Source organism: Nesoenas mayeri (assembly GCF_963082525.1).
Source record: "Nesoenas mayeri genome assembly, chromosome: 24".
Classification (NCBI taxonomy): domain Eukaryota; kingdom Metazoa; phylum Chordata; class Aves; order Columbiformes; family Columbidae; genus Nesoenas; species Nesoenas mayeri.
In genome coordinates, this window is record NC_137546.1 from 1,452,694 (window position 1) to 1,589,404 (window position 136,711).

Consider the following 136,711-nt stretch of genomic DNA (forward strand, 5'->3'; position numbering starts at 1 on the left):
TGAAATACTTTACAGTGAAAATCGGGACAAGTGGAACGCGGCGGATGGAGAAAAAGGTTTAAACCCCGTTGAAAACTTGCAAAAAGGTTTTGTTTTGTTTTTCCTACAGACGGCAAAGGTTCTCGGTTAAAAACACAACTCGGAAAACAAGACACCGACCAGGTAAGAAAGAGTCTTGAAAAAGTAAACACCATATACACGTATTATACAACAGTGTAAAAGGAAAACAAGTATTTACATGTTGGATTTACTTTTAACTTTTTTTTTTTTACATTGGCTAGTTCTGTTTGAAAAGCAGAATATTATGTATACTAGTTAGCTGCTCATAGATATGAATGTTATTGCTGTTGGTTTTTTTTCCCTTCGTTAAGTCTTCTTTCAGTAATAGAAACAATGAATAATTAAACTGAATATACAAGTATTAAGTAATATATTTGTAAGTAGAGGGAGAGTCAACAGCCTGTAGAAACACCTCTTCTCCCTTCCAGCTTCTTAAAGGAAACTAAAGAGCCCATGGAACGCAAAGCTGCGAGTTCCCAGGTCCCGGGGGACCGTGGGGGGGACGCAGGGGAATGCGGGTCCAGCAGCGGCACCGGACACGGAAACCACACAGAAATGACGCACAGGACCCCGGCGCCCACGCCTGCCCGCTCAGCGCAGCCGCAGAGCTGTGTCTCTGTGGCCGTCCGCTGGCAATTTCATAATGAATTACATTCACGGGAATTCAGCATTAGAAATAAATGACATATTCTGCAGAAATAATTAGGGTTTTATGGTTAAAATGTCTTTAGGAAAGACAAAACAATTTAAGCTGGACTCCTCTCCTGTGGAGGGACTGTTTGTTCCCAGTCTTGCACCTGATTGAATCGCACTGATTTTAAAGCCTAATTGACAGCAATGTTTTCACCAGCATGTGTTCACTCCCCGGGATCAAATACTATTGAGTTTTGACCTCAAATAATACAGTGAGGCTCATTTGTCATGTTTACTCTCATTTCTAGATTTACCGTAATGCGGCAGAAGAAGAAACGGTGGGTTTGGAGCAACAGTGTGGGTTCAGATTTGAGTCCTCTCTGTCCCTGGCGCCACAGCTGGCGCTTGTTTGACAAGCCTGTTTGCTGGCGACAAGCCCAGTTATTGGGCTATTTTTTCCTTTGAAAAAAATGCAGATTTCATCAATTCTGGAGGATAAAAGCATCATATGCAGAGAAGAAATGTGAATCAGTGTGATTCCCCAGACACGAGAAGACAAAACAGCAGCGTGGGTGCAGGTAAGCGGCCGCTTTTGTGTAAAATAACAGGTGGACGTTTTGCCACTTTTTGTGGAGTCCAAGGGCAGAGACACGAGCGAAGCTCAGGGAAGAGCCCCATCCAGCCCGTTTCCAGCGCTGCGGCTCTGGATCGGGCGGGGGCGGGAAGGCGCCTGCTCTCTGTGTGATTTCTTTGGGCGGTGAAGCACGCGGGACGGGGAACGCACACCCAGCAACTACAGCTACAATGGTTTAGTTTCCCTTGAAGAAATAAGTGAATAACAGCTCTGGAAATCATAAGGCTGAGAACATCTTTATGCATACTGCATAACAAAATAAACCCTTTACATAAGACAGTAATAATGCCCATTAATGAATATACGTATGGCAGAGATTTTAATTCCATGCATATGATTTAATAATCACAGAAAAAAAAACAAAAACAAAAACATACAAAGAAAAAAATAAAAAATAAAACCTGCTTAAGCATAATGAAAATTCCTTTTGCATTGCACTTGAGGAGATGGGCACGAGCCGGGCGCCCGGACCCGCACTGACTGCGCCACTGGTTCTTGCTCCCAACACTTGGACATTGTCCCAGTAATTCTACTCCTTTCGTATTTATTCTTGGTTTTTTTTGTACCTAAAACATATATATGAACTTCTCCGTTAATGCTCACAGTTATTATAATGGCTATTATAATGGTTTCAAGCAAACAGCTCTTGTTTAAAAAAAACAAAACAACTCTCTAATGTACTGTAAGTAAATACGATAATTTTGGGATTGGAAGCCGCTTTCTCTCTACTGGGAAGTAATTTTTAATCTTACATAGTTTGCATTAATGTCCAAAAGCAAATGAAGATGACTGGAAATGCATTTCTTTGTTGAGAATAACTTGTGTGTGATGATGCAGAGGTGGGGCGGTTGATTTTTTTTCTCCTTTTGTTCTTTAAAGTGTCAGCGTTGCCTCTAGAAGCTGCCGAGAGGAAAACTGAGCTGGAAGGCACATCTGCAGCCCCAGGTCTCGTCTTCACTTGCCGCTGATGAGCTCGAGGGCGTCAGAGGGAGAGTTCACGGGGAGAATCTCTTTCTGTGGTCAGTGAAGCACCAGCTTTCCGCGCCAAGCGCTGGGGAGCGTCCGTGCGCCCCGGCAGCCGCGTCCTCCCGCCGCGCTGACGGGGTGACGGGGACAGGCGCCGCGGGCCGGGACCGGGCGATGCTGCTCGCGTCCGTCACGCGGCGCGGAGCCAGAACGCTCCCCTTGTAAACTTCGGAACGTGGAATCCACCGCAGAGTAAGAATCTGACAAAGTGCAGTTTAAAACAAAACGACCCCCGCCGATGGGGCCGGGCGCCGGCGCGCTGCGTTCCTACCCCGGGGCTGCGGCTGGCATCCCAAAATTGAAGTAATTGCTGTTGTTCAAAACCAAAAATGTATTTTTTAAAAAAATATGTAGGCCTATTCACAGCAGCAAAAACGTTTTTCTCTTCCGTAGCATCCAGCACCGCGCCGCTGCGCCCTCCTCGGGCACGGACACCCCGACCGCCGCTTCATCACACAAGCAGGTGAATACTGAATTCGTGGTAAAATGGTGCAACAAAGATGAGTTTTCCAGAAAACTGAAGTAAAGATTTCAGAATGACTTCAAAACACACGTGTCTTCTGCTTTATTTCTCAACACACTCAACCGATCACCCATTTCCTCCTTTATTTCCAGCTTTCCTTTCCTTTCCTGAAGTGCTCTTGGCTGGAGTGAGTCTCTTGAACGCACCAATTCGTGGAGACGGCTCTAGAAAAGGTGGCGATTCGCAAACCCTGAATCTGTAAGGCCGGGTTTATCTTCCCAAAGCATCGATCCTCCCCTCCCCCCGCGCGGTCCCGCATCTTCCCTCCTCCGCTTGGGATGGAAATGACGACAATTCTCCCAAGGACAAAATCAACTTTGAAAAGCACTCAATCCCCATCCAGCCCCTGGTGGGATGGAAACTGCGCTGGCTTCCTCGACGGCTGCAAAACTGCTCACGAAATGGCATCATCACCAGGGGGTTCTGTGTCGAGAATCCCAAAGCCTATAACAAGTCATTAAAAATTGTGCATCGAAGGGTTTTGTTTGTTTGTTTGTTTTGCTTTTAAAGGTTCGTTATAAAAATCTTGTTAATTTTTTAATAACAAGTCTGTGTAATGAATTATTTTAAATAGCTTATAAGAAAAGTGTATTTGTTTTTAAAATCCAGAATGTTCCAGCAGGCAGAGGGGCCGCGGCAGCGCTGCCGGCCGTGCCGCTGACGCCGACTGGAGTTGGACGCCGCCGCTCGCTCCGAGTTTGCCAGTAGAAAATTTGCTGTGGACTTAAAAGTATTTTGTTTACAAACACTTTGTGTTCTATAGGCACAGAAAGATGTTGTGCTATATGGACTGGGAAAAATAAGAGGCGTAATTCAGTGCTTCTGTTACAAAGAGTAACGTTTGCCTTCCAATTAATGAGAATCCGTAGTCATAGATGCGTGTGCCGAGACACAACTACTCACACATGCACTTACACACGTACCCACGCGTCCGCCCTCACCGCGCACGTCCGTCAGTCTGTCCGCCGCGGGAAAGCGGGTCAGTTCTCGGCCTTGCTCGTCGTGCTCTCGCCGCCTTTGCTGCTGGGTTTAGGCCACAGTTGTTCCTGCAGTTCCTTGACCACCTTTTCCAAGTGTTCCCGAGCCTCGCGCTCGTGCAGCAGATCCGCGCGCAGCTGCTCCCTGTCGGCCTCCGCGTGCTGCAGCTTCACCTGCAGGTCCTCGATCTGCGCAGAAACGTGTTCAGAAACATCATAAACCATCTAAAAATACTTCAGTCGCACTGTGATTGTTGTAGACGTTAACACAGGCGTTAGCGTAGACATTTAACACGTGAGAAGAGTAATAGAACCACGTACATCCAGACACAACGTTACCAGAGGTGAGGAAGGAATTCCCTTTTCCCTACAGGACTGTACAGTTACACGAGTGCATGAACTGGTTTGCTTTGACATTCTTAAGTGTTTCTGGTGGCTTAAGTTCCAGAAAGGAGGGTGAAAAACAGACTAGTTAGGAGCACCTTAGTGTGATGGAACTCCAATCACTGCACTTCTTAAACCATTAATTACTATAATTTTTTAGGCAGACAGGAATCCGGATTGGACCTCAGTATCAAGATAAGGAAAGAAGTATAAACCACACTGAGAGTCAATAGGAATTGAGCATCTAAAACTTTAAGCTCACACAAAGACATTTACAACCCCGAATTTGTTGTCTTACTCCTCTCCTGCCTGTCTGTTGCCATTTCTCTCAGAATAAGCCCGTCTAGAGAATTGTGGTTTCCTCAAAAATAAGTGACTAACAAACACAGTGTGACAAACTTCCTGCGCGCACGCCAAATGCGAGAGAAAAGGATGTATAAGGCTTAATTTTCATTTTTTTTACAGAAGTCATATCATGTCTTGTAAAACTCAGACTTTGAAGCTACTTAAGGCATTTTCTATGGAGTGCGGTGCAGGGGCCTTTGCTGGGTCGCTGCACAGACTGGGAGGAAATTTACCAGGAGGCTGGAAATCCAGCGTCAGAAAGTTGCTGCCTATGGCGCAGTGCGGGCTGCGTTGCAGGTGCGCGAACCCCTTTGCTACGCGCGGCCTCTACTTTTATCTGCACTTGTTGTTTCCGGGGTGGAAGCGAAGCGCCGGCACCGCCCGAGCAGCCGCGCTCCGTCTGGCTGTGTTTAGTCTGGACACCTCTTATCAGTGAGACATCCTGTGATGCGAGAGAGGAACCCACATCATTTCCCGCTCTGGTCTCCTGGTTAGACGCGGCTCATAGCGCTGCGGCAGCACCCCTCCCCTTCCCGGTATTGAGAGCCCGGGCTCTGAAGAATTTCTGATTGCTATTGCTTGTTCTTTTCCTTCCCTCCCCTCCCTTAAAGGCGCTCACACCGAATATCTGCAGCTCGTGCTTTAGGCGTTAACACCAGGTTTGTGAAGCGCGTGTGTTCAGCAACACGCGTGGCAGAATATCTGCTACAGTAAACACTGACTAGGAGCGTTCCCTTCAACACGCACTAAAGCTCGTTACAACACACAAGTTAATCACGACACCTCGTCAGCGCCAGATCCACCCGAACGAGAAGCGCGGGGGTCTCACCTGGGCCGAGTACTTGGCGCGGAGCCGACCGGCTTCGCAGCCCTTGTCGCACACCCGGATCTGCCTGGCTTGTTCCAGCTCCCGCTTCAGTCGTATCCGGGACTCGTTGGCTTCCTTCATTTTCTTCTCGTTCTCAGCTCTCAGACGTTCAATCTCTTTCCGTAAGTTGCGTTTGGCCTCTGTTGCTTCTCGCAGTTTCTCTTTTTTAGCCACCCGCAGGAACTCCAGCTCCTGGAACACAAGAGCAGTTCAGCTGTGGGAACGGAGGCGCGGGGACTGAACCGCGCAGGGAAACGGGCCGTGGGGACGCGGCCCCAACGAAGCTCCCACCTTCCGCGGTTACAGCTGAGATGGCTCATGTCTAAAGCTCCTTCGGCACAAGCTTTTCTCCTTTAAATCACCACGAGATCCTACGCTCAAGATCCCCTGAATTCTCGGACAATGTAAAGCAATATGCTACAGCCACACTTTGCTTTGTCAAACAAAATAGCTGTGACCATCTGGGAGTGAATAAAGATGAAGTGCAGTTGGAGAGAGCTCCGCGGAATATGCTCCGCACCGGGTCCAAGTTCCAAACAAACCAACTGCAACGCTTGTGTGTTAACTCAAGACACCGAAGACTCGTTATGATCAGTGCGGTTTGTGAATGCTCTTTGTGCACAGCGAAGCTGCACAAGAAAGTTCACTACCTGCCGGGGGAATCAGTAACCGGTTCCATTTTATCAATGTACCCTCGCAAAAACAACATTTAAGGCAAGTATGAGAAAAAACCAATATTAAGTATCTTTTTCCTAACCCCGGGCAATGCTGGCTGGCGCGGGGTCAGCGCTGGGCAGCCCAAGCCCTGGCACTACAGCTGGAAAACTCCCTGTTAAACCTTCGGCTGAATGGGAGCCACGGTTTGCTCTGCCAATGGCCACTCTCACCGACCCCACTCTGAACCTCGAGATCTCAAATCCAAGAGAGCACCATTAACTGAAATGATAACGATAAGGAATCTGAAGGTAACAAAGGAAGAAGCTCACAAGTTTTTAAAAAGCTGTTGTTAAAAGGCGTGTTCATCCTAAGCACAAAACGCGCTCCCTGAAGCTCTGTCCCCTAAATGGTTAAATCAGAAACTAAAGTTCCATTTTTTTCCCCAGAAGCAGCATTTCCTCTGTCACAGCAACGTGTTTCTGTTCAGTAACGCGGCAGGCGGGTCATGGGAAATGCGCTCTCCTGACACTCTTGGTTCCCAGCCCAGCCGTGGAGAGCTCAGCTGAGCCCGCGGCACCAACGGCACCGGCAAACGGCACCAACGGCGCCAACGGCACCAGCACATGGCGCCAACAGCACCAACGGCACCAACAGCACCGGCACACGGCACCAACAGCACCGGCACATGGCCTGTGCTGAACCGCGAACCCGCAGCTGCCACAGCCCAAACTGCCCAGAGCCCCTGTTCCCTCTGCCCCGAGGTGCCGCTTGATCCAACGCCTCAACATCCCATGCTCCTTCATCCACTGCTTCACCTCATTCCCGCTTCACTTTGAGTACACGCTGTGTTCTTTAGTTTAGATATTTAAAAATTAGCTTTAAATACGTATTACTTGTAAATATTTACAATTGCCCCAGCTCAAATTCCAGGAGGTTCCCGCGCCGCTGTGTCCGGCCGCGGGGCTGAGCTGGCGCCCAGAACGGCGCTGACCACCCGTCTTTGACACGACCGATCTATCAAGGATCTCCAGAAATAAGGCGCTGACCGAAGCACAAACCAGCCGGCGGATCACGGAAAGCTCAGCCCAGAGCCGCGTTCGGCTCCTGCGCAGAGCTGGTCCGTGCCCCAGAGCTCCTCCCCAGCCGGGCAAGGGCAGGATCCTCACAAATCTTATACAAATACAGATAAAGCCTCCGTAAGGACAGAAATGTTTCTAGTGCAGGGAAATGAAAACACAATAAACTCTGCTGGACTAGAAGATTTTTTCAGTAATGAAAAGATGTTGATTTTGGTAACCATGGATTTAAACCCTAAGGCAAAAACAGGTGGCAAGCTTAAAAATGTAGGAATGGTTCCTGTATATACTTTGGTTTCCCAGCTGAATTTCCAAACAGTGCAGCAGCAAAGGCTGTTGCTATTTGGGAAAAACGAGGCAATTCTTTTCTACACGAGCCCACCTCACGGCTTCCACCTGGCAGAGCGCCCGCGCCCGCGGTCCCAAAAGCCGCGTTGCGGGATTACCTGGTGCAGGCTGCGCTTGGCTTGCAAGGCGGCGTTCAGCTTCTCCTCCTGCTTCACCCTCATCTTCACCACTTCGTGGAGGAACTTTTCTTTGGCTTCCTTGGTGTCCAGGCCGCCGTCCAGCGCCTGCCGCAGGTGCTCCAGCTCCGCCTCCAGCCCGCTGCTGTGCGGCTCGGGGGGCGCCGCGGGCTCGAAGGCGCTGCCCAGCGGCGCCGGCGGCTGCATCCCCGGGGAGCTCATGTCCTTGGCCGAGCTGGACGACGTGAAGGACGGGGAGGAGAGCGAGGACAAGGAGGAGGTGACTGCAAAACAGCAACGGCGAGAATTAGCTACTAAACGTCTAAAGCGAACGTAACTCAACACGTGCTGAGGGCCTTTTGTACAGAGGAGATGGTGGTCAATAAAAAAACGGAAGAAATAAATTACCCATTTTATACTGTGATATTTGAAACGTGACGGAAATGCAATCCTGACTGACTGATGGCACCAAGTTCCAGTTCTCTTGAATTGTGACTTATGTCACAAACGGTGTTTTCCTCATGGGTGTGAAGAAACAGATTCCTTCAGGAAAACCCACACGATCCTGCCATTTTCAGGGGGCAAAACGTTTTCTTTTTGCATGAACTGCCCGCACTGAGTAAAGCCTGACGGTACCGAGGGCAGCAGCAGAATCATCTAAGTGACATTAATGAGGTGACACCAGTGTCTTCCCTCGCCTTTTGCTGAGAGCGCCACTCTGGGAATGCTGCTTTCAGCACATACAGGCCCTTGATCTCTGTTAAAACATTCAACTCTGTGGATGCAGTATTATATTTATTACATTTAATCACAAGAGATGCAGTATTATATTGATGGTATTTAATCACAAGAGAAGCTGAACAGCCAACTCCCGTGGATAACAGGAACACCCAGCACAAATAAAGCACAACAAAGGCAGATAAAACTGTCACTTACATTCTTCCCTGGTTTCCACCTCGATTTCTGCCTCTGACTCCTTGTCCTCCTCGGGTGCGGCGGCGGTGGCGGTGGGTGCGGGCGCGGGTTCGGGCCCGGCCGCGTGCTCGGCGGGCGGTTTCCTCCGGCGCGGCGGTGCCGAAGCGCCGGCCTCGCTGCCCCGCGGCGCCGCGCTGGCGCACGGGGGGGTGCTGACCAGCTTCTGGGGCGCCGGGGGGGCCAGCGCCACGTTGGGGGCCACCGCATTCTCAAAGCTTTTGTAGGAGTAGAAGCTGGTTCAGAGCGGGAGGCAAAAGGAAGGAGAGAACAGTCATATTCTTGGCTTCGAAATGCTTCCCAATCCCAAGACACAAACCGCAAGTGACAGGGAAGTCCCACTGATTTACACCAGCTAAGAACCTGCCTATCTATTTACTTAGCGTTTTGCACTCGTTTTGTGCAGTCAATCTCCATTCGGTTCAGAACAGATCAAATCAGAAGTGCCACGTAACCTGAGAGCACCAAAGGGATGAGAACTCCCAGAGTCTAAAAATTACAGCGACGTTTTGTCCTGATCTTCAGGCGTTATTGCTTTACTGAACTGCAGCTTTACTTCTACCCACAAGCGTTTTGTAAACCTGGAAACGGCCCTTCCTGCAGAACGGCCACGGGAGCGCAAAAGGCTTTGATTTTTGACCCAGCCTGCAGCAGAGTACGTAAAACCAGTTAAAAACACCAAATCCCCCTTAAAGAACAGTACTATCATGATGTCAAATACACAGAATTTTGCAAAACACATAGAAAAGACTGTTTTTGCAACTTCCATTCAGCATCCACTACCTGACGTATCTTCACTCATTTATTACCGTTTCTCCTGAACCTGCTCAAGGTTTATTACCCAAACCTTAACAGGCGGGTTCTCCGCGACACCGCGGGCACAACACGACACCCGCGCAGCGCCCGGCCCGCTGCCCTGGCGGAAAAGCCGGTGTAGGAACAAGGGTGCCCTGGTACTCCGTCCTTTCTTTTCTTTAAATACATCTCTACAGCTTCTAAGCAACTTGTTCCTAAGGGCAGCTCAATATGTTCTCCACAACGCTCCCTAAAAGCATCTGGTGACTTGAGCCGAACGTGCCACAGAAACCGTTTCTCTTAGGCAGAAATCTGGCACAAAAATTTTTCAGACTGAAAAGCTCAAGTCTGGCAAAGGGACGAGTAACCGCGCCGGCACTTCCCGCGGTGACACCAGCCGTCCCGCTATGGCACTGACTCATCGGACCGGTTCAGTCACAGTCCCATCCTGACCTCCATCTTCCTCTAAACAGAGAAGCCCAGGGACTTCTGAAGACTGTCCCCACAATGATGGGAAGTTCAGCCTCCATTTCAGACCTCCATGCAATGTTTCACCTAAGAAAACCTATTTCATGAATGCACAGCATATCAATGCTCATTTTTTTGTTTCCCTTCTGCAAATTAAAACTCTGCAGCTGCAAATGCTTTTCATTCCGATCCTTGCGGACTGATTGACCGACAGATCCACCAGTATCAGCGCAAGGGTGCAAACGTAAAGCAGTTGCTGTGGGCGACTCCCCCGAGCCGCTGCCCCGGCCCCTCACCTGTCCCGGATCAGCGCGGGGAGATGGGGCGAGAGCTCCTTGTCGTTTGCCGACACGGCGGGGGACCAGGGCCGGAAAGCCGAGAGGCGCTGCCGGGGGTGCACGCAGCTGATGCTCTGCGAAGAAAAACAGGTACACACAACCCTTTCAAACTCTGAATTACAGTGGAGAGCCAGGGATGCTTTTCAGCACACATTCTGCTATCTGTATACTCCTCCTCCACGGCCAGGACCCCATTAGTAGGCTCCACCGGCAGAGGTGAACCGTACCCAAGTAAAACGGCACGTGTTTCCTTTGCCAGGGAGTTGTGTGTGGTTTGCAGAGGCCACAAAAGGCTCCTGAGTCCTTCAGGACTCTTGTGCCTCAAAGGCAGGAAGGAATTGCCTGTTCCAGTGTCACAGTCAAGAGCTGCCTGTTTGTTTCAGTGCCACAGGCAGGAATTCCCTGTGTCAGTGTCACCACCAGGGTCAGTGAGCACCGGAGGACGGTGAGGAAACTGGAGGGCACTGAGCTCAGGAAAAGGACAGAAATGCCATTAACTTGGAAAACCTGGGCAAGTTCTTCCTCTCTTTTTCTCTCCTGGTTTCAGTAGAGCGATGCTACATGCTAGTTTGATCTTTCAATTATGAAACATTCAGCAATCACCTTATTAGATGAACTGGATAAGGACCGTAACCAACTGGACTGCTTTTCCTTCTCAGTAGAAGCTGGAGACTGGGAAGCGGAGTCATCTATTTTGGGCTTTTTGGAAGCAGGAGGATCTGAAGAGACCTGAAACAAAGACAGGCAGGAAAAATCAAAGACAGAACTACTAATTTTGCCATCAGCTTAGAAACAGGTTATAAAGCAAAGCAAATTCTGTATTTAAAAGAAACACACACTTGGAATTTTTTCTGCGTTTTTAAACCTAAGGGAAAACAAAGGAGTGAAAACAAGACACAAATTATGACATAATGCAGCTTCATTCCTTCATTCGGAATACGCCAGTAAAGCGCCGACAGCGCAGGAGGGATGGGCAGCAATGGAAGTGAGACATTCACACCATCTTGCAGAGAACTATCTGCCTTGTATTATTTTTGTATGCAGAAAGGTAAGGTTTAATGTGGTTGCTGGACTGGAAAGATTATTTTAAAGGAGAACAGACCAGACTTTGTTATTCTGTTTGCAGCGGTTGTTATGCCGATGACTTCACTGCCCCACAGCTGCGGTGGATTCTGGGGGTGCTGCCAAGAGCTGCTTTGCCTTTTCCACAAGTGGCTCAGCTTGGCCCATAAATCATCCTCAAGCATAAGAAAGCCCTTTGGCAAGCGAAACCCCTTTCCTTCAACACTGCGAAGGAATAAAATTCCTATAGTCCCAGCGTGGCTTGCAAAAAAATTGGTAACTACTGGTTTAACTGGTGCGCGGGGGACACCAGCCTGAAGCGCTGCCAGCGCACACAGCGCAGGGAGAACGTTCTGGACCTTGTGCTGCATCATGACTAGAAAGAATAAGACAAACACAGCACCGCAGTTCCCACTCCTTTTGCTTTCTTTTCCTTCTGAGGTCCCCAGCTCTCTACCTCTCCATCCCCATGGCACAACTGTGCTGTATTATCTACTGATCGCTCATATTTGCATTCATTTTTTTTCATCCTTACACCTTACTGTGATTTTTGTGGGCAAACAAGTATTTATACAGGTGTGCCTGTAAAACACGGGCAGGGCAACATTTGGAGAGCCTGAAATGCTTCAAAACCAGGTCTGTTTGCCAATGAAAGAAAAGAGCTTATTTGCCAATGTCTCGTGTTCTGAAAATCAGGCCCCTCCAAGGCATCTTAAATTGGGAACCCAGGAACGGCTTCTCCAAATGATTCTTCTGTGCCTGTGAGCCGAGCGGCTCCCCGTCCTGCCACCGCCGCTCCGGGGCTCAGGAAAGCGTTCGCTGGCACCGCGGCGCCCAGGGCAGCTTCGCGTGTGTAGGATGAAGAGGAATGGCATGGGCGTGTGGATGTGTAACCCCAAGCACTAAATCAGCCCGTGCCGGTGCCAAACGCAGCTCCGACGGGTTTGCAGATTCCCCGGGCACAGCTTCAGGCCCTGGCACGGTCCCTCCCATCTAACTCGACTCAGAACAGGCTTTTCTAAACGCTTTCTGTAGAAAGCGCAGGACAATGCCTTGGAAAAGATTTGTTTTTGCTCTCGGAGATGCTGCCTGTGCAGAATTAGTGACAGCATTCGAAAGGTATTTGGCAAGCGGCTCCTGCTCCCACCCCGACCCAGTGGGGCTGGTGAGCGAGTGGGGAGGGGGCCGGCGGGAGGGAGGGCTTGGAATGGAAAAGGCAACAGGTGGCGAGACTCAGCGCGGCCGCGCGTCCCCCAGCGCCGCGGGCTGCGGGACGTTCTGCTCGGGCCGCCGGGTCGGCACCACGTCCCGCCCGGGACGGGACAGAGGGAGAGCAGTCAGCACAGGGCCTGGTTTGCGCTCCTGGGGAAATGGCGTCTCCGCAGCTCCCGCCCTGTCCCCGTCTCTGCCCCCGGTCACGGCTGGCACCGCGGAGCGGGAGGGCGCTGAGCACGAAACCTTGCAGCAGACCTGGGAAATGATGCTTAACCTTCAGTTGCCAGGAGCCAGTATTGATCTGAAAACACAAGCTGCTGCGCGGCGAAAAAAAAGCAGTAAACGAGGCCTGTGCGTGGAGGAAAACACCTTTTTGCTTTCCCCATAAAGAGGTGTAAATGGGGTAAAAAAGGGGGAGAAAAAAGCAGCTGCTAAACGGGGCACTGATATTTTTCTCCCGCCACAGGGCCCTTCATTTCTCCCAAGGAGGCAGAGCCGGCTGCAGCGGTAACGCTGGGGGGCTCGAGGCTGCTGCCAACACCATCCTGAGCCCCGACGCCCTCCACCAGCCTGCGCCCCGTCCACCGTCCCGCCCGGTTCACACGCACCGCCTGCCTCTCAGCACACGCGTTAAAAAACCCACCACGTATTTCGGCTCCATTTGAACCATGGAAAAACGCGGCAGCTCCAGCAGCTTCCCAGCTGGCCCACGACACCCTGAGGCACAACGTGTTGCTTGGTCAGCAGACAGAAACTCATGACCCAGACGCCTTCTGACCACAACCTGCAGTCGTCCCATTGCCGTTCCTGCCCTCAGACACCCCGCTGGACACGCTTCGGTCCGCTATGCAGAAACACTGCGGCCGTGCCACACTCCTCAAAAATGCCCCATAAAGGTGCAAAGCGGGTCAGGGCTGTTCCAACAGGCAGAGGCGGATTTGGTTGTGACTACAGGAGGACGCTGAGATGCGGAACAAGACAAGATACTGAACACAAAACCTCCTGTTTGAGACTCACGCGTTCCATCCCAGTCCCGGACAGATTCCAGGCAACAATCTACCCCACTGCGACACCTCAACCCAGCCAGCGACCCACCGAACTGCCTCAAATACAGATCATCTTGTTTCGTTTTCTCTCTTTGCCAAGTAATGAAACAGACAAAGTTGCAAAAGAAAATCCGATGTAAATTTTTTTGCCGTCTTCACAAATGACTTATGAACAACTTGAATCAAAACCCTAGAAAACTGAAATAAACATTTCCTTATTTCCCTTGCAGTTTTTCTTCCACTGCAGGCAGCTGAATGACCTGTTGTCCAAGGGGCTTTGCTTGCGCTGGGCACCGAGATTTGTTACGTGCACCTTCTCGTAAGACACTTCGGGATACCAAGTGGGCCCAGAGATGCTTCGTGAAACATTCACTTCAGCTTTTGAACTCTTGTTTTCTGAAGCAATTGGTTTTTGAGGCAAAATAGAACGATTTATAAGTAGCTAAAAAACGATTTTAAAGAGCACATTCCAAAGGGAAATTTGGGCACGTGAACTTCGACGTCAGCCATTTTACAGCACGCAGAAACCAGGCAGCCCGGCTTGGCCTCCAGCCAACCAGCGCCACATTTGACATGTCTGATCAGATTTTCTCCTTCAATTAAGCACTGCGGTAATTAACCGTGAGATCAGGAGAAAGAATTTGTGACCCTGTGCTCCCCCAAAGCGAAGCCTCCCCAGAGCCCAGCGCCCGCTCCGCACTGATCTAAACGTCACTTTGCATTGCAGCACAGAACAGAAAAACCCTTACGTTATGGAGGGCTCATGGACACGGCTCCTGGTGCCTCAAGTTCTACCAAAACACCTTTCCTGAACTAAACCAAGTCCTGCAGAACGGGAAAGTCAATGGAGCCGCAGCTCCGCTGACAGTCCAAGCGCACGGGAAGGTGCGCGTTGCCAAATGCGTGCACTTCCAGCATTAGAAATTAAAGTTCAAATGACCCCCAAAGCCATCAAGCTATCCCAACACAATGAAAACTGTATTTCAGTCGCTTAAAAAATTGCTTGGGAAAACACTGGGAGGCTGAAGAGCTCTATTTTGCATTCCCCGCTCTTCCATAAATCAGAACCATCTCCATTGCAAACTGCGCAGCTAGAAAAGCACGTCGAACCGGAGCAGGCAAAATGTAAAAAAGGGCTGTGAATCTATAGATAGCGTGCGATCTTTTTGCTCAAGCTCTCGCTGCTGCTGCTGGAGCAGAGTTCAGTTACACCATGAGAACGGGTGGAGCTTCCTGCCCCCGCTCAGCGCGGCGGGGTGTGAAAATTAAGCAGCTTTCTCATTAGGGGCACAAACCACAAGCCCAGACGCCGGTCTGATACGAGCACGGAGAAACCCCAGGGGCAGGGAGACTGCTCGGGTCACAACGTGTCAGACATCCGACGATAAAAATACACCAAGGAGCAAAAAGCTGGCGGCAGGTTTTACCGCGAGCATCGCCGGCCCAGCACCGCGGACTCGCTGCTGTGCCCCGGCTTCTCCAGCGTCCTCCTGCTTCCAGTAAAAACGATCTGCTTGGTACTTAATATGTTTTTCAAATCATTTCCACTACCCTCCCTATGGCAACGAACGGACAGAACTTTCAGGTTCTATTCCAAATGGCTTTATTGTTCACTTGTGTGACCACGGACCAGCTACTTAAACTCAGCTGACCTGGAGATTTAAAAGGGGTAATATTAGTTGCCCATTTTTGAAGGGCACTATGAAGTTTATCTTCTACTTTTGCTCGGAAGAAAAGGATGCACAGTTGTATTTTCAGCACAATGAAGTCCTGGCACCGTGTGGTAACTCTTCCTCTAGTAGGACCCAAGTGTTATTAAATGCAGAGCCCTAAATCTCATTCAGGCTCCTGTGGGTACAACGACGGCGCTGTGTTACACGACCTTGTAAAATGGCATTTCAGAAGAAATGTACCTTTCCCAGTGACAAATATTCAAAGCTACTCCCAGAGGTTACCCAGACCACAACTCCTGACCTTGGGATTCCCCACATGGGGCCTTTATGAGCTGCAGGTCTGAGTCTGAGCAGGAGAACCACAGGAGAACAGTGAGCTCTGTGCTGCTCCGGCGGGCTCGAGATTTCCTCCAGATTTCTAGTTAAAATCAAATTAAAAAATACAAAATGAGAGGCGTCTTCAATGTGGGAAACAGGCCCTTTATCTGCACCCTTCAGGTCTCCACAAGCACATTAACTGGTGGGTACAACACTTGCCTCCTAAAGCCTCTTTGTGACGTGGTCCAGAAATGATTAACAAGGTATTAGAGGTCTTTATGAGGGCTGCACTTTCACATGGATTAAAAAACCAAAGATCTTCAGCTACAGATTGAAAGCTACGAAGGGTTGTCTCGATAATACAAAAAGCTAAAAATAATGCTGTTCTACAGAGCTGTAAGAAGATTAACTGCTCGTCTACTGTATATATTAAAAACGAGAAAAACCTACCACATTGCGGTGTCAGTTTTAGGGAGTGCATGCAGCATTTGTTTTATTTTTCTTTTACAATTTAGGTTTCACTGGGCGGGAGTCCAGACGTTCCATCTTCCCATTTCTCAGCGCTCTGGTGAGGCACAGGCGCTCGTTTCACCCTGTCATTTCGGGACGTGTGATTACGGGAAGTATTCGCCTGCTATTCCTGCCCTGGCAGCGCTCGTGCTGCTGCCAGCGTGTCCCCCGGCCGAGCGCGGGGACCCGCACGCCCCGCAGCCCAGAGCGACCACGGAGCCGGGAAACCCTCTCGGAACCAACCTGCTCTGCCCCAGGGACTGAGCCCGTTCCCCAGAGGGACCCGCGGGTCATGCCAGGGCCCGATTCTGCATCACACAGCCACACAAACTCCCAGCTGTTCTCCAAGAACGTTACCTAAAGAGGTGATGTCTTAGTCATGTAGTACTGTAGGAAGTTCGTCTTAAAGAATCGGGAACTCCGTTTTTCTCACACCTCTGCAAACACCTCTAATGTCTGTGGAATCATATCCCAAAAAGTGCAACAGAAGAAGCGAAAAGGGGCTACACTACTTCAGACGCTATCTCAGGTTAAAGCAAATTCCCTACAGAGTGCCCTTTGATGAATTGATTTTGTAAAGGCAAGTTTAAATAGTTTTCTAGAATACTCGACATAGTGTAAGTCACCATCCATTTTCAAGGCTTCTTGGTTAGCATAAAACAAAAGGTCTTCTCTGCTGTCTCAACATTTCTCTCCTGTTGTTGTTTCAGCACAAAGAGCAGGGCAGCTGCCGCCTGCTGACCGTCCTCACCCAAGGAGCCAACAGCAACACACCTCTGGCAACACAACCAGCAACGACCCCCGGCCACCCCGAACCCAGAAACCCCATTTTGAAATGGGGGGAGGAAACGCAAATCTCATCACTCCTATTTCACCAAGGTCGGCAAACCTGGGATTCCTCTGGGCCACCGGAGACTTTCCTGCAACTTGCCTTTTCCTTGCAGTGAGGAAAACTGCTCCGCCAGCTCAACCAGGTGTTGAATCCCCGACCTCGACCCTCACTCTTATTTTGTTGTTCTGCTTGTAAATCTGAAAACTGAAATAAGCCACATAGAGGCAGAAACAGAGTAAAAGCCACGTGCAGATGCGGCTGTCGCTGTCTCAACGTCAGCGCCAAATCCCTCCAATACAGCACCCTCGGATTTCTTATTTTTCTTTTGAAGAAACATCTGCAAAGGGAGCTGGTGCTCCGCTGGGCGAGGGACTCGTGTGCTGGCTCTTGGCTGCTGCAACTGGAAGCCTCTTTTCCATTGGCTACAAGTCTGTTTTGTCCTTCCAGTGGAAACTAAAAGTTACAGCTTGAAAAGAATTCCCTGCCCTGTGGTTTAAAACAAAACAAACCCAAGGAGTTCAGCTCACACTTCCCACTGGTGGGGCTGAGCCAGCGACCCAGACCAGTACAAACCAGGTTGTAACTGGAGCTGACGGAAGTTGTGCCACCAGATTCATCAAGGAAAATCCAAATTTCCTCTCCGAACAGATCTGCTGCGCCCAGTCCCTGCTGAACGGTTTGTGGGGTCACGGTTCTGGGAATTCTAAAGCTGTTTGTGAACAAAATCTCCTCACAGTTTCTTTGAAATGAAACCAGGCTCTCTTGCTGTAACTGCACTTAAGCTCCAGCTCTCTCCAAGGCACCAGTTCCTGCACCGTGGAGACACGTCCACTCTGCCGGCCAAGAACCTCATTTTAATTTCAAATGTTACATAAAAGAACAAGTATTCCCCTTGTGATTTCCACAAATATCAGCTCTCTACCAGGCACGGAGCTCTTCCCCAAATACCAACTAATGCCTGATGAGCTTCAGCACCCAGCTGATGGAGCTGGGAGGGAGCGGGAGCCCTGCCCCCATGGGCTCACCCGGTGCTCCCGTCCCAGCCCTGCACACCCGGCCCGGCAGCGGCCGAGCTCTGGGCGCCCCGATTCGGGTTCTCCCCCAGCTCCGCTTGTGCCCGCAGAGCTCCCCAGGGACGGAACCGCCCCGCACTCCACACCGCGATGCCACCAAAGCCACCAGCATCCCAACCTTTTGTCTTAATTACAAGGACAGGCACTTGTTAACAGAGACCCGTTTGCTCTTCGGAACCTCTTCCTCTTGGCTTCAAATGACTTTCACCTCTTGCTTTGGCATCTTTCCCAAGCGCGAGCTGTGCTCACAGGTTTCATGACTGAGGGCGACACGTTAATTTACCAGCACGGTTACAGTCCCGTCCTGCTAGAGTTTGGTGTCTTTTGTCTGAAGGAGAACAGTAGCAACCACACAGTTAAGGATATTTTAGGTGCCAACAGCTTTCAGTAAGATACTGAGCAAACTTGATCCTCCTTCATGTCTTGTCAGTCAAGGCCATTTCTGCACGAACACGATTTTTGAGGAGTAGCTTCTCACCGTGCGTATATAGAAGACAGGAAAAAACTCAATTCTTTGCTTACAGAATGTTTTGGAAGCTGCAGACAGGCAGATGCTTCCTTAAGCACCCCACAACTAACGTGCTCCACCATTCTAAGAAAGCCACAAGAAGCTCATCTACTTTAAGTAACAGTTATTACTTCTGAAACCTCCCCAGAGCTCCAAGGATAAAGGCAGACAACCTATTACAGTCTTAGACTTCCAAAGCTGCTTTTGCTGCCTTTAGAAATGAGCAGCACATGCTCTTTCCACCCGAGCGGGGTTAAGGAGGGAGGAGGAGGAGGCGGGAGGAAGGCCCTGGGTTTGCTCCTCCCCGCAGCGCCGGTCAGTGCTGTGGCCACCAAGGGTTTGCTCTGGAAGCCGCTTGTGTGTTCCAGCCAGTGACTTGTCTAAATAGAACTAATTTTAGCTAGAACATTCACCAGGCAGGAGTCACACACTGAGAAAAGGGCTTTTGTCCTTCCCAAGGGCTGGTAACACTGAGAAAACAGGAACATTTGCAACAGTTACAAATTAAAATTACTGAGCAAAATACTACCTACCCTACACTGAGGATCAAGAGGAACAGCAATACCAAAGAAGCCGCCTTTAGCAAACTCAATATACATAAAATTGATTAAAAGATCGCCCTTTTTTTTCTGACATAAACTCACCTTTTGACCACAGGTCAGAGATCTAAGAGGAAATGCCCAGAGAATGTATGTGAGTACGTATAGAGAGATACACAACATACTTCAAAATCCCTATTTTGCAGAACGTCAAAGGAGGCAGCAAAAGATAATTTGAAGGGAAAAATGGCCGGGGAATGGGCTGGACAGGAGGGGGAAATCTGGGACACTTTCTGCTCTTGTGTAACATGATGGATTTTAAGCCTTTAGGGGAGAACCGGCTGAGCAATATCCCAGAGCAGCGTGACCGCGCAGCCACATGGGTTGTGTCTGCTACAACTCTATTAATAGGAGAGATTAGAGAGGGTTTCACTATATACAGTCTCTACCGACCAATTCAGTTCCCGATCTCTCTCCCCACTGCATTTCTTCTCGTTGCCACGGAGGCTCCCGGGGTGTCAGACCCTGAGCAGCACCGAAGGGGCGCAGGGGATCCCCCGGGGGATCTGCTGCCCCAATTCGGCGTCCAGAGCTGACACAGCATTCAACCTGCTGTTTGCATCTGGTCAAAATTAATAGGCTTTACACACAAATTATCTTTTAGTCCTTTGGTGAACTGCAGAATTTAGGCCGGTTGGTGTATGTATGATGAGTTATGTTTGTCGTGCCCAAACAATAAATATTAATACCCACCGGACACAACATCCACTGATTTTTTCCTCTTACTTCTCATTTTCTCGTTACAATATGAGTTCTCTTCCACAGCCCCATTCTGTGTGTGGAACGTGCCTGACCCCTATAAAGACGGTCAAATAAATATCTGGTGACCTCACAAGTATGAAAATAAGCTTATGTGAAAGAAAAAGTATATCTTCAGGGCCTTTGGCAGTAAGTTTCAATTATTTTTAATTGCCTGGAAAATTAAAGTAAGAAAATAGTGTGGTATAAATGTTAGGGCACATTATTAAGCCATTTTCATAATATCTTAGCCATAAGCTTAATAGACAAAAAGGGTTTTTTTAAGGCTCGGTCATCTGTTCGATATGAATGGGCTGTCTGTTCCCGTGCTTCCTCCAGGGTAACTGCACTGAAATATTCCCTGATAGAAACCAGATTCAGTGTGACCCGGTGGGCAACGAGAACTCCATAGAACCTCCAAAATTTGGGTTTAATTACAAAGCACCACGGAGTCTGGACTGTGGCCTGAGACCGGGCAAACAAGGAGAGAAAGTCTGGAGCTGGAACACAGCTTCCCTGCCCCGCTTGCCTTTCTCCAACCAGGGCACGGATTTGATCCTTCTCATTGTCAACACAACTGACTGTGAACCCGCAAGGTGAGCGACATCTCCAAGGACCAGCTGGAGCGTCCCCTTCTCTCTCCTTGTGCAACTGCGCCTGACGCGGCACCGCCTGCGCCGCGGCCGCCGGCCCAGAACCCAACCAGCCCTGCTATCGGCATGGCTGCAAAGTCTCCTATTTTCTTTTCTTTTGCTTGAAACTTTGAAGCCTCAAAGCCGGTTGGGAGTTGAACTTTTCTCCCGAAGCCTAGAACGCAGCAATTGAAACACACCAGGCTTGGAGCCCTATTGGATGTTAAAACCATCCCGAGCGGGCTCGCCAAAACAAAGCCAGCAAAGCCTTACATAAGCACACGCCGCGGCCTTCCGCACGCCGGGCACGGCAGAACCGCGCTGCATTTTCGCCAAGGTTGTGGTATAAATTAGCGATAAATGCCTGATCCAAAAGGCCCGGGATGAGCAAAATCAGGCCCGTGAAAGCAAACGCCGTAACGTCGCTACGAGCAGAACGGAGATCAGCCTGTGCGAACGGCTCACTAACACAAACAGTTTCACGGGCCTGCATTTCAATGCTGTTTGCACACGTCTAGTATGTAACAAATTTCTAAAAATCAGGCAAAGAGATGGTGCGTATCCATCTACGGCAGGGACAGGAAATTGCTGTCTAATGACTGAGGCTGAAGTGCGGGTGGATCGTGCACAGAAGGGAATTTAATAACCACAGACTGAGTCCTGCGCAGGAAATTGTGATAACACAGATGAAGGGCTCGGATCTGTGGGGTAGCATGAGAAATGTCAAACATCTGCACTCAGACACACGCTCTCTGGCTTCTGAAAGGAGGGAAGGAGAGAACGACCAGTCATTTTCAAGAGGACAAATTCGAGCACGAGGTCCTGAGCCGCTGCTGTGGGCAGCACCGCTGTGTATTCCCGGGTAACTGGCTGTGGATGTGCAGCACCCAAGGCAGGCTGAGGCATTCTGGGGGTGCCCGCGCTCGGTGAGCCCCACTTCTTGTTACTACAGAGAGACAAGGATGAAGACCAGGAACACGACCATGTGGAAAAATGGTCCAAAAAGGACCATTTTGCTTCTTGCTAAGAGGAATTCCATCTCTTCTGTAGCTCTGGAAGACAGTTTTCTTTATTCTCTCTCTCCACTGAGGGAAACAACAGGTTGGGGATCTGTGTCTTCTTGCCTTCCTCATGTCTTTGTGAGCTGTTGCCTTCCCAGGATAGCTGCCTGCCTGTATTTCTCCATCCAGCTTCGATATCCATCCACACATGGAGATTTTTGTGGCACTGTTTAGCGGGATACTTCTCCTGTTATAATCTGGGTAAAGAGACCCACGTATGGATTTGAAGAGCATCTCCAAAGGAGATTGCATGGAATAAGAAGGCAGACAGACCGAAAGAAGATTAAAAGTTCATTTGATCCCCAACTCCAGGCAAAGCATGAGAACTGCTCCCCCCTCTCCAGCCTACAGGGACCTGACTCCTGACACCACATCGAGAGGCGAGAAAGCACCAGAAGAAAAACCCAGCAAAAGCCGGAGGGTTTTATCTTATGCTTGGGACAGGTTTAATCTGTTTGCACAGGAGATGAAACCACAGTACACTTAGGCGGTTTTGTTTTGGATATCCACCATCAGTGGACTTGAAACATCCCGTTGTAGAGCGGCGTGATGTGATTTACAGCATCACCGCACTGCTTGTGAGAGCTGAAGCCGTTATTTTTTTCTAATGGTATTTGGCTTGGCTTGCTTTTCTGAACTGCTGTTGCTCTCAGGTTCAACAGGAGACATGTTTCTCTAAGCTGATTTCTCTGTGGCTGAGGGTTTAATCAGATCAAAGTAGCGATTAAAACATGGACTGTAACCACAAGCCTTAAAGGGATAGCTCTGCCATTACGCCCTCCCCCTTTCCCCTTTAAAATCAGAAGCGAAGCAATATCTATCTCTGGCAAACGTCAGCGTTTAAAATACCTTCAAAATGTGCTGCCTTCATGGCCACCTTTCCCCCAGCGAGCGTGCAAAGCTACTGCTGAGCACTGAGAAACTAAGCCATGCAAATGAATTAAGGGCTGCACTTAATGTGAACGCATTAACGCCACCAGGCACCTCGAAGGTGGGTCTGTGACATTCGCTCCCCTCAACACGTGAAGCCCCAGCACGGCTCCCAGACCCTGTCAGTGCTCCGGATTCTTTCCTACGGTTTTCCACTCGCTGCTCTGCAGGTCTGTGGTTCTTTCCATCCATTCAAAGACAGCGCGACAGCACGTTTAGAGTGGTGAGAAATGTAAATGGAGCAGCATTTCCACAGCTGTGCACAGAGTGAACCAAACGGCAAGGCCAAAAAAGCTTTTTTGGCGACAGTTAATTTCAGAAATCAGGCCTAATTTTCCAGCAACTTCCATCACGACCCGTCTGAAGAGCCACCGAGCGGTGCCAGAGCTGCACCAGCCCCGCTCCCACCTTCGAACGGCACAACAGACCGCGAGTGGCTCAGCCCGGGCCCGACCTGCGGGGTTCTGGCTCCTGATCCTATTCTCTAACTCCAAGAAATCACTGGCAGTATGAATGGGGATCATTTGCAGAGACGTAGAACAAGAACAGCGTCTCCTGAGCTTCATGGAAGTGCCGCACCAGGAGCACCAAGGGACATTTTCGACTGATGGCGACGTGCACGTGCCGCTGGAAGTCACCGTTTATTTGGAAAGCCTCTCTGGCAGTTCAGTCCTCTCCTCACTTCCATCACAGTCACACCTTGGAGACACCAGCTCCTTGGTACGTGGGATAACATCTTCTTCCAAGCTATTCTTGACACTCCACTCCTACTCCTCTTCTATGCATTTAACCATTTTAAAGCTGATTTGGGTCATGACTAATAGGATTAGACACCAAAATCATGCGCTGTTCGCAGCAGTCATTGCGGAGCTAACAAGACTGATGTGGAATTCAAGCTGGGGTAGCTCTCAGGTGGGTGGGAAAGCATTCGTGTTATGTGCTCTTTCTTCCCCTTTTTAATTATAATTAATATTAAGCTGGGCAAAAATCCCACCAAAAAAAAAGAACCTCAACTTCACTCTTTTTATAGTAGATTTCTTTGCCTATCTGTCTGAAACCAAACCTATTAACGCGGGTGCTGAAGTGGCCTTCAAGCACTGCCAGGAGTGACCATCTCCTGTTTTCATGGCAAAAAATACTAAAATACAAGAAGAAAACACCTCTCCCTCCTCCCCTTGTGACTGCAGGATGATCTGTTTATCTGCTTTAGGCAGGAGTAACAGTTCCAAAGGCCCGAGGGTCAGGATTACTGTATTTTATTCTTGGCTCTGCTACTGATGTGGTGTGAATAGCTTTAGGTAAATCAAATAACGCATATGTTTCATTAAACTACATCAGTGTAAACGGCATCAGAATGTCTAAAGGAGTTTGAGATTTTCAAATAAAAAGCACTACAGAAACGAGACTAATGTTTTCATAGAAAACAAAAAACAAATAATCTAATTTTCCTAATTCTTTAATAGGGTTAAGCACCATTAATTCCAGCTGGGAAACAACTCAAGATGGAGCTCATGAGTTTTGTCTTCTACCTGTTGAGCGTTCAGTTTTTAAACCTCTTCCTGCAGCTTCCAAATAGCTGCAGCAAACTACTGCAGGAAATACTCCCTTGTTTTCTTTTTTCCCTAGAAAAGACTCCACAATTCCCGCCCAGCAGTGAAAGAGGACACGGGCACCCTCTGCACAGTCCCGGCGCTGCTCGCCGAGCACTGAGCTGGCACTTCTCTCTGCCCTCGCCTCCGTTCTCCCTGTCAGATGCCATCAGCAATCAACGTTAGTCTGGTGCAAGCACCACCTCTCCCGGCCTCCAGCCCATGTCCCCAGGGCCGGGGACGCCCACGGCTCATCAATGCGCCTGCTGGAATCACCTGGCAGCGTTTGTCTTCCTCCTCCTCTTCACTGGCTCCTGTTCAAGCCTCATGCCGGCTAAGTGTGATTACTACGGAGATTAACATTTGCAGAGGTGCAGAATAAAAATAGCAGGCGCGCAAGCTGGGCAAGGCCGGCGCTGCCTCGCCAGCCGAGGTTTCACCTGAGCGGCCGAACAAAATCAGCCCCTTAGGACCCCTGCTTTGTACTCGATTTTAAATCAAAATGTTTCACATGGTCAAAAAAGCACTATAGAGAACGGTCAACTGAGTATTCAGATGTCGCAGCCAGATCACATCTGTATCACCTCTAATATCTGAGTATTTCAGCCCAAGTACAATATCAGCTGTCTACTACTGCATTCCAATGTTCATCAGAAGTTGGAACAAACTCCAGTTTTTACACCTCCAAGCACGCAGAGCTTAATCTTTGTTTAAGGAACACACGAGCATGATGCTTTCATTGCACTTTTACCTTTACCACAGGTACGCCAGGTTGAAATGGAGATTTTCACTGTTACCCCAGCACTGACAACAATACACTTGCTGCGTGCTCAAGGAAAATAAACCATCTCAAGGAAAATAAACCATCTCATTTTCAGCTGCGACTTTTCACTCAGAATAACAAATGCGTTTACTACGACCATAGGTTCTCTATCCATCACTTACCTACAGACAGGTGCCCAAGCAGCTCGGCTCTGCCGGCATCGCCGCAGCAGTGCTGACAGCCCTTTGCCTCCATACAGCTCACGGTCCCTTTGGAAAGCGACTGCTGGGCTCAACGGGGTGACTTCCCACCACCAAAAGGGATTTCAGACCAGAGCACAGGCACTAGACTCCCTGCTCTACAAACTAAAAGCCACTTTATGCGTAAAACAAACACTCCGGTAGCACAAGGGCCATGTCCATCCCCCTCTCAGAGCTCAAATCCATTCCCGAGGCTCAGCTGGTCTCGGTCTCTCGAAGCCAGCTCAGCAAGGCTCCGCCTGGGGACCCGGAGAGGGAAGCCCGGTGTGTCCAGGCTTTGCTGATGGACCAGAGCTGATTATTGAAGCTTCTGCCAGACGCTCAGAGGATTCTCGGGACGAGCGCAGCGGGGCAGGTGTCTGAAAATAAAGAGAAACCACCGAGTCCCCTGGGAGGACGGACGGGGAGGAGGAGGAGGGGAATGACTGTGGTTGAGAAAAGGGAAGGGGCTGGTTGAGAGAAATGCTATAAAAGCACCATGACGACAGAACAGGGTGATGGAAAGGTCAGTCCCTTTCAATAATGCTCTTTTTTTTCTCGTCCAAATGAAACACTTGGCCACGTCCATCGCCAGAGTTCAGTTGGAGGTAAATGACCAGACAGGGGGGCCATAAAGCGTCTGGAGCCCTGAGGCTGATCCGCGGGCCCTGTGCGGCCTCCTACCAACGCGCTCGCGCGGCTCCAGAGCCGCAGCACGCCAGAGCCGCAGCCACAGCACCGAGCTGCACCCTCCCTCCCACTGACCACCAACAAACCCCTTCTGATGCCCAGAGCCTCACCGAGGCCTGCAGGAGTGAAAAGGAAGGTATTTTCAATAATGAAATAGTGATTAATCCTGATAGGCATGCAGCCCTTACAATTACTTTTCAGCTGCTAGTGGTAGGTGGTCAAATTATACCTTTCCATCCATCACAGCTCCCAGCGCACTGCACATCTCCTCGGTACATGAAGCACTGCAAGGATTCAGAACAATTAAACCTAACCACTGAGTAATTCCCACTCATTTTTTCCCCCTAGTATGAATTCATTCTTTCTAGTGCTTTAGGAAAACAAATGTAAGCTCTAGAGCTCCAACTCCATCTTAACGTACAAAAATGGTGCATTATACCAAGAGATGCGATACAGAGATCCATTGTTCCACAGTACTGAGTACTGTGGACCAAGTGGTCATTTAAAGTTTTCATCTGTGCACCATTAAAAAGCTTTACGAAGTGACTGACGGTTTTGCATCCTTTTCTTTTTCCTACGCTATCAGGGAGCGCATTTTCATGCCTATTTTTTGTCAATACAGTCTTACAATCCAGTCTACAACCTTGTGGAATGAGCAGCCAGGCTCTGAAAGTATTTAAAGAAGAGCATTAAAACGGGATGTTTGGATGTGCCGAGCAGAAAAAGAAATCCCTGGGAGGGAAGGAGCAGAACAGGCAGTGACTGGGACATCCTTGCTGTCTAAGTGCTTCACAGCATCACGCATTGGATCCTAACAACACCTGTACCATAGGAAGTGTCATTATCACTATTTAATAAGTGGTGGTAACTGAGGTAGAAAAATAGGAACGTACTTGTCCAAGGTCACACACCCGACTAGCACCAGGACAAACAGAATCGCATCTCCTAAGCCCAGCCTTGTCCTTCCCCTTCGCCCAACAACCGGCCCACGTTGGTCCACGATGTCCTTTCAGCAGCATCCGCTCTGTTGTGACTTCGCGAAGAGATCGCCAGAATGGAAAAGAATTTGAGCTGTTAAATTACGTAAGTGTGCAGTCACCACCTAGCAATGGAGAAAAAAGGGCTGGATATTTTCAGTTACAACTAGATTTTCTAACCAGATGGCCAGGAGAACTGACGTCACTCACATTCCAAATTATAGAGCTGCCTGAGAGCTGCGCCAGCATTAAGGATGCAACCAGGCCTGCATTCTAAGCCATTTTTCCAAAGCCCATTCTGCAAAATTATCAGGAGGGGTTTTGCCGTCATTCTTGCTACACCATTGAAAATCTGCTTCTTTGGGGCCACACTGGTCCCAGACTCCCTCGGGATGTTCCCATCCCTTTTTCCTGGAATAAGGTCCCAGTTTAGGCTCAGCAACCAACACAAGCTTCAGAATACGGCTTACCAGGGTGCTCAGGAATCCTGTTCTGCTCCCAGGAGGAATTGTCCACTGGCACTGGCTGCTCGTACCCAAACCAGTGCAGAGAACCCCGGCAGTGCCAGCAATCCGGGCAGCAAGGACACAGAAACCTGCTGCTTCTGAAGCTTTAATTCCAGCTTCAACACTGAATCAACTGAAATATTCCAGGTCTGCTGTACTTTTTGCTGCTCTCTCTCTCTTTTTCCTTTTTAAATTTAAGAGCAAAAAGTCAGGAAGAAGGCAGCAGGAGCTCTGCAGCACAGGGAATGCTGGATCAGAGTCAACTGTAAGAACCTCCCCATCCCCGCTAAGGAAAATGTCTGAACGAGTTCCAAAAAAGCATCAATCACTGGCTGGACATTTTCCCACCTTCAATGAAACAAAACACATAAGGGGCCCTCAAAACATTTTTAAAGCAAGCCATTTCGGAGCTGTGGGAGACCAACAGAAAACCGGAGAGAGCTGCAACCACAAGATGTTGTATTTTATACTACAGCACCTTAAGAAATCAGAAAAGTAACTATGCATTTTAAACTACTGATATTACTGTACTTAGGACAGCTGGGCACATTTCCATGGAATGCCAGTACCGAGAGGCTGTGGAGCTCATACAGATGTGCCGCATCCAGCTGTGGCAGGACCGACACTTCTGCGCTCAGCAGCTCTTCGCTGGGTGCGGGACGATCACAGTTCAGTCTGTGTTATGAACGGGCCTTAAACCAGAGCAGAGTCCCGCACTGGTTGGCATTACCACTATTTTTCTGTTTTAAGACCACCTATCAGGAGCCTGTAATTAATAGATTGGCAAAGCGTTCTGAGATCTGTAGACAGAATTACAATGCATTATCACTACATACACAGTAAAAAAGAGCCACAGGAAAGAGCCCTTTCCACTGGCTGTTACCCTTAAAGACACAGAAGAGGAATGTTGGCCATTTGTTGCAAAATAGAAAATGTTGAAGGTGGTAAAAGAGAAGGAGTGGCAACAAGAAAGTAAGTTCTAGTATTTCTAGTGAGAGGTGTATTTCTTTAAACCAACCCCTGCACAAATAAGCCCAGTATTAGCTGTGTCTGGAAGCTGGCACAGGAAAACCTGCCAAGTTTCCATGCAAAATAAAACCTTTTATTTGTTCAAATTTCTCTCTCTCTCTCTCTCTCCACCCTCCCCAAGCAAAAGAATCGGGGTTTGGCACAGAATGATGAATTATACATTATAGCTTAATTATGATGAAATACGCTAAGGAGGAATCAAACTTTCCGGGGGGGGAAGCGGGATGGAAAGAAGGAAGAGAACGTGGGGTAAAGTAAGAAGGAAAAAGAAAGGAAGTCAAGGAACTTTTGGAAGCTGAGACAGGGCAGGACGTGCTACTGCTCACAGGTTCCGAAAAAAAGCCAAATAAAACAGAATAGGGAACGAAGGATTTCAGTGATGTACAAACCCAGCCCCAAGCTGGACATCAACACACATCTCCAGTAACGCAACTCTATGGGCACTGACAACCCCATGGCTAAAACACCACCCTTGGTTATAAACACGAGATGCCACACACATCTGCATCTACTAGTTGTGTTAAAAAGCAATACCTGAGTCACTTTATAAATACTTTTAATCAGTGAAAACCAGGTATTAATTGCAAACTTAATGTATTGTAGACTGAGATGCTTCTATGAACTCAAGAACTCTCCAAGGAACATACTGGGATTAAATAATAGTCTCATAGTCATTAAAGGCTCTTTGCTTCTCCATGCGTTGGGTTTTCTGGTACTAACTGGTATTTTATTACGCATCAGTTGTCCTAGACAATTGATTATCTATCATGATCAAGGAGGGTGAAGGAGGGTTGTTTGACTACAGCTATTAAAGATCCATAGGATTCGTTAAAAAGGGAATAATTACTCCACTGCTTTTATGGTTTCTCTTGGCTCTCCCTTCCTTGCTGAAAGAAAAGCCCATGGTTCTTGGGGATTGCAGGCACAGGCCGCGTTCTCCCGCGGTTCAGAGCCCACCGAGGTGTGTGGGGCTGGATTCTCCAACAACCTTGTTTTAACCGCCAGTAAAATGCCTGAGCTCCTCCATTATTTGCACCATAACTTACTTGTTCAATGACAAAGAGGATCGTAGCTCCGCAAAGCATGCTCAGATCACTACTTTGCCAAATTTGGGCTTTACTTAAGAAAATCAGACCCAGAAGACACAGTAATGTAGGAATTGACTCCAGAAAAGGAAAATTATTGCCTATGAGCAGGATAATAGCACTTTCTTATCCACAGAACTCCAGCCATCATGCTACCAGGTAATGGTGATCGCCCCTCTCGTTCTGCACGGGGCACGGAGCGACCTGCCACGTGCCACAACCACGGCCAGGACAGGAACGGGGCTTGAAACCAAGCTCGGGAGCATCATCCTCAAGGTCTTCACAACACACGTCCCTCTAAATCATGTGCGGTCTGTGGAGTCAAGTCAAGTCCTTGAAAGAGTGAATATTCCAGACATACAGACAAAATAAACAGCCTTACAACCCAAACATCCAGCACAATCAGACTAAATTGTTGATCATTCCAACAGCCCGAAAAGAATAGATGATGCAGAAACATCTGTGTAAATTAAAAGGATACTCGCCGCCAGGAGCCTTACTTGAGATTGCAGGATGCACTAGAAACACTCCGAGCCCTATTCCTGTCCTGCGTGCGAACTTCCAGACAGCTGGTACGCATTTATATTTTGTTAATACAGTTTACCGGTGCTATTCAAACTTACAGTAATGCAGCGAATGCTTTTAGTCTAAACCATCTTTTTGAGAAGCAAATGTTTTTGGCCCAATTCAACGTGACCAGCTGGAACGATGCTATGCACAGATAACACGGGAAGCGAAGGAGGGCAAAGTAGGTATTATTATTTTTACTACATAGCTGAGAGCTTTGGAATTCAGCTTTAAAACAAACAACAGCAAAAGCACTAAGCAGAGGAGGTCACGATTCTGGTTCGAGCCTCTACTACAGTGTGAATAAGAACGAATCTGGTGTTGGTATTGCTGTGAAATGGAGCCTGTGTCACGGGTGAGACGGGAAAGGGACACACTGGTGTGCAGAGGAAGAAACACATGTCACCGAATGAACGGCAAGACAAGGGTGATGGAGCCAGCCCAGGCCTGCTGAACAGCCATGGAGAATGAAACCTGAAATTCAGATCGTTCACTTGCACAGATGATCCTCCTTACCCACTAATTCCCAGAAGTGGGTGAGAATTCAACATAATTCAGTTCTTTCGATTGTCTATCCAGCATCCCGGACTGACGGAAACCTGGAGCAATTCCAAATTGTTGTTGGGAAGAAAGAGGAAAAAAATAATTAAAATGACTAGCTGAAATGCTTCAAAGTAACAAATGAACTGATGCAATGGGAAGACATTTCTTCTCTCAGGGCTTTACGGAATGAAGCTTCATCTAGATGAGGAGCTGCTTAAACTTACGCTAAAATTCTGGATGGTTTTTTCCTTTCTGAGGTCAGAACTGCCTATTTAACAAGGTCTCTTTCCTAATTACATGTGCACACGCAGTTTACAAACCAGTCAAGAGAGACATTTTGTGCCATTTTCGCTAACAGTTCAGCAAAGACTTAAGCACCTATTTAGCACTCAATCTATGAGTCAACACTTCAGCAGCCCAGTCTCTAAACTGCTGTTTTTCTCCTATGGCAACCACCATACTCACTGACATGAAAACATGAAAGGAAGAAAGAAAAGGGGGAATGGGATTAAAATTTGCCAGCTCGGTTTCTTCTATGATCAGACTCAAAGTGAAATATCACGGTTACCAGCCGCTGCAGAGCTGCCTGCGGGTTCTTCTCCAGGTCACACAGAAACCTGTGGAGAGGAAGGAAGAGCAGGAGGCTGGGGAAGGACGAGATCGGGCTCTGGAACCTCTTCTTTTCTCATCCCAGCGGTGGCTCAGGATGCTGATGTGTGTTAACATTTATCAGAGATTTTGGGCCTACCGAATTCCAAGAAACAAAGTAAAAAGAACCTCTTGCCCTGCTCGAGCTGCCAGCGGAGGCCGCTGCTTGCTGGGGAGATGCTGGGGGGCAGTTATCACAAATAGCCCGACTGACCGTGGTCAACAAGGGTAAACGGAGCACCCCTGGTGCACTGGGGACTATTGAGTCCCGAAGACACGGTCACAGCACCGTCCTGCCCTCGCAGGATTGCAACACAAACGTCTCGCCCTCCAGACCGTGTTGCAATTAAGATATTCGAAAGTGCCCTTCCTGCAGTCTGCGTCTGAACCGGCGAAAGAAAAGGGCAGAAGTGGTGAAGTTCACAAAGCGTCGGAGGCTTTGTTTGAAATGCTCGTTTCCTGGTCTCTTTTCAACGCTGCCCTTTGCTCTGCAGCTGGATGCTCTTCAAATTGACCCCGTTCGAAAATGTCAGGACATCCTACAGGACATCGGGACATCCTACAGGAACAGCCACATTCTGAATAACATATGTATGGACAATTTAAACCAACATCAACAAGAATAAAATCCCACGCGAGCTTGTCCGTCCTTCTCTTATCACAAATCCCCTTGCGCTGCGGCCGGGTGATGCCAACACGCTGTGCGCGCTGTGCCTTCGCCTGTTCCCTCTCCTGCCTTACCCCAGGTGGAAACACCAGCGTCCAACAGGCACGTGCAACACTGTTTGAAAACAGAATTATCTCCATTTAGTAAAAAAGAAAAGATACCCCGGCCTGTCTGAAGCAAGTGCACACTGACCCTGAGATTGCCTCCAACACACGGCATTCTAATGGGTTTCTTTTTCTTTTTTAAACAATCTTCCACCTGTGAAAACAATATACAAAATAAAACGTGCTTTTTGAGTATTTCTGAGAATATTATCTACCTGTAAAAACAATTATACTGAGCCCTACGGTGCAAGTAATTATGCCCAGAGAGTACAGAATGTGTTCCTTTGCTTCTCTCAATTCTAACGTAGAATGTGAAGCCAGAAGAGCTCAAAATGCGACACCGGAAAGTTTACACAACTCAGACCTGACGATTTCTTTTAAAGGCAAAACCACCAAAGTTCTGTGACTCAGCATTTCTGAGAGAGGTGCCTTTAGGTCTCAAAAAGAGGGAAATTCCTTATAATGAGGAACAACTGAATATTCCACCATGAGAAACTGCACTGATGGGTTTTTTTGCTTCAGCTATATATGCCTGCATACGTCCTTTGACTATTTCTGAAGGCAGTAAAACCAAAACTCGGGGGAAAAAAACCACAAAAATCCTGTCTGGTTTCTACACAAAACCATAAATCGGTCCCAGCTCCCCTGCCCAGCGCCCGGCCTGGGGAAACAGCTCTCCAGATCCCAGCAGCATCAGTCCAAGCCGGAGCGGTTCCAACGGCACCCAAAGAGCCCCGTGCAGAACGAGGTGCGGGCGCTGCGGGACACACCAGGGCAGGATCAAACCCCGTGGGACTCCACCGAGCACACAGAACACGGCGAGGGCTGCCACGGGGGCCGTACCACGGCTGCCGGTATTAATAAGGGCAGAGACACAGTTTGTGAAATCATCCAAACACACAACTACAAAGTCATATATTTAACAATTGACATCTCTCAGGGGGATGGAGGACAGAGTACTAATCTGAGGGCAGATAATTTCTTCTTGATTTGTTTTGGTTCCTCCTGCATCCCCTCAGAACACGTAATGCCTCCCGCTTTACAGGAAGCTACAAGAACTCCCTGGAGTAAAGATCTTATGATACGTCTTCTGTACCAGGGAGCTGGAGATGATAAAACCCATTCACCTCCATTAACAGAAGAGTTGCAGGGGCTTTTATCTGATGCCAGAGGCTGCTACCAAAACTCCTGAAACGGATCTACTGAAATGGAACTTACAGTATGGATGGAGAGGGGCAGCAGTTTGAAATCACGCCTACAAAAGCAGAGCACAGCTGAGACTGACTTAAAAAGATGAGAAAGGCAAGAGACTGCTCCATTAACCTCTAATTCTGCAGATCATCCAGAGGCTTTGACAGAAATACAACGTGATGCATCTGCCATGGGTGAACCTGAACCTGTTCCCCACACACGGGACACCTGGCTGGGTTCAGCCCCAACCAAACAGCTTCTGGGGTCAGGAATCGCCTGCCAACAGTGCAGCTCTGCTCCAAACATGGGGCACAGCTCTGCTCCAAACGTGGGGCACAGCCCCGCTCCAACCGTGGGGCACAGCCCTGCTCCAACCGTGGGGCACAGCCCCGCTCCAACCGTGGGGCACAGCCCTGCTCCAAACGTGGGGCACAGCCCCGCTCCAACCGTGGGGCACAGCCCCGCTCCAACCGTGGGGCACAGCCCCGCTCCAACCGTGGGGCACAGCCCCGCTCCAACCGTGGGGCACAGCTCCGCTCCAACCGTGGGGCACAGCCCCGCTCCAAACGTGGGGCACAGCCCTGCTCCAAACGTGGGGCACAGCCCCGCTCCAACCGTGGGGCACAGCTCCGCTCCAACCGTGGGGCACAGCCCCGCTCAAGACACACACGTTTCGCTTTGACTTTGCAGCCTGGGAAGACAAAACCCATGACCTACAATTCAATACCGGGGGAGAGGGGTGAAATCAAGATTCCACCTCCAGAGCACACGAGGATCACATTTCTCCTCCACCCCGTGCTGCTCCCCTTCCTTCTTCTCCTTTTTTAATACTCTTCCAGGTCTGGCAACCCCTCTGTTTTTTTTCCCTCCATAGAAACCGACATAACAGCGAGCCGGAGCCAGGCTGCAGCTCCGCAAACACCGCCTGGCCCAGCACGGGCTCCAGAGAAACACGGAGAGAACCGGCCAGGCTCCCAGAGGCTGCCAGGCACATCTGATCCCGCAGGCCGTGGTGGGACCCATAGCAGGCACCCTGGCTGGCACCCACGGGCCAACTCACAGAACGTTGTGCCCTCTGTGCCACACCAGAGATCCCATTTTACAACATCAAAAGTTTTGCTCAATTCTTGCTTTTTATCTTTTTGTTTGTCTTCTCCAGCAGGAGAACGAACACGTACAAAAGGAGCGGCATCAGGTATCCCCCGGGCTTCAGGCGGCTCCTAGAACAACCTAGAACTCCTAGAACTCACCAACCAGACTGCGGAATCCTGAAACCCTCGAACAAAACCCCAACAGCTCAGTCACATTTCTTTGCAAATATTATTTGCACAAAAAGTGGATCTAAACACGCTGGATGCAGGAGGCGGGGCTGGCACTGCCCTGGCTCTGGAAGATGCTCACACAGCTCCGAAGGTTCTATCTGGACTCCAACCCAAACACAGTAAATATTTATCTCTTATAGTAAATATTATCTTTTCCTTTCTCGCTTTCCCTGCAGAGTATGGAGGTGAACTTAATGACACAGGCCAAAGGTTTTCATGTGTGTTGCACAGCATCTTATTTGGGAACTTTTGCTGCCTCAAGTCATCTTAAGAAGAATACTTTGATCACCTTCCACATAATCATATACTTGTGCTATTCTTCCTCTCGCTTCATCAATCTCCATGTGCCAAATAAATTAACAGCTCCAAAATCAAGACGCTATGGAAGAAAACGGAACCCAAAGCAGCGGTGAGTCTTTGGGGTTCCCTGCTGCTCCATCTCAGCTCCCCAGCGCTCACTGTTTCCCCATCGCCTCTGCAGCCCTGCCGAAGCACAACACACTGCCCAGCCCTGCACAAACCTCTGCAAGCCAGAAAACAACACTGGAATTCACCAACTGACCTCACAAAGAGGTTTTATTTGGGTCACATCCTTCTAGTACAGCTTACAGCAAGTCAACGGCTGCAGCTGACAAAGAGTAAATAGAGGAGGGACACAGGAGACTTCACACCTTAAACACAACACTTGTGAGCAGAAACCAAGGATGCCCTGAAGGACACGTGAACCGGTCCCGTCCTCAGACCAGTCCACAATACTGAGAATCACAACAATGTTATGAAACAGCACCTATCACAGATAATTAAGGACAAATTCAAACATGAGAGAAAAGAAAAAGGGCACAGAATCACACTAAATAAGCAACAGTTTTTCATGACAGTTGACTAGATTGCAGCATACGTCATTCACATGTGACTTTGCAGACATCAAAATGCATACAAATAAATCAGACATTTTTAACCGACTTTCTGCAGTTGGAGAAACAGGCTTAAGAGGACACAATAATTTGCTGCAAAAAGCCAGTACAACCAAGAGCAAAACCCAGCTCTTCTACAATGCTGCTCCGTGCCCTAACCCACCATAACGAACAAAACCAGCTCAGCTACGTGTCAAAGGCCACATGGAGCTGAGCAGTGCGGGACAGCAGAAAATGCCACAGACGGCTTGCGGGCTGAAAGCTCCAGGAATCCAGCTTTTCGGAAAGGAGAAAGAGGGCAGGAACTGCTGGCAGCCAAGCGCGCTGCCTGCAGGCTGTGACAACGCCGGGCCGGGCGGCTGCGGCTCCGGCGGGTCCCCCGGGCAAACAGCGATTCACGGCGGGGAAGAAGAACGTTCATCACTCCCTCCCCACTCCTCCTTTAAGGACAGCCAGCAGGCTGCAGAGCACCACCAGCGGAGCTGCCATTACATACCAGACCCCATCTGCTCTTCCATGCTGTCAGAGAAAGAATATGGTTACGTGGTAAACGCAGCAACTGTGGATTTGGGGGGAAAAAGGCCTGGGGCGAACAGCTGGACCCCGTGAGATGCTGCCCCGGGTGTTCCTGCGGCAGCAAGAACACCCAGAAGATCCCAATGACAAATCCACCTGCCCTGTTGGTGGTGGCCTGAAACTCTGTGCCAGGGCATTAACCACGATCCGCTGTGTAAAGCAGAACCGCAGAGAGTTAAAAGACCGGACTCCCCGTTCCCCCGTGCGCTTCCTCAGGATGTTCTGCTGCCTCCGTGTACCCCTTTTAACCTTAACAAATGCAAAGAGAAGAAGCAGCAAACAGCTCCTGCGTTTGGGTTAAGTCACGTTGGAGATTCCCATCAATGTGCTGCCATGTGACTTGCAGAAAGTCATCTCTGATTTAGCCGAGCTCAGAGGGGCTGGGATCGATCCAGCCCCGCTCCCACTGCGGACCCTCCCCAGCGACCACCCCGTGGCTGCCAGGGAGCCCCTGTCACCCCGTCACCCGCTGCCGGCCGGCTCGGTGACCCTCGCACAGCCACACACTTGGTTGGGGTCCAGAACGCAATCGCACTGGCAATAAACAACTTTTCTCAGAATTTTATTCCCAGCCTCCCTTCCCCATCCTGTGTATTTTGTCTGAGGCTGTGGTTCAAAACACCCAGACAGAATTATTGCAACCCATCTTTTCTACACACTGTGCAGACTGTCTCCTCAGCATGATGCATTTTTAATAGGTTTTCTAAATGCAGACAACCAGGCTACTAATAACAAGCTTTTTTTTCCCCCCTCCTTTCTCTCTTCCTCCTCTTAATTTTTGTTTTTCACAAGGTAAAGCTGCTGCCGAGGTTTGATGTCTCACTGCAGCTTATACATGTGGCAAACAACTGCAAAATGCACAGCATTGGAATCCCTGAGACTGTAACATTCACCATTGGAAACACTCTAGTTCTTGTATGCCACTCAGGTTCATCACAAGTTTTAGTCTCCTAAGCCACAAAATGAATACTATTAGAACACAAAATGAACAAAAGGTCTCGGGACGCTGGGCACCGAACCAGTGGGAGAGAGAAATCCCAAATTCAGCACGCCAGCGGCAACGCTCATCTCCTGCAACACATGCAGGGTCTGGGGAGAACTGCTCTATGCCGGAGCCAGATGAGGAACCCACACTACCCTCTGGCACCACCTTTACCTCCTGTCCCATCCACATCTCTCCCGCTTCTTTCCTTTGGTGCTAACCCCCCTGCCTCCTCAGCACCTCCCAAATCGCGAGCCCGTCCTTGCACCCGTCAGCCCATGGAGAAAGGGCTGACTGCGCACCGCAATCGTTGCTTTAATGTATGTCCAGGTGGGACAGGCAGGTTACTGAATAGTAACACCAAGGAGGATGGAAGGCATGAGCAGGAGGTGCTGGCACTGCACGCGGGTGGGTGGATGGATGGACAGACAAAAGATGGACGGGCAGGCAGATGCTCCTTGCTGTGAAAGCAAAAGGCATCACCCTCTCGAGCCTTCCTGAACCGACTGCACTCACAGCCTTTAAAAGTAAAGCTGCGACTCAGCTTCACTTTTGCTGAAATAAATATGCATATAAATAAAAACCAGGAGCACTGATGTCATTAACTTCTTTTCCCCCTGCTTTTCCAAAAACGGAACTTTAAAAAGGGGCCAAAATTCAGGAGAAAAGGCTCTACTGTCTCCAGAGCTAAAATGTACCAGTTTGACTTGGCAGCTGAACAACTTTCCACTGATTTGATGCTTTCCCCCTCCTCGAATTCTCCCATCCAAATGCAGCTGGAAATGTCGTTAGAGACAAGAAGAGGCATTTCCTGTGCGGTTCCCCTTCCCCCACCGCATTCTTGGCACAAAAGGCCAGGGAAAAGAGAGACAGCGAGCAGGAGGGAGAGCAGAGCAGAGCAGAGCAGAGCAGAGCAGAGCAGAGGCTGCGCGGGACCGCTGGCGGCTCTCCAGCAAACCTACAGCAGGAATTGCACAACTCCAAAGAGACAATTTACCCCCTTTCTCCGAGGCTCGGACACCGAGGTGGTTCAGTATGGAATAAGGTCCAGGACATGAGCAGGGACACCGTCTGATCCCCCAGAACCAGCCACACACCGCTCAGTTATTTACACCTTAATCCGGCTGCATTAAAACCCCTCAGTGCTCCAAAAGCATCTCAAATAAGGGGGGGCGGACACAACACAGAGAAAACGGCTTGTTTTAACGCTATGGTATTTGACCATATTTGATCGACTTTTAAAATATCATTGGTTTGACGGTGGCGAAACCGACCAGAGAGCACACGTTTTGAAAAAAGCAACAACCAGGGCTTTTCATATGACAAGTTTCCAGCGTCCTGTTTTTCAGAACATGTGTATTCAGCACTTTGTGAAAATTAAATTCCTCCGAGGTATCCAAATCCAAGCACGCACAGGGGCCAGCGCTGGTAAAACCAGCCCCCAGAGCCCCCAAGGTTTGGTGGCAGCGGCTGCTGTGCCATCACTCTGCTCTGGCCACCGACCCAGCCCCAGCGCCCCCAAACCGCTGCCCACGTTCCCTGTGACATGACCCCCGCCAAGCCCTGTGCCGGGGCGCTGCGAGCCCACTGCCCCTTTCACTTAGTCACTCTTCTCCAGAATGGAGCAAAGCCTCCACAAAGGCTGAGTCAATTTAAACATTCGCTTTGCTGCTTGAGCTCTGAATCGAATGCATTCTTGGGTGGCTGGGTAGGGATGGGTGACTCAGTCTGTATAAACATTAACTGACTCTAAACCTAATGGAAAAAAGAAATATGGAAAGGAGAAAACCAGAATCGTACGTAACTTCTTGTTTCAGCTGGCAGCAAAACCAGATGAGGCTGATGCGCAACAGCTCGCATGGACTCTGTACCGTTCAGTCTCGTTTTTTCTAGGTAAGAACACCCCTGCCTTAAAGATTCTTTAAGTCTGGGCCTGAAATTCACCTCCGTGTAGGGGAAGGGAACATATAAAGGGTGTGGTCTAATTACTTCCTCCTTTGCTCTGCAATCAATAACAGCCCTGGCCTATCTCTGCCCTGGCTTCCTCCTGGGCACAGGGAGAGTCCTCCATCCACCGACAAGACCTTGGTCCCTGTAGAAACTTCAACTGATCCCATTCTTCTGCTACAAACATGGCAGAAGTTCTTACAGATCTCAGCCAAGAGCACAGTGCTCCAAACACATGCCTGTACGAGTGACTCCTATCCCAAAGAGTTTAAAATCCAAAGAGGAAAAGAAAGGCTCCTTTTCACAGATCTGGATTAACACAATTTGGATCGTGCTTACAGAGGATTTATGTGGCAATGGAATTAAATTTACATATCCTTAGTCCCACTTTGCACTGGAGAGACTGCAAGACTTCACAATAATATCACACGCACCACACTGAAAACTATAACTGGGTACCAGCACGAGACACAAGCACCACGTACGGGCACCTGCAGCGCCCAGGACACGCTGCTCCGAATCACAGACCCGGAGCTGGACCGGCCCTTAAACAGGAAACACAGGCACAGAAACACATACCGTATTGACTTGCTGAATTGGTACCAACACCTCTGCAAACACTGCTCCACTCCTCCGAGGGCACTAACCTTGTCTTATCGGTAAATGGCTGCGCTACTCAGAGACGCGATGATAATACGCACTTGGCAGGCGGCATCAGGAACTGTTTAATGCTGTTTGACTTCAAGATGATTTAGAGGGTCAGCTCCTGCTGGTCTATTCTGCTACTGCATTTCACTATCATCTCTGTGTTCCATTAGAGGGGGGAGAGGTGGTCCTCAGGAAATCAGCTACGCTTCAAAACAGCTGTTAATTTTCCCATTTGTGTGCTTGGAAGCTGGTGACGGACTGTGCAGTGCATTCTAAATTGCATTAAAACCTCTTTAGAGCAGCATAAAGGAGCCTCAAAGTAAACAAAAAAGGCCCTGTAAGAATAGATTTGATACAAACTGCTTCTGTAATGGTGTGAATTCTGCCCCAGCCCAGCCACAGGTGTAACAGCACACGGTTTGTGTTCATATCCAGAAACCCCTGAGGCTGCTCTGCAGTCCTGACTGACCCAGACAGCTCACCCTGGGGTGACTGCTGAGGACACTGCTTGACGTTCACCGTACGTCAGTCCAGGGAACAACCCCAAGCCCTTCCCCTCTCTGCCTCAGTTTACCCAGCGAGAAGCAGGGAGAAGAGTGCCCTACCATCATAAAACACTGATCTGTGCAATATGTAAGGCTTATAACAACTTAATTTTTGAACTCAGTTCAGAATCTGACATCCCACAATCTATAAAGTCGCTTTTGAGTGATGAAGCACACGGGCACTGTTCACAGCTCAGCCCAACGTGAGCGTGGTGCAAGCGCGTCAAACAAGCGCTCACCTCACAGCACAGATCCACACAGGTCTGTTGTGTCACTACCGCGTTTTCCTTCCGAAGTCGCTAGTCTTCACCGCGGCTACCAGTGTGGTTAGATTAGGTTAAGAAACCGTGGTTACATATTTGCGGTCATACTAAGTGAAAAAAGGTGGTTGAACGCAGCTGAGGTGGGGTGAACACAGACAAGGAGGAATGAAATCTGTTAAGTATCAGCTTCTCAAACCTCCTTTACATGAGCAGCCACGCTCACTTTGTTCTGGGAAAAACGAGACAAAACACCCTTCTTTTTATTGGCAAATCTCAGCGGCGATAACCAGATGTGTTGGAATTTACCAAGCAGTGACATCCACATGCAAATAAACACTTCAGTTTTGTAGGGATGTTTATCCCTGGTGTGTGGATATTACTGCCAACTACACTCGGATCCTCCCAGCTGCTATCACCGTTATTTCGCGCTACAAAACCAGAAGGATGGAGACTTCCGAATCGCTAGTCCGGCATCAAACGGCAACGGGTCCTTCTCCGAGTGTGACTTGCCACGCGTTTTACGCCCGGTTTCTGAGGTTGCCGTGCCCAGGCGGAGGCGCCGCCACGGGTGTCCCCATGCGGGGTGACGGGGCCGCGGGTGTCCTCGCGCGGGGTGATGGGCCGCGGGTGTCTCTGCGCGGGGTGACGAGCCGCGGGTGTCCCCGCGCGGGGTGACGGGCCGCGGCCCCACGGCTGGTCGCCGCCCTCGAGGAGCCGGGTGCGACAGGAGCCAGCCTGGCTCCCGGCCCAGCTGCTCTTTCCAAGTCCCTTTTGTTTCCCCACAACACTGCACACTCACTGTCTGTCTGCGCTTCCTCCTGCTCGCCCTGCGGTCGCTGCGGGAGCCAAGGGACCAAGGCCAACTCCATGTGGGAGCAGGTGGCGGCCAGGTGGGATGATGGGAAGGAGAGCTGAAATCTCCTCTGTTCTCCAGGATCCGCTCTCCCTGCAGGTGCTGCTGCACCATATGGCTCAGAGAAAGTCACACTAAGCAAATTCTATCTTGCAACAGAATAATCTTCTTATTTTTTTTATCCCTCAGGTATCAAAACCCTCCGGGTTGCTCATGTAAAAGGTGCCAGGAGCATCACATGCATTGATGAATCTTACAGTTGAACATACACATAACATTTACTCCCTTACTCCCTTTCTGTACAAAAGATACTCGGACACTGTTGTAGCATCGCATCAACACAGCGTGGAGACACATCCGGAGCTCTCCTGATTTTGACTGCATCTTCCTCATACCCGCCCGTGAATGAGCAGAAAAGTGGTCCAAAAAACCTCTCAGACATAATGATGTTACAGTTTATTAGGAGGCCATTAAAGAATTATTGGGGTTGTCAGAAAGGCCTAATAGACACACTTAAGTCATCTGCCTCCTGTCCTCTCTTTCACCCCTGTTCTTGGCCCTTCCTTTGGAGATGAGTATCTTGCACAAACAAAATTACCTTTGATTGCAACAGCTGAACTTTAGAGAGCAGTGAAAAGCAGCTTGCTGCCTACAGGGAGTGGGCTGCCAGAACGCGGGAGAGCAGACAAGAAAAACGAGTTTTAATTACAGCCGCTTCTAGATAATCAATTTTCCCTTTTGTATCATGAAGCTCTAATATAAGTCTGAAGTGCGATACAACTGACACGTTACATGAGCTGATTCAGTGATTGAGAGCAAGGTGGCAACGTGTGAAAAGCACGATCCTGCAAGCGCCGAACACCTTCAAATCCAAGAGGCTGCACAATGCGGCTGCAGCAAGAATCTCTGTGACACCAGAAGACAGAGCAGCAAGAGTATCTGTGTTAGCTCCAAAGCTCTGGGTGAGAACGGAGCGCTAAAACTGCTCCAGCAGCACTTCAGAGGCCCCAGCAAGGGCTCAGGGATGCCCAGAAAAGCTTATAATTTGACTTAATATTGCTGATGGAAGGTGGAGGAGTCAAGGCAGCTCGTTCAATGTCACACAGCTGGTCAGAGGCAAAATTACATCTGGCTCGGGCGTCCCCAGCCCAGTGATTTCTACAGCCTACATACGTGTCCCAGAAGAACCAGTAATTTTAACCAGAATTTAACAGCCTAACTTTTTACATCAAATGTTCTAAGATTAATTGATGTAATCTGAGCAAAGAATTTGGGGCTATTTTTAGCCAGTGGCTGCTGCTTTTTCTGTATATATACCGAGTAGACAGCCATTACCAGTATCATTTTACATTACATTCATGCAGAACTGCATGGATGAACATTTTTATACATTCACATACATGCACACATATATACACTCACTCTCCCTATATTTTGTGTACATATTTTTTACATATATGCCAAAGAATAATTATACGTGCAAAGAACCTAAATATATAGCGTGCCATTCTGCCACTATGTCAAACAGTTTCCTTTAAACCAATCAGTTACATCAATCTTTAGAGGCTTCTAATTTGCCGTGCCATCAGAAGAGAGGAATTCATCTACGGCACTGTAAAAGAGGAGCAAGCACAAAGAAAGGGGCTCTGTGGTTCTCGTGGGGGGGTGAGGGACGAGGGAAGCCGATGATTTTGGGGTTTTAAACCAAAGGGACCCGCACGCCCCCTCCCCGGCTCAAGCCCGACACCCCCCCGGCCCTTTTTCCAAGTGCGCAGCGCCTGTAAAAATTCCTGCGCGCTATTTGCAGGCAAGGTCACTGCGAAAGGGCATGGCGGGGAGCCAGGGCGCTTTCAGCCGAGCTGCAGGGAGGGGAGGCTCAGGAACTCAATTAGAAGTTTCTCCAGTCTCGCCAGGAGGCTGGGAGCCCAGACTGCGGCTGTTCCGTCCTGCGGGCGCACGCCCCGTCCGTCTGCCCGTCCCGCCGGCGCTGACGCATTTCGCAGGCATCCGCGGCCGCGGCGGGGAGGCCCGGCACCGAGAGGCTGCTTTCCCCGGCCGGCCCGGTGAATCCATATGCGGTTTTCCGGCCCCGACGCAGCAGCGCGCGAGATGCATGTCGCATGTCCTTTAATAGGCATTTGTGCTTCACTCGCCGGACACAACTATCGCTCGGTGCGCCTGTACCTCTAGAAGTGTTTCAGTAAACGCGAGATCTGATGGCAAGCCCGCTTAGAGATCGCAAACCTGCCTAGAAATGTGCAAACCTGCCCGTGCATCTGCTGGCTGCAGACAGCAGCCGCTCCTTTGTCACTGCGAGACAAGCAGGGTCATCCCCAGCCAACACATCATTAATTCTCTGAAGCCTTGTTTGTCTCAAGGCAGGGGAGTGACACACACAGGCTCACTAACACGCACAGTATATTTGAAATACTGTCGAATGTCGCCCAAGGGGAACCTTTGCCCTAAAATTGTCACACAATTTCCCTGGCTGGGACTGTGTCCAAGGCAAATCCATTGAGCAGCGCCGCACGACTTCCCCGCTGCCTCCCGGACAGACACCCCTGCCCCTGGACAGACACCACTGCACCCGGACAGACAGACGCCCCTGCCCGTGCCTTGCGCAAGCGTTTGCTGCATTTCTGGGGGTGCAAACGCAAGTGTCCACGTGCTCCACACCCCCAGCGTTACCTTGAGCTGCTTTCCAGTTTCTGACCTGAATTCTCAGCCTACCAACAAGCAGCAAAGGCTGTTAGATAGTAAAGTTCTAGCACCAGAAACTGCCACTATGTGCAGACTTTTAAAAGATGTATCCATATACAGACATTTGCATCCTCCTAAGTATTCACTTTGCTTGCTGAAAAACGACTTTAGAACCTCAGAACAACAGGGTTAATGGCCCAGCAGGACCTGCCCTCTTGTCTGAAAACAGGGCAGTAATTCCACAGTTGCACAACGAACCCTCCCCTAACAGACACAGTCCAGAAAATCCAGAAGCCTGATGTGCTCTGCAACGCAAGGGGCTCTTCCTGTGGGCAGATTCAGATCTCAGCGAGGCTCCCATTGCTTCCCTGAAGCCAACGCATACCAGCGTATCTCAAATTAGAATCCAGCTTCTGAAGTTTTTAAGGTCATGTCACCTTAGATTTTTTGATAAAGGCTGAGTAGTGCTTGACTGAGAATAACTTCAGCCAGTCCTCAGAGGCGTTGGTGCATGCCAACTGGAGGAAGTGATTAAAAATTAATGCAAGCTACGAGATAGAGAAACCTGAAAGGGTGTGCCCGTAAAATACACTTTCAATCTGTCTCGTCAGCAAAAGAGAAAAACAAACAGATTCTTATAATACCAGACTCTTGGGAAGTGGTTGGGGCATGAACTCGGTGTTCTTTCACGGCTTCACCTCCAACGGTTAACAACAAGAAACGCCACATTACCACAAAGATCTTTCCTTCTCCCCTTCTCCCTTTGCAGGTGGGGGGGCTGGGGGGCGGCGGCACCGCTGGGGGTGCGATCTCACCCCCTCCGGAACGCTCGGCAGCGAGCTGTCCTTGGACTAGTCACTGCTGGCTGGTGTGGGGGTTTATTATGGTGGTTGTTGTTGAAGATACATCATTAAACAACCTTGAAAGAATACAGCATGTGTTCCTCAAGGCTCCTCTGTGAGCTGCTGGGGCACAGACAGTGGAATACAGGCAGAGCAGGAAAAGGAAAGACAAACTTAAAGCTTTTCAGGAAGCTGAAGTCAGGGGTAATTTCATTGTTTTGCGCTACCTCCTCACAGCCCTGTTTGAGATGCTTAGCTGGGCTGGTCAGGAAGATCTGATGTACCAGCAAAAGAGCAGAACCTTCCATTGCCCATCAAAGGAACGTTCATCCTCAACCTGGAAATGTACTCGCTTTGCCCAGAGTCAGCAATCCTGCGTGGAAGCTTCATGGCTATTTGGATTTTAGTAATTTAATTAGCAGATATGCTTTCTTCTTCGGTGTCCAGGACGCAGCAGGATTCAATCTTATTCTCCTAAACAGACTGAACAGTTTATCTGGAAAAAAAGTTATTTCTGATTTGGAAAAAAAATGCGGCAGGAGAAGGTATCCAGTTCATTGGATTAGCAGGAATATTCACAATCAGGCTCCATGAGACCTGACAAAAAGCTTGGGCTGCTATTCTTTCCCAGCCTCCTCACTTTCTCTACCCAACACTAATAATCCCAGTGATTTCATTAACAAGTTCAGGCTGCTTCTGTTCTTCCCAGGAAAGGGTCTTAACCCGTGACCTTTGCCATTTTCAAGCCCTCTTGACTCCTCCACGCACCCCCGGGACTCCCGCGTGTTACCGCTCCCTCTGCATTACCGGTCGCATAATGAAAGATGGAAATGAAGCAGAAAAAGGGACGATAGTAAACGCACGGCCTGAACACTGTGACAGAACACCCTGCTATCGGCAGCACGGCTGAGCAGGAGGCTTTGGGAGACGCGGGCGCTGGGCTCAGGACCTTATTGCCCAGCACTGCAGTTATTAAAATAAAGAAACAACAGCATTCAGCCGCATCACCAACCGGCTGCCTTGTATCGGGGACAAAACGTTCAGGTCTCTAACAAACCTGCCATTGATCATTATGAGAGTATCACCAGCGCCAACAGAACCCCAAGCAATGCCGAGTGTCGCTTGGGGCGGGGGGAATCAATAGAGAAACGGTCCCCGCATCGTTTGTTCCACCGAGCATAGAGCACACTCTACTTTTCTTAATTATTCCTGATGTTCATTGTAGGTTGCATCATTTTGGAACAGCGACTGTATCATTTTTAAAACTCTGGTTGCCATGGCAGCACAGAATGTGGCTCTTAAATGTACTCTGCTTGCACATTCCTCTGACAAGAGGCTGCTTTGCCTTTTTTTTAAGGAAAAAAAAGGCATCTCCACTGAGAAACATGATATAATGACAAAAAAAACCCCACTAGAGAACAAGCACAGGAAGAAAATGGTGGCTTAAAAAAATTATATATATATATATGGAGGGAAGGGGGCAGAAAGTGGGCTGAAAAATACAGCCAAGAGGACACTTCTCTTTTAGAGGCAGAATCTAAGCAGTGCATCTTGGGTTGTGTCAGGAAGGCTGTAAATTCAGACCCACCAAGCCACTTCCTTAGTGACAGCATTTACAGCTCTGCATTCAGCCATTGTTTCCCTTCGCAGGGTTCTTACGCTGGACTGATTACTCAAACCCAGAACTTTAAACCTTGAGCAACCTTTCGGCGCGGTGCGGGCAGGTGATAAGGGGCAGGTTTCCATGGCAGCGGGCAGGCACTCCCGCACCTCGGGAACCCCGAACAGCCCTGGGGAAGCAGAACTGCCCCACGGCCGCCCATCATAGGATGAACATTGTAGGATGAACATCGATTCCAGCGCGACACCAGAGCCTGCTCTGAAATGTGGCATTTGTAGAGATCGGGAGCCCTCGACATCGCCACCAAGTCTGGCACTGAAAGGAAGCTGGTGCCACTAATAATGATCTCTTCACTATGAATGTTCTAGGAAAGGGTTGCCATCACTACTCTACACACTTTAAAGGTACCACATAGTACAATCCTAAGAGTATTTTACTGGACTCGTCTCCACTTCCAAGTCTGATCCTTTCATTAGGAACCTTCTCAACAAGAGCCTCAGTTCAAGCGGTGCCGAGCGGTCCCTGTTTGAACACCAGCGCGGTACCTTCTGCACCTCGCAGCGTGGTCCTTCAACACCGGTCGCAGGGTTGGAAACAGCTCCAATATGGACGCAGCCTGTGCGGGACCCTCCAGCCTCGCTCGTTACAAGCACCAGTTGTGCCTCTTTCATGGGAACTGCTGCGTTTCCTGCTATCCATGAGCCCGGCAAGAAAACGGCGCTAGCGAGCCCTGCGTTTGGAAACCCTGCTTCCCGTCTGCCTTGTGCTGCCAGCAAGGGGGAGAATTCACATTAAAATCAATTTCTCCAAATGTTCAGTGCAGTCTAGCTTTGGCACAAGCACTCGAGCCATTCTATCCTTCCCTAACAAGCAGCCTATCAAAAAAGATAACCCTCTAAGTGCTTCATCTAAGTCTATAAGCAGCATTATCTCCATTTTTGCAGATAGGTTAACGGAGACAAGGATCCCGAGTCCATCACTCAGCAACAGACAGAAATAGAAACCAATTGTTCTGACCTTCACACCCAGGTCTGCTTCTTAAGATCACAATATACTCTGGCCACAGGAAAATAAATGATGTCCTAGGTCAGAAAATCAGCCAGAATGATGTGAAAATGAAAGATATTGAGTAAATGAGAATTAGAATGACACAGCAACATCCCGATTTTAATAAGGTCACGAGATGTTGCTCGAGGTAGAACGACCAAATAACTGTTTGCTCTGCCTGTAGTACTGGTTTAAAATTTCAACAACAAATTACGATTTGACATGCCCTCGTTTCTGAGGGGAAGAGCCACGTTCAGCTAAAACCAGGTGCTAAAATGAAGACAGATCTGATTTCCAACAGCTGCTGCCCATCGCTGCCGCCGGCTGCCCTGCAGTCCACCCAACTCACAAGCAGCTTCTGGAAAAGAACGTCAATTCCTGCTTTAAAAGTTTATGTAACTTCACTTTTTTTCTTGCGTATTTTCAAATAGCTGATACTTCTACCTTTCAAATACCACCCAGTTCACTCTATGACCATTATAATCAAGATAGAACTATTGACCCAGGAAGAAGCCTCATTCTGCTTCTGTGTTACAATCACAAACCATTTCTTCCATGTTCTAGAATCTCCTCAAAGAGGTTTTCCTCACATAAAATACCAAAGATTAGCTACCAGTCTTGTTCATGTATGTGAAGAATCACAGATCTGTGTCTGAGAAAAGAAGACCTGTCTTTCCCCCTCTTCCTTGCTTGCATAGAAGCTGGTTGCTCCTATTATTCACTTCCACGACCCGGTCACGGATCAGAGCTCCCAACGGAGCAACAAACAATCAAACAATCCAACCACCAAACCCAACACATCATGATGCTCTTCACGCAGTTTTTAACACAACTGTCCATCCATCTGCAACGCTGCAAATGTTGAGACATCCAGGAATAGAATTGGGCCGGGGGAGCGGTGGTGGTGTCAGGAGCAATGGTCGAATTAAAAAAGCAAACCAAACAACCCAACTCCTCTGCAAGAGGACGAGGTTTCCTGAGGCTCAACCGACTACGTGAGCTCAGAACATCCCGTCTGTTTCTGCTACTGCTTCGTGCCCTTCGAGGCTCAGGAACAGCCCATCAGCGCGGCTGCCGTCCCCAGCTGTGACACACGGCGCCGGAACAGCTCCGCAGGAGGAGCCCTGGCCCGACTCACACAGCTGATGCTGCTTTTATTGCTGGAGATTAACGTATAAACTGGATTGTGCCCCGAGCTCAGAGTTCAGCCTTATCTACGGAATCCTTCCCCTCTTTACGCATTCCAAGGGTTCTTACAACTTCAAGTCACTCAAGTTGGAATATTAACCCCTAAACAAGCCTTCACAGACCTGCTGGAAGGAAAAGCAGGTTAAACACTCCAGTTTGCAGAAGCAAAACCATTTCCACTTCCTTCCGGACAATCCATATGTTCGTTTCTGTGTCTGTGCTATCTAATACAAATCATTCTGCTTTCCAGTTGGATACAGATACAGAGGAGACACTTGGCACTGGATACACCTGCGAAGCAAATAATCTCATAACTGGTTGTGCAGCCACGAGGGACACAGGGACCCGTCCCGGGGCAGGTTCCTCTGCAGAGCAGCTGGAATCACGTCTACCGCACACCCCAACAGGGACGGGCAGACCTGATGGGGTGTGAACGTGGCAACGTCACCCTTCCCGGGACACCACAGCAGTGTGTTCAGAACGGGACTCCTGCTTTTCGCCGTTCATAAATTGTTCCAGTCTGATTATCAAGCAGATGGAAACTGGGAGTATTTTTGGCTGTTTTTATGACGCACACACCACGGCAGAGCCCGAGTCAGGTCTGCTTCCTTCACCTCCTTACTGCATCCAATTAGTTTCCTTTGGGGTTACATACTAAACTTCTTGGGACACCCCTTCTGTTTCAGTACCTCAAACTTCCACCATGACACAAATAAACTCTGACTAAAGACACATGCAATGATTGAACGACATTTTGTGGAACACTGTACGGCATATCTACAAACCTCCAAAAGTGCTCATTGCTTCCCAGAAATCAAACCCTTTTGAGGTGGTTTCGGTTGGGACAACCAAAAACAAGTACTCACTTCCTCACTTTCAACATTTTGTGATAAAAAGGGGAAAGTTCAGCAGCAGCCAAGATGCTGAACTTTGGTTGTGAGCTGCTAAGCAACTGCAGTGACTCACTCACTAAAAGCCTCTGGAGGAGCAGCTCAAGTTCTAGGCCGGGTCTAAGCCAGCCCTGGGCCCACGGGCTGTCCGGCTGCAGACCCAAGGGACACTGGGGAAGGAAAGGCTGCATCTGACAAACTTTAAGGTGGCTTTATTTTCATTAGGAAAAAAAAAAATGCAAAATATGCATATTTTAAATACTTCTTAGATAGCGTCTTTGAAAATATGCAATGGCAGCCTGCAGAGAACAAAGCTTTGCCTGGTAGTGGTAAACCCCGAGAAGCCCATTTACAAGCCCTGTGGCCTGAAGTCAAACGACCCGATGCCACGTTCCCCGGGAAAACGGGTGACACCGAAGAACCAAAGCACCACAGAGCGGGGCTGGAGGGGCCGCTGGGCGCGCCTGCTCCGCTCCTTGCAGCACTAACGCCTCCGGCCTCAACGCCATTGCAAAGCGCGGCCTCACTAGAACCGCTCCTAATCAGCACAGCTGAGGTTTCCCCACAAGTATGAGAAGAGAAAGCAAAAATTCTAACTGGAACTGCACTACAATCCCTCTGCTTTTCCTACAGAGATCCTTATCTTAATTAAATACATCTTGGGTTTTTTCCTGCTTGTTCATAACCTTCATTTTTTCACAACTTAACGAACAAATGTTTATTTTGGGGTCTTGTGTTTTTTCATTTTTAAGGAGACAACACTATTCCAAAACACTGGCCTGTTTCCAAAGGGGCACAGGAAACTTAAAGCCCTCTTTCAGGATTAAGACTGTTTTCCATTATGTACTTGCTTAGGCTACCTCAGCAAAAGACCGCGTCTCCTCCTACTAAGTTTTCAGGGGTTTTCATAGGAGGTGACTGCGACTGCGAATAGACACCAGTGAAGTATGAAAGCTGATATGCAATTGGGAAACATGCATTTCTCAATCAGTCCACCTGGGTAACCAGTGTTCTTAGATACTTCTCTAACGATAGACACAGGTTCTGTCATAGAGAACAGCAGCTCTGCCGTACTTTTGCAGAAAAATGCCCTGTTACTGCCTTTATCAACAAAACCCTAGAGGAATCCATTGGGAAAATATATTCCTATACTGTTTACAAGGAAATTAAGATGTAATTTGATTACAATGCATAGGAATGGTAAGACAGATGTTTTTTAACAAGAAGGAATAATACACAGTTCTGGTGCTCAAGCGCTTTAATAATTTGTTTACATTGTTTGTTTGCTTGTTTTAAATGAATTGCAAGGGGCAGAACTAAGCCACGTCTATCCCAAGGAATCCCCCGCGCAACGATGCAGACACGCTCCACCTTTGGAAGGTCACGGTAAGGACAAACCTGATGTGCACGGCTGTTTCTCCCTATTTTCAAACCTGCTGTTATTCCAGGCAGCCGGGAAGTCTCACAATTGCTTTGGGTTTTGGAGCTTTTGTCTTGTTTCAAAATGAAGGTAAACTCGGCTTCTCTTAAAGAATGAAAATGTTTGAAACATCGGCAGCCAGTGTTATTTCTAGAACTTTCAAGTGAGCTTGTAAGACAGAGACAGAATGACGACTACTAAAAAACCATCCAGGAGTCGTAAAGAGGGAGATAACAGCCCTGACCTGCACGGTACCCTGGCCTGGCCTGATGATGGTCGTGAAATGGGACCCTTGAGAACTAAACGGAAGGTAATAAACACACGCACACAAAAAAAGAGCTATGACCTTTGAAAGCTTTGGATCGAACACAAAAGTCTGGGACACAGGAGTTCCATGGGGAGCTCCAGCTCCCAAGCCTGGTGCCAGCAGAGCCTTTGGACAGACCCGGCTTGGAAGCGACGAGCGACATCGGCAGAAGAGACAACAGCCCCAGATGAACAGCCTGCAAGCTGCTGTTACCTTAACGCATTCTACGTGCTAAAAATGCCAAGTTGGCTGCCAAGAAAATCCAAGGGGCAGGTAGACCCTCAAACGACGAGCTCGCAAAAAAATCAATTCACAAGACCGAAAAATTGAGAGTCAAGTTGATTATCCCCCAAATGATCTAAGTAGGATGCTAAGGGTTTATTGTAGCTGTCTGAAGCACCAGCTGCACTCCTCTGCTGGCCTGTCCTGTCACCTCCCAGCGGAGCGGACGGGCCCGTGGTCCCTCCAGCCGCAGGAGCCGTTTCCTCCGAGCACTTGCCCACTCGCCCATCCGGCCACCATCATCACCGCGGCTTCACCCGCCCATCCGGCCACCATTGTCACCGCGGCTTCACCGCCCACCCGCGCCACGCTGCCAGCGCAGACGGACGTGTGGCAGCATTCCTCCTACACAGCCACCCCTCCAGCCTCACGCTTTACAAGAAATCCTGTCCCCTCCGCTTATTCATAGGCTTTAATAAACGTTGGGAGCAGCCTTTCATGCTCGGCGGTTGATTGATAGCAATTAGTTGGCACTGACAAGGATATTGCTTGATGTGACAGACCAACAAAACACGGCGAGTTGTGCCAAGAAAACGTGTTCCAAAAGGTGGTATGTCTAAAGCTCTAACCGAGCTCCTGCGGCAACAAAAAAGGTAAATATAATGAGCAAGTTCAGTATAAACAAATGGGAAATAGCACCTCGCTGCATAGATGGGTACGGGCTTAATAAGATACAAACTACTGGTATGGGGCAGGGCGATTATTTTTTAAATCATCACTGTAATAAAAGTATCAGGGCAAAATTCAGTTTTATGCTAACAAGGCTGCTCCATATTACCTTGTTTCGGCCAGGCCAAGTCATCCCAAGTCGGTGATTTTTATATGCCAACAGTGTGGTTAAATAGGCAGCAGAGAAGGAGCCAGTTCCATTGTCAGGCGTGTCAGGAGCCGGGCACACACCCAGCCGGAGCTTTACACTTCCTTTTTGAAGGAGAGCAATTGAATGGTGCACGAGGAAAGGAACAGAAACATCAGTTTCACCCTGAAAAAACTGCACTGGTTTCAAACTAAACTGCTGGGTTTGTGTTGGTTATACTTAATCTTAAGATGTTCCTAACTTACGAATCTAAACAAAAAGACCATTCTTATCAGCTCTGTTTGCACACATACCAAGCCCAGCTGCACTGACTTAGCTGTGTGAGTTTGAATTCCCCGTTAGGTTCAGCATTACGCAGATTTTCCATGTGGACGCAGCATGTTGCGGATCCCAGATGTGTTCAATCGCAGGACCTGATTCTAACAAACTGCTCAGTATTTTATGCACATCCAGGGCCCACTCTGAGCTCCAGTGTCAGCTGCGATGCTTAATAATACTATTTTCTCCTCCTGGGTAAAAAACCAACCAAGCAACCACCACAAACCAAACCAAACCCCCACATCTGGACCCTTCCTTCATTTCACAAAGTTCTCGTTATCACAAGCTGCTAGGCTAACCAGCACACAATATACTTTCTTTTCCATGCTTGCATTTTTTAGGCCCCATACAAGCATTAAAGTTTATCAGCTGAAGTATTTCAACCACCGCTTCAAAAATTATTGCAGAGCAGCTTTTCTAAGCACTGGCCTGCAAACACTACTTTGTGAAGGAAATACAGTGTAAAAGATAGTTTTATAAGGTGAAGGGGCCAGAAATTCCCTTCCCTCTGAGTTCTGTGACACATCTGGGAACACGGGGAAGAAACACAGTGGGATGTTCTTCACATCCCTGATGGAAGTGGGGAATCGTTGCCACAAGTTATGGGGGATGCCAGAAAAAAGCTCCAGAAGCAATCAGAGGAATTTGTGGAAGATAGTTCCATTGAGACATAATAAAAAGGGCCAGTACGTTCTGGATCCGTGTGATCTGGGGAAGGTTTAACGGGAAGGTATCACTGGATGTTTCTGTAACTTGTAATGACTGTACCTGGTGCATCCCGCCGGGCACGCTCAGAACAGCCAGCGCGGCGGCCCATGGACGCGCAGGAACGTGCTGGGTGTGCTGTCCTGCTCAGCACCTCTGCCCAGCTGTGCTAGGGGCACAGAGACCTGCAGACAAACTGATGCCCAGGGCAAACCTCTGGGTACCAAACCTGAAGAAAACGGTCACACAAGTCACTACAGTGACAAAAACCATCAAGGATTGTCTCATCTAATTGAAAAAAAACATTGGATTTCTTCTAGGCAGTCTGGACAGGAACTGTGTAACATTTCCTTCATCTGCATGTGAATATGTCTCTATTGTGAAATGAAGGAAACCGCACTGGAAGAAGACAAACTTTGTCACCTCTCCAGCCATCAGTCTCTTTGCTTCTCTACGTAACAGGCTCTCAAAACAAACTAAAACAAGACGATTTATGCCAGAGCAGGATATAAACTCACACGCGTTCTGTAACAGCTCCTGGATCTCCCACTGAACACACCGGGTGCTTCGCGTGAGGACACACAGCACGGCCGGGCAGGAAAGAGCCCCTTGGCCACCAAGGCCTGTTGTGACCGACTGGGTGTCTGCAGGATCCGGGCAGGTTCCTGTGGTTTTCCGGGAGACAGTTGTGACTGACAACACTCAGACTCAGCCCTCCCGCTCCCCTTCCTGCCCGGGGAGGCGTCACTGTGCGGATCCACCACAGTCACATCCGAAACTCAGAGTCTGAGGGGTCAAGAAAAAAACGCTACGTTTTCCTCATCTACCAAGAGCACCAACTCTTCTATAACCCTTGCAGGGTGGTAATGAAAGTAGGACTAGCTCTGCTAGTACTTATTCCTACTACTAGACACCTCTCCAGTATGTCTAGATGAATATGCATTGTGAGAAATTTCACAGATATTTATTAATCCAAATTTCACTGAGCCAAATTTCTGGATTTATAGCAACCCTTTTAGACTCCAGTTCTGGAAAGCATCGCTAGTCAGGTCAGATCAGTATTCTAATGTGAAGCATCTTTAAAGCACATGGTAAATCTTAATCATTTTAAGTCCCTAAGAGAATTATCCTAAGCAACTTCTAAAATTATGTCCTGAGAACTGGGATTTCAAAGTAAGCATTTCTAATCTTCCATGCACCATTAGAAACTCTGCAGCCCTCCAAAGGAACCCCTGCACGCTCCCCTTTGGCTACTGCAAGTTTGGGCTTAATTCACCACTTTTAGACCAGAGGCCCACCCAGCAGCACCAGCTCAGTCTAGCTCCCCATGTTTTAATTGCCGCATCATTCAGATCTGCAGCATTCAGGCGAAACGGGGGTTCTAATTCCAGCTCCGCAGCAATCCACACTAGGCAATGCTGTCAACATGGCAGCAACAACTGGATATTCCAACAAGAAGAGTCTTAGCGCAGCCAGAAACACGGGCAGCGCTCGCCCATGCCCGAGCGCACGCTCACCCGCAGCCCCTGGAACTTTAACAACGGGAACGAAGCTGTGAGTGGATTTTCATGGTATTCCGAGCTCCTCAGCAGGACACTATATTAAGCATAAACTGGCCGTTTTAATAAAAATTGCTTGGCAACAGGGGTTTTGTATAATACAAACAGTTCTACACAAAAACCCAAGGTAGCTTTCTCCATGTGATTCCAGCCGGGCCCACAGTAATGCAGACCAGATGTGCATTCTGCATTCCAGCATATTTGTTAATCTGGAGGTTCTGTGCGGGGCGGGGGGAAATGGTTTACAGAATGATTCACATTAAGCAGGTACGGCTGTTTTAAAACAGTCTTTGCTGTTCAGAAAAATAAACCGGTCAAGTTTTCTTGTTTAGAAAAAGCTCATCTACAACCTTCAAAATACTCCATATTCACAGTTTAACCTCAGTTCACGGTAACCTCCCTCGTATTTTGTTCTCGCTCCTCCTTTCAGGCATTTCTCTCTTAATTCTGTTGTTTCTACTCTGCCTTAGGCCTGATCCTGCCTGCCCACTGACTGCAGTGGGAGCAGCCGGGTGCATCCCCGCAGTTACTCGTGCTCCTCATTTTCATTAGGAGAAGGAGAATGGGGCTGAACTGTTATAATGCACAAAGTGGCTCTGGCAGATGTTACTCCTGTCACATCTGGCAAACTGGAATTTTCCCCCTTAAAGTGAGGGTGGCTACGTCGCTGGATAAGCAGCTGAACGGGAGGACTTATAACCACATACAACAAGTCGTCGGAATATAAAATCTTACCGTTATTCTAGCTTTTACTGTCCTATGGTATAAAATTCAAAGCAGCATCAGATCTACTGAAACATTGACCTATTTTCCCCTTTAATGTCATCTGCTTGTGACGGTGCTGCCCAAAAGTGCTCTACTGACAACACATCATCTCTTTTGCAAATATTTTGCAAGCTACTTTAAACAGCAGTCTGCAAAGCCCTCTTGTCTTCCTCCAAGGTCTGGTACAGCAGCCTAACAACCTTTTAAGATACTAATTGTATTCGGGAGGGGGAAAAAAAGTAACCGAAAAGCCTGAATTTGTGGGCGCTTGTCTAAGCGGACGGAGCGTTTGCCGCGGCTCAGGCTGCGCTGGGTCTCGCTGGGCCATGGAGCTGGGCCATGGAGCTGGGCCATGGAGCCCCAACAGCCCGAGGAGGAAGGGGAGGGAGGGGAAAGCGAGGACTCGCCGCCTTCCAGTCCCCGGCATTCCAGTCCCCTGCCCAATTCCCATCTTGGGAAGAAAAAAGAAGGGGGAGAGGACAGCCTGAACTTTTGACCTGCAGGGCAGACACCCAACCAGAACAGAGCGGAGTCGTAAAGGTGTCTGTGCAGGGCCCTGAGCGCAGGACAATCGTCTGCAGCTTGTTTCCTCACCATCCTCCTCAGAAAAATGTTGATTACTTGTTTTATGATTGCCAGATGGTGGACTCCACTGAGAACCTTCTTGCAGCCCCAGCCACGGGCTGACTCCACATAAAACTGGAAGGGGCTGAGCCTTTTTCTACCCATCCCACCACAGGAGGATGCAAAGACCTTCCAACCTCAAAGAAGCTGATCCCATTTGTACCAATGTGTTTTCCATTCTGCGCAAGGAATTCACGCCCGGATTGAGAACCAGCGGCAGGTTAGCTCTTGTAAAACACCGACATTGTACCAAAAGGATATAACACGTTTCAGAGGCAAACAGAGATGAGCTCCTCCTTGCCCTGAGAAGCGGATTTAAACTCGGATAGCGCCATGTCACCGGGGGCTGGAGACACCCTGTCCCGCAGCATCTTGCAACTATTTCTCCTGATTGCTGGCCCGTGAGTGAACACAATCGCTACAGGTAAAGCAGAACTGAAAACTTATGGACACACAAAAAATTGCAACACCTGATCCAGAATGGCTCCTGTGTGGATACCGTACTCTGGAATAAAAGGCACCTTGTGCCACGGTGACCAGTGAGCACTCGCAGCAGAGCTCCGAACACAGTCCCCGTGTCCCAGAACAGGGAGCTGGTGGACCAGACACCAGACCCTCCATTGGCTTTTCACTGGAGACAACGACAGTGACAGAACTGGTAAAACTGATAAAACCGAGTTCTGACCAACTAGGGGAGGAAAGTCTCTTAATGCTGTTAAACACCAAGACGTCACTTCCAAAGCAGGATCCGCTGGGGAAAGCATTTCTGTGCTTAGCCTGGTTTCTCCTCTTTCCTTCAGCAGTTACTGCTGTCCACTCTGACACGGGATAACGGGGCAGAAGCATGCGCAGAAAGGCCATTCTTACATACCACACTTACTAAAGTATTTTTTCCTTCCGTCCTAACTCCAGCCCACAAGCAGTTCACAGGCAGAACTGAGTCACTTGGCCTTATTCTGTTATTCTGTTCCCTCCTTCTGCCATTACTCCCTCTGCCATTTTAACTGATAAAACCCCAAAGTTCACAACCTCCCTGTCCTAGGATTCCCCTCAGATACGGTATCCTCCCCCACATCAGGGATAAGTAAGATTTACAGGGATGCTGACTGCATCATCCCCTAATCTCCTCCCTCCCCCAGCCCCCCCGACATACCAACAAGCCATAAAGTTTAGTGTCACCCCCTTTCTGTTGTTGTTTACAGCACAATCCTGCTTTAGCTTCTGTCTTGAATAGCTATCACGAAGGTCAGTTGGACCTAATTGCTCTGGGTGCCTCCTAATGACCACAAATAGCACCTTTTTAACGAGCAGAGAAGGGGGAGAAAGAAAGAAAATGAAAGAGAAAAGAATTCAGCCTTTCAAAACCAGAGAAAGCCTGGACTCCATGCTCCTCTCAATTACACACATCTTTAACTTCTCATGAACTTTCCTAGCAAATGCATGGACAGGAGCTCAGAAGGTATCTTCATTTTTACCACCTACATTAATTAGGGGATGGATTCTCCTCTCATTCACTTTGGTTGGGTTTCATTGCTCCCTCTTCCCCCCTCGCTGTTCTCTTTATTCCATGTGGTGCAGAGGGTTTTCTTGTATGGATTCACCCTGGTCCGATGTGATTTTCTGCACCAGACCCGGCCCCAGCAGAGCCCGCAATACTCACTGCTCCTCTGTCCTTGTGATCCTGGTCTCGCTCTTGCCAAATACCAAGGCCAAACGTGTTATCTTGAGGTCGCCCGCTAACATCGGAGTCCTTTGCAGACTAAAACAAAACCCAAACCGCCCAAACCCACAGAGGTACCCAGCACGTTACACTGGACAACCTCAAACTAACTCCTGTAGCTTTGACACTACGGAATTAAAACTAAATAACCTCACGAGTCCCCCAAATCCATCAGTTTGATGGCCAGTGTAGTACAATATTCAGTAATGACCAGAACCAAAGAAGTAATTCCTGGCACACCTTTCTCCTGCCATTTGAGGTTTAGGATTTTGCGCTTTGTTTTTCTTTCCATCCAACATCTGGTCAGCAGAAGGGCCGATGCGCCCTCCCATTGACAGCGGGCACGGAGCCCCCGGCGCAGCACACACGGACCACACGGACCCTCCCGCTGCCGCCAAACAGTCCGATACTTCACATACACTGATAAGAACACAGGAAGTCAGCTACTGAATTTAACACGCATTTTGCCCACACATAACTTAACAACGGCGGGGGGAAAGGTGGGGGTTTTTAATTCAACACTGTACTGGGAAACATTTTGAGAAAGGGGATGTGGAATGTGGATCCTTTCATAGCGAGGCCTGAACACAACCGGACTTACTGTCTTAAAAACAAACCAACCAACCCCCTAAAAACAAAAATGCAGAAATTTACACATACACCCCTAATTTTTTCTTTTTTTAAACAAAGTGACCCGTCCAACCAGAATGAACAATGACCAGTCAAACTACGTACAGCTCAACTGGAGGAGAGGAATATGACTGGGACATGAATTGAAGACTTACATCTTAAAACTGCTCCGTTATCACCTGAAATCACGCATGCGTGGTACTCCAGTCCCAACAGCCTTTTAAGAAACAGCAGTAACTTTAAGTTTGTGGCCCATCAAGAGGAAACAGGACATCCCAAGAGCAGAGACTCGGACACAAAGCTTCCTTTATATCCTCCTCGCTTGGGATCTCCAAAGTGAAATGGCGTAACATCTATTTTTATCCCTGGGAAATGACTGAGAGGAAAAAGGGAAGAAGCAGAGACGAGAGAGAGAGATGGGCTGGATTGCATCTACTTCTGCACTACAAAAAACACTCCTTGAAATATGGTGTTTGCTCCTCCAATCTTACAGATTTCAATCAAGCATATATTTATCTAAACCAATGTAAACAGCGAGCATTTCCTCACTTCTCTCATCTTAATGAATCTCTGAAGTGTTTGTGTATTTCATTTTCTACCAAAGTTGTGGAATCCATACAAAGTTACCACACAGAAACCGATATAACTTTAAATTATTTAGATAGTTAACACAAATGGCAGCAAAGATACATGAAGATGAGTTAAAAGCAACGTTGCCTCCAACAGAGAAATCCATCGAAAGCATGGGAATAATTTTAGAAGCAAAGCTTTTGCACATAAGCCTGGTATTAGTTTCCTCCTCAGCTGCTCCTCTGCCCAGCCCGGCGCTGGCTCCTGCTCCATCCCATCCGCACCCCAGCATGTTCCCCAAAACCATTTCCCAGTCGGCATCTCAGCCACCAGGGCTCACCTGGGACACAATACAGGTGGGAAGACCACGCAACACCATCGACATGCTTGTTTTCCTTATATTTGATAATTTTCCAGGCATTCAAAGAGCACACAACAACTGCCTGACAGGAAAACCTAAGTGGGGTGGATGTAAAACAACTTCAGAAAGAGTCCAGATTTCCTAAAATGATAAGGGGTTTGGGGAACCTCCGCGTTTGGATTTTCTCCTTGGGATATTTTAGTAGGCGCAGGGCAAACATCTGAAAACCAGGACCTGAGGAAGGGTCCCAAACCTGAAAACCCAAAAACTGAAGGAGGGGAGAGGAGGAAGAAAGGGAGAACATCTGTACTTATCTAGAACAGTGTTGATCAAAGCAATCCACAAAGTTCTAGCAGTGTCAAGGGAGGGAATGGAGTCGCAGGGCGGCTGCCAGGCCCCTCGTGTGGAGTGGCAGGAGCTCCAGGAACCGCAGGGGCTCCATGGTGCTGGGATCCCCCTGGACCCCAGGAACCGCAGGGGCTCCATGGTGCTGGGATCCCCCTGGACTCCAGGAACCGCAGGGGCTCCATGGTGCTGGGATCTCCCTGGACTCCAGGAACCGCAGGGGCTCCATGGTGCTGGGTTCCCCTCTGGACTCCAGGAACCACAGGGGCTCCATGGTGCTGGGATCCCCCTGGACCCCAGGGCTCCAATTGCAGGTGCATCATATAACTTCTTGTGTGGCCGCAGACACGCCGCCAGGTCGTTCTCTATCTCAGTTTACCCCTCGAAGGAGCAGATAAAACACTTTGTCACAGGGTCACACAATGGCTGTTTAACATATGTAAATTATTCTAATGGTCTCGGGCAAGCAAAGCAGGAAAGGCCCAGCGCTGCTGGCGGTATTGCTGGAATTACAGTCCCAACAGCCCGCGATGCCACTGGGGCAGCACATCTGAATGCTGAGCACACAGAAGTTTCTTTAAACGCAAAAGCAAAGCACTGTGAAAGGATTGTATCGGTAATCACACCTCCCGTCACAGCCCTGGCTCCCATTTGCCCTTAAATCCCGGTGCAGCGGCACCGTGTGCACGTGCGAAAGCGCACGCGTGCCTGGCCTCTCCTTTCGACAAAAGAATCTAACAAATCCTTCCAGACAGCAGGAGAGCGGAGAGGAGACGCGACCAGATCAAAAAGCCACCCGAAGTGACCCCTCTCCTGCGTCAGACACAGACACATCAGCCCCGCGCAGGAGCCGACAGCAGGAGGAGGCTCTTGCCAGCGGCTCCTTCCAGCCGATGACAGGCGGGTTCTCCGTACACGCTGGTGTGACGCGCCTGCCCTTTACAGCTGACGCTAATTATCAACTGGCCACTCTGCTCCAAAGCAGCAGCACCACAAATGTAAGAAGGGACACATTTCACAGAGAAGTCAAGTCCAGCCTTTTCTGTATCAGACCTGAGGAGTTACACCATAACAAAATACAGCCCGCTACACGTTCAGCCACATCCGAAGGATCCCTCATTCACAGTCACTGGGAAGCCCCCGGACAGAAGGTTTATCCCGGTTTGGCCCAGCTCTTTCACCCAAGCACAGGGTTTAAGAACCGCTGTCTGAGGAACCAAGACGCACCCGTAGGTTCTGACACAGGAAGCCAAGGAGCCCTCCGTCTGGAAAAACTGTATGTCAGGATCAATTAAACTCCAGGAAAAGATGCAGTAACACAATTTGAGCTCATCTATGTGAGCAAAAGTGAACAGGCTGGACTAAGATCTACCAAGAGTTTTGGTTTACTCGTTTCATTTCCTGAGTATCTCCACAGTCTTAATGGAAAGTGGCAAAGGACATTCTGAAGATCTTAAACACTCTTTATCCCCTAGCGACCCAAAATAGCATCTTGTGATGTACTTGTGAAACTCTAAAGAAGCCGCACAAAAGCCCAGAAGCCACAGGCAGTGGAAAATGGAGCACAGCAACGCAACTTATGATCACACAGACCACAGGAACACACAGAAGAGGAGAAAAGAGAGGCATTCATTCTCTAAAGGCAGTGAAGGCGAGCCTGGGAACTGAAGAAGGGCCATGGGCTTTCCCAGCACTGACCCACGGCCAGGAAATCACTGAGCTTGCTGGCTTTTTATCGGTATCGCCCTGCTGGAGAACCTCAACAGTTTTCATCAGCATCTGCCAGAAGCTGCAAGCTGCTCCCAGGAGACAGCAGGGCACAGGTGGAAGGGTGCTCAGCACTTTCACGGGCTTTAGCTGGGGACACCTCGGCTGTGGGGAACTCAATTAACAATCCAGCATTCAACACGACCACAGCCAACTATGGCACCACAAGGCTTCAGTCCCTTGAAGAATGAATATTCCAAAACTCACCAGGGTCTTTTGGAAATCATAGGCAATGAGTAAATTATGCTCTAGTTATGTCAGCGCACATCCAAAACCAGCGGAGTTACACGGGCTTTTCACTGAGAGCGGTCTCTGCCCTATTTACTGTGTCAACCACACACAAAGCTCAACTGACATCTCACTGGCACTGAGCTGAATGAGAACATGCCTATCATAGCCAGCATTGAACGCTATAGATACATGGGAATATGTATTTGAGAGTTACCGTTGTCGTCTTTGAGCAGAGATCCCCATCCTCCGCCCCCCTCCACATTTCCATCCGGCTGACGCTGCATTAATGCCAAACCTCCAGCTGGATCCCCCAGTATTGTCTTGGACATTTTGTTCCAGCAGAGCTGAACTCTAGGAGGCTCTGAGCACAAATCACAAGGCTCTATGTACATACACGAGCAGCCTCTCAATAGCAGCCGGTGCCCCTGGTACGGCGGCGGCCAGGCTGCAATAGGGCTGGCTCATGGAAGGAGGCCAGTTGTTGTGCTGCGGGGTTTTTTGTTTTGGTTTGCAGACACTGCCTCTTTCACATCCAGCAGACGGACGGGGAGACTCTCTCTCTCTTTCCCTAATGAGAGGGGTTTGCTCTGGAGCTCCCAAAGCCGTCCAGACGGGGGGTTGAGGGTGGGAACCACCCTCGCGCAATGTTCCAGTAACGCAGTATTTTTAAAGCGGGATCCATCAAAATAGGTGAGTGAACTGAAAGAACCCACAGCATGCAAGGCACAGTTCCACGTATTTGCATTCTTCCTCTCATCCAGTGAAATATCTGAGAGCCGAAACACAGGGCTCCCTTGGGCAGGCTCGACCCCCACATCTCCACCCAGGTCAGGCGGACCAGCGACCACCAGCCGGGCCGGGTCCCCACGCAGCCCCCAGTAAACACCCCCCGGTCGGCTCCTCTCCCCGCGCGTCCCCGGCAGAGCAGAGCAGAGCAGAGCGCCCGCGGGGCGCTGCGGGCCCAGGGCCGGGCTGCTCCGGCACCGGCGCCCTCACACGCGCGGAGCCTCCCGTGCTGGCAGCTCCGTGACCCACTTAAACACGACAGTGACCCAATTCTGTTAGGATGGTAATTAAGTCCTCCTAATTTTCTCGAACAAGAACCATTCCAACTAAACAATTCCATTAGAAGCAGCGCTCTCACAAAACAGAGATTTGCAAAATTCCTTTTTTATTGCCATAGACTTACGCTTTTATAATACCATTCATGCCAGTGTATCTTCAAGTGCTTTACAAATTAAGAAAGCACATTTAATATAGAATAATTGCTCATATTCAAATTCCCCTCTTGCTTTCAAAGGTAAGAATTCCAACCTCAAACCATAATGAAACCTTTCCAGTAACCATCCGCACTGCTCCGACTGTGCTTTCAAGGCAGCGTTACTCCCAGTAAGAAACGTACAAACTATTTCTCACTTGCACTAAACTCCCTTTGTCCCTTGAGTAGAAAGGTAACGCAAAAGTGCCATGAAATGGATATAAGCACATTGGATAGTATGTTTTGTACTTCAGAAGAAGACACTTTTGCGGGAAGTTGTCTGACAAGGCCTTTGCACAGGAGCCTCGGGTGCTCGGTGCCACACGCACCTCAGCACAAATAGGAAAATGACACCGTGAAGAGTCGGCCACAAATGCAGAGGAAGCACTAATCAGGGCACTAATCAGGGCAACAAAGTATTTGCTTCATGTCAAACTTTTTTACCATTGTGGAAAGTTGCGATTCACACAACACCCAACCTGGAGAGCACCTTAAACAGGCAGGACAGCTGAAACAGAACGAAATACTGGCAGGGATCAAGAGAAACATCTGTAAAGCCTCAGTAAGGTTCAACAGTTCTTCAGGTGCACCTGGGAACACACGTATGACAAAATCACCGCTGTGGCTGTATGGGCACCAGCACCACCACAAATCACTGCGGGAGTTCAACCTACGGTCATTGCCATATCAAGTCATTCTGAGCCACGCTTCCACCCCCAGCACACCGCAGTGATTCTATAAGAACACATCACACGAGCTCATGGCCACACTTTTCCGTTTGAGCCAAAGAAAATTCTCCCTCAACACCACCGGTCTGCTGTGCTCTCCCAGCCACGCTCCTGCCCCTTGTCCACACAGTGCAAGATAGCAAACGCCAGGAGGACGGCACCTTCCCTCCTTCCTCCAGCCCAGCTGCACCGTTCAAAGGGAAGTTCTCCTTGACGCCACGGGAGCGACACCCTGGAGACAGCGCTTGTGCAAGCGCGGCGCCCCGAGCTCCGGCTTCCCCTGCCACGATTCGAAAATAAAACTGCAGCACAATGTTTCAGCATTACCGCTCCCCTTCCCCCTCAGCAATAAGAGCTGGATTGTACCACCTCAAAAAGGTCTACAGAAAAATAATACATATTTAATTTGACAAGAGCCTTCTTAGGCCCCATCCCCAAAATGCTACCATAAGGACTGCATAATGAGAATAAATACGTTTTTCTTTTAACACAGTGCTAATTAGAGAAAGAGAAATTGGTTTTGTCACTTTCTCATCCAAGGATGTCAACAGCTCCTGAGGACAACACTGCTGCCTCTGCCAGCACCCACATTCAGAGCAACCACCAGCCTGTAATGAGTTGCGTGTGAAGGCCAAGGTGAGGTAAGGTCTTGGCACCTTTCATACATATTCATAAAGAAACAACAATACTCAGCAATAATACAATCCTGTATATATGTAAAATGCTTCACAAAAACCCCTTAACAACTCTGTTGGGCGGGGAGTTAAACATTGTTAGTCCTGTTCCACAGAGGAGTGAAGTAACTTGCCCAAGGTCTCCCAGTTAAATGGTGTCAGGAGCTGGGACCTTAAAGAAGTTCCCTTGACTCAATCTGTGCTCTCCCCACGACAGCAGAATTACCTCCTTGCACCTCTGGCAATGACAAGGGGAGGACAGTTCCTTCCCCACCACCCAGGAACAAGTTATACCCAGCAAACACCAAGTAATTTTAGAGAAGGAATGAATGAACCCCTATGTAGTAAATTCCAGGAGCGGATCCAGCCCAGGCCTGCCCACGAACAGAAGGAAATTCTTTCACATACGCATGCACAAGAAGAAAAAAGAAAGAAAGAAAGAGAAGAAGAAAGACAAAAGTGAAGTGCTACAAATAGAGTGAAGCTTCCTAAGCTTCGAATAGGAGATAAACCACATCGACTGCCCTGAGAACTGAGGGGCCTGAAATGCAGTTTTTGAAGTCCTTCCATTCCTTGCTAACCTGACTTACCCTGCAAAGCCTCCAAGGTGTGCTTGTGGCTTTAAATATTTTCTCGTTGCTGCTTTGAAGACAAGAACAGGCAGGATCTCCCAAGCCTCCCGCTCCGCACGCCGGGGGAGGAGGAGGAGGTGAACGCTGCAGCTCGCTGGGAACTGTCAGCTTGTGTTTGCCATCAAGGAATGCCAGTTCCCAGCGCCACGTTTAACTCTGGAATGAGATGCACGCTGCTGCTGACCCCTCTGCCGACATTCTATAGACTCCCTTATCTCATCAGCCCCTGAGCATCCCATCCTCACTCCTCCGCATTCATGTTCCCAAACTGTCAATCTCCCTGCGATGACTCACAAGGTTCTGAACCCACCATTCGCCTCTACGAGTCTTCCTATTTTTTCATACACGGCCTTCTGGTTTAGATTGAGAGGCATCTTATTCTTCCTAAACATAAAAACAAAATTAAAAAGAATCACTGAAAGCAATATGCCCTCAGCACAACAGCCTCCCTGAGAGCACCGCGCACTTCAAAGCTGAACACAAGAATCTAATTCTGCTCTCCAGTTAGGAGTGCTGTAATTTAGGAATAATTCTACTGAAGTCAATCAAGCCACAATCATTATGAAAACCACTGTTGAGCGCAAGCGAAGCCGGGCCTGCCTGTGGGCAGATCGCAGGAGTGACAACGGGTTAGAAAATATATTGGGAGAGTGTATTAAAGTTCAGGTCAGCTTTACAGATTCTCTGTGTACTCTCCTTACAACCCGCTTGAAACTAGAATCTTCTTTACCCACATTATAATCCTCATGATTATATATGACGGTTGAGTTGTTTATGCATGTACTGGATGAGATACTCAGCAGCAGTGGTGCAACCGCCACCTGTGCGTTACCAGCCCGGGTCTGAGGGAGGTGCGGTGGTTTGAGGCGGGTGCCAACCAAAACTCCAGCCCAGGCTTCATCTGTCAGCCCTACAAGGCAGGGATGGATCATCCATTGCTCATGGATGCCTTCAGTTTCTTACCTTTTGTCACCTCACAATTTGGATTATCGCATATTAAACCAAAGGCTCACTTAAGGTGGCATTTTTAAAACCGGTAGGGTCTTGCAATCGGTAATGGAGCTGTCTTAATGCCTTCTCATTCAATCCCACCGAACAGCGCAGGAGAAAAAGAATGGAATAAAGCAACACGGATCTCCCCAAAATGTTCATTTAGATGCTTCAATATTCCCTCAGCTACTGAGAAACTGGGCCAAACTGGAAAGAGTTAAAGAAAACCCGGCACGCTTATTTTTCAGAGAGCACAGAACCAAACACAAACATGCACATCCATACATTATTGGATTTGCTGGTTTAATCAGCAAGTACCAGTGACTCAATTAGCCTCTTAGCAGTGCCTAAATGCCACTAATTCAGCCTGCTGGCTGCTGCAGCATCCATACCCAGGCCTGTCCCTTCAGATTTAGCGGTAACAGCGCTGCTATTCTTCTCGTGACAGCACCGGGGGCCCAGACAGTCTCCTGCTCTCCCTGTTTTTCTCTGTTCTGCCAACCACAAAGAAAGAAAAGACCCCAGGGCTGACTGTGAGCGCTGAGTAGGAGGAAAAAGGAAGAGGGAGACACTATTTCTATTCATTTTACAGCTTCATCCATCAAAAGCCTTTCTCAAAAACATGAAAAATGCATTCCCAGAAGCTCGTGGTTTAGAGCAACAGCCTAATAAGGTGTTAAAGATACTGACCTAAGCATTAACAGCCACATCTACTCCACGAAAGTTTAACAAATTACAGAAGCTGGGGCTGAAGAAGCGCTATTTGATTCCACCTCGTTCACGCTCCCGCCATCGCTAGTCTGTTCCTTGCATTGTTTGCTTTTAGGATAAAGGATGAAGCCCCAATGTGTAAACTGTACCTTTAAACTGAAACTTCCATACCTTTGACAATCTCAGATCGTAATACACGACGTCAGTGAACAAACCAACCAACACTGATTTTTTCAGTACACTCAACAGTACTTTTTTTCAGTGAATTTTTGTGACTCTCCCTTATATAACGACTAATTTCAGGCAGATTGATTCCCTGGTGAGTTGTGGCACATTGTGCAGCCATAAAAGCAGTAGTGACAGCCAGAGAAGGTGACAGGAACAGTGGGCTGGTGTTAGGGCAGAAGCCAAAAGGAGTTTTGGCAGCAGCTACATGTATGTCAAATTAAAGTGACCAAGCAACTACGGCTTCAAAAGTATTGACTCAATATGAACAAAATGTGCTGTCAAAACACAACGTGTCAGAACTGAGCCCATCGCATCTGTTTTACTTGACGACTATACATAGAATTACAGGTCAGGAGAAACACAGGAGATCCCAGAGGAGGAAAAAAAAAACCCTTTGCTAATTAACTTACAACGTGGAAAGCAGAGTATTCTTACCCAGAAAACAGAGCAAAAGACACATGAGCTCTTTTCTCTCTTCCTCATAATCCTTCTCATCCCTTAAAAATGAAGGCTCATTAAAAAATGGTCAAAGGTAGATTAACGCCAGGTTTGAGAACCACAACATTTGCACAAGAGGCATTATTGCTTTAAACCCCCCCCGGCAGCTTCCCAGCTGACAACAACCGCTTGGCATCCAGCGGCAAGGTAGGGACTTGGCAACCACACCGCGCTTCTACAACAACATTTGCAACGTAAAATGAAACAAACAAACAAAAAAGAAAACCTCTTTCAAGTAGTAGACAGTAAACAGGCCTTGCACTCCCACTCCCCTTCCCTCATTAATATTCAACAGTTTAAAATAAAGATGTACCCAAAACCCGCCAGGGAATGCAGGGAATTCATTAACTCTCCTGTGTTGCAGTTCGGAGCGTGCAGGGAAACATCCTGCCCCAAATCCAGAGCCCAGCGCGGTGCTGGAAACGGGCACGGACCTGCACGGCGGCCCCGTCTGCGTCCCCGCTCCCTCCACCTGCTAAACCCCCTGTACACCCAGAAACCAGCAGAAACCGCTGCTCCTCTGGCAGCCCTGGCTTTGCAAAAACAGTACAACAAGACAAGCAGATCTCTGTGGGGCTCTTTGGGTCTGGGGTTTGTTCTGGGTTGGAGTTTTGGTTGGTTGGTTGCTTTACTTTGTTGTTTGTGTTTGTTTGTTTTAAATAACCAGAGCTCAGCCACCCATGGGCATAAACTTCAATGTGAGGATACTCTGCTTTTTGCAGGTGCCACAGAGATGATAAATCACAGCCTCATTTTTGGTAAAAACCGCATTTCCCTAAAGATGGTGGTGAGCGGGCCAGACAAGCTCTACCCCGAGGAAGAGGGGTGACAATCAGATGAAATAAAACTGAAGATGTGAAAAAGTTATGTTGAGTAGGTGATGTTACTGCAGCTCATGGACATTTTGTCTTCCCTTGTCAGGAAAGCTGGCTCGCTAATTTATGGGCAGAGTGGGAAAAGCAGAGGGATACAGACAGGCACAGAATACTTAAAGCAGGGCTGGAATGGAGACAAAGCTCCCCTTTCACCTCCTGCTGCTATTTACCATCTGGGATCCCGCGCAGGGGTGAGGGGCAGTTTTGTGATGCTCGGGAAGGGGCAGGACACCGAGGGTTCGCTGTGTGACGGGGTCAGGTGTCAGCAGCACAGGGAACACCGTCCAAAAGGAGCTGACACAAAAGGGTCACCAGGCTGAAGGGAGAGAAACGCTATTGGAAAACACCCCGGCACCAAGGCGGGGGCTTAATGAGATTAACAATAAACGTGAAGAAAGCATCTCCAGAACCTCGCTTGGAAAAGCACAGGAAAATATGAAGAAATGAACGCATCCAACTAAACAGTGAATGTTACCTATCAATTGCATTTTTAGAAGTGGTATATTTAAAAGTAAAGTGAAAATTCCAAATCACAGCTTTTTCCCTTGTATTTAGAAGCCAAACAGGTCAGTTGACTCCATGGTTTTTGTTAATTTTTGCTTTCTTGATCCTTTACATTGTAATTAGGAAGCAAGATCTCAACGGGGTTATACAAAATGTATGGCAGCTCTGGAAAGGGAGAAGTACTTTGTATTCCACTGTGCTTTGACATTTCCACTAATAGTGGAGGTTGGGGTGGACCAAAAACCCAAGAAGTGCAGTATTTCTTTCTTGCTGGGATCGCTTTATTTCACAAAAGCAATTTACAAAAAGCAGTTATAAGAAAAAAAGGACTTCTGGTTTAGAATTTTCTTTTCTGTTTTCACAAAAAGAATTATTAATAAGGTCAATTTCCCATCATATCATGCTACAGTAAATCTTTCAACAGGACCCTTTGATTCAAGGACCTGAAGGAACCGCGATTATCTCAGCCCGGATGGCTGCTGACTGCAGCGATTCTACCAGCACTGCGACTGCGGGCTGTAATCTGCACCTTCCAGTATTTCAAATCTATACAAGACGCACAGATGCGAGACCCAGTCACTAACGCAGTACTTCCTCACCCACGTACCTCAAACTCATGAGTGGTAGCAACCCCATTTTCAAGTCTGACAGCTTTAAACTGGGGATGTCACAGCTACACCCCCAAGGCTGCAGTGAAGTCAGAGGCGAGATGGGAGTTTGCGATGGCTGGAGTCCGGCTGCAATAAAGCCCCTTCTCCCACCACAGCCACACTCCTGGCATCCTAAGGAACAAGCGGGGCGGCCACCCGGCACCGGCCACCCGGCACCGGCCGTGCTCCCGAGCGCTCCTTCAACAAACCTGCTCGGCGTCCCGTGCTCACCCTCCCTGACCTCCCGAGCATTCCTCGTGTCGCCTTCAAATGGCAGAAATGAGCAGTGGTTGACCATAATGAGACCCGTGTCCGTTAACGAACCGTGGGATCCCTGACCACGCGCTGCAGTTGCTTTGAGCAGCAAGCTTCATTTCCGCTTCGGAATGGCAGATTTGCATATAGAACATGAGCACCCAGTGTAGGCAGACTATCCAAGCCCCTACGGCCCTTCACTTAGCACCAACTACTGCCCAGAGGTACTTGCAAAGAGGAGGCAGCTGGTTCTCTGAACTTTCACATGAAGTTCAATATTTAAAATAATGCAGCAGGGAAGTCAGGGGAAGCTCCTTGTAGCAGAAGAGCACCTTGTAAACCAAATGCTGCACTACAGCCTGGTGCTTCATGGTTAAATATCCCACAGACCTCCCAGGAGATATTGCTCTTATTGTTCGTCTGCAATTCTAGTGGCATCCTGGTATCTGGGACTTCAGAGCAGAGGAGTGCGGAGCGAGCAAGAAACAGCTCCAGGCAAGAGCAGCAAAGTGAGGCAGGTTCTGCTCCGGATCTGAATGAAAACAGATTATAAACTTTGCTTTGCAATTCATACCTGGCTTTGATCTATCTGCTATCATGCTATTTGTTGATGAAAATGGGTATCAAACCAGCAGAACTGCACCCAGTTATACTAAGAATTGCAGTGTGCCAGTGGAAGGGAGTGCCACATTCTCCTATCTGTCCCGGGATAATTCAAATGTGATTTGGGGTTATTAAGGAAGACATTTATAGAAATTAATCTCATTTCCTCTGTCTCCTAGGTTTTTGCCTTAATTCTACAGCTCCCAGAGATTCTCACACTGGGGGGAATTAAGGAGAGAAAAGGAGGAAGAACCAACGAATGCAGCTGGAGTCTGGATGTTTTAACCCAGCTGGTCCTGCGCCAGCCTATGGGGGATCTGTTTGAAATCTGTTGTGATTTCCCAATCTAAAAAACATATTTGGCCTTTTGAACAAAGTATTTTTCTCAAAAATAGTCCTCTTGCATTTGTTATCAGTTCAAGAATACAAAGCAACCGTCACTACAAAAATGAGAAGTAATGAAATACAACGCCACAGCAATCGATATTCTGTCTTGGCCTTGATGTGTATAGAAGCCATAGGAGTGGTGACAAAGTAATGGGCGATACCACATCATTCCAGAGCACATTTGCCCACCCTTAACGTCTTTAGAAGGCAAAGCCAAGGCCACAGGACAGCGGCATCTGCCCCACGGCCCCGCAGCACGGGATGACCTGCTGCTGCTCCCACACGTTCCAAAGCAGGAGACGTGAAGCCAAGAACCGCCACTCAGGTTGTGTTGTTGTGTGTGTGCGGAGCTCCTCGCATCACGGCACAAGTGCAACTTGTCCAGACACAACGGGAAACAAAAGCAACTGGTTAGTAGAATGCACGACAACCATATTAGGCAGTTTCAGATACTGCTGTATCGCTGTCATCCAGCTACAAAGAATAACAAATAAACGGCCTTTCGCTTCAAATTTTAAATACAAAAATCCTTATTTTTTAAATGTATTGTTTCACTCTCAGACAATAACCATAATTTACTTCATCCCACAGCTTTAAAAAGCTGTTAGAGTGGCGGGGTGCACAGAGCGGCGGCACAAAGGTCAGACGCACTGGGCGAGACTCGGCATTGGAAACGTTACTACAAAAAAAATCACAGTTTTGATAGTTCTGTGGGAAAAAAACTTAGCAAATTTGCAACAAAACTGTTAAGTAATTAAGGCAAGACACTTCACACATGAACTTAAACTGCTAATTAAATCCCCCCTGCTTAATTGACTAGATTTGCATATCATTCCGTGAGAATGGGAATGGCTCGGGCATTCCCCGCGCAGCTCAGTAGCACAAGCGAAGGGGACGAAGGAAAAGCGGTGACAGCTCAATGAAACAGAAGCTTTCAGCTGAGATTCTTGCTGAGAACATTAAAACGTAACTGATTCCAATCAGTTACTATTCCAATAACGATATTCAGAACTACAGCAGAAGTTTTATATCCTATTCCCCTACTCTATAATAACTTGTGATTACTACTGTCTGCTCATATAGACAGTTCTTGGTTACTCTAAAAAATGGGTTTACATACAAGAGAATACATTCCTGCTTAAAAAAACAACCCTTCACCTCAATAACTGTAGGGGCAAAGGCATCCCTGTCTGCCCCTCTCTGCCTCTAAACTTAGTGTGGATCTAAGGAAATGTAAAGGCCAGTCCTAGGAGTTGCTCCTATTAATAGTCCGCTTTTTCAAGTGAGGCTTCTTGTACCCATAATCCAAGAACAAACCTCTTAATCTAAGCTGCCAAAGAAGGGGAACAAGGGCTGCAGCCAAGACAACAGTCGCCCTCCAGACTCGCTGGGTGTCACGGGAACTCTCCCATGTGGGCATTTTGGGGCTCTGTGCCGGCTCAGCGTGCTGTGCATTTGCAGCAGGACCTGTCCCCACCCTCCCCATCCAGCAGGGACTTCACTTCCTCCCTCCCGAACAAGCAGCTCATTCAGCAAAAGGGAAATCCCGAGATGCACCCGGGCGAGCAGCCACAGGAGCAGCTTGGGAAAGAAAGAAACCACCAAACAAAACACCACCCACCGCCACCCCCAAAGAGAAGGAGCTGCCAGTGTGTCCAGAACAGCAGGAAGAGCAGCAACTGAGCTGCTCTGCGAACTGACTTCTGCAAACGCGGCTCGGAGACACGGACCTGCCCGGCCGGTCACGGCCAAAGCGCTTCCAATTCGGGTCAGAACCCCCGGGGCTGCAGAGCAGAAACCACAGGAACCCACCTCGGAGAATCCTCCACTGAGGTGCATTTAGTGGGTGAATCCAGAGTGATGCAACCGTTACTTTGCAATTATAATCTAAGGCAAAAGTTGTTGCTGTTTTTGAAAAAAAGAAGATGAAAAGTCAAGAGACCTTTTCTTATCTAAAAGATTTGTTTGAAATGGGATCCATGTGTCTCCGTGTTTCTCTTTCCCCAATAGTAATGCTCGCTTTGTGACATCTGAACTGTCCACTGCAATTAATTCTGATGACACAAGGGATTATGATTTTGACGGAGGGAGTAAGAACGTTCAAAAGGGAGGGGGGCTAATTAATAAAAGATATTTTTCAATTAAAGAAACCAACAAACAAAAAATCCCACAAGAAATAAAGCAACTTGAACATAAGGGTTTTGACATCTGTCAAGATGGGATCCAGCTGCTCTTCAAGGGAAGTATGAATGAACAGCCCTCTCGGAATGAAAGAAATACATGAAAGATGCACAGGGTAAATCTACTGAAATACAATCCAGTTAATCAGTAAGAGAAAAGTGCACTAATAAATTAGACCAGCTAACGAGGGCAAATTTGGTAAGTTTTTAGAAGCCTAAATTATAGATTTGTCCATGTGTTAGTAAAGCCGCTTCTATAGCCACACTTGAACTGATGAAGCTTTACAAACTAAACCAAAATCAAGTGAGACAAAGCAAACGTCGCCATTTTTTCTTAGTAATTTCCGTCTTGTTGGCTCATTTTGGTTTTTAAAGACTGGGCTGTTGTCTGGGCGACAGTTCGAAACTGCTGTCACAAAACCCAGAGTCACCCGGTCACCCTGGGCCACCCCAATCGGCACTTGGTGAAACACCAAACGGTAATCTGGCGGAAATAAACCGTAATCTGGCGGAAATAAACCGTAATCTGGCGGAAATAAACCGTAATCTGGCGGAAATAAACCGTAATCTGGCGGAAATAAACCGTAATCTGGCGGAAATAAACCGTAATCTGGCGGAAATAAACCGTAATCTGGCGGAAAGGTGAACCCACAGCTGGTGCTCCGGCCGGGGCAGTTCACATGTGTCACACAACCGGGAATCAGAGACGTAACATTTTTCATCCTGAGCACTGAGCTGCTAAACTCAAAATAAAATAGAGCGAAGCGTGAAGATCTGTACAAATGCAAATGTCCCAAATGCCAAGACTAACACTTCTGAGACCTAATTCAACTCTTTCACTTCTTAGCTGCGGGCCGTTTACTGCCACTCCTCCTTTCCACCCAAACAAAAGAGGAAAGGGACGACTCAAAGCAACTTGAATTTCAAGCTAAAGCCACAAAGCACTGAATGCCTGATCTTTAATATTAAACAGGTGTGCAGATGATATTCATTCTGAAAAAAAAAAATCTGCAAAAAGACCAAATTTACTCAAAAGACACATGGATAAATTAATGCTATAAATAATGATGCAAGTCATATGGTAAATAGAAGCAAATAGCAGTTACAGCACTGCCAACTCCCTCCAGCCCTTTTCCCCTCCATATCACTGTTTCTTCTTCCTTTGTAGTCACATGCTATATATTTTAAATATAAAATTATATAACAAAAATACAGTTTAATTTTGTTCCTTCAGAATTTCTTAATATTATTCACGCTGTCTGTGCTGTAGAATCAACAGGGCTAAAGAAGGACAAAATGCACCAGTTATGAAAAGATCTTCACATAAATATGTTTCTAGAAATCAAGTCTTTTAGCAAAGAAAATACCAATAATGGAGCTAACGCTGCAGTCCGGGCTCCCCTGAATCCGAGTTATTCCCGCAGCAGCTCTGCACCACTCTAAATACATTTCTTTCAAAGGAATATTTCTAAATCATACCAGCATGGGTGAGATAATTCACACCCACTGAGTAAACTGAAACTGCTAGTGGGGAGTTCAGAATGGAGAGGAGGTTGGTTTTTTCCTCCTTGAATGACACTCCATTATCTTTCAGCTCAGACAAGTTTTTCAGCTGTGGAACGATGGTACTTCAGAAAAGCACGCTCACCACACAATTCCACGAGAAATTCTTAATAACAAAAGCGTAAATCTGAAATCCAGCACATCAGCAAAGGTTACTGAAATCAGACCACAATGCAGCCTTAAGATCGCCTGTTTTCTGCCTTTCTAGCCCATCGCTCTCTCCAAAAGCACAGAGCGCTTATGCGGATATGCGTTAGAAATCCTGCAGCCCCTCCCCAGGGTGCTGGACACGAGTGTCCGGCTGGGTCTGCAACACAGGCAGCGCAGGAAGGGCAGCGGAGCGAGCGACGCCATAAAACTCCATGATATGACACTGAAAAGATACGAAACGGTTCTTCACCCAACCCTAACAGATGTCGTCCAGTTAAGGACGCAAATAAATCACCCTGCGCAACGCGAGTCAGAAAACACACACACAAAAGCTTTCTAAACACATTTCAGTTTAAACTTGCATAACTCTCCTAGTGGAGAAATCAACTTATGTAATCCTTAGAAAGAGACATTATTACATACAATTCTGCGCCACTAAGAAGCAAGGCAGACTCATCTCTAGCAAAGAGGTGCACCCACACACCATCATCACCTGGGCGTGCAGGAACCGGGGGGCAGGAGCGGAGCTGGGGCCAGAACCGCGGCCAGAACCGCCTGTTCTCGCCCAGCCGCCCGGCACTCGGAGCCTGTCTGCTCCCTCAACGCCCTTACTCAACGTTTCAGACAGACGTTACACAAACCGGCTGCTGAAAAGGGTTGAGAAACCAAGGAGCAATCCAAGTCAATGACCTTATTCAAGAAAATGATACCGTTGACTGAAGAGAGGATGAAGAACAAAGCAGAGGAGTACACATCTTCCGAACCTATTACCCAAATCTTCCGCAGGAGAAGACAAGCGCTAGGCTATTTTAACATCGCTGCTGCCTTTCAATCCTTAGAGCCTGAGCAATTCTTGTGCTTCCAGTGCAACCGATTCTCACACCAAACAGAAACAGCTTCGATTTAAGAAAAAAAAACCCAACAGAAAACCAAACAAAAGTCACGTTTTCTACAAAGCATGTGCAAAGGTAACTGTACATAAATCAATAAACAAAGCCAGAAACCAAGTTACCGATTAGCCCCTCTGCTGTTTGTCTCCAGGATTCAGAACGACGCTGCAATTTTTCCAAAACATACAATCTCTATCCTCGTGTACGTTTTCTGTGACTTTTTAAATGAGACTGTTAGAACAAGCAAAGACTTCTTAACACGAGTAAGGGTAGCAGGACCTGCCTCATTTAACAGCAAACGTGACCACGCAGCTTATCAGGTTGTTTCAATGGGCATCCACTGCTTGGAGAAGCCAAATTCTATGTGGTGGCAACCAAACCATGGCTGGAGCCAGGGGAGCTCGGCTCCATCCACGAACGCCCATCGGCTTCCAGAACAGCTCTGGCCATGAAACACTGACGGGGTTCAATTCCTATCAATGGTTTTGTTACCGCATCCAACCAAAAGTCAGAACGCAACGATGAGCTGAGCGCAGAGGGGCCAGTGTCCATCAGCGCAGGTTTGCCCAAGAGCGACAAAACAAGCGCACTCCAAGAACCGCACCTGACACAATGCCGAGGCCAAATTTACAGTCCCTTGAATGTGCATCAGAATGAAGAGGCTGGCCCGTATCCCAGCGCTGGGCGCATTTCCTCATCAGGAAAAAAATTAAAAACTGACAAATCCTAAGTACAGGGAGAAAAAATCCCACCCTGGTAGGTATCTACTGCAACTTAAAACCCAACCTTGCACATAGTGACCAGAAACTACAGCCCCGTTCAGTGAGATCTGCCAGGATCAGAGCACCACCCACCTCTGACATCAAAACCGCATTAGGGAGCACTATGAAAACAGAACCGCGGGTTCTGCTCCCAGCTTGAGCAAGTCCTGGAAACGACAGGTAAGGCCACAAATGAGCGAAGCCACTTTGTCCTGACACGGGTGTGTTGTGGTTCAGGACGCGTCCCTCCGCTCCACGGCTGCCGGGACTGCAGCCAGCGCGCAGGAAGAGCCTGATCCACGGACAAGTCTTCTGTGGTTTGTGGGCGAGCTGGTTCCAATTACTGCGCCGGCTGATTGCTCGAGTGAGAACTGCAGAACCAGCCCCGAGCCCCAGAGCTTCCCACCACCCTCGGATACTCCGGAAGATACGGGAACAGGTAATTTTATTCACTATCTGAGTTTGAGTCTCTACGCTGCCCATGAAAAGTAAAGCACATCCAAGACCAGCCAAGCTGTACATGAGGGAGGTAGGGAGCGGAGCACACCCTTGCAGAGCAAACTTGCTTCTCCATCATTATTTTCCACAAACATACACTGACTGTATTAGAGACAGTGGAACAGCATTAAAAACAGTGGTGCAGATTTATTAATGTGTATTACCCAGATTCAGAAAACATATGCAAACAAATTAGGTATTATCTAATAAATGTGTCAAACCACACATGCTATAATTGAGAATTTTAAAACAAAAACATGCTATATGACTACATTTTAAAGTAATGCTTCCTGTACTTGAAGATCAATTTGAATTAAGTGCTCCACGGCCACTCAGCTAAAATAGATTAGCCTAGTAACTGGCAGCGTTCTATCGACAGATTCTCTGCAATTCAGTCCAAGTTACTTTTGTCTAAACTCTAATTTCTTTCCAAGAACTATTGGATTCAGAGTAACTGTGCCATGACGGTTCTCGCTAAACAACAAGTGTCAAGTTCAAAGTTCACTTTAAAAAAAAAAGTAAGAATTAACAAGTTTTCCGGGTCTAAACACTGCACACACAAGACACAATTGTCTGTGTGACGGCAAAGCAGCCCGGCCAGCTGGGCCAGCAGCGTGAGTTCCAGCCATCAGTATCACCAGTAGCACCAGGAACAGCCAGCCCACTCCTTACAGCAGCCAGCACCATCTAACCCCGGAGCTTTGGCAAAGTAATTTTGCTAATCGACAAAAATAAGAGTTTTCAAGAATGGACAAGGCATCTCTTGAGATACCCAAATCTCGCTCGTAGCCCCCAGCCCCCCCTCTTGCAGCAGTGCTGAGAATCAAGGAAGGTGCAGATAAGGCACAAGCGGGTGCCGGAGCTCTACCCGCTGCGCTGTCTGGACACGCTCTGAGCAGCCTCGCACAGACGCCTCCAGATGCTTTTACAACACGGCTCTGAAGGCGCCTCCCGCGAGCGAACACACACCCTCCCGGTCAGCGAGCCGATAACCACCAGCACCTCCCGCACCGCGACCAGGTGTGGGGCTGCTCACACAGCCAAAAGTCAACCCTGTTTACACGCACCTTCAAAGCGCGCTGCTGTTTGGGCAGAACATACGCCCAAGCCCGAAACCACAGAAATGGAGAGGCAAGCGAGACAGCCCAGACAATGAAGGGAGAGGCAGATGTTTAAATATTTTCGGCAGTGATTTTCAAAAGAATAGATTGCACATAATTCCCTCCCTAATTCAAGAGGACTGAATTCAGGAACTATTCTGGGGCGAGAGAGCCATAGTTGACTCAACACCATTAGATCATTATTTGCCGCGTATTCTTTCTCTACCACACATGCACGTACCTGCTTCTTTGTTCTCGATCTACAACATCTGTAAAACTGTCTGCACGCTTGGGAAAAAATGCTGATGTCTGCTTAAACCCCGACACCTCCTCAGGTACACAGGACTTCGTTTTAGCATGATACTGTTTTTGAAGTTCAACTTTTAAGCTGTAAAAGGACTCTAAACTTAACTACTGCCTCAAGACTTCAACATCTTTGTTTTGAGGACTTCGAAATTTTTACTGGAGAATCTTTAATGTAATTATTGAATGTCAGATAAGAGAACAAATGACTTCATCGCTTGACGGAAAAAACAACTGAACCCTCAGTTCTTAGGCAAAATTTTCTAAGAGTATTTATAGCAAGTCAGTTTGTATGAAAAATAATAAGACCATCCAACGGTTTGAACACCATTGCCTGTGAAGAAAATCAGAATGTCTCTGCTATACCTACAGACATACTATTAACAAATCAAGATTACTGTTGCCAGGAGGCAGGACTTTAGGACACAGAAAAAGATCCACGTTCTAGCTCCACTATTACAGCATTTCAGTGATCACCAAGTGCCGCACTCAAAGCCCCCAGCTGCCCCACAGCTCAGTCTGCGCCGCGCTCGGCCGCTGGCAGCGATTTCTGCTCTTTGATTTGGCTGCACACTTGACCTGGCTAAACCTCCCTCCAGCTGAGCCGCTGCGTGTTGTGGCAGCGCCGGGCCGGTCGGCATTGTGAAATGCAGTGGGAGGCCCGACGTGCTGGTTTGTGTGTTAGTACCCAGAACGCCGCTCCTGGCTCCCAGCTACTTCATAGAAGTGCGGCCGGGACTGGAACCGTGGGAACGCGCGTGGGAGCGCTCACACGTGTGCGCGGCCGCTCGCGCCGTCCGGTGCCTCGGCACACGCAGCGCTGCTGGAAGCACAGATGCCTGGCACACAGGTAGGAAATGCGACAGCACTGTCAAACGTTGCTTGGTTCAGTATTTTAAAAAAAGGGTTCAAAGGAGACAGTGGAACCCACCCTCCACCACTGGAAATAGCAACCAAAGGAACCTTCAGGGCGGGCTTCTGAACTCATTCAACCCCAGTGGAGACACGCGGACGTGCAGAAAGCGGGGAGCTGTCACACAGCGCTGCAGACACACACAAGGCCGGATCCACACTCAACACGCACCAGCTGCCCAGCTCAAGGAAAAGGCTTCGGCACTGCCGATGGACTCCCAGGACCCTGTTCTGCAACCTATCAGGCTGTTCACATTGTAAATTTCTAGAAATATCCCAGAATCTAATGGTTGTGCTCCATGCCAGTCATGGTGGATGAAGTGAGAGACAGGTAGGGCAACAGGACACCCACTCGGGTAAAGCCGCGTTGGCGCAGGGAGACTCTGAAAGACCAGAGAGAAAACAAAGCAGAATAAAAACAAACGCACGAGCATGTGAGAAGGTGGAAAACCCAGTGGAGGATACAAACAAAGGAAAATGGAGGAGTTATCATATGGCTCAAAAAAGAGCTTTAGGAAGTGGCAGGAAGATGAAGGCGCTTACGGGAGGTCAATCACTCACCCAAGGATGAACAAGGATTAAAAATCAAAGTTTTAGAAGAGGGCTGAGGAAAGGGGCTGAGGCCTCTATGGCTCCTGCTCTAGTGGGGCTCCAGCCATCACAACTCCCTTGGGGTTTTGGTCAGGAAGCTTTGCTAACTTCATACGGATAGAGACAAAAGCTGCTTCTGAAAGGGGCAAGAGGAGGCAACACGCACCTTGTTCAGCCAACCAGCCAATACATCTGCACGTATATAACCACCTCTCGATATAGACCGATAGATGTGCACAGTGGGTACTTGATGCACAGAGAAATACATTATGGGAATGAAGTATCTAGGTAAATCTGTGCCTTGTAGCAATGCTTTAAAATCACATGAAGGAAAAAAAAAAAGGGAATAAAGAGACAGGAAAAAAGGCCGTTTTGCCAGTATGCTGAGTCTGCAGCGGGGGCTGTGCCAACCCAGCGCCTCCATTCAAGTCAGACCCTTAAAAGGCAGAGCTGTGCTGGCAGAAATGTTCCCACCTCATCACACCAACCTCATGAAGACACAAAAAGGTCAAAAAACTCACCGATTCTTAAAGAGCCATGGAATGGTCACACGCACCCCACGCTACCAACATCCTAACAGAGCCTCTGGGAAAACAACACAGCCATGTGTACACACACGGAAATAAATAAATGCGGCAACTGATAAAAGGCCACTCTTGAAAGCAGAAGAGCAAATCTCTGACACAGCAGACTAGAGCACACGCCACACGCAAACACCTCTGTGCAGAGCAGAACAAAGCAGCGCGGAGATCTACATCAAAAAGGAAGCCCACCACAAAGACACATGTGCTTCGCCCTTTCATCCACAGACACACACGAACCCACACAGACTGACAGCAATTAACACCAACACGCAGACACGGGACCGTCCTTCCCTCTCCTTACTAGGCATCTAAACTTTACTCCAATGTTACTTGCCCCTGGCCACAATCTACCAACCTCAGAGCTTGATTAAATCTCTCCGTAATTATCTGCACATATTGCTACAACACAAATGACCTTAGCATATGATATCCTTTGGCTAAGTCCAATGCAAAGAAACTTCCAAAACATGAAAGATAAGCATACAAAACTCTGCCAGCACTGTCGGGGGCTTCTCCAGACTGCAAAGCATTAACAGGAGACCCCTGACGACAGCTCAAAAGCCTTGAAATTCAAGCCCAGTTCTCCATGGGATGTATGATAAAGCGTTCTGTTTTCTCTGCCCCATCATCTGAGCACACACCACTCTGTTCTTCCCCATCAAACTCCTTGTCACCTCCCAAACGAACCTGTGCAGGAGACATACCGCTTTATGACGACGGAATTTGGGCAAAATTTGCTGGGAGATAGATGGCCACAGTTTTGGAGGGTGGGGGAAGAGCGCCTGCCATGTGCTGAATGAGAACCTATTAAAGGGTCACCAAAAAAGTCAAGCTAAGCCAAGATTTACTGATCTTTTCTTAGTCTCCACCTGCAACCTCACCTGGGGTGTTGGATAAATCACACAACTGATTAGGATGCCATAAAAACCTTGTAAGAAAAGGAAAGCACACATCTCCTAACACTCATTTAATTAGACTCTGGCAATGACCAGGCTAGGGAGCCGTATCCTTCTGGAGCAGGAACGTGGAGATTTCTTAATTTTGCTTCCCAAACAAAGCCTGCCCTAGAAAATTCATTTCCCACCATGAAAAACGCCTCCACTTTGGAGCCGTATTCTCTCACAGACATTCATATACATCTCTCCCACCATTCCATCTTAGCACATGACTGACAGAGAATAGACAAGCCATTAAAAACACATCCACCTCCAACCACGGAGATAATGTGGCTCATTACAGCCCGGCTTTGTCACAGCTCCTGACACTCCAGCGGGAGGAGGAGGGGGGCGAGGACAAGGATGGAAACGGGGGCAAAGCACCAGACCAGCAGAGAACCTGCAACTTGAACCAGACTCTGCTGCTCAACCAAAACCCAGCTTAACTAGGCGAGACTCTGCTGCTCAACCAAAACGGGGGTTAACTAGGCAAGACTCTGCTGCTCAACCAAAACGCGGGTTAACTAGGCAAGACTCTGCTGCTCAACCAAAACGCGGGTTAACTAGGCAAGACTCCGCTGCTCAACCAAAACGCGGGTTAACTAGGCAAGACTCTGCTGCTCAACCAAAACGCGGGTTAACTAGGCAAGACTCCGCTGCTCCCAAAACACGGGTTAACTAGGCCTCTTGGGCTGCTGGAGGAATCGCTGCACTGTTTGCACAGGATATTTTTAAAACCCTGGGTTTTGTCTGGGGATTTTTGTTGTATTTTTTATAAATCAAAGCTCTATTTAAGTCTGCGTATGTGCCTGCCCCTTTGAACAGGTATTGGGTAAGTTAAGACTTTTACTGAACATTCTCAATGGGCTTTAAATGTTGCTCCTCCTTTCGAGGTCTGTGCCATTGCCCCTCCATTCCAGACGCATAAAGCCACATAGAAGTTCAGTAACCTCCAACAGACCAGGCAGAATCCAACCAACAAACCTCAGGTACAAAACTCAACAGGGAAGAGTCAGCGTTAACCTTATACTGTGGGAAGCCAAGTGCTCAGCCCCAGCTCATGGCACCGTCACCAGCAGACACGCTGGGGCCTGGGGGCCAGTCCTTGGCCTGGTGGCACTGCTGGCACTGGTGGCCCTGGTGCCAGGTGCCAAGGCAGCCTCCCACCCACACAGCAGGGATCCTGGGATCTGAAGGCAGCTCAGACTGAAAGAAAAACAAAAGACACCTAAAAACCCAAAAATCAATGTGCTGTAGCTGGCTGGGCACGGCGTGGCATGGCACGGCATGCCATACGCTGCTGCAGCTGGCCCTAGACACATTCACTTACTGAATATATACATCATCTAATACACAAAAGCCTGTCTGGTGGGGAGAGTCAGGCTCCAGGGATACTCGAAAAGCAGGGACTTCTCCATCCACATTCCAGGCGCTTAATCTGAACACCAGTAACCTGCATTACCCTCTTAGCAGCTGCATTTTATTCCAAAACAAGCACTAAGACAGTTTAGCCCCCACCTCCACCCCTGGTGCACGCAGTCGAGGAGAAAATGGCATGTATGCATTCGCATCTGGAGCAACCAGCAACTGTTATATTTTCTGGCAGCTTCTTTGCTTGACCCCTAACTGAAGCTCTTAAGACCAAAATCACACAGTTCCTGTAAAGTCCGGGGTAGCACGATGGGTTTTGAAGATCAGATTCCATGTACAGTAAGATATACAAATACACATATACCATTTAACCAAACTTCAACCACTGTGTTCACAACACAACTGGAGAAAAAAAGAGGTGCCATCTCAAACACTGCTCGTCTGTATTAACACACACGTGGTGAGAATTAAGAAGACGATTAGATTGCTAAATGACTCAAAGGAAAAGCAGCTGGTAACCAATCTGGTATATCAATGGCTGTTACTGAAATTATAGAAAATTCCTTTTCTTTCTCTCCCCCCCACCCCCTTTAAAATTAAAGGCATCACTTACCCTGGGAGCTTTCCTCTTGTATTTGTTGTTATAATCAAATTTTTCTTTCATTTCATCTAAGAGCTGGCCCAGTCTAGCTTTCTCCTCTTTCCCAGTGTAATCCTGGCTGAGGAGGATATAGGATCTCCAGTTTGCAGAGTCAAAGCCCCAGTGGCAAGTCCTGTTTTCCAGAGACTTGTGAGAGTGGACCACAAATTTGTGAGGCGGGTACATGAGCCTGCAGTCTAAGCACTGGATGCAGGCTGCGCTGGGGTTACTGTAAAGCTCTGGCACCAAGAGTCCCTTACACTTCCCAAAGCACTCGTGATACACTTTGAAGCTCTTCTCTGTGAGCTCCAGCTCAATTGTGCTAGAGAATTCCTTCTTGCAGTGGGGAGGATAGGTGCCACCATAAAGCAAGGCGTTACAAAGCCTCTCAGCATCAGTTTTAGTGATGAGCCCGCAGGACGGAGCGGAGAAGGGCAGGATGCCCATGACTTTGAGGATTTCCAGCTGGTCAGCAGTGCATCTGGAGCAGTAAATATGCAGCTCATCACACACCGAATTAATCTGCTGCAGGGAGAAGTCCCTGAGCACCGAGTTCAGGATCTGGGGCAAGCAAAGCCGCTTTTCTCCACCCACCACGAAGCAGGAGATGGTTTCCCCTTCCAGGATGGTCTCGCACCTCTCTGTGGATCTGTCCGAGGGCATGAAGAAGGGACCGGGCATCACCGGAGGCGGCTGGATGGGGGGCAGATGCAGTACAGGTTCTGCTGGGTCTTTGCCATTGTCTTTCTTGTACATCTCCTGTGCCCATCGTGCTGAGAAAGCAGCAGGGCCACCCAGGGAGCTCATAGAGCTCAGATGAAACTGTTCCAAGGTCTTCTGCAGTCCTGGATGAGGCTGGAAGCTGCTTCTACTTACAGTCTCCATTTTTTAGTTTCTATTCCCAAAACAAACAACAAAAATCCCCAGTTATCTTCCACCCTGGTACAAATCCACTTAAGGGATTTTTTTGTTGTTGTTTAAAGAAAAAAAAAAAATGACCAAAATAAATCAACCCACCCTTGTTTCCTTCTCCTTCCCACTCGGGTTGAACAATCCACTACCGAATAGGAAACAAATCCTTCAGCACGCGCCTCGCTTCTCTTCTTTCTTTTCTCTTGCTTCGTTCTAATTTCAAACGTTCCAAGTCTCCAGGCTGCCCCAGCGGAGCACGGAGTCACGGCCAAGAGAGGTCCGCATGGAGCACCCCGGCCACCCGGCACCCGAGCCCCCTCCCACACACACACACACACACTCACTCACACGCCACCCACGGAAACACAAAGTCTGTGCCACGCTCCGAGAACCCGGGGCTCAAATGTGCTCTGGCGGCTGCTGCTTCGCTGCAGAAATCGCCCTCCTGTCCATATCCACCGAGAGGAAGGCGCGGGGGCGGCGAGGAAAAGGCAGCAGGAGGAAGAAAGCTCGGGCTGTGCAGGGGAGCGGCGCAGGAAAGGAAAAGGCCCGAATCTCTGGCACTTCCCAAGCGGCGCGGGGGCTCCGGCCGGGCGATCAGCGGGCTCCCTTCCCCGCCTGCTCCCGCAGCTCGGGCTAGGAGGACTCCTGGTCTCTCGGGTCGCCTTTCTTCCCTTATTCCTCTCGGTGCTCTCGGCGTGCCGTGGGGAGCCGCGGTACCAGAGCGCACATCCTCCCAGCTCCTCTTTCCAGCAGAGACTGAGAGTGCCTGAGAGCTGAGCTAATGCGGGCTGGCTCAGCCTCCTCCTCCTCCTCCTCCCCCCTCTGTTTGTTGGTGTCTGCCTCAGTCATTGAATCCCGGCCAAGAATGTGACCAACTCCCCAGGCCGAGCTCTTCCAGGAACAGCGCCCGTCCCCCTCCGCTCTGCGCGGAGCCGCGGCACAGGCGGGCGCGCGGGGAGGGAGAGCGGGAGGGAGGGTGAACTCCTGGGTTCATGGACCGCCGCGCCGCCAAGGAGGGGCGGTCGGGCGCCGGCTTGTTCCTCTTGCTTTCTGGACAGCGGGGAAACGCCAAAACGCGTCTGCCTCACGCACACCGCAAAAAAAACCCCCCCCAAACCCTGTCCGTCGCAAAACCAGCTTACAACGCCCAAGTTCAACTTCGAGCACACGCCCCCGCGAGCAGAAACCGCACGCGTACAAAGGCGACTGACGGCTGAAAACAGCACATCCGCGGATGCACAAAGTGGCGAGCGGCGCAGCCAATGCGGCCAGCGCCGCGTGCGCATGCGCGCCCCGCTCCCGACACACGTGTCGCTCGCTGAGCTCACGTGCGACGCCTGCGCGCGTTGAACACCTGGCGGGAGCGGGAGGCGCCACGGCCGCGCAGGTGTGCGGGACGGAGCCACGCGAGCCCCGCGGAGGCAGCAACGCGGAGTCGAGCAAAACACCCCCCACAGCCGCCGCACACGCGGGCAGGTCGGTGCCTGCGCTGCCGGCGCAGAGCCAGGGACGAGCGCCCTCTACCGGGCGGCAGGGAAACGGCGCCCGCCCATTGGCCCCGCCCATCGGCCCCGCCCAGTTTGTCGCGTTTATCGTTCTGATTTTCTCCAGAACATGGAATTTCAAAGCAAAAAAAATTCAAAACCAAACCTGGCTTCTCCCTTTTTTTCTAGAATTCTAAGTACAAACATAAGAAACAATGTCAAAAGGCCTGTTCTCTCCCAATTCTGTCGGCTGTGCATGACAAAAAAATGCTGGGCAGCAGTTTCACGCCAAGACAATTGTTAAAAAAATGTAATGCAACAGTGGCTTTAACACTCATAGTATGGAAGGATGAGTGACCCAGAAATGCAGCATTCGGGTGTCCTCCTCTGAAAGAGCTTTTACCATTACAGTAAAAAGCAGAACAAGCAGGTAGATCAGGACCAGAGGAGGAACAAATACACATATCCAAACGCTAATTAAAAGAGCAAGCAGAAAAGAACAAGTTTGCAAGGTACTCAGAATCAGTGTAAACGGAGCAGGGAACGCAGCAAGCTCTCACATTTTATTTGTATTTTTATATTCTGAAATCCCTTTCAGAGGAAAGAGGTGCCACAGCGTGGCAAAAGAGCTTTGGTCTTGCAACTAAACCAGCATTTCTCCAGTGAGGAACCTACTCTCACACACCCAGCTTAGCCGTCGCTTTAAAGTGCTGCAGGGGAGCTCAGAAAACACAAGAACATTGGTCTGAGTCATCACTTTTTGTCTTCATGTGCTGAGAGAAGACACTTCAGAGAGCCCTCACCACATTGCTTTGTTACAGAAAGCCACTGTTGGCAAGAAGTGCCCTGTGAGTTTGTTTCTACGATGCGCCGCACACTGATTCACAAGCAGAATTTTTAGACATTACGACAACAGCAAGGTCTGAAGACGCAATCTAACACTGTGGGCCACGCAGTCCTTGTTGATTCCTGACGCTACAGAGGTTGCCCCGGTCAGAGAAAGCACAGCTAGGAGTATTCTTCACTGAGGAACAGGAGCAACTACAAGGTTTTCGTTAAGAGTTATTTTCAATACGCCACGCTTTGATAAAATGAAGGGCATCTCTGACGTTCCACTCATTCCCTCATTTCCAAAGCAACAGCTTTTTTAGAAAGAAAACCCTTCCCACCATTCACTTCTCAGAGAAGTTCTGGCTGTGACAAGGGACAAGTACCCGACACCCAGGGAAGCCACCAAACCATCAAAGGTACTCAAGTGCCAACAGCACCAGAATCATTCCTTGGCTGGATTTAGTCCCATTTCAGTCGTTCTTTTTAAGCTCACTAAAATATAAATGGCTAGATACACTGAAACATACTGTATGGAATTCCTGATTCTTTTAAAGAACAAAATTAATGCTTGTGAAAAGTTTCGATAGCAATGGAAAAGCTGCTTCGCTCTAGAAGCTGTTTTGGTTTGGGGGGGTTTTTTCATCCTTCCCCTCTACGCCTCCCAAAGAAAGAACAGAAGTAACTGCACTTCATTGTCAGAGAGGTGCCATTTCCCTTCCAAACGGCTTTTAAGCAAATAAATCACTGCATCGTGCAACAGATTGTTTATGGGTGGAATTCATAAACCGGAATTCCTGAAGCAGAGGGGTCTACCCGAACGACAGGAAGGATGGTCTTGTGGTTGAGATGGAAAACTCGGGACATCTGGGGTCTATTCCTAGATCCCCCACAGACTTCCCGTTGCCTTGGGCGCGTTGTTTGGTCTCTCTGTGCCTCAGTTTCTGTATCTGCAGCATCCAGAGCGTGACCAGAGTGGCACATTCTGAACCTAAATTAGTGATGGGACAGAAACAAACATTCTCAAATCCTATAATAATACAGTAATAATAGAGTAAAACTTGCCTTCCTTTATAGCCCACTGACTGCAGCATTAACCAGCAGCGGGGCAGGAGCCGGGGGGGCGATAGGAGCTGCCATTTGGGATTAAGGTGTCAGTGGCTTCTGAAGGCTCTGCCTCCCCTACGACAGACTGAGCGCTGAGCATCTTAAAATCACACTCATCTGTCCCCCAGTAACTGTTTGTCTTGCTCCAGCTCCAAAGGCCTCTAGCTGGAGACAGCAGAGGGGAAAAATATCTCCGAGGAAGGGCCCTCACACCACAGTGTTTTTCTCATTCTCTGCCTCTTCTCCTCCCCCTCTCCGTTGGCTTCAAGGCCAACAGCTCCTGGAACACAAATACTCTTGTAAACTTCTGAACCACACAGCCCTGTGGTGGGTGGGTGTTTGCTCCCTGCCTGCCAGTTCCAATCCACCCACAGATTCCAAAGGCCCAGAACAAAAAGCAGACGCCGTTTTTTATATTTAACAGGCCATTTGTTTCCCTTCCCGTTGCCTTAATCTGCAGAACTCAGTGCCTCTCACAAGTATCATGTCCCACCTTTTACCCCCAAGAGGAGGGTATCATGTTTATGCATATTTTTATATAGGCATATGAAAAGTATATTCTAAGCGAATTCACCCCAGTCCCCATCTGGTTTCAGATTCTTGCTTAGTCAGGAAGAACTGGGATTATCAAGAGCTATGCTGCATATTGCAGCTATTTGACAAAACGGTTGGGAAGGGCCCGTTGTGAAGAAGTAAATGAAAAATGAAAGCAAGGCTGCAAATGTGACACATCAGAATTCCTCCTGTAGCTCACGTTAGACGGTAATTCTTTATAGCAACGAACATCTAATTTCTCCATGTTTGTATCATACACATTCATTTCTAATTGTGACATTTTGATAGACCAATTTCTGCATGACCGGGATATTTCCTTCCCTCCTGTCCTTCGGAGACCTTCATGTCAGCATGTTCCTTGGTCACTTCCCTCACCGTGAAACCGAGGAACAGCCAAACTATCCAGAACTTGCAGGAAAAGGTTTCAAACTCTCTGTTAAAACAGACGTATCTGCCAGCCAGCCTGGCTTTTTCAATCAAATATTTCAGTTTTTCATCAACACACGGATTTAGCTTAAAAAAAATGATCTCCCAAATGTACCATCTCCTTAGCCTTTTGGCTAAAAAAGAAATGGAAACATTTTTAAAGAGAAGGCAATTTTTGCATGTCTTTCTCTTAGAAATGTACTGAAATAAGTGAATTGTAAAACATCTAAAAAGTCACAAGAAAAAAAAAAGATGAATCAGTCATATTTAAGATGAACCAAACAAACAAATTCCCTGTCTGAGAAGGTCAGCAACGCACTCACCTCAACCAAAATGTCCTCTTTTTTAATTAACAGAAAACTACACTATTTACACAATGCCTTGCAGGCCAAAGAGATCAGTGAGGTGGTTGGGACTTGTGTGGTATGTACCACCTGTCAAGTCCTATATCACTTTCCAGGTCAGCTTTGAGATGCTTCTTTCCAAAGCACAGAACCTCTTGATCGATACACATCGATACACATCTCGTGTTCCTCTCTATTCCTGATCCTCAGGGATAATCATCTAGGATAAGATTTGGCTGTTAAGCTCAGGTTACAGCAACAGATGCTCTTTGCTCCCGATGTGCCAGGGAGCAGCTTTCCTGCTAACGCCGTTCAGCAGGCTCTTGGAGCAAAACTGACTGGAGCAAACTGCAGAACCGGCTCGGGTCATCGGACACACATCCATGATTGATATAGGTAACGAACATATGACCTGCATAACACACCATTTGCTCTCACATCTAAAATTCACATGGAAATAGCAGGAAATCATCGGGCATCCTGGGAGCTACAGGAGGCGGAGTGGCCGTTAAAAGCCCATGGAAGAGCTCTCCACCTTGTAGAGTGTTTCAGTCCCAGGTTGTCTGGTATGTTGCTCAGGGCTGCCCCTCCCACCCACCCACTCTGCACCTACATGCCCCAGCGGATGCTGCCAAACACCTCATCACAAGAAATCAAAATTAAAAGCTCGCTACTTCCAATAAAAAAATTAATTCACTGGAAAAAAAGTCAGAGCCACAGAGACGAATACAAGCTGGAACCCTTGGGATTCCCAAAGGAGCTTACAGGATAGTCCTGTTAGATGAATCAGGGCTGCACAGACTTTTTGCCATTTATATTAACACAGAATCTTTCATTTCTCAGCATATCCAGCAATAGCAGGCATAGCATCCGACAGAGGAAGGGATACGAATACCAAGCCAAAGCCTTGTCCTGTGAAATGAGCAACTGAACTGTTGCTGTCCACCCTCAGCTTTTCCCCTGGCGCGGTTCTTACGCAGGCTGTTACCGAACAGTCGCTATCACCATCCTAGGGAAGAAAAATCAACATGTTTAAGACAAAGTTAAACTTAAGACTTAAGCGAAGTACCTCCCCTAGTTCAGGGCTTACAGCCATCTCGTGTATCCCAAAGCAATCAGTATCAAAGGAAACAATCGTGCCAACCTCGCACTACAGGAGTTCCTGACGAGCAAAACTCAGCTCTGAGCTTCACCAAACCGAGTGGGTTCCCTCCCACGCAGGCTCTGCGCTGCGGGAGCTGTGGGAACGCTGCTCTGATCTGCTGCAGCGAGTCCACGGGCAGCAGAGCTGGGCGCACACCCAGCGTGCAGCGACTTGCATGTGCTGCCGCTCGAACCGCCTCATTTCCATCTCACCTGAAACCCACCTGCAGCTCTGAGGCCAAACATTCCCTCCCCCAACAGCCTCTCGCAGACTCCAGGGAATTCACATATCTTTTTTGTAATCTCTTCCATCTTTAGGATAATTTATCACGGTATCCATATTTTGCAAATAACATTGATACGCATAAGTGCACCTTTGCTGGAAATACTCTGCAAGACCTTATTATCTGCTAGTTGGGTTATCAGTAAGATTCTTGTCTCTTTTCTCTTGGTACATACTTCACAACGGATTAAGATCCAAAATCATGGTGAGGAATGAGCCCCATGATCTGCTTGAGATTCATGATATCTGCCCCTTGTTGTAAGGCGATCCTCTGTCTGCTGGTCTGACATATGAACCTGCCATTTATTTTAAAGGCCTGTGTCTCCTATAAATAACACACAGAGCACCCAGCACTCCATGAAGATAAGTGCTTGCATCATCACTTCGCTAATTCAGAATGTGCTGTCCTAAAAATCTGGAATTTCTACTCCTCTTTCACAAATTCTTATGGGTTGATCTCATATTTATTTTATTTATGAGCTTTCTGAATGAACCTGTGATTAAAGCATATGCACACCTCATTAGCATAACGAGATTTTTCTTACTAGCATGTCATGAAAAAGACATAAATTCATACTGTCATTTTACAGCTGTGGAACTGGGGAACAGACACACAACTGGGTTAGGGCCACCCTGCAGATCTTTATCAGAATCCAAATCTTTTACCAAGTTAAAATCAATGGCTTTAACTTACTGACTGTTTTTTTCCTAACAAAACTCCACCGATATTCGCAGGTAAATGTATGTGAGAAGAGAATCCAGCACCGAAAGGCAGAGAGCAGGCTGAGGTGTGAAGGCAGCAGGTTCTCAGTGTGCGCAGCCGTGCTGTTGAGCTGCACGGAGCAAGAGGCCGTCGGGACGGTTCGGCAGGACTCGCAGGTGCTGCTCAAACCAGCTTATGCTACAGACTTGCCGTGAGAATCACCTCTGTTTCCAACAGTCCTACCCTTCCAATACGCCCTAAGTCTATATGCATACTACGTATAAAGAGTAGACCCACGGACACAAAAATGTTCTCCAGGATAGCGAGGGTTTAAGATCATTTTAAACAAATGGTGAACTCCTATTCATACACTTCTATACTATTTCTAGGCATAGCATTTGTATTTAAGAAAGTGACGGTGGCTGTGATAGGAAGGATTGCAGGAGAGGCCGGCCTTGCTCAGACTCCCCTTCTTCATCTCCACCCTTTCAAAGATCTCTGCTGGATTTCTTTTGGCGCGGGGCGGGCCTGACCATGCTGTGCTCTCCCTTCTTCCCGCTGTCCCTCGTGTAATCCCCAGCCCATCTTGAAGCAATGATGGTGTCCGTACAGCGCGTGGGGCAGCACGGCCGTCGGTCCATGGGCTCCCACGCCAGCTGGCACCTTTCCCTCCCCATCCCCTGCCTTCTGGGGCCAGCGCTGGACCCACACTGTTCTAGTAATGAATGCAACCTGTTCTAACCAATGTGAAGCTTATTTGTGAGTGTGGAGCTGCACTCAATCGCCTGACATTTCACATTTCTCACCATAAATCTGGGTAACACTTTATTTTAATTACTGGGACATTTTCTAACTTTTATTGTTTCTGGCAAACACAGGCAAAATGAGCTCATTCATTATATAAGGTATGTGAGCTATTTCTTCAGGGGAAATTGTGTTCTATATTATTCTTGCCATCCAATAAGATGCCATTCACCTCTCTTGTAGATGTCATTAAGTATCGCGCAGACTGAGAATAATTAAGTAATCTTTCCCTGAATGTCAGAGACCTTGGAAGAAGATCCATCCACCCATCCATCCATCCACCCATCCATCCATCCATCCTTCTGCACTTCTAACACACCCAATTATTGTCAGTAACTAAGGGGCAATACAGCTCACAACCTTTTCACATTTCCTCTCCAAAATGGGTGTAGATACCACCTTGAGATGATGGAAAGGAAACGCCACACTGGAAATCTCACACCCCAATTTGATTTCTTCAAGGACTGGGCATCAAACACTCCACTCGGGGCCCTGGGGGGAACCAGAGGATTTTACAAATGCCTTGAAGGCTCAATGTAAAAATCCCTTTATATTCCACCCCCAGCAAAGTTCTATAACTTCACTAAGACGAACAGTCCTATAGACTGGAGAGCTTGAACTCCTCTGGTTCTCCAAGGTCACATCAGTCAACCTGCAGAAAATCTCACTCAGCATCTCTGGGCCTTACTGGTCTCACAGCACCCAGTGCCAAATTTCAAATGGAGTCCAAATCCAGATTAAGTTTGGGCTCTCTATCTCCATAATGATAATTTAGGGCCAAGATACAGTAGATGCTGAACACTCTGCAGGCAATGGAACCTCTCACTTGTAAAACTAGAACATAACTTTTCAATTAGTGGATTCGGACTGGACTGGAGAAATTATAACTCAAGCCAGTTCTTCTGACAATTGTTTAAGCGTCAGAAATCGCCTCCTGCTCTCGGACGGCGGAGCAACGCCTCTCCCCTTGTCTGCGCATTCCAGCCCCTCCTCACACTGTACCTTCCTTGTTCTTGCTGCGGAGCCCAAGATGATGGAATTGGCCATTTGCCCAGGTGGAGGGGGAAAAAAAAGGCAGTTACTGTAATGGAACTGCTTTCTGACTTTCCTGAATCCACCAAGTGAAAATCCCATGCAGATAGCACAGAGCATGTTTAATGACTCACGCTCCGCATTTTCACCAGGGAAAAATTTCAGGCCTGCACTCAGTTAAAAGATGGAAATTTTTATAAAACTTCCATTGTGGTACGTTACCATCTGTTCACAAATTACCAACAACAAAGCCTAAGTAAGTAAATCGGTTGATTTTCTTCCTTTCTTTCTTTTTCCTGTAGTAAGAGCTTTCTCATTTATAGATGAGAAGTGAATCTCTGTGGGGGAGATGTGAGCATATACAATTCAGTACCAAAGAAAAATAGAGACTTCCATCTAATCGCTTGCTGGCTTTGGGCAAATTTAAGTCCTGAACAGTAAACTGTTGTATACGTTATGGCCATCGTCTCACACAAGGATCAGTGGTGGTTTGTATCAGTCAGGGAGTGGGAGAACTGTGTGTAAGCACCAGCATGTGCTCAGCCCAAAAGCCCTTCTCATTTCAACAGGCTCCAAGGTGTTCTGATGGGACGACTCCAGTGAAGAAGTGTTCTCTCTCTGGGGAAACAAGGCACTGAGGATTTGGACAAAACGTGTATAATAACACAAAATTCCAAGTTTCAGTTGGAGGGAAAAAAAAAGAAATTGCAGTCAGCAAATTTTGCCCCTTTCTTTTCTCCTTCATTTTTTCTAATGCTTCACAAAAACACGCAACCTCTTTTGCCTGTTTTTAAGCAAGAACATACATTTCTTTCTTTCCAGAGAGCTGGGTTCTTGGAACTCGTACCATTTTCATTTAGCTATTTTTACCCGCCCTGCTCCTTCCTGTATCCATGGAGCTTCATCAAAACATTGAATTCCAGTCTCTAATGACATAACCTTCCCCTTTCCTTCCTGCTCTTATGTCACCTCCCATTTTCTCACCGGCTCCATAGCCTTCTCTGATTTTTAGACTTTTTCTGCTCTAGGCTCCCTATTTTCTTTACGTACTTTGCAGCAGCACTGGCCTCTTTACAGTCGGGAATATTAAGAAGTCACAGATTTCTGCATAAACGGGCAAACGCCCCCCACCTGCCTCAGCTGGGGAGAACACCACCTCTCCTGCCCTGCTCCAGGGAAAATCTGGCTTCAAAGACCCACTTTTGTCTTACATCGCATCAAACTGCTATGATTTCATTATAATCACCCTATGAGAGTCTTATCTGCCACGTTCGGTGTAAATCAGCTACAGGACAGCTATAGTGAAACGAACAGACCGATCGTCATGTGGAATTCAGACAAAGGGACTGTGATGTTTATCCAACAACTCCACTGTATTTAACAATGAAACACGAGGTAAAACTGCTATTCCGATGTATGTCTGAAGTTGCTTAATGAATTAGCACTAGCAAAGTACACACCATAGGCCGGCCCTACGAGATCTTTCCACGTGCATATCACACTTTGCTAATGCTGAACATTTCTGCGAGACAGAGTTCCTGTGGCGCGGGAGCTGCGAGGGTCAGGGCAGGAGCGGCGATCTGGCAGCAACATTCCTTGCCTTCGAAAAAAACTGAACGGCAAATGGAATTAATTTGCTGATTTGCAGGAACAATGAAGTCAAGCAACAAAACTTAGCAAACCATATTAAAAAGTATCCTCACAAGTATTTTTGCAGGAGACAGAGGTGTTTATGAACCAAAAAAAAAAGAGGTGTAGAAGTTACAGTTGCTCCAGGGCAAATTTTAACTCGTTTCCCTTCCTTATGAGATTTCTCATTCATAAAAAACCGCTAGCTGACTTAGCAGTCGTTGCACCAAATGGGACTTTAGGTGCTTCTAAGCATCCGTATGTATTTTTTCCCTTTGTCCAACTAATTTTCCATTTTTGATTAATTTGTCTTATCTGTTTGTCTATATAATTAGAGTTATCTGGAACATCAAGACAAGCCTTTATCTCAGCAGGAGTATGGATAGCAAGGAATACCAGGCCTAGGCTGTCACAAGCTCCATTGCCATTCTCAGCTGGCAATACCAAAGAAAGTTCTGGATGCTTTACATCATGTTTGATCCTGAAAATTCAGAGTCCTTCCAAAAGGCATCACTGAAGTTTCGAGTCAGGTTTGCTGTCAGTACACAACATCCTCAGATTCAGAGTAACAGCACTAAGTTAATCAGTTTGAACTCTACTCTGTCAATCTGCCAGGAAGCAAAAGCCTTTATATAAAACTGAATCCTGTAATGTGTCAGGTGCCCCAAATTTTCACCAGATCCAACGTCTGAGCCATTGAATGCGATTCAAGCATTAGAACGTGAACTTGTGCAGAGTTACACCTATCCATAACTTCCCTATGGGAATACAGTGCAGGAAGATTACAAGACTAAGTCAGCAATTCCTCAGTCCTACAGTCTTATCTCTTGGTGCCCAGCTAAGTCTTTTATCAACAGAAAACAGTTGGAAAGCTTTACACAAAAAGTTATGATCCTGCAAGATTCAGAACATTGTTTGCACGATAAGCTGAGAAATGAGGTTTGAAGTCTTTCCTGTGTTTAAGCCTAAAAAGAAAAGCTTAGTATGATACACAAGTGCCAAGTTTAGTCTTCTTACACATGGAAAGTTTGGATCAATGCAGATTATTTTGTGCTGGCCTACAGAACCTTCATGGGGAGCACATCCAGGTTAAAGAAAGCGTGCAGAACGGAGATACTTCCTTTATTAGAGCTTTACCTGGTGCCAGCTAAAGAGCTGTTTATTACAAGAAGAAACAGGCTACTGGACCATGCTCAGCACTAGAAATAAGAGGACAACTTTGCCCTGACCTGCTGTGCTGCCTATCTTAAAGCAAGTTCTTGTGTCATGCTTTTATTCCTTCTCAAACCCAACCTCAAAAGGAGTTGCCCATTTAAATTGCCTCTGACCCTTTTCACTCAGCAGCAAAAACAATGAGGTCCTTAGAAGGGCTGGCTAGAAAAAAAAAACAACAACAAGTTCACATAGATGCTTTGCCATTTTTGTCCATTGCCCAATGCTTTTCCTTATATAATTGATTAATAAAGTCGCTGAAATTCCCCTGGAGATGTGCCAGGCCACAGATCCTGTTCTCATTTGATTTTAGTTCTAAGAAAAGCAAGCAAGAAAAAAAATCGCTTCTAAAAAGTTTCAGCTACTATTCCTGACACTTTGTTCCCAGAGACATCTCTGGATAACTGAGTAACTGGAGGTCTGATGGGTTTGTTCGCGATGAGTTGAGTTTGTTTGCCCTGGTCTCAGTCACCTGAGTCAACAGCCATGCAGATTTTTTTTAATGGATTTCATTGCTACATGGCTTAGACAAATACGAATATGCACATTCTTATTTGAAAGCACTTCATGTCCGCTATAAACACTTCCTTATACCTCTGTGTTTCCCATCCTTCCCGGTGCACTGGAACACGGGCTTCCAAAGGCATTTGAAGTGCCCCTGAATCTGTCTAAACAAATACACAGGCAGATAATCTAAACCAGAGCATTCCCGTCTGTTGAATCTCTCCAAAGCTGACATTTGGTAATGACCATCACCTCCTAAAGCGTAGGCTGCACCTCCAACTGAAGACAGTGCCAAGCATATTCTAATTTTCATTTGCAATCTTTAACTTGGCAAGGTTGGGTGACAACTGCAGAGTAGAAGTGAACAGCCAGTTTGAATCGCTATTAGCATGCCAGGAGGAGGGGTGGGGAGGGAAATAAGACCAAAGTAGCTCTGGTTTGTGAGCAAGGGAGGTCATCTCTGGAAAAATAACATGATCCCAGTGGGATAAACAGTACAGGAGATAAATCAGTAACAGGGCCAATCATGAAACATGGGTTCTGCAAATATTTCACTGAGTAATGGAAGGGGAGCTAAGGAGCAAAACTATTGACTGGCTCAATACACTCCATTTGCAGGGAGTGTACAGTCCTAGAAACATGACACTGGCATGGGGCTGGTGGTCAACTCACTCCAAGGGATTGCTACACCGAGCATAAATCAGTCAACAAATGATAATTCACACAGTTATGCTTAATATTTGTGTGTCAGTGGCTGAGCACAAAGAGCTCTGCACCTCAGCAGAGGAGGCTGCGGAGCTGATGCTCTACAGTAAGTAGTCGCAGGTTACCTGCTTCATCTGGTAAAGTCCTCCAGCGGGGCTTCAAAGCACTTACGGAAGTTACACTGTACTGACAAACTGAGGCGAGAGAAAGAAATGAAGTAATTATCTCAAAAAGCATAGGAGGTCTGGATAGAAGCGCAGGTTTCCTGTGCTTTTAACCAGTCGTGAGTGCGCTGTTGCATCAAGCCCACGCATGGGATGGAAACGCATCAGAATCAAGGATCGTTATGCAAGCAAGAGGACATAAGAATGGTAAAACACATTCATCCAGCAACTCACTTAAGCCACAACTCAGAACAGGAAGTTTCACAGTCAGACTTTCAATTCCCACACCAAGTTAGATCAATCTAAATCAAATACATTTAAAAGAAAAAGCCTTGAATGGAAAAAACAGCCTCTTTATGCCACCCACTACCAGCAAGATCATTGTTCTTCTTTCAAAACTATTTCTGATTTAAAAGCTACTTGAATTTAGAAATCCAGGGATTGGGTTATTTTCTCTCTGTTTGAATCTTCGCACAGGAAAACTGAGTAATTTGTACAGTTAGTTTAAAACAACAACAACAACCACAAAAAATGCGAGGAGGAGAACAGGCCCTACTGGATTAAAATCAATTTATGCTGATAAAATAACTTTGTTGAAAACCCCACAGGAACAAACATTTTTAAATATCTTAAACCAGGCCTTATTTTCCTTTTTTCCCCTCTTTCAAAATCCTACTTCTCTGTTCCTCAGTAACTTTGGGACAAAGCCTTTGTGAGCTGACATCAAACACTGTTGGTGATATTTTCAGCACAGGCATTGCTGGAATGTATCACATAAAGCACCCACTCTCCTTTTCCGGACACTGGCCACGAATGGCTGCTTCACAGAAAAGTGTGAGACACTTCAGGAGGCACCAATCAAAAAAATACATCCCTCCTTCACCACCAAGAGTTAAAATGCTTCCCTTGTTTCCTCTCTGACGTTGCTATATTTTGTTTTAAAGATCATCACTATAACAAATCAGGGTGTTCTTGCTGGCCATAGAAACATCCCATCATTTCTGAATCCTTCCATGCTCTCTGTATATCTGGCAGTACAGTGAAATGTATACATATATGTATGTATTTGTGCTCCATGGGACACAGTGGCAGCTCAAGTCTGTGCTTCCACAGGAAGGGTCCACTGCTGCACTCTCCTCTTTTTTCTGTGCCTTTATTACCAATGAAGAATATCAGACGTGACAGCCCTGGAGACTGAAGTCCTCTGTCTGCACAAAAGGTCCGGTTCTGTCAGCCAGAGGGTGGGACTTCACTTTTACACTATTTCAACAGTTTTGATCAACAATGCCTTGAGAAACTTCCAAGAACCACCAGCAAAAGTCAAAGGAATGAGCAACATTAAGACTAACTGGTCAAGGTTCTCTCCGAGAACTACCAAGGAAACCAATTAGGACCAATTGCATTTGTCATTTAGGCTGGAACACATCTGAGACCATGGAACTGCTTATTTATGGGTCACTTCAAAATAACCCTATAGAAAACAACCATTAAGTTGCTACAAGCACACACTGGATTTGAAACAGCAATTAAAGTTTCTCATTCCATTAGCAGAGCAGTCGGTTAGCAAAGCACACTGGTCCTTACCAAACAGCTAGGGCAGAAAGGGGTTACCCACATACATGTGCAAATGGCAACAAAATCTGCTGGGCACTCTGTTCCCTGGAGTGATTTTGTTATTACTTTTCCACTAGCAGCAATTCCACAAGTACACAGAGAGGCAGAAAAAGAAATCTAATGGAAGCGGTTGTGAAACTGTCCCATCTACTTTTACCATCCACATGGAAAAACATGCTAAAAGAATAGCAGGCGTACACAGGGAAAAAGCCCCTAGATCAAGTCCTTAAACTTGTTCTATTTTTCATAATTTTAAAGGAGATATAGTCCATTCTGCCCATGTAAATTCTCCAGAAGCACTGTTGCTTTAAAGTCAGAATGTAACAAAAGCTAGCAAAATTGCTTTAGCATCTGTAGCACTTGACCCATATTTAAGACATTGTGACTGTAAATTTCTGTAAATTATTAAATTTAATGTCAGTGATATCTAATCACACCAAACAGGAGCTGGTCTTTATTGTGTAAGGTACAACACAGAGCTTCTGCTGATAAGTTTGCAAAGTACGGGAGCGATGTGGAGGTGAAATGACTCACACCGGCTGGTGGAAAGGCCAGCTTCAGGTTCTCAAAGCAAAGATCGGACTCCATTGCACTTTTCTGCCTCCACATCAGATGAAAAGACAACATTGCAGACTAACTAGAAGTATCTGGCTTTAACCCAGTATTAGCTTTGATTGCTCCTTAGACTACAGACACATCCTAAGACAGTCAAAGAGCATTTTGGTAGGCCTAAGTATCTATTGTCCCCTCAAAGGTGAGGGAAGTGGTAAAGCTGCTTCTTAACTGTTTATAAAGGAAGATCATTTGATAAGATCCTGTCTTCTTTCCTGCCCCTCAATGTATTCACTGTGCAACAGGGGAATTTTAGCTTTGCATTCCCTGTCCTATGCAGCAATCCAAGGCTCTGAATGGCACCTCTCTAGCACCCAAGACCAGACTATTACCCATTAATTCTCTTGTTTCTTGTAACAGCAGAGAGACTTCTGTAACACATCCAATATGGATCTGGTGAAAATTGTTACCAGAATGTTTCAAATCCAGGCGCTCTCTCTCTGTAAACTGACCCAGTGTCATGGACATATTTTTCTGAACTCATTAAGTGTAAATACATGTGTAAGGTTTCTTTCTCAACTAGCTAGCTTATAGCTGTCTCAGACATGTCTATTCAGTCTGTGCTACCTTGTCCTGGTACAAACGGGTATACAGAGTCTTCAAGGATCGCTAGTGAGTGATTACTTAGCTAGAAATTATGACACTGTATTCGTAGAGAGCCTAATCACGTCTTAACACTGTGTTCTGCAGAAATTAATAGAGACAAAGCTGAAAATAATACTCACCCACAGAGTCTAAAAATAAGCAGCAAAATTTCCCCTCCTCGTTTCTTTCTGATTTTCATTTCCCTTCAGGTGATGACACCATTCTCCTTTCCGGCTCTCCTGAAATGCATCATGTGCTCTGGGTCACTCGCTGTTCCGGGGAACGTTTGGGGTTTTTTTTAGGGTGATAGTATTGGGATGTCCTGTGCACAACGCAAGGGTCTGTTCAACAGACCAGGATGAACAACCTCGTCTCAGACCTACCTCAGTGCAGACGGTGAAACCCTCAGGCCCGCAGGACGGCAGCAGAAATCCCCAGCGGCGCTTCTCTGTGTGGAGGGCACTCTGTGCTCCACAGGAATAATGTCACGCTGCCAGATGCACGCACCATGACGTTCTTCTGGTCCTGAAGGAAAAACACTTTAAATTCAGTAATATACAATATTCCTGTTAATGTGAGACAGGAGACTGGCAACATGCCACTAAGAGCCAAGCAATGGAAAAACCAGAGAGCTAGCACATCTCACAATGCGAAGCAGACAGACCTGCTGTCAGCTGCCTCCATCCTTGGGGCTGCATGGTCCGGGCTGATTTATGAGCACAATATTTACAACTAACACACATGAAATACATTATGAGTAAGATGAAAGAATGCATATGGTGAACTAGGTGAATGTTTGTCGTGAACAGTGCGGTACTAAAACCTTTGGGGCAAAGGAGACGGAATATTTGTACTCGAAGACACAAGCTATTAGGCAAAGACTTTCTAAAACACTAGGTAGTCCCTTAAAAAAATTGCAAAACTAACTAAACCTACCATCCACATCTGTTGAAGCAATAAATAAATACTCATCTGTTGAATTGCATTCTGTTTTAAGTTGATTTTGTTCACCATTCTAGTTAGGGATACCATCATACCACATGAACGAGTACTGGTAATTTTGCCTCACTGTTTCGTGGTTTCATGCCCATAAACAAGACGTGATTTTCTATAATTACTACAGCTATTATTTATGGATTTTTTGGTGGTGGTGGCGGTGGAGCCCTTTAACATGTTGATGTCAAGTGGAGGAATGATACCCAGCAAACAGGAGGAACTCAAACTGCTAGAGGCTATAAGACTGAGACACACACACACACAAAAAGGCAACAAAAAACCACCAAGAAAGTAAGCAAGCAAGAAATATGAAAACCTCAAGCCATATTTGATCTTAAATCCAGAGCTGAAATCCTTTAAAATATGGGGAGATTATACAACTCCCTCGGCAGAATTCTAGACTGGGCCACAGAACCCACGGCTTCATGCCATCAAGCCTAATCTCTGAGATCTGAAACATTCTCTCCAACAGTTTTCAGCCACATTGCAAAACTGTGAGAGGAAGATGAAAGGCAGATTCTCCCGCCCCTCTTACACTCACCCCAGGGCCTCGGAACATCAGGACTTGATTTAACCAAACATGTACTTGGCCAGAAGAATGATGAGCGATACTAGGACTGGACTGACACACACAAGACTTCATCTGATTCACAGTTTTCCAACACTATCATTATCTTTGTACTGTAGGTGTTTCATTACCCAAGAGCAAAACAATATTCCTTTGGCACACCTCCTACAAATAGGGCATGGAAAAGGAAAAAAAATCACTTGCAGCATCTTTACATGCAATAGTAACAGCCTCTTGATGCCATCGTCAGCCATGGCATTTCATTCACACAGAACGCTTGTGGGCACATCACATGTGCTTTTCCATTCAGTGTATTTTTAAATGTTTCCCAGGAAACTGTTTCAATACAATATGCCTCCTTGGCAACCTGGTACCCACAAATGCCATGCCAGTCTCCGTCGTCCTCTTTTTAGGTCTTTGCATCTCGGCACATAAATGTCACAAGGCTCCATTTTCTCCATGCAGCCCCACACGTACTGAGCTGCCCTTACACCTGGAAAGAGAAGGTTGAACTGAAAAGCTGAGCTGTGCACCGGACTCTGCACATCAACGGACTGGTGTTCTGGTAAGCTACCGGAGGAAAAAGGTTTCAAAGGCAGTGACTTTTCATTGAAAAACAATGTCATCTACAACAAAAATTAGGGCGAGCCTACAAAACTGTCTCCACTCAACGGCTTTTCCCTGGAAACAGCAAAGAGCCTGTGCCTCTCAGCTCGAAACTGCTTGTCATCTTTATTCTCCTGACTGTGCTGAAGGAGGCCTTACACAGCTCTTGGAATTTTGCGACTTGCATTGTAATACATCACACTGATGAAAATAGTCAGGTTTTCCCATTTCAGTACAGACAGTGACCAGCACTAATAAAAACTGCATTGCCTTAGCCTCAAAGAGGCACATTAAAAAAAATAATAGCTCATGCACGCAATTGCATCAGGCTCCGAGAGAAACCTAGCAGAAACGATGCCATCTCTTCTTCATTGATTACTCCATTACAACAGCTGAAAATTACAATTTTTCCAGGCTATAAAATGCCTAGCACTCCAAATTCTACACCGGCAGCAAAAATCTCCTCCCTGTCTGTGAGCTGTTGTATCTGTAATAGAGACCCTGCATTACCAGGCTTTCTAATTCTTCCAAAATGCAGAAGCTCTCATTCAATGTTGCAGCTGTTGGGTAGGAAATCAGAAATAGCAGAAGGCGGATTAGTTGATAATGTACCAGTTCTTCCCCAGCAAATGCTGGCACCTGCGTTTTGCACTCTCCTCTTTCCCTCGGCTCAGGAAAAGATCACTTGGTTTGTTTGGCAGGCAGTTTATGGGCTTTAGTGACTGTGGAACTGCAAAAGGATTAGAATTTGTTATAATAGCCCCTTCTTCCTGAGAGCAAAAGTTAAAACTGAGGCCCACTTTACAGCGAGAGTCAGGGACCATGTAAGTAAAGATTAAGTATGTGCAGCTTGACGGGACTCTACAGGGAACAGATAACTACACATGCTGGCACTCCATTTACAAAGAAATCCCTGAAGATAATCTGTAGCACTCGAGCTTCCAAAAGCTCCAGTCCCTTGACCACTGGCTCAAATCCAGTCAAGGCTGCTAATGATAAAGGCTGCTCTCTGCATTTCTATGAGAACTTTCTTCTAAGATCAAAACACATTCTAATTATTAAAATACGCAAGACCCAAAGTCAAGCAAGAATTAATAGCATTTCCGTATCAGTGGAGGAAACAGGACAGATGATCTTGTGCAATGTGGCAGAACCAGGAACAGGTCCTATTCTGTATTTCACCTTCATGCTGTAAGTATGAAGAAAAATACTGAATGTACATAACTGTCAAAGATTTCTAGAGCGCTACTTTCAAATCTAGTTACAGACCCAGAGAAAGTACGAAAACATCCACTGGCACACCTGCGCTCACAGATTGTAATGGGTATGCGTTAAACAGATAACAACGAAATAAATAATCTTACAGCATGAAGTTTTTAGTTAAATCCACAAAATACAAAACCACCTACAAGCTACAGTTGCTACAGAAGCAAGGTTTTTCCTTTTTGCTTTTTACAATCGGCACCTGCAGTAATAATTCTCACTATTCTTTTTATGATATTCTTTCATTCGTGGCCCTTATTGCACAATAACCATTTTTATGCTCACCCATAACAAAGCTTTTGCAAACGCTCTAATGCGTGACTCACGGTACTAAGAGTACCACACAGCAACACCTCCAGCACGAACACCAGCCTGCACACTTGGTTGCTGTTTCGGGAGAAGTCCCATCTAACCAAATAGACCACTGGTACAATGCATGATGCAGGAGCAGAGGATTGGCAAGGGAGTGTCCAAGGGTCATAAGACATACAAAACTCTACCACAAACATCACACGAACAAAAGAAGAAACCCTGTGGCATACACAGTTGTTAACATAGAGATACCTACAAATATGTCGAGGCCTGCAGACATTAGCTCAATCTCATGCTGGCTTGCACTGGCCACCAGATTTTTTTTAAAGCAAGATTTTTATATTGTTTGCTGCCGCCAAGTGGCGATAATCAGTGCTGTGCCTTCTATATCATAGCAGTCATTAACGCTGGCGAATTAAAAAAACAGAAATGAGATACTTTTTGGGTTGTCTTCTTCAATTAGAATCAGCAGTTGTGAAACCAAATTTCTGCCCCTCCTCTGTCATCTCGTTTTCCAACCACTTCCACGGCTGATCCGTCCTTCAGCCCACACGCACCACACACCCCTCCCGTGTTCTCTGTCCCTGCGCCATCGCCGGCTGCTCCCCACAGCAGGCCCAAAACCTTCAGGTTCAAACTCAGCCCTTGCCCCGTTCAGCTCACCGTGTTCCGCCCGGGATTTGGGGAGAATCCTTTGCCGCCAGCGAGGAAAAGGAGCTGTAACCACTAATAATGCAGGACAACATCACCTGCGTGACAATGATTGGCTTTTCCATTGTTATTTCTTTCATTATCATTTTAGTCTGCCCATCACACAGAAGAAATGCCAGCGCTCTGGCATGACTATTGGTTTTTATTGGTGTTATTTTTCAGCTGGGATATCTATTGTGGAAACATACACAGTTCCCATCAGTAACCAAACACTTTACACCCCTAAGATTTTTATCCTCACTCCTACACAAAAAGGAAACCCACTGATGCTCTTTTAACGTTATAAAATTAGTTATTATATAGAGTATAAGACATTACCTCACTACACACACCTGGGTGAGCGCAGGAATGCTGTGAGCTGGACCGAGCGCCCCAGACCCGGGCTGCCCCTCAGCTGGGGCGGCCGGCTCGGCCTCTCACCTCCCGTGTTAATCCTACCAATGTCTTTCAAATGTGAATTTATGAACTCTGATATCCAAATGCCATTTTCCTGCTTCAGATCTGCCCAAGACACGTAGAAATCCAAGTCAACTGTCACTTGTTCGAGGACACGTGGTGTCTCACGGTTGTCTCCTGCAGGGGCAGGCGTCGGACGCGATGACCCTTGTGGGTGCCTTGCAACTCACGACATTCTATGATTCTATAATTAATAATAAATTATGGGTTTCTAGGCAGACAAGCTGAGTGGATACAGGCCACATCAAGCTCAGCAGGGCAGCGGAGAAAGGCGGGTTTCTCCTCAAGAAAAGGGCGGGTTTCCCTCAAGGAAAAGGCAGGTTTCTCCTCAGGGAAAGAGCGGATTTCCCTCAAGGAAAAGGCAGGTTTCTCCTTAAGGAAAGGGCAGGTTTCCCTCAAGGAAAAGGCGGGTTTCTCCTTAAGGAAAGGGCAGGTTTCCCTCAAGGAAAAGGCGGGTTTCTCCTCAAGAAAAGGGCGGGTTTCCCTCAAGGAAAAGGCAGGTTTCTCCTCAGGGAAGGAGCGGATTTCCCTCAAGGAAAAGGCAGGTTTCTCCTTAAGGAAAGGGCAGGTTTCCCTCAAGGAAAAGGCGGGTTTCTCCTTAAGGAAAGGGCAGGTTTCCCTCAAGGAAAAGGCGGGTTTCTCCTTAAGGAAAGGGCAGGTTTCCCTCAAGGAAAAGGCGGGTTTCTCCTTAAGGAAAGGGCGGGTTTCCCTCAAGAAAAGGGCGGGTTTCTCCTCAGGGAAAGAGCGGGTTTCCCTCAAGGAAAAGGCGGGTTTCTCCTTAAGGAAAGGGCGGCTTTCCCCTCGGCTAGCCTCCCCGCGCCGGTCCGTCAGGGAGGCTCGGAGGGCGGAGCGGGAGCCGGCGGAGGCCCCGCCCAGAGGCCCCGCCCGGAGGCCCCGCCCGGAGGCCCCGCCCGGAGGCCCCGCCCGGAGGCCCCGCCCGGAGGCCCCGCCCTGGCAGCGGAACCGCCGGAAGGAGGAGGAGGAACTTCCGGTGCCCGCCCGCCAGCGCCGTTCCCCGGCGAGGGGAGGCCGTGAGGCGGCAGCGCTGTCCGCGGGGCGGTCGGAGGAGCCCGGGCCCCGCGCCTCAGCCATGTCTGAGGAAGGAGCCGCCAAGCTGCGCCTCAAGCCCAGGAAGGCGGCGGCAGCCTGCAGCCGGGAGCCCAGCCCTGGCCGGGAGCCCCCCCGGCGGCGCCAGTGAGTCCGGGCCGGGGGGAAATGGCGCCCTCGGAGGGGCCGGAGCAGCGGCCGCCGCAGCCGCCCCGAGCCCGCGGGGCCGGGCCGGGAAGGTGCGTCTGGGCCTTCAAACGCAGCTGCCCCTTGAAGCGTTTCCTGCAGCTCCTTGGGATGGTGTTAAAGGCAACTGCCTAAAACAGCACCTGTGGTGCGTTGAAAAGGTTGAGAAGCCAAGTGCAAATAAGGAGGTTTCTGCATGACGTTTGGCGCACAGTAGCGCCTGTGAGGACAGAGCCCATGGGAAACGGTAACACGTGAAAATGAAGCCCCTCGCTGCACTTGCTGGGGCTGGCCAGACCTGGCTCCAGTTCCTGCTCAGCGCTGCATCAATCCGGACAGCGACCTGAGGAAACGCATCAGGAAGACGTTGGAATGCTGGAAACGGCGCTCTGACATTCACAACCCATCCAGCATTACTAGTATTAAAACATTTTAATGCTTACTTTACCTTCCTGATGCATTAGGTGAAGTTGTACAGAAAGATAAGTAGTTCCAATGGCCAAGCGTACACGTGAACCAGCAGAACCGCCATCCTCACGGATTTCTGTGCTCAGCAGGTGTACGGATAGCTACAATTTTTGAAACATCAGTGTTAGAGGAGGGGTAATTCAATTAAGAGACAAATGAATAGCAATGCTGAGTATCTTCTTCTCCCCACACACACCCTCAAATGCTTAGACAGTCTTTCTCTTCGCAGGGCATTGGCTGACAGATGCTCCTGGTTCGAAGAAGACGACACAAATGAACGTGAAAAACCCTGGATTTTGTTACTGAAAGAGCTACAGTGCACAAATGGGCAAACAGTGCCCGCTTTTCCAGAGTTCCTTGGAAAGGTAGCGTGCTGGATCCTTGGTGTCTGCGCTTCGTGACAATCTGAGTCGTGTCACAAGCAGGAGAAACAACCTGAAATAGCTTTTAAATATATTGTTTTTCAGCTCCTGATAGCAATGTGACTTATAACACAGAAAAGCACTCCTTCTAAAGCTGTTTTTTTCCTGTACAGCAGCAGGTGGTTGCTTTCATCCTTAGTCTCTATGGAACCCATTAAAAGAGCATCCTGTTGTATCAATTTAGTAAGACATATATTGCATAAACTCCAGGAAGTTCTCAATTGCTGTACAAGCACTGGAGACAGTTGTAAATGAAATGTTCTTTTTAGCGATGTAGTTTAACCTTCTCAGTCTATGTTCAGCCTGGGGTTTATGTATTGATTGAACTGCATTATACGTGTGTGTGTTTTACAGAGTTCTGAGGAAGAAAGCCTACAAAAACGAGAAGTCTTTACGGTCAGAATGAAAGACTTTCAATGGGTATCATTCCCACCTTTTTGCAGAGAGAAACATCCAGAACCGCAGGATCTTGGCTCCCCCCAGCTGACACGGAGCCAGATCCACCGCTTGCACGAAGGACGGGGCCAAGCAGATAAACTGAAGAGTTTACCTGCTCTAGCTGAGAAAACGTGCTGTGTAACTATTGCAGATCAAGCCAAAAATGTGGTTGGGGAAGACACAAAAGGAAGTTCTACACGTGACTTGGCCTGGTCACAAAGCTCTGCAGAGGCTTTTAGCTCTCGGCAGCAGTGCAGAGGGACCGCACAGGCCAGCAGGGAAAACAGACAAGAAAGTGGTGGGGAAGAGCTTCAGATACGAACAAATCAAGGGAAGGTGTCGCTGGGTGAGGCCGCCTGTGTGCCCACAGAACAGAAACCGCCGCTTGTGAACGGACCTGGGACTGACAGCTGCAAGGAGACTGAACAGAGTGAAGGATCTTCAACTCTCGACAGGTGTCCCATGTGTCTGATTCGCTTCAGTGGAACGTAAGTTTCCTTTTTTTAATAACTTCACAGTTTATGGTTCTGATGTATTATCTATATACAAAATAATGAAAACAAACAAAACTTCTACTGTAAAGTACTTTTAAAATGTCAGAATTATTTCTAATTCAGTTTTGAAGTAACGTAATCTAATAATCATGAACTTCTGGAGAAAGCTAAGTCTGAGCTCTCTGGTGAACCTTACTAGAATATGCAGAATTAGTATTTTTAAATACATGAGTATGAAAAGCTTTTCTGTGAGATTTGTATCATATTCCAGAAAGCACTCCAGTGAAGCATTCTTGCTAGTTAAAAGCAAACTTGCTTCTGAGCAGAGGAATGACTTACCCATCCAGCTACCTGAACACTTCAGCGATTGCTCAGGACACGAGTGAAGAGCAGTGGCAATACGGATTTGACTTGGTCTCTCTATTTGCAGGCTGTCCCAACTGGACATCGATGGCCATCTTGCTCGATGCTTGTCTGAAAGCGCAGATGATGTGACGTGGTGAATGCAGAATGAAGAGTGAAGGAACAAGGCCAAGGATGAACCTCTCTCAAAGGAAAAAGGTGTCAAGGAAGCACATCTTGTCTCAAACTTCCTTCAGGATCACAAACCAGGAACTCAATAGACACTGAAGTGCCACCTGCCTGTTTGCAGTCTTAAATCTGCTGAAGCGCATGTGAAACAGCTGTAGTGCTGGAAATGGTGCTGTAGGATGTACCAGAGACCCCCTGGAAATCAGACTCAGCACTCCTGGAATCTGGATACTTCTGTACTGTTGTAAATCACTGAAGAGCCTGTTTGTCTGACGCACCATAGTTCAGCATCTTTACATGTAGAAGAAAGGCTGAACAAAATAACCATTATTTCATCTAATCCAAAAGTTTGCTGTTCATGTATCTCAGCAAACCTCTGCCTGCAGTTCAGGTGCGATCCAAGGATACGGAATAACCACAGAATAGTCTTAAAATCCAGGAAGAATCCTATAGATTTAATTTGCAATGGGTTCTCGTTAAAAAGTGCACATTGGACATAGCTCAGTTTGATAAATAATAACAGTCTTATTAACTTTTTCATTAAAGTCTTTTAATAGATGTGCAAGAATATAAATGATCTTAGCTGTTATGGATTAGTATACCATCTTCTGCACAATTAAAACCAGTCAGCAAAGATCCCAACTAATTAATTATACAAAACTACAAGAACATATTTACTGTTTTACAATCATTAAATTAGCTAGAATTTTCATTTACTATTTCAAATAAGACAACTATATATCATTACCAGATCCATTTGTAATATATTAGGATTTTTTTTTTCCAAACCACACATTTAATTACATCCTTCATTTTCTTTTATTTATAAAACAAGTACTTTATATAAAAAAATGTCCCCTTCATCATGAACAGAACATTATTCAAACACTTGCACATGAGCAACCAAACTTGTATCCAGCAAACTATTTGGCAACACAGCAACATTGTAAATTCCTGTATTTTTTTTTAAATAAAATCAAGTAGTCTTTACAATGTTTGTTTAGCAAATGTCTTTCCATTCCTCCCTCCCTCCCAAATGTTCTGAAACCTAGAAAATAAAAGGTTAAAAACCCCCCAAAGCCACATTTCTGAGATTTGCGTGTTCAAGTCGCGTGCCCTGGGCTGGGAGTGGACAGACCGACCTGTCCTGCCGCTCCACTGTCCATTCCTTTTATTACCGGGGAGCTCAAAACACTGAAAGAAAACTTATTCAGGGCAAATAACGTAATTGCCAAGAAGGGAAAAAGGAGTAATTTAAAAATGTCAGATTGCATTTAAGAGGTAAATGTGTCCTTCAGTAGATAAAGTATCTAAAGTCCAGGCATTTGAGGCAAATAATTCTTACTGGTTAAGTTATTTAGTGCTGATTAAAACACATTTTGCTTAATATGAAAAGCTACAGGCCAGAGAGAAACCCCCCAACTTAAATCTGGATGGGATTAATATGACCGAACCACAGGTCTGCGTAATTGCGGCTAATGAGGGGATACAAAACGTGGATTGTTAATCAATGAGAACGGAAAAGTTTACACGACGTTTTGGCAGTCTGGTCCTAGCACCTCATGACGTGGATGTGAATCCGCAAGATGTTCAGCACCTAACGCAATGCTGTACCCTGAGAAAACCGCGTGGTCATGGAGAGGAAGCGAAAGCCTTGCGATTGATCCTGCGCTGGACACGGGGCACCGAGATGGCCTGCCACAGGGATTCTCATTTTCTCTGCCTATGCGAGTGCTTTTGTTGTTGTTTTTCCCAAATCTCTGCAACCCACACAACAGAGTTAACCCAAAACGGAGCAAACAGCGACTCTGCCTCAGCAGATCTTACTTACAGAGGCAGGGAAATCTTCACAAGTTCAGGTGGCACCGCACACGTATTAATCCGCAAAGGTGGCGACACGAGCTTTTCCAAGCTGCTAAACAACAGTTCTGATGTTGCCCTTTCCCTGCCCCTGGTACCCCCGCCCCACTTTGCATGAGAAGGGATTTGATCGTTATTCTTTTGCTTTATCCAACTTCTTAGGTATTCATTAAAAATTCTACTTTGATGCAAATCATTTTACCAAAATATCCCATTCTCTTACATAGGATTAGTTATTAATCTACACTGAGTAACTGTAAGCAGACAGTTGACCGTAAGTAGGAGGTGTGCTTTATCAGGAAAGTGTATTTCTTATTATGGTTATTCTAGATTTACTACTTGAACTTTAAGGCTATGCTTTATTATGGTTTTGCTCTATTTCTGAGTATTTGGATAGTTGATAAAAATACTTTTCAAAAATGTAATATACAACACAACATCATAGTAGGTATAGGCACTGCTCAGGTATTCTGTTCACAACTCGGTGTGCAAATTTAGTTTCCTTCAATCTAGACATTTCGGTAAATTTGGGCTTCAGAACAACAGATTTTGAAATTGATACTGTAAATTCTAATTTGGAATTAATATTGCTGAGTCACTCTGCATTTCAAATTCTATAAAGATACAAATGAACATTAGGCTGCAGCTGTGAACTGTATGTTTCATATGTAAATGGTCACTTAATATTAACAAGCAGAACTTACCAGGTTTAAGAACGTTCCAAATACGTAATAATTCTTCAATGCAGTTTATCCATTTAGGCACTTAAATCTTGTACCCAAATTTATGTTTTGATTGCTAATAAAACACAACTCCTTTTAAATAGATCTGAGATGTTTAGACAGGTACCACTTGTGAAAAAAGGCATCAAAAATAAGCTTCAACACCACCGTAATATGTTTTATTCTTCAGGATGTTACACTGAAATATTCTTCAATTGGTAGCTCATTGCATCAAATGTTTGTAGAAAGTTCGTAGATCTCCAGGTTGTTCAGAATCCTTGTCCAGGGATGCAATGAACGTTTCAATCCTTCATGAAACAGGCACAAAATGCAGATTCCTTCATAAGTGAAGCCAGTAGTGTCAGTGCCCAGAGCTTCCGGATCACTAAGTGCAGAAGACACCCACCAAAATCCTCATTTCTCTTCTTTGATTTTCAGCAGCAATTTATTTTTTAAATCATTGGTCTCCATCCAAAATCCTGCAGTTCCCCTGCCTTGCATGCATATACTGTATGTAGGTAAGGATAAATTTAAAGGGCAATCACATTGTCCGCACCAAAGATGTCGTTCCTTCATACTGTTTCTTCTGTTGACAGCAACAATGGATTAATATATTCAAAGCCTTCAAATTCTGACTGATCTATTCGCTTTATTATATCTCTGAAAAACAGAAAGTATTGGTTTAGTTTTATCAATTGCAAATACTGTTTTTGTTGCTGTACTGTTTTTTCTTGAAATAATAACAAAGTACCTTACAGAATCCCAGAATGTCAGAGGTTGAAGGGCCCTGGAAAGCTCATCCAGTGCAGTCCCCCCATGGAGCAGGAACACCCAGATGAGGTTACACAGGAAGGTGTCCAGGTGGGTTTGGAAATGGAACCTCTTGTGTTCCGGTTTGACCCCATTACCCCTTGTCCTATCACTGGTTGTCACCGAGAAGAGCTCTTCCTGCTGCCCTTGACCCCTCTCGCCAGGTTTAATTCTAAGGAGGCCTCAGCTTTCCTAATTGCCTCCCTACACCCTCTGACAACAGCCTGATATTCTCCCCAAGTGGCCAGTTCCTCCTTCCATGATCTATAAACTCTCCTCTTCCACTTGAGCTTATTCTCTTCTTAGTAACTTTCCAGTAATTTACAAATTAGTTTATTAATATGCAATTGTATTTGGGTGAATAAAAACCCCACATACTCATCGTCCGGGGTTAGCTGCACTGGTTCGCTGGTGAACTGCGTATCGAAGTTGTCCAAACCATAATCGTCTGTGATCTGAGGCTGAAATGGAGGGGTTGTTTGCTTCTTTTCCAGCTAGGAGAAGAAAATAATGGGGGAAAGGAAAAATTAAAATATTGAATAGTTACACTAGGGTAACAATCGACTTCATGTACTGAAACAATCAACAGAAAGGTTGTCTTGGTGTTCCTTGCAGACTGTTCAGCTGTCCTACCCACGGGTGAGAAATCTCAGGTGTTCTGAGCTGCGCCACACAACTCGGCTGGCTGACACTGGGAAAACTGGTTATGGTGTACGTTCACCTTGCCATTAGTTACTTTCCATTTAACTCAAGTTTCCACAGAAAAAAACCTGGTGAGCATGAGACTCACTCCTGGCGTTTCAACTTCAAAACATTTGTAAAAGCTTTTAAGTCAAATTTTATTTATCACCTGCATTTCAAAGAAAATTCAAATAACTAAAAAGGCTTTCCAAATATTTTTTCCTGAGTATATTTGCCAACGCTCTTTTTAGAAAGTTAGCTTAAATTTTATTAACATTTTAGCTCCTCCTGAGCAGCACTGTCCTAATGGTATCACACAAGAGCACAACCACCTAAGTCTTTCCGTTGTGTTTTTAATAGGTATCTAATATCAAAGCTTTCAGCCGAAAAACTGATGCCCACAGTTGGAACCATTCTTAGATTTCGGAACACAGCCAGATTTTTGGTGATGAAATAAAGCTCGTTTCCATTATGTTAGGTCACCCGGAAAAAGAGCTACTAAATTTATGAAATTGGATTTTGCTGGTTTTAATAGGGTTGTTACATTACACACAATTAATAAACTAAAAGAATCTATTGATTTTGAACATATGTAAACAGAAGCAATGATAGTTACCAGATCCCAGTCTATGCTGCGGAAAAACGTGTGAGACTTGATATCAGCAAATCCTGTTTGAGGCTGACAGCCCAGCCGCTCCTTGGGGTCCTGCAGAACAGACACCCAGTTACACCCCGACCCGCCACCATTGTGTTCAGCACCAACCCACACCCCCACAGCACCCCCGCGACTGCTCAAACCGCTGGAACACACACACCTTGTCACACAGAAACCCAGAATGCCAGGGGTTGGGCATCTTGGTGGCTGCACTGGACTCTCTCCAGCAGTTCCCTGTCCTGCTGGAGCTGAGGGGCCACAACTGGACACAAGATTCCAGGTGTGGTCTCCCCAGGGCAGAGCAGAGGAGCAGGAGAACCTCTCTGACCTACTGACCACCCCCTTCTAACCCACCCCTGGTACCATTGGCTCCCTGGCCACAAGAGTTTATTAATAACCTATAGTTATTTTTTTTCAGCTATGTGCAGGTTTTCAAATCAAGTCTGTTCTGTGGAACCCCCTCAGTAAACTAGCAACAACTGTTTTTTTTTTTTAACATACAGGATACCAAGGTTTTACAGGTTTTTTTAATAGTAAGCAGATTAACTTCTTAACTGTATTGCTTTCAACAGGAAGCTCTGACTCCCAGATCTTAGATGCTAAAAATAAAAGAATGTTATTTACCTTGTTTAAAAATCCTTTTAACACATGGGAAGCCTTGACAGAAAGAAACCTCGGAATCCGGATTGGCTTCTCAAGAATAACTGTTACAGGTTGAAAAACAGCAATATTGGGCTTTGGTTTGTGATATTGACACTCTATTATTTAAATATTTTACCATTTGGAAAATGGGAAGATATGGTGATTATTTAAAATAATGCAAACAAAAGGAACTCCAGCAATTCAAGGCACTGTTACACTGACAAGATTTCCTAAAAGGAACGTTAGCTTTGTTTTCTTTTTCTATTGTTTGTAGTATAATCAGGGAATAAAACTTCTTAAGTGTCCTCAGTATATGGGAAAGCGTGATCTTAAACAATAATTGATTTAACATTAAGCTCATCAAGAAGACTGTGGCAGACTGTTACATAATTGCAGTAATTAGTTTAAAGGGTGGTTCTGTGTATTAAGGAGTAGACAGCATCACAACTCCCCAAACTGTTACACAGTTCCTGTTGTAGAAATACGGCAAGTATCGCTACTTCGGTTTAGAAAAATTCATACAGCGCCATTTCTGAAAGGTGAAACTTAAAAAAATAGTTACATTAATTTAATTGGAATTAAATATATATATATATATATATATATATGGAGCAAAGCTCCAGGTTGCTGTATTTCTGTCAGGGAAGATCCTCCTAGCACTGAACTGTAAAAGCAGCTGTTGGCCTGTGGACAGCCATCTGACACACACCGCTCCATACATTGCTGTCTGACCTTCAACTGTGGGCATTTAAAAAACACACTCTCATCTGAGGAAAGCTGCCTATTTTTAGACCATTTTATCCAAGTTCAAGACAATAAATTCCCAGGATGAAACTGGAAATATTAGGGCTCTTTATCTCTAGCAGATCTACAGGCAGCTATGGGATAACAACGGAAAAGGAAAACCCAACTCTATTGGAACTGCTCATTTCCATTGGATCTTCCCCAGGAAAACCAAAACCAAGCACACCGCAGTGACTGTACCTTGGAAGAGGTAATCTTCAGTGTTCATGTCGGGATTGTCGGTAATAATGTCAAAGGGAGACCTTCCTGCCATCATCTCAAACATCAGCACTCCGAGAGCCCACCAGTCCACGCTGAACCCTGGCAATGTTTGCAGAGCAGATTTTCAGCAGGAGCTCCTTCAATTTAGGCGTTAAGATTTATGGTCTGGTTCCACAAAGCACTGCAAGTCTCTGCTTTCACTGACGCCACAAACACCGCGACTGACACTATCACTGGGGGAGATTTTGGAGACTTTCCCGCTTTGGGATTCCCAGGGTGATCTGTCTGGGAATTTGGAGGCGTCAGCCGGACAGCAACGCTCCAATGAACACTCAACCCACAACTAGAACTTTGCTTTGTGATTTATTAGAACTACAAAGAGTTTAGTCCCAGCTTACCATATTCTTCTCCTCGGAGGATCTCTGGTGCAATGTAATTTGGTGTCCCACAGAAAGTGCTTGTAGTGTCGCCAGGGCCCAAACCCTCCTACGTGCAGGAAACATTGCATGAATTCCTCAGGTGCAGTTTTGGCTTCAGAAACGTATTCTCACCAACAAATAGACTGGACTCTAATCTCATTTCACATACACATTTTCTAACTTTGGGACATGTAAGAAACTTAAATAGATGAAAGCAGTGAACTTGGCCAACAGAGCCAACTTCTTTTGTCTGCAAAAATCACCCACATAACTTGAAATACACAAAGAAAGGAATTACAAATGTGCTCCCATTCTTCAGTCACTTTTCAGAATAACATTCCTATTCCACAACAAAATTTGGGGCTCATAAACACGAGTGTTGAGATAAGGACAACGTCTCTCAGCTTTCTCTTAATGTCACCGGGTGCATTATTTGACTTAAAAGTATAACCAGAGATACACACTGAATGACTGAGCGAGAAAAGGCACGAAACCTCCTACCTTGCACATGCCATAATCTGTTAATTTGATATGACCCTCTGCATCTAAAAGAACATTGTCCAGTTTTAGGTCTCTGTAGATTATGCCTCTTTCATGTAGGAAGTTTAGAGCAATACAAATTTCAGCAGCATAAAACCTGAAATTAAAGAAGAGAAAATTGATATTAGCATTAAGATTGTACAAAAGCTGGTGCATTTAAAAACCCCGGTTTTAAAACAACCACAACACAAGGCACCACTATAACTGTGTATGTAAAATACCTTGCGTGTTCTTCGGGAAGCTTTCTTTGCCGTTGCATATGAAACATAAGATCTCCCCCATTTACGTACTCAATGACGAGAAACAATCTGAAAATATATAATACAGTTAATGGATTCCAAAGAAACTCTCAAGTAAAACTCTTCTTATCCCTCCAGTTTGAGCCATCTTCACTTCCACTGTTGAACTGGGCTTCTGATTTCTTATAGCTACAGAAACAATCAATGTTTTCAACACAAAACAATTTCAGATCTTTCTTACCGACTCGTTGTTTGAAAGCATGAATGTAAACCAACTAGGAATGGGTTACTGGATGCCTGTTCAAACACATGTTTCTCTGTCTGTACCCAATCAATATCCTGAAATAGAGTAATGGAACAATCAGAACTCCTGCTGGAAAACCACTGGGGTATTCCCAGAACAGAAACTGTGAACATCTATGCTCCCCCTACATAAACTATCATTGTTACATACGTGCTTCAAAAGGCAAAATCCCCTAAGATAAGGAGGAATCCCAGAATGTCAGGGGTTGGAGGGACCTGGAAAGCTCATCCAGTGCAATCCCCCCATGGAGCAGGAACACCCAGATGAGGTTACACAGGAAGGTGTCCAGGCGGGTTGGAATGTCTGCACAGAAGGAGACTCCACAACCCCCCTGGGCAGCCTGGGCCAGGCTCTGCCACCCTCATTGAGAAGTTTCTTCTCATCTTTCAGTGCAACCTCCTGTGCTCCAGTTTGAACCCATTGCCCCTTGTCCTGTCACTGGTTGTCACCAGAAGAGCCTGGCTCCATCCTCCTGACACTCACCCTTTAGATATCTGTAAACATTAGTGAGGTCACCCCTCAGTGTCCTCTTGTCCAGCTCCAGAGCCCCAGCTCCCTCAGCCTTTCCTCACACGGGAGATGCTCCACTCCCTTCACCATCTTGGTGGCTGCGCTGGACTCTCTGCAGCAGTTCCCTGTCCTGCTGGAACTGAGGGGCCACAACTGGACACAAGATTCCAGGTGTGGTCTCCCCAGGGCAGAGCAGAGGGGCAGGAGAACCTCTCTGACCTACTGACCACCCCCTTCTAACCCACCCCAGGTCCCATTGGCTTCCTGGCCACAAGGGCCCAGTGCTGGCTCATGGTCACCCTGCTGTCCCCAGGACCCCCAGGTCCCTTTCCCCTATGCTGCTCTCTAATAGGTCATAAAACATTTTAATTCAATTATATATTCAGAAGTTTTTTTAACCATTTAGAAACATCTGCACAAAAGACATTTCAAAATATGATACATCTGCAATATTTGATACATGCTCAGTTGTGCATGCAAATTTTTTACAATATGTAAGAGAATGCAATTAACACGGACTGTTACCTCATCATCATGCACCAATTCTTTCTTCACTACTTTCATAGCATAAATTTGATCATTCTTTTTTAACCGAACTAAAAGAACTTTGGCATAACTTCCACGTCCAATAACTCTGATCAAATCAAAGTCCTGCAGTCCAAGCCCCTGAGAAATCTTAATTCCATCCATTCCATCAATGACTGGTTTAATATCCTGTACCAAAAGAAAGAGATGCTAGAAACACAACATTTTCGTAACAAGTAATCATTAAAGCAAAGAGGTTTTAACCACCGCACTGAATTTGCTGGAATGAGATGGGAACATGTCAGACTGCAGCAGCTGAACTAGACACGTGCAGCATGTATTTGACATTATGTTTTATCAATATATACACAACACTTTGACATACTTCTGTGGCCTATTTTTATCTGACCTCGTACTACTGTACTTGTAGACAGATCAGCATTCTGCTGAACTATGGAAAGTATTTATATAAAGAATCTTGATCTAGGATTGACTGCTATTAGCAGAGATTGCTCTGAGCTTAAAGATTCTAGTCAACAAAGCTCCCAGAATGCCAGTTCCCTCCATAGGATACCTTCAATTATTTTAGTAAAGCTCAACATTCAGGTGGGAATATCAGAGCAGCATAAATCAGGACAGTTGAGCAAATAGCACCTGTCGAAATTTAACCATCAACAATATCTACCTAAGCACTAAACACAGCAGAAAGGAGCAATCCTACATAGCAATTAAAATTCTCTGATGTGTTTTAAATTCATACCCTTCCATCTCCGAATTTGAGATAAGAACCTGAAGGCATGTGACTGCAAACAAGGCAGCCACTTACCCAACAGCAGGAACCACCCAAGTGTGCAGTGATGGTAGTGACAAGTATTGTAGCAGACAGAGGACTAAAAGGTGCAAGCCGGTTGAAATTGGGGTATCAAACTGGCTGCCAGTGTTCTGCACAGTGCATCCTATTTATTTAAAACAAGCCAAAAGCATTTTTAAAAGAAATGGCTTTAAAACCCTTTAGAATTAGAGGTCAATGGGATTTTTCAAACCGCCTTAAGGGAATGACATTCTTGGTATGCAGAGATTGTGTCAGACTGTCCACAAAAGAGCTGAAAAAGAGTTTAAGTGGATGCTATTCTACTTGAATTTCCACAGGAGCTGTCTATAAATTATGAGGTATTGTCTATACGAAGCATCTCAAAGCTGGATAGTGAAGGTACGATCAGGCTGAGCCAGCGGCACAGGCGCGCGGCCGCTGCAGAACCAAGATGTCAAAACCACCACTGGTTGCAAGGGCCAAGTGCTAAATCGCTCTTGTTGCAACATGAACGGAGGAGACAAAAAGAAGTATTTCTCAAATCATAACTGGGATGTGAAAAACCCAACCAAAACGCTTAGGAGAAAAAAAAAAAACAGTTTTCAGAAAGAAAACCCAGACTTCTTGGTTTAAAAGGTAGTAGAAAAAATTAGGATAATTGGCTATTTTATAAAAAGCTGTATGATTAAGTGTGTAAACGTGAATTACAAAAATACTTGTAAAACATACCTCAGAATCATCTTTAATGTCATGTTTCCGGTTTGAAGGAATGTAGGGAACTGGAACAGAAACCAAAAAAGTACAAAGTAGTAAATATATTGTTGGGAACTGCTCCGTGCTTAACTTCACATTCTGGAATGCTCTCAGAGTATAGGAACTTAGGATGAACCCAAACTAGATGATACGCTTCAGAAGGTCATTTACTGTAATCAAGTCCCTAATGAGCATTTATTTTGTCTGTGGGACTAAACTAGAGCTAATCCAAAGCAAACTTTAAAAACACGCGAACAGGTAGAATGGAAACCAGTAGAATGGAAACCAATGGGGAAACACGTGAATTCTGACTTCACAGGAAATACTCACTTCCATCGGTTTCTTCTGTAGGGAGGTCAGCTTCATCGTTTTTGTCATCTAACCGAGGTTCCTGGGAAGGCATGACCGAATCCTGCAAAGACGAATCACAAAAACCCTTTGGTTTTCTGTTTACAAACCAGGAATTATGCAAGATGATCCCATAAATTGCTAAAGAGCACAATACCAAATAGTTTCATGGTACACGAGACCCTGGTCTCATTCACAACCCATAATGAGACCTGTAGCACTCCAATAGGTGTAGCAATGTGCATAAAATCTAATTACACCAAGGCAAGTCCTATGCAATACCCATAAAGAAAGGGTGGCAGAGCCTGGCCCAGGCTGCCCAGGGGGTTGTGGAGTCTCCTTCTGTGCAGACATTCCAACCCGCCTGGACACCTTCCTGTGTAACCTCATCTGGGTGTTCCTGCTCCATGGGAGGATTGCACTGGATGAGCTTTCCAGGGCCCTTCAACCCCTGACACTCTGGGATTCTGTGTGATTCTGTGATCTAGAAATGGCAACATAGAACATAATGAAACATTTTCGTTTTCTACAGAATGCAAACTTACCATATGCCTTTTGCAGGTCAGTGGAACAAGGATATGACAACGTTTATGGACCAGCAACTTGCAGTTGATGCACTTGTAGCCTTGCCTTCCGAGCCCCCATATCCTTTCGCTGCACTGGCCACAATACGCTCTCTAAAAGCCAGAGTGAATATTATCAATTCAATTATCAGTTCCTTGCCGTGGGTGAGCAGTTATCAAGCAGTAAGAATCCACCCTACAAGAACCCATCCCCATCACCCCCAGGAGATATTAGATAATAATTCTCTTCAAATATCCAGGGTTTCCCAAATAACTAAAGATTATGCTTCATACTTAGAGGACTGCATTGAGCTGAACTCTAAAAATCAATGTTAAGAACGCTAATATCTCAAACATACGGAACACATTACAGCCTAACATCAGTAAATCATCCTTAGACAGTAAGTATATTTTGAATTTCAGGTTCTGATGTAGGTTACCCAAATAAAACTGACAAATTTGTACTACACAGTGATGCATAAAAAGCACCCAAACTGACTGCTTTGGAGAACACTGGCATAACGTGTTACAGACGACAAGTTAAAGTATGAAAAATGTTCTATATCTGCATCTACATACTTTAACAGTGGTAGAACATCTGTAGAAATGTTCCATAATTAAAACTTATCGAGACTAATGTAAAACCTCTATTGGTTGTACTATTTAATATAAAAAAAAATATGTGGCTTTTTATACATGTGCAACAAAATGGCATCTGAATAAATTAAATCCAAAGGAGGGCAGATGGAGAAGCCAGACTTTGTGCTGCTGACTTTAACAGGGCGGGTCTTGACACAACTTTTCCAGTGTGTGCACTGTGGTCACTTTATCCACTTCACCCCAAGTGCCAAACGGCGACCTGAGGTTGTTCCACACCAGCAAGCCGCGCGGCCGCAGCCCCCGCTGCGCACGGCGCACAGCCTGCCAGCACACTCACCCAGCACTCCCCGTCCGCAAGTTCTCTCCGGTAATGACTGGACCAGGTTGAGCCGTCGCCTGTTGTGCAAACGGCCCCGGCGTCCCGCGCTTGCCCCCCCGCCCCGGGCTTCACAGAATTCCACAACTGTCCCGGAGCCGCGGAACAGTGAGAGTCTGTTCCACCCAAACTGCGCCTTAGAGTGCGGTTATTCAGACCCGCAGGCTAATGAATCACACACGCTGTCCTGCCCAAAAGCCTTCGGCTGCTATAAACCCTTACTAGTACTGTTAGAAAAAGAAATTTAAAAGAAATCAAAGATCATTTTTAAAGAAAATTTTGTCTTGCTCTTCTCTTCTTGGGAATTCCCAAAAGCGTGTACTACATTTGTATATATGCTGCAATACTTGGGCATAATGGGATAAGGGAAGGAGGCGTCTCAGTCTTAAAGCCACATTCACTTGCTTATGTGGATTAAGTCAGATTCTTAATGCAGTTGTATTTTAGTTCAGTAAACCAGATTTTTTTTCCTGAATTAGATTATGTAATAGCTCCGATTCAAAGCAGTTCAGGCTAACATCAAGAGCTCTCACCTCTAAGAATGACTGAAGGTAAAAGATTATGCTAACAAGCAATCAAAATCACATACAGAACAGAGAGGAGAAAAGCTGCTCCGAGTATCTATCAGTTTAAATAGTCACAAAACGAGGGGGATTTTAGACACTTCAAATAATTTCTACCAATCATAAATTATTAACTCCACCCCAGACGCAAAGACTTTCAAGTTGCTGTTATTGTTGTGACCTGAATAACACTGCACAGCCCGAGAAGTCACATGAATAAGCATCTTGCGTTTCCTTTCTTTTCAACACTCACAGAAAAAGCACAGACCGAGAAAACAATTACCACAAACCATTACCAAACCCCACGTTTCATGCAACAGTACTCACTCTGTTAAAACGTTTGGCTTGAAACAAATGCCCATTCACTCGGTACAGCTTCCTCCATCTTCTGGCTCCACGTCGGTAGATCGATTCTAAGAAATAAGATTTAGAAGGTGTAAAGCAGCAGCATGGCAGCACAGCAACAGCCCACACGCCACGGGAAGCAAGGTCTGGCTTCAAACAATCCTCCTTTCCTGAATAGGAACGCACAGCTCAAATCCCTGCTGGTTTCTTTAAGGCAGCGTCAGTGACAGCTCCTGCGGGATGTGTTTCTCGCTGCCTCTCCCTTTTCTCCGGCCCTGTCTCTTTTTCCTCACATGATCGTAATCTCGTTACAGTTCCTCGGTGGCTCTGTTGGAGCTCAGGTGAGAGGGACAGACAACTGTTAAAGAAACAGCCTCCTCGGGAACATCCCGGTGCTGAGCTCCCCACGTCGCTTCACATGTAAACACGGAAAGGATGTTTGACACTAATAAAGCCTTAGATGCGCGATATTGAAGATTTTCCCATAGCAAGTTTTCAGTTTGCCTCCCTAAAAACAAATTATTTATACTGGTTATAATGCGACTTGACACAAGGAGCTGCTGCAAAGCTTTTGCCTAAAAACATGCTCCAGCACCCCTGCAGACCTGTCCCACCGCTCGCGGGACGGCTCCTCACCACCAGGAAAAACACACGGAACCTTTGCAACCCTTTTCTCCAAAATGGCAAATAGGTTCATTAGACAAAGCACCATATGGAAGGAACCCAATACATCTGTGTTCCGAAAATGATCTTACCACTGACGTGAGAAATATTAAGTGAATGATAAGTTAACAAGCAGCTTGTGCTGATGAAGTCTGTAAATACAGAAGCAAGTCACTTCCCTAATTAATGATAAATATGAAATCAAAGTCAGGGGCTTTTATCCTATACTTGTGAGGCAACAGTCTGCTGTATTAACTTCAGGTTTTGTCAAAGCTTTTATAAAGCAGGAACCCCTTCAATTTAGCGCTATGACCAGCAGTGATTCAATGTACAGTCTATGACAAATAAATTCCTATAAAAACATAATTACTCTCAGCATTCTGATGTGGGAACAAAGCTCTAAGCAAGGATTTCACTCCTAAAACTCAGATGAGAAAGATACTTCTGAACCCAAATATTTTGGTATGTGTTTCTAGAACACTTTGGAATCGAACAAATAAGGGATCCCATAATTTTCAATAACCAAGAACTAAACCAAGTTCAGCTCATTACTGTGTTCAACCAAAAAAGCTACTTGGGCATTTATTAGGGAAAATTCAAGAGATATTTTAAGTTACTAACAGGGATAACAAGTTTTTACTGGGGAGCATAAAGCTATATTCCAATTACAATGAATGTAATGAACTTTATCTGCTTCAAAGGCTGGAAAACTGGAGTATCAAGAAAATGTGTTTTTCAAGTTAAGATTACAAGGGAAATAAAAATAATCAAATGACGCAATGAAGCAGGTGCCTCTAACCCCAAATCCGTGTGGAACACTCGAGTGCTGCTGCTGGGCAATTCTTCCCTCTGTTGTCAAGCTGCACAACTACATCACTAACGCTCATTCACAATGAACCTTAAAAATACATGTAATATTGTTTCTTCAGAAATCACAGAATCCCAGAATGTGAGGGGTTGGAAGGGCCCTGGAAAGCTCATCCAGTGCAATCCCCCCGTGGAGCAGGAACACCCAGATGAGGTTACACAGGAAGGTGTCCAGGCGGGTTGGAATGTCTGCAGAGAAGGAGACTCCACAATCCCCTGGGCAGCCTGGGCCAGGCTCTGCCACCCTCACCAGGAACAAGTTTCTTCTTAAATTTAAGTGGAACCTCCTGTGTACCAGTTTGAACCCGTTACCCCTTGTCCTGTCACTGGTTGTCACCAGAAGAGCCTGGCTCCATCCTCCTGACACTCACCCTTTATATATCTGTAAACATTAATGAGTCCCCCCTCAGTGTCCTCTTGTCCAGCTCCAGAGCCCCAGCTCCCTCAGCCTTTCCTCACACGGGAGATGCTCCACTCCCTTCAGCATCTTGGTGGCTGCGCTGGACTCTCTGCAGCAGTTCCCTGTCCTGCTGGAACTGAGGGGCCACAACAGGACACAAGATTCCAGGTGTGGTCTCCCCAGGGCAGAGCTGCTCTCTAATAGGTCATTCCCCAACTTACACTGGAACCTGGGGCTGTTCCTGCCCAGATACAAGACTCTGTATGATCAAACTGTAATGAAATCTTTTACTACACTAAACACAGAGATAATTTGCTATTGCTGCAAATCACTTCTCAGATTAATACAAGTTGTTTACAGGCCGGTTGCGCTGCCAGCTGCCCAGGGAGAGCGGCCAGATTCTGCTTTGTTCGTTTCGTGTTTTGCTGAGCAGACAAGTGAGCATTCTTCAAAACCAACTCACCGATTACAAGTAGGAAATGGATATTAGTATTTCAGATAGACTCTGAATTAGATGAAAAGATAACATATCAGGATAATTATGTATAAAGATGGAACTGATTTTAGGAAAGTCAATTCCAAACAACTCTGGTAGTACGTTATTTCACGTATCTGTTACTTAATATGTCCCAAACAGTTAAACTGGAACAGTAAAACCACCTTTTGAAGCTTGTAACACACATACATTGTAAGCTATATGAATTGGTCCTTTTTATTATGAATAAGCTGCTATGTACAATTGCTATTCCTTTTCAGAAGTTAGAAAAGGAAGAGTATCCTTAACAATGTGCAGGCATTAAGTGCTTTAATCTCTTGCTATTATTAAAATGGTCAGAAGACAGCATTTGATATTTAATTTAATTTAAAACTGATTAGCAGTTAGGGAACTGTATCCCCATCCTCCTTTTCTTTTCCAATAGGGACTAAAATTAACTACAAAGTCAGATCAACCTCTATGGGGGAAAAAAAAAAAACCAGCACAATTTAGATAGCAATAATGACAAAGGAAATGTGCTGCATGCACCAGAGGAGCAACGAGGAGATCAAGCTGTATTTCACACAACAGTAATATTTACCTGGCACTTATTGCAACCCAGCAAGAACACAGTTTGAATATCCTGCTCCCCACTGACTGAGAAGCGGGTCAGGGCCGGCAGGTGGAAAACTCATCCTGCGCACACACCGACTGCCCGTGAATCATCTCTCAGTCGCTCCTGTTCACCACATCACTGCAAAGTGCTAAGTCACCTTTACGAAGACAATGACACCCACGAAAGCAGAGCTAAGATCTCCTTTGGAAACGGTCTGTGCTGCCCCTTCAGATCACTCACAGCCCTTCGTGCCCTATGGCTTGTCTTGGCCTCAAAGTTAACAGCTCACACGAATGGCAGCTGGAAATCTGGACTGTCTTGAGCAAAAGAAAATCAATAGATACTTCAGAAGAGACAGGTAAACATTTAGTAGTAAACGCAACTTACAGAATTATTTCTTGAATATTTGAATGAAAATGTAACCCTCCAACAATAATAGCAAACAAATACATGAGAAAAACTCAGCAAGTTTCTGGCAAACAAAAAAAAACCTCCATGACTTCAAAAAAATCTCGTAAGATGTAGCAAATCTCACATTTTTAATGGATCCAGATTGCCTTAACTGACGTCCCAGAAGCGTGGCTGTTCGGTGCGGCCGCCGAGCGCGGTGCAACCTCGGCTGCCGGGGCCACCTGGCCGGTTTGCTCAGGGACACCGTTATAAACTGAACCTCAGGCAAAACCGCACAGCGAGGCCCAACAACCCAACAAGTCTACACCGCACACCACCATTTGTTTCCTTTCATTCAAGCCTGTGCAGGGAGGAGCTGCACAGTTGAATCCAAGTGCAAGGTTACCAGGATGGATAAATCTGGGATTAAGTGAGGATAAGAGCAGGATTTCCCCACTCACCTGGTAGGGAAATCAGAGCCAGTCTGGGTGACCCTCGCACTTCCACTCGGGTTCTGGAACACGGACTGTGAGGTCACTCACAGAACCTCAATTCTTTTTACTTGTGAGACCAACCATCTATTAACTAATCACTAAGAAACCCAAGTGTGATTCAGTGACTAACAGCCTTGAGTTTACTCATACATTATCTAGTCAAAGCAAAAATGTTTGCAATTAAATGAAAACACATTTGGTGGTCATGCATCAGGACAGTCACTTGCTGAAAAGTGCTGATTTTTATAGAAGTTTTTATAATCTTTTGAGCAAATGCTAACAAATGGACTGCGAACTGGCTGAAGGGAAGAAGCCAGAGAGTCAATGGGGCAGAGTCCAGTTGGGGCCTGGATCCAGTGCAGTGCCCCAGGGGCAGTGCTGGGGCCGGGATTGTTCAATATATTCATCAATGATTTGGACAAGGGAATAGAGTGACTGTCAGCAAGTTTGCTGATGACACCAAGCTGGGAGGAGTGGTGACACTGGAAGCTGTGCTGCCATCAGAGACCTGGACAGGCTGGAGAGCTGGGCAGGGAAAAATGTAATGATATATAATAAGGGCAAGTGTAGAGTCTTGAACCTGGGCAGGAACAACCCCAGGTTCCAGTGTAAGTTGGGGAATGACCTGCTAGAGAGCAGCGTAGGGGAAAGGGACCTGGGGTCCTGGGGACAGCAGGATGACCATGAGCCAGCACTGGGCCCTTGTGGCCAGGAAGCCAATGGGACCTGGGGTGGGTTAGAAGGGGGTGGTCAGTAGGTCAGAGAGGTTCTCCTGACCCTCTGCTCTGCCCTGGGGAGACCACACCTGGAATCTTGTGTCCAGTTGTGGCCCCTCAGTTCCAGCAGGACAGGGAACTGCTGCAGAGAGTCCAGCGCAGCCACCAAGATGCTGAAGGGAGTGGAGCATCTCCCGTGTGAGGAAAGGCTGAGGGAGCTGGGGCTCTGGAGCTGGACAAGAGGACACTGAGGGGGGACTCATTCATGTTTACGGATATCTAAAGGGGGAGTGTCAGGAGGAGGGAGCCAGGCTCTTCTGGTGACAACCAAATACATCACTTTTCATTCTGACAGTTTTGACACATCTGTACCTCACAGTGCCTTATTCTGCTTCATATCAGAAGCAACAGACGCTGAAATTACGTGCACACAGTGTCTACTCCTATGTCACAATCTGAGTTTTATTAACTGTGCTCAGTCTTCATCATTTGATAAATAAAACTAATCAGAGATTCTCTCATTTGTACTTTTACTCCTTCTAAGCTTCCTCATATACTACATGGATATAGTATTTATATATTTCACAAGTATAAGAAGCAGAGTTTGAACCAATGGAGTTTGAACCAATATAATATATCACTAAACTTATTTAATGACAGTAGAGGAATATTAAAGTTTTGCCTTCAAATGGTTTCTGGTTGCCTTTTAACTGTTTCCTCAGCTAATAATTCAAGGATAAGCTCTTACAGATGCAGAAGAACTAGTAACGAACTTCAGAAACACAAACGAGGCACTTTCTAGTCAATAGTGAGAACCTCAGTTGTTCATTTTTTCACTACTCAGGTCACTGCCTTCCCCCTGTGGTTTACGGGCAGAACTGCACGGGCTGCTCGGCTCTTCCCCTTGCATGGATGGGGATGCTGAGGACTCGCGTACCCCGGCCGCAAAGCGCCCTGCCAGCTTTCCCAAAGGTCTGCGTTCATTTACCACCCAGATTCGTACTGGCTCGAGTCTTCTGTGCTGAGCCCAGTGCTCTCAGGACTTGGTCTCACTTGGTCTCCATTTCAAACCGGCAGCACCTGAAATCTCCCACCAAGTCTGTCTTCTCACACAGCAACTCAAAAATCAAGAGAAAGACGTTGAAGAGCTCGTTCCTCTGCCCTGCAGGCCTCTGCTGCTATTCCTGAGGCTCAGCTAAACATTCAAAACCATCACTTGCACACAACAACTGATTTTTAAAAGTATTGCACAGAATCCCAAGCATAATGATCTATCATTAACCTTCACCGTAGCATTTAACGGGTTACACATTCAATAGCTCTTTCAAGCTACTGAAACAGACAGGCCCAAAAAGGTTTAACAGGCCTGCAAATGTCCACTAATTCCAACAAATAACAAAAAAAGCCTCATTACCTCCTTGTCAATTTAGTTACTCCTACTGCCTTCATATCAGAAGTGGATTTAGCTACTTATGGCAAGTATATAGATTGGGAGCATGAGAGAGAACACCCAGCTCCATCCCCCTGTGTTATGTTCAAGAGAAGTTTCCTAAAACCAGGTGACCTCTTTCCTTCACAATTATACTACATTCTGAGCAATAGCTAAGGGGGGAGGCGTGTGGAATACATAAAAAGAACACAGGCTATTTGTTATGACACCTTATAAACCAGCTCAAGTATTCCTTGTTCCACTGTATTTTTAGTTTATAGTTTACAAACTGGTATAAAAATACCTGCTAAGACATCCAGTATCTTGAAACTATCAAACCCCACCGCCAGATGTGTGCTTTATCATTTCACACCTCTGTTATCAAAAGGGAGGCCTATCTCTATTTTTCATTGGATGGTTCATAGCTAAGAAAAACATTGAAATAATTTTAGAATTAAAACCATTAAATAAGGCAAACAGACCTTTAACTACAGCTCTGTTTTCAGTAAGTTATGCTGTCTCAATCTGTATGCGTATTTCTCAAATATAACACATCTTTAAAAAAATCACAGTTCACAGTTAAGACGACAGAGGAAGAGATTTCAGGTATTCTTGAGAAACTATGACACAGCTATTTTCAATGCCCAAGCAAGAATATCTTACATTAAGACCAGTACGATCTCCCCCTCTGTCAGTTCAACCACCAGAAACCAGGAGAGGGTTACTAGCAGTTTCAAAATTGCCTAATTATCTGGTGCAATCCAATCTATGTCTTCAGAATAGTCTCTATGGTCGCAATAGTTCCTTTCTCCATTGGGGGATGAAATTGGTTCACGTGCTCTGAATAACCTAATCACTGCTGCCAATACAGTAACAAATGAAGGGAAAAACCTGCCTCGCGAGCTAGAAAAATATTTACAGGCCACACCACTGTAGCAAGAGCCTTTTGGAGCTATTTTGTAGTATCAGGTAAAACATAAAGCAAATCCAAATATCTATATCTAAAATAAAACAGCTCACAACATTAATTAGGTTAATAAGGTGCCTTCACTGAACCCTGTGATGACAATTGTAAGAAATACAGCTTGGGGAAAAATGAAGTCCAAACACCTAATGCTAAAATACTGAGCAGATAAACAAAGAGCATAAGAGACATCCACAACGCAGCGTAATCACCACCAAAAAACACAGCACGATCGGCCAGAAATATTAGACAATAAAAACAGTCTGTCATACTAATGTCGTAAGTACTTACACAGTAAAAAGGTATTCATTCTGTTTCATGAAATTACAGGTTTCCTAGTCTGCATTTAACGAGGCTAACAGCAAAACAACCCGAAAATTTGTTAGCAGTAGTTACCCAAATCCCAGATCAATTTTAACATTAAATACACATATCTATTTGTTCAGAAGTGCACTAGCACAGTTCATTCTGACAATATCAGAAACTAAGCAAACCTTAATTCAAAACAAATATTTTGCAATTAAAAAACACCCGAGATGATCCACTAAACACAATTCAACAAAAAGGCCTTAAAAATGATGCTTCTAAATCATTAATCTTCACATCAGCAATCGTACAATAAGCAGGCCCTGAGCACATACCGTCAGGGTTTTTGGGATACATTTCTCTCATTAATCTCCCTTATTAGCAGCAGCAGCACTACTCACTCTTCTGTTCTTTTCCTCCTAAAACACATTCCCCAAGAGTCCTTTCAATGCAATTTTATCAGCGTTTCCGAGAGGTCTCTCAGCCACATCCCCACGCACAAGAGGCAGCAGGAATCTCTGCATTTGTACCAATCTATGGCTGCAAAGGAGGGTGGCAGGCAAAGCAACCGTATCAGAACCAAAACGCTGAGTTCTATTATCCGCTGCAGCACACGTACACCCATACCGCATCAACGGCCTCAGCCCACAGCAGCCAGCACAACGATGAGACACAAAATCTACAGAAAAAGCATGCATTACTCACTGGGCTTTATTCTTTAGCTTCTTCAGCATGTAATTCTTTACGCTTTACAACGTGGTAGGTATGAAACGAAACATTTTCCCTTTATTCCAGTGATGCCGCTGTTTGAATACCATTAGATACCAAGGACAATAGGCAGGATCAGCTCGAACATTAAGAGCAAATATTTAATGGAAGACTGGTTCCCCCCGTCTCTCCCTTTCACATCTCTGCTCGTGTATCCAGGCACGGGTGGTACTGGCTCCCTTGAGAGGCTGGAGCCAGCAGCTGAGGCACAAACTAAAACATGGCATGGATGGCGAGGAGCTGATGTCACAAAAACAAGTATTTCTCTGATAAAGCCGGCAATTCCATTAGGGAAGTCCGACAAATCGATCTAAATTGTTCAGCCGAACGTGCTTTGTTATACAACGCACTGCAGCATCCAGAGCGATAAATCAGAGCGAGATCTGTCAGGGTAAATAAGCTGAGACGACAATAACTAAGTTATAGAGCTGCCAATCAGACACCACGCTGTGTGTCGGGGGAGCGGAAGGCTGTCGCTTATCGGCACCCAGTATACACAGACCCCTAAACATCACAGAAACAATCTCATTTCATATCAATTCCAAAATAGCCAATCTACTAAAAAAATCAATTATTTTTAAATAGAAAAGACTGGCCTAAAAGTCTGCCATCTTTATCAGGAACCATGGGATAAAGGATCAAGGCTCCAGGCCAGCGGGTGCTGGAGTCACCCCAGAGGTCACATCCAGCGCCAGGGAACAGGCACAAGATGTTTTGGGAATCTTGCCCAAATCCCCCCATCGCGGCGCTGCCACCGGGGCTGCGGGGACAGGACAACCGGCCCGAAGGGAAATCTTACCGGTTCGGCAACAGCAGCCGGACGTTTACACCGGGAGCTGCTAATTTAGGTGGAGGACCATTCGGGACAGAGCAAACAATTAACTCTTTATTTGTCTCTGGAAATAACTTGAGGCAAACTTATAAGGTCCTTTATAGTGTAAGCACGATGCTCTAGAAAAGTGCATATGTAATATTCTCCTTTTTTTAAAAGGATTTCCTATTAAAGTGATAAAGCCATATAAAATAAAACAAGATTTGGAAACATACTGAATATTTTCTGAACAAAGGACAATATTTTAGTCCTGTCAAAATAAAGTCCTTTAAATAACTCTACCACCACTACCAAAGCCATTTCCACATAGTCGAAGTGCAATGCAGGTTTTTGCTTTATTCCTTTGGCTAATGAGCAACAATGCCAAATGCATTCATTTAGGCTAAATTAGCACCGATACAATTTAATACATCTGTTTAAAACAATTTGAAAATCATTACAACTAGGACACAATACCAGCTTTCCATATAGGCCTCAAGGATGCAAAGAGGCAAAATGCCCTGAATTAATTCAATAAACTACAAAAAACTTGAGTACATCCTACTGAACAGGCTTTTTAAACAATCCAAGTACAATTCAACACGACCTCTAAAACCCTGTAAGGAGAAATACTCTGCAGACAGAACAACCAGGTCATTGAGCCACACTGATCTCATGGCTTAAGATAACTAAGACATCTAACAAATTAACGCAAAAAACTGTGCTCCTAAAATATCTACACTTTTAATGAGATCAGTAAATTGCAGTAACTTTATTAGGTATGTCACATTATTCACACAAATACCCCTTTAAGCAACCGCTTTCTCTCTCCTCCAGTTCGCTTTTCTCACCAGTATTTCACATTGGTTTGCTTTCTGTGTGCACAAAGGAGGGCAAATAATGCTGTTTGGGACCAGCACCAGTCTGGGTCAGTACAACATGGGCTGCACAATGAAGGGGGGAGGCACCTGAAACTTGAAGATTTAAATAAAATCAACCCGTCTGTCTTCATTGGAAGACACTGAACGCTAAAGGCTTACGATGATGTATTAACACAAATTCACCTTTGGTAGAACATGCCAAGCGTTCTAAGGCTGTTTGATCCCCAAAGCCATCACTTCTACTGAAATTCTCACAAAAGACAAAGGCACACAAGACACTGAACTACCCAAACATCCTAAAGCATCATTACCAAAATAATTAGAAAAAAGCAATGAGATACACGGAAAACCCAAACTTTTAGTGTTGCTAACCACATTTTCTGTAGATACAGAGGTTCAACTTGTGCCTGCCGATGCAAACCCGACACCCCATTATTCGCATTCCTTTCCTTAACATTTACAAAGACATGAACTGAGATTTGGTAACATTTCAGTACTCACTGTCTTCTCCTGGACAAGGCATGCCCGGCTTCTCTGGAATACTTGGGAAAACTAAAACAAAAACATTAGATTTTTAAGTGAAAATATTCTCAGTAGTACTTTTGCCTTGATGCTTCAATGTATTTAGAAAGACAGTTTCTGGAAGCCTTTAAGTAATTCCGCATGAGAAAACAATCACAATTTGGGTCCATACTGGCAAGATACTTGGCTATAGCATTAACAAATGTGTGCAGTTTAGAACCTGAAGCCCTCTCAGAGCCTACTGTAGGGTTTCAGCTACACAAACAACAATGTTATTTGACAGCCAAAGGAGTTGTTCCAATTATTTAAGAAGCTGTTTGGATTATCAAATGCATGCAGGTTCTCAAACTGTTTAATACTTACCATGAATAATCAGTCCCTCGTCTCTGTTTTGACAATAGAGGCGGAAAGCTTCCTCCAGTTCCATCTGAGATGAGATGGTACATGGGTCACCTAACAAAAAAAGCCAAAGGGAAATTTGTGACTGAAGAGTGGAGAATTCCAATTAGTTAGTAAGAAATATACCAGCCTACAGTATTGCTTCTCTTTCAATCATTTCATATTAAGCTGGGCTTGAAACATCAGTGGAGAAAAAAGATACAACATACATTTATTCAAACTCATTATTAAAAATAGTGGATGGAAACACATATTTCAAGTACTGCTCTTGATAATTCTGAACCTTTTTCACAGACTTCTTGTCAGACCTGATTAGACAGTCATTGTTTTTTTACCCTCCACCGTTTTCTTCTCTGCTTGTGCCCATGTTATTAGCACTACCTTGTGAGGGTTATTTTAGCTAAAACTAGATAATTAATCCATAAATCCACTTAACCAGGCACACGCAAACTGCAGTACATCACAGTACACAAAGCAAGCAAGTGTCAGTGCCAGTTCCTGCGGCTTTGTGGATCAGCCACCCCTCCCAGCACACCTTGCCCAGCGCCTGTGACACGTGGATCCCCAAGCAGCATTTCAGCTCAATACCTTCATCATCAATCCACTTGAGAGTAATTGGCTGTTCCTGTTGCAAATTACACATCTCATGCACCTCATCACAAAGTTCATCATAGCTCATCGATGCATCCAAGTTTGTTATCAGGATGTCCCTGCGCGAGATGAAATAAGCAGCTTTTGTCAGAAAACAATCACATTACGCTGCATATTCCAACAGTTCCATCTACAGACAGATACATGACAATCGCTCATTGTTTAACACTAAAGAATACCACGGGACACTTTTTTTGGTCAGGTATCCCAAACTGGACACTACAAATACAAAGAACTAATGACCAGTAAGTTATGTATGAGCAGTTACACCAAGAGAATCATCCACACTGATGGATTAAGCGTGCCACCATTTAGAACCAAGGTAACACAAAGCAAATGATATTGCATCACTGATCTGTTTATCACAGAACAGTTTGGGTTGGAAAGGACCTCAAGGCCCATGTGGTTGCACCCCTGCCGTGGCAGGGACACCTCTCACCCCCAGCTCCTCCGGGCAGCGGTGCCAGGGCCTCACCGCAAAGAATTTCTTCCTCATATTTAATCTACATCTACTTGCTTTCAGTTTAAAGCCGTTACCCCTTGGTCTGTCAAATGAAGTGATTTTAAAAGCAGTGATTTCAAGTAACTGTAATAATGAAGTGAGAAAGACACAAGTTTAACTTTCTTTTGCAGTCTACTTAGGCGGTTATTTATACAATGCTATGTCAGGAACTCTGTCACACCCAGAAACATGAATACCTGAGATACTGGGACTGCACAGACACAGACTCAACACTCACATGTTTTAGAACTTCCTCATGCTTAGATTTTTACCTGGGACTTCAAAATGATATATTGTACCATGGTTTTATTTTAATTTTTAAGTAGCAACCTGAATGAGCTTGTCCTTAATCCCAAAGATGCCCAGCATCAATGGTTTCCTGCAGTTTGTCAAATTTGTTCAAAAGACAAGTGTAGTATTTAAATGGATATACTGAGATAATCAGTTATACAGTCTATATTGCCCAAAATAGGCAGCTCTTACTCACAGAATTCACAGTAGAACAGAAACAAAATGGAGTTTGGAACTTCTTTTGTAAACTGACAGTTTCCTTGGCCTACCTCAGGTGAGAATAGAATTAAACAAGCAAACATCACCATGAGATTACAGTGTCCCAAGAGACCCTCCAGCAGTAGTTTACTGTAAAACATTGTACTAACTACATGTTGATTCTAACAGTGACACAAACAGCACCCCCTCCATTTCCATGCAGTCAGGTTGTACAGACACGCTCCTTTCACTTCATACCAACACTATTCCAAAGTATTTACACTAAACTCTCTGTGTTTACAGAATGAAGGCAGCTCTCCTGTTGCTGCTCCAGAGAAGCACCTCAGACACACGATCACACAAGTACTTCAAGTTCAGAAGTTCTTTTCAACCTAAGCCCATGTATGACATGATTCAGAGGTGCAGGATAAAACTAGAAAGCAGAAAATATTAGTAACGGCAAATATACGGCACAAATCTTTCACACAGAGTTCATAAAGCAGTTTACATGTATCTATTATTCATACGTGGATTTCTTGTAAAGTAAATTTTACTTCAAGTATAGCAAGTCTCTATATTTTGTTAAGACGTCGGTTTTGTCATTAATTTTCACCACTAAAAGCTGACAACTGACTGAATCATAAAGGACCACGACTTATCTTAAACCAGATCTGCAACAATGAGCATCATGAAGGTAAGAGGAGCAGCTGCATTAACATCTCATTGCCCATCAAACTGCATTAATCCAACTACCGGGAGGGGAAGCAGGGGAATTGGATATTAAAAATTAAAGGGTAAGCTATACAAGAGTTTACTTTTAATATTTATTCACACCAGGAGAACAAAGATTGTGTGTTTGATTTACTCCAAACTAGACAGGACACAATGCAGAGCAGAGGAACATGCTGACTTACCCGCTATAGTGTGTTTTTACTCTGATGAAGTCTTTGTTCAAGTCAATTTTTGAGCCCATTCTGCTAGGCATGGTCTGTATTTAGTAGTTTATAATTATAAACATATAGAAATAAGTTCACTCAAGACAGATAACTCAATTTAATTCCAAAGTGAGCAGCTTCACACGTGAAATGTTCCTCCTCCAGATGATTTTAAATCCAGCTGTAGAAAGAAAACCAGAGTACAGATGAATATACACAAACACTCTGCTGAACAAACAAGGTGTGTCAAATTTTACGAACACAAACAGCTTTACACAGAACAGCAAGAAGTGAAAAGGAAAACACACAAGACCATTGACCTGCACAGAAACTGAGACCAGTGAAAGATCCCCTGTACAACTTTGCTTTACAGCAACAACCCAAACACTTAAGGACGCTTTTAATAAAACATCCAACAGTTCCCTCTCGGCCAAAAATACTCCAAATAGATCGTCACTTACTCATCAACTCAGCTTCTGGTTCTTTTCTTCTAAAGAGTATTTTCGTTCAAAATAGTTTCTATATACGCAGAGGAGCGCTATCAATTAATGTTGGTTACAAATTTACCCAGGAAAAGCTGAACATTAACTCCAAGGGGCAACTCAAGCTGCCTTTACGACTGGAGACTGACAAACACCCCGTTTATTCAAAATTAACGCCGCATTCCCTTATACATTCACATTTCACCAGCCAGCTCCCTGCTCCCCCGTCCGGGGACGCGGGGCCGGAGGCGCCGGGGCCAAACCGCGCAGCCCCGCCCGGCCCGGGCTGGGGAGCGAGCGGGGCGGCACTGCGGCCCGGGACGCCGCCGCCTTCGGCCCCGTCCCCTCGTCCCACCCGCTCCGGCCCCGGGAGGCCCCGGCAGCCCCGCTTCCCGCCGGGAGCGCGGGCGCCCCGCACCTGAGGGGACGTTCGCAGCCCGGCGGCCTCAAGTTGCTCAAAGTCCCGCGAGGAACTTCGGGGCGGACCCGGGCTCCCCGCCCCCCCCCCCGCCGGCGCGCTCCCGGCGCAGGACGGCGGCAGCGCGGGCGGGACGCGGCAGGACGAGCCGCCGGTTCGCTGCCCCCCCGCCGGGTCCCCTCAGCGCCCCCCTCGCCACGGCTCTACGGCAACGGCGCCACCGCGCCGAACATGGCGGACTAAGGAGGTTAGCGTCCGCAGCCAATGGAACACCTCCTACACTACCTGTCAGCCAATAGCAAGCTGCGACTCACCTGGAGCCAATCCCCCAAAGGCTCCCTCCCACCCACGACCAATCATATGCCGGGATCCGTTACCTGGGGTGTAGGAGCGTCTCAGCCAATCAAAAGCGGTTGGAAAACACCTGTAGCCAATCGGAGAAGCAAGCGCCAAGCGCGCCGGTTCCGCGAGGGTGCCGGCTGAGTGAGCGGTGCGGGGGCAGCGGCCGCCGGGCGCCCCCGTTCTCCTCCTCCTCCTCCTCCTCCTCCTCCTCCTCCTCTTCTTGCTCGCCCCAGCGCTGCCCCCGCCCGCGCTCCGGTGTCGCGACCCGCCCTGGCCCAGCCGGGGAGTATCGATGCCCCGTCGTGCCCGCGCAGCGCCTCCGCGCTCCGGGACGCGGCGTTACTGGGACGGAAGGAGGCCCCAGGCCCGAGAGGAGAGGCGGCTGCGGCCGTTCCTGGCGCCTCTGCCCTCCCGGGAGCCCCCTGGAGAGGCAGCGACTCGTCCCGGGGCCTGTGGCTTCCCAGGGTGGCGGGGAGGGGGTCCCTGCTCGGGGCCGCCGGCGGGGCGGGGCCGCCGGCGGGGCGGGGC

At 46.9% G+C, this 136,711-nt stretch overlaps 3 protein-coding genes across 6 annotated transcripts; 1 reads left to right on the plus strand and 2 right to left on the minus strand.

The window, feature by feature from the left end:
- Positions 1 to 3,856: 3,856 nt before the first annotated feature.
- Positions 3,857 to 84,130, minus strand: SKI (SKI proto-oncogene; the record flags this gene model as incomplete). The annotated part of the gene is made up of 7 exons (XM_080358752.1): positions 3,857 to 4,042; positions 5,412 to 5,642; positions 7,630 to 7,931; positions 8,584 to 8,855; positions 10,179 to 10,294; positions 10,824 to 10,949; positions 83,219 to 84,130. The coding sequence occupies 7 exons, from the start codon at positions 84,128 to 84,130 to the stop codon at positions 3,857 to 3,859; spliced, it is 2,145 nt and encodes a 714-aa protein (XP_080214878.1).
- A 20,817-nt stretch (positions 84,131 to 104,947) lies between these two features.
- On the plus strand, positions 104,948 to 109,385 carry FAAP20 (FA core complex associated protein 20; the record flags this gene model as incomplete). Its single annotated transcript, XM_080358753.1, has 5 exons — positions 104,948 to 104,960; positions 105,616 to 106,000; positions 106,737 to 106,872; positions 107,284 to 107,855; positions 108,292 to 109,385. 5 exons carry the CDS (start codon positions 104,948 to 104,950, stop codon positions 108,362 to 108,364), a joined length of 1,179 nt encoding a protein of 392 aa, XP_080214879.1. The 3' UTR covers positions 108,365 to 109,385.
- Positions 109,386 to 109,517: 132 nt separating this feature from the next.
- PRKCZ (protein kinase C zeta) lies at positions 109,518 to 136,367 on the minus strand. Of its 4 annotated transcripts, XR_013923270.1 has the most exons (20): positions 135,842 to 136,051; positions 134,921 to 135,122; positions 132,953 to 133,074; positions 132,329 to 132,418; positions 131,945 to 131,995; positions 121,646 to 121,731; positions 119,762 to 119,893; positions 119,199 to 119,280; positions 118,845 to 118,894; positions 117,305 to 117,493; positions 116,207 to 116,304; positions 115,948 to 116,034; positions 115,688 to 115,823; positions 115,166 to 115,253; positions 114,747 to 114,866; positions 113,745 to 113,824; positions 113,082 to 113,171; positions 112,163 to 112,278; positions 110,957 to 111,634; positions 109,518 to 110,152 (listed from the first exon to the last, which is right to left on the minus strand). XR_013923270.1 is itself a non-coding variant. In XM_080358831.1 (19 exons), exons 2-19 carry the CDS (start codon positions 134,989 to 134,991, stop codon positions 111,547 to 111,549), a joined length of 1,776 nt encoding a protein of 591 aa, XP_080214957.1. In that variant the 5' UTR covers positions 134,992 to 135,122; positions 136,219 to 136,367; the 3' UTR covers positions 109,518 to 111,546. The 4 variants fall into 4 exon arrangements, 3 of the variants coding, with proteins under 3 accessions (XP_080214957.1, XP_080214955.1, XP_080214956.1); XM_080358831.1 differs by lacking the exon at positions 135,842 to 136,051 and adding an exon at positions 136,219 to 136,367 and having other exon boundaries at positions 109,518 to 111,634; XM_080358829.1 differs by having other exon boundaries at positions 109,518 to 111,634.
- Positions 136,368 to 136,711: the final 344 nt, after the last annotated feature.

What these genes read in the sequence shown, in the direction of transcription:
- PRKCZ (XM_080358831.1), bottom strand. Translation starts at nt 134,991, where the DNA reads ATGCCTAGCAGAATGGGCTCAAAAATTGACTTGAACAAAGACTTCATC. An exon ending in CAAGTGGATTGATGATGAAG is followed by an intron (nt 132,419 to 132,952) that starts GTATTGAGCTGA and finishes TTTTTTTGTTAG; the next exon opens with GTGACCCATGTACCATCTCA. An exon ending in ACATTAAAGATGATTCTGAG is followed by an intron (nt 117,494 to 118,844) that starts GTATGTTTTACA and finishes CTTTTGGTACAG; the next exon opens with GATATTAAACCAGTCATTGA.